We start from the raw sequence: 143,433 nt of genomic DNA, 5'->3' as shown, positions 1-143,433 counted from the left end.
TTTTTGTTTTTTGTTTTTTGAAGGGCAGTGGGGCGTGGCTTACATGTCATACAGCTGGGTGATTGTTGGGTGTACGGGGCTGCATGTGGGCTTGGGTGCTTGTGGCTCCAGGGCTGGTGCTCCATCCATTGTGCCACCTGGCCATACCTACAATTATTACTATTTATTTTTAATTAATTTTTTTCTCTCCCCTTTATCACTCAAGCAAGTCTACGTTTATGGGGGGAGGGGGTATTTCATTTACTCTTAAACAAGAATATTTTACTAATGTAAAAAAACATTATTTGTACAAAATGAGAATAAATATTAAATTTAAAAAATTAAATAAAAACTATCAAATGTCATCATGCCCATGGGACTTCAGAGAGTGGAAAGCATTGCTAAGAACCCAAGACCCAAACAAACCCAGATCCTTCCATACCCCACAGTTCATGCTCTGCACCAGTTGCCATCTATTCCTTGTCAACTGCATGGGTCATCTGCTCAACCTCACCCCCTCGATCTTACACCTAGAACAATTGTTCAAAATTCTGTGCCCACATTCTCTACAGATATGCGAAACTCTTTTCTCTCTTTATTCTACTTGAAGTGGGAATATGTGTGTTTTCTGCACCTGTTTCTGGAATTTAATGAACAGAAACAGTTTAGAATAGAGGAAAGGACACTGGTCTTGGATAATCTGGGTTTGAATCGGACCTCAGACATGCCAGATGGGAGAGTCACTAATTTCCTCTCTCTAGCTCAGTTTTCTCATCTGCAAAAATAAATAGAGAGAAAACCTGGCCCTATGATTTCATTAACATTTGGAACTCACAGGTAAGGAAGCTCCCTCTAGCAATGCTGGTAGCTCTCTTCAAGAATTGATCGCAGAGGGGCAGCTAGGGGGCACAATGGATAGAGCACCGGTCCTGGAGTCAGGAGGACCTAAGTTCAAATGCAGCCTCAGACACTTAATAATTACCTAGCTGTATGATCTTGGGCAAGTCGCTTAACCCCACTGCCTTGCAAAAAAAAGAAATGATCACAGAGACCTGGCCAGAACTAGAAGAATGTCAGAGAAGGACTTAACACTCAGGTCTTCTTGGTCCTCGGGTTGCCTCACTAGTCACCATGCCACACAGCACCTCCAGTCATTAGAAAACAAGCCCATACAGCCACCCATGGAAAGCCTTGGAGAGACGCCTCCATGAGATCTATAAGCACAAACCAGACACCCAGAACAACACTTGGAGGAAGTCCCACAAAGTCTTTGGAGAGTCAACCTCAAAGCCCAGAAGACCTGGGTTCGAGTGCTACCTCTGACCCAGATGGAGAAATGGGGAGGTCCCCTACCCTTTCAGTGCCTCAAGCTCTATTCAAGTCCACAGCTTTCAGAGAAGTTTGCCATATGCTTTGGTGTAGGGATTTTCCACATCTGGGAGTTCTCTAGACCTTTGAAATCACAGAAGCTCCTATGGAGCACCACATTGGGAAGAGCCACAGCCTGGGGTCAAGAAGAGTTGAGTTCAAATCCAGTCTCAGATATTTATAACCTGTGTGACCCCCTGGACATGTCATTTAACCTCTACTTGTCTCGATTTCCTCTTCTATAAAATGATAGGGTTGCTGTGAGGATAAAATGAAACTCTATTTGTAAGGTATTTTGCCAACCTGAAAGCCTCCAATAAATGCTATTTTTATTGTTCTTTCTATTCCCCATCCCTTACATTTGGTCACCACTCAGCACACAGTGAAGGAGAACAGGTTCGTCCCTGAAACAAAGGCTGGTCTTTCCCAACACTGGGGAGTGGCTGATGCGCATGGAATTAAAAGGGCAGAGAGAGGTGGCCAGTGGCAGCAAGGGGGGGGGCAGCCATCACAAACCACGGATGAGGACTTGTACAGAAGGGCATCTAAAGGACGCACCAGAGACATGCCTGACTAGGCAGGCGGTGAGAATGAGATGTAACGGATGTTCTTACATGCACCACTGCCACCATCACTGCAGCTATGATAGAACACAGCAAATTGAGCATTAAGCCAGGAAAACCTGAGGTCAAATCCGGCCCTATCCATTTCCTCCTACGTGATCCTAGGTAAGTCACTTCACCTCCACCTGCCTCAGTCTCTTCATCTGTGAATTGGGGCTAATTATTATTTTCCAGGGTTTTGGAGGAAATCTTGGCTTCCGTCATTCAGTAATGTGTCCGTTCTTATTCTTGTTATTCTTCCTTATCATACCAGTAGGGGCACAAGCCCCGCAAGCACAAGGAGCCCCCACTTGAGACGCCTGGCTGCTGCCCAGAAGAGACTGGTGAAATGGGCTACCCTTCTCTCTACCAGCTCCCAGGTAAACATCAGGTCTATCCATTTCTTAAATCAAAAGAATAAAAATCTACCTGGGTCAATGAGAGGTCGTTAGAGCTCCCAGAGAAACATTCAAATCCTTAGTTATCAAAATCAGAATGATTCCATCAGAGATCGACTCGGGACTCTACACCTCCTCTCTAGTAATCAATCACAGAATGATCACAGAGAAGACCCAGGTACACTAGAGCTCACAAAAGGTCAAGGAAAGGGAGAAGATGGACTCACAGTGTTGGGGGCAGCAGAAGCTGAGGCTGCAGCATTATGCAGATAAAACACCTTGGGACCACAAGAATGAGCAACAATCATTTCACAGTATCTCATTGGACTATTCTTGCTCTGGTGAAACTCCTGGTTAGGCAGGAAGAAGCTGAGAGAGACTGAGCCCCCAGCAACCAGCAAGTGGGAAAGAAGGGAGATTCTCCTGTGACAAAAGCTCATAGATTGATGAGCTCCTAAAGGCTCAACATACCGCCCCCCATAATCCAGAGAGCTGCTCTTGGAGACAATGGGGTCCAGAGACCATTCTGCTCTCCTCCAAACTAAAAGAAAAACTTTCCTCTACTATTTAAGAAATGGGGGAGGGGGTGACTAGGTGGGGGGTGGCTAGGTGGCGCAGTGGATAAGCACCGGCCTTGGAGTCAGGAGTACCTGGGTTCAAATCTGGTCTCAGACACTTAATGATTACCTACCTGTGTGGCCTTGGGCAAGCCACTTAACCCCATTTCCTTGCAAAAAACTTAAAAAAAAAGAAATGGGTATGTATATGTGTGTACACACACACACACACACACACACACACACACACATGCATACACACAGAGGTAACTGCTACAAGACTGGATTTTGAGTCAGGAAGAACCAATATTCATGACTGGGTTTAAGGTTAGGTAAGCAATAGGGTTAGGGTAGGGGGTTAGGGCCAGACTTGGAGCTGAGAGAGATATGGCTCTGAATCACACCTGCAACAATAAATAGAGGTAGTGTTCCTCAGTAGTCAGAGGGCCAGTTTTGGAACCATAAGGTTTGGGTTTCTATCTCAGCTTTTCCACATACCACCTAGGTGATTTGGAGAGAGTCACAAGCTCATCTATGAATGAAGGGGTTAGACTACTTGGCCTCTGGGGTCGTCTTTAGCTCTAAACTTGTAATCCTATAACTTGAGTCAGAGGGAGGAAGTCACTTAGACTTCCAAGTCTCAGTTTCCTCACCTATTAAACTTGAATCTGAGTATTGAGTTCACTAGCTTTTTTGCAAGCTTCAAATGAGATTACTTTGTAAAGCTTGTAACTCCACTTTTAACTTCAGTGATGTCTCATGTTGGTTTTGTGTTGGACTCCTGTGTTAAGTCATTTCCTGCTTTCTTTGTTCCATTACCAATCTCCATATGCTCATATAGTCCATCCAGTTAAAGATTTTATGGAGATAATTATTAAGGAGATGCTAAGGTAGGGCTTCAAAATTGGCACACATGTCAGACTGCCTGCCCCGCCCCCCCAGAAGTGCAAGGTTTCTTCCATGCTGATGATTAGACCATTCTCTAGGGCTGCTGGCCAAGGTCCAAGTTAGAACCCACAGAATCATAAGTTGAAGGTCAGACCACAGCAGAACACTGCCTTCTGAAGAGTGCCAAAATTCTGGGGCCTAAGCTCCTGAGCAGGAGTGGTCCAGGAACCTCTAGAGACAGAAGCTGAGTGTCCATTCGACTTAGTCTTTAGCAGTTTAGTGAGTCTTCCCCTTCCCCTTCCCCTAGCTTTTCCTCCAAGAGGTTCAAGGTTATCAGAAGCTGTCCAGCATCCAGAAGTCTTGGGGACCACAAAAACCAAAGCCCAGGCTCCCTACTTAAATATCCTCAACAGCATTTGGGGCCCAGACTTCTATCCTCTTCATTCCCTGCTTCTAGAAAAATTAACTTGAGGAATTCTTCAATTCTAAATCTGCCAGGTGAAGGCACTTGATAACCCAGTGACATCACTGGGATGGAGGTTTTCCCTCTCTAGCGACCATATACCCATCATTCCTTTTGTTAATGTATCTTTGGAGGCTAAGTACCATGACTGACCAGAGTTCATAATCTTAATTAGATCTGCTCCATGCCACCTTCCAGTTCACTGCCTTTCCTTTCTGGGTCCTCCGTCTTCAGAAATGAATGCAAGCCAAGTTGGCCTCTTTCCACTGTGATCATGTCCATCTCATTTTCTTTCTTGACTCTATTTTGAGCTTCCAAACATAATAAGGGCAGGACTGTGGTTAATTAAAAATCTTTATTTGAAATCTTTGAATAAGCATTCCATTAAATGGGCCTAGCATTCAGTCTGTAGTTAAAATCACTGTCCAGGTCCTAGGTGATAATGTAAACTGGGCTGTCCATAAACACAGACATGACTGACCCATAAACCTGCTGGGATCAGACACCTTTTCCCTTTCCCTCTTCCTGCAGTGGCCTGTGTTCTGCTGCCCAGGTCTGGCTGCTGGCCTCATCGTGCATACCTTACATCCCATGCCCATGCTTCGAGATCGTCCACACTCCTCACTCTCTTGACCTCATGCTCTGCTCAGGTGCTCTGGTCCCTAATGAAAAGGTTTCCTCAAGCATCTTGTTCCCAACTTCAGCCCCACTCTGCCTTCAATGAAAACATGGGAGACAGTAGGTCCTTCTCAAAGGAGGATGAAGAATTTCCAGGGTCTTTAGGACTGCTGAAAGTTGGGGACCAGAAAGAAACACAAAATAGAGTCAGGGCAGATTCTGTTCACTAAGGTTGCCCAGCATATCTTTTTTCCCTGGCTGTCACATCAAAAGACCAAAATTTTTCTTATCCCCAATAAAGTCTAAGATGTTCAGGTGCTCAAAGAGACCCAGATCTGCTTTCCTAGTGCAATTTAACCTTATGGAACTATCAGTTTTCATTTAGCAGCTTCTGAATTTCCTCATCATTTTTGTCAACTTTGTTGTTTGCAAATGTTCTGGCCCAGGTGAGCAGCACCATACACCAGATCTCTGAAAAGCTGGCCATTCCTTTTCTGTTCCACTGTCGTCTGTTGGATCAACTTTCCCTCCAAGTTAGCAATAAACTGTTCCTACTTAGAAACTTGAATGGCAGGTAGACACCAAAGGGAGAAAGCAGTCCTGAAAAGGGCTTGGCAACGCTCACACTAGAGTTATGCCAGCTGTAGAGTAAAACAATTAAAGACATGAGAAGTGGCAATACACTCGAGATTCTTATAGCCAATGGTACCAAAGCTAACAACAGACATTTGCACCTTGCTTCTAAGCCTGGCACAGACATTATCTCATGGGGTCCCCCAAAGAGCCCTGGGAACTTTGTATGACAAATGTCATTATTATTATCATTTCATAGATGAGAAAACTCAGGCTTCCTCATTGTCACACAGCAGGAGTCAAATCCAGGTTTTGCTGATTCGAGTCCAAGGCTCTAGCCACTATGCCTCATTGCCAGATACTTTGGGGCCTATGGGTTAGAGTTCTGTTTTTTTAAGGACAAGGCATTAAACACAAATTACTCTAGCTCTCATTGACTGGTCAACAATAGGTCTTAGTTCATTTCCCCAATTACTCGTTGTTAGGGCTCTGAGAAGGCTCAGTGAGTGTAAATAGCAATTCTTTCTGTTTTGGCCAGAAACCCTGAGAGTCTTCCCCTTCCATAATTTTTGGATGAGGTATAAGAGATCAATCTTTGCCTCAATTTTTTTTTTGGTTTTTACAATTCAATGGGGTTAAAGTGACTTGCCCAAGGTCACACAGCTAAGTAATTATTAAGTGTCTGAGGCTGGATTTAATCAGGTCCTCCTGATTCCGGTGCTCTATACACTGAGCCACCTAGCCACCCCCTTTGTCTCTTTTCTTACCTAGCCTTATTCACTGAATGAGTGAATCAAATGACTCAATCAAACTGAGACCTGGAAAGACCTGAGTTTAAAAAGGACTAGGTCTCCCACTGCACCCAGGGCCATCTCCAGTCTTCCTGCTTCATATCTGGTCAGTGGACCCAAAGAAGAAAGCATTGTTGATGACTTTGAACAATCCCCCTCCCTCAAATCCAATTCACTCACATGCCATGGCATCATCTCCTTGATGTCATGGTCCTTTTTGAGAACAAAGGCCAAACCTAGAACAAGTATAGCTATCCACCAGATGTCACTCTTTGTTTAAATCAATAGGCTCTATCCATCTTGGGATTCCAAACAAGAAGCTGGAAAGTTAGAGCTAGAAAATTTCTGAGTAGTTGTTTCATCCAACTACCTCACCTTGCAAAGAAGGAAATTAAAGCCCAGAGAGAAAAGAGAAAGACTCGACCAAGGTCACCCAAAGGGAACTAGAAACTCAGGTATCCTAATTTCCAGTCTATTCCATCTACTGCTTCATCTGAATTTAAAATGAAAGCAGGGAAGTGATGCTCTAGGGAGGAGGCAAGGATTCTGAGCTTAGAAGGAGGTTCCCTCCCTTACAGCCATTATCTGCCTAGGATAGGTACTAGTCACCAGGATGTCTCTTGTCTCCATTTATTAAGAAGCTATTGCCATGGAAACAGAGATCATTGAGATCATAACTTCACTAAGAGGGAAGCCAAAGGCTAAAGAAATTCCCCTTCAAATAGTTCAATTAAAAAGTCTGCTTTCCAGGCTGTTACACATCCTAGGAATCCCTGGGAGGCTGTTCATATAAGAAAAGAAAGATAAAATTGACCTTTCCATTATCTGGGTGTGCTGAGCTTCACTCTGGTTAAATATTTAGTGGGGTTTCCATTTTTTATTCAAAATACAAATTGAGATGGTCCTATGACGATGCTGTTTGTCTTTCATCTAAAAGAAGACATGATATCAGAGAGGTGATACCATGACAAGCAAATGAATTATATTTGCATAAGAGGGGGCTGTGCTAAGTCACCAGCCTCACTTTCTCTTCCAGAGCCATGTGGATCCAGTGGCCAGATAGGAACCAGGATGACTGGAGATGGCCCTGGATGTGAGGAAATCAGGGTGAAGTGACTTGCCCAAGATCACACATCTAGTAAGTATCAAGTATTTGAGAACAGATTTGAACTCCTGTCCTCCTGACTCCAAAGCCAGTGCTCTAGCCACTGCACCACCTAGCTGCCCTTTAGTATGTCCTACTATGATGCTGAATCAGGGTGTCAAGGGTCTCTGGGTTTCTAGGGCTCTGGAATAGGTCCTGAGTTCTGCCAGGGTCCACCAAGCTAGGAATGCAAGAGGTTAGGTCTATTTTCTAAGCATCCCTTTAGCTAAGGGCAGAGAAGCTCTGTGCCAGCCAGTTGGCAGGTCTGGGATGACTTTGGTTATGGCAACCCATAAGGGAAGCAAAATACACCTATGGTACCCATGTTCCAGTCATAAAGTCTTGTTATGAAACAAACATCTCATTTTTGTGTTACCCCTCATTGTCAAGGTGACAGCTCACTGTATAGTCATTGGTAAAAGTATTCAGATTTGTACATATTAAAGCCTGTCTCCTACAAGGGGTGGAGAACACATGTGTGTTTAATTTCCTTCTTCAAACAGAATAAAAGAAACTTTTCACTTAAGACCACCCTCCTCTTTAATATGATTTTGTTTTATCTCACTTTCTTTTTAGAGTTAACTGTGGTTTTGATAATTTGTATGAGCTCTCTGGTTTTTTGATAGCTAACAGCAGTTGCAGAATTGCTGTGGCTCTCTGATGATTTGTTCAGGGTTTTCAGAAGTAACAAAAATTTGCAGATTCCCATAACTAGATCTGAAAACAGCAGCACAAAACAGTCTGAAGTTTGGAACAGTGCTCTAGTCACCCAAAGGTGAACAGAGTTCAACTTAAACTAAAAATTCAAAGTCAAGAAATAGGTTGGAAAAAAACAAATAGCAAAAAAGAACAATCATAAAAAGTTACTATGAAGGTAGGGAAGACCAAATCATTAATTAAGAAGAAAAGAACAATGTGAAAATAGTTAATCAAAAAAGCCTCAAAGACAAAATACTAATTGGACCTAAACTCAACAAGCATTCCTAGAAGAGTTAAAGAAAGAGATAAGAGTGGTAGAGGAAAACTGGAAAAAGAAATGAGTGATGCAAGAAAAAAATAAAAATAAAATTAACAGTTTGGTAAAGGGGGCATAAAAAATATTGAAGAAAATGTCACCCTAAAAACAGAATTCACTTAAGGGTAAAGGAGGCACAAAAATTCACTGAAGAAAATAAGAGGTATAAAATCTCACTGAAGAAAATAATACCTTATAAATAAGAACTGGGAAAATGGAAGTTAATTGAATCCATGAGATGTCAAGAAACAGCAAAATAAAGTCAAAATAATGAAAAAGTTGAAGAAAATGTGATATAACTCAGAGGAAAAACAACTGATTTGCAAAAATAGATTGAGGAGAGATAATTTAAGAAGTTTTGTACTACTTGAAAGTCAAGATATATAAAAAAAGGGCATAGACATCATATTTCAAGAAATTCTCCAGGACAACCATTTTGATATCTTAGCTCTAGAGGATAAAATAGAAATTGAAATAATCTACCAATCATTTCCTCAAAGAGATCACAAGATGAAAACTCCCAGAATTATTAGAGTGAAATTCCAGAGCTTCCCGGTCAAAGAGAAAGTTCCCAATTAACCAGAAAGAAACAATTCAAATATTGTGGAGCCATATTCAGGATCACACAATATTTAGCAGCTTCCACATTAAATGAGTGAAAGGCCCAGAAAGCAAATGAGTTAGGATTAAAATTAAGAATAACCTATCCAGCAAATATGAAAATAATCCTTGAAGGAAAAAGAGATAATTAATGAACTAGAGGCTCGTCAAGTATTCCTGATGGAAAAAAACGAGAGCTGAATAGAAAATTCAACATTTAAACACAAGACTCAAGAGCAGCATTAAAAAGTAATCATAAGAATCTCAATAAAGCTAAGCTATTCACATTCCTATATAGAAAATGATATATCTAAAGATACATATCATTATTAAGACATTAAAAGGAATATACTTAGAGAAAGGATGTGAGTTTATTGAAATGATCTCAAAAAAATGAAGTGGTAAGAAAGAGGGATGTTCTGGGAGATGGTAGAAGGGAGAAATAGAATGGGGATATTTTCTCACATAAAGAGATTCACAAGGAAGAGTTTTTGCAGTGCAGTAGAAAATGGGGCAGGCAATTCTTGAATCTCAGAGTAGGTTCAAAGCAGGAAGAAAATATATATATATATATGTACATATACATATATATGTATATGTATATGTACATATATATATATATATATATAAACATTCAGTTGTACAGAGAAATATAACACCCAATAGATAAACAGAAAAGGAAAAGAATGAGAGAAGGGAGGATGATAAAAGAGAGGGCAGATTAAAGGGGCAGCAGAAGAAATAGAATAGGATTTGAGGAGGGACAAGATAAAAAGAGAAAAGAGAAAAAGAAATTGAAGAAAATGAGGTAGAGAAAAACACAGTTAGTCATCACAACTGCAATTGAGCTCACCCATAATGTGGAAGCAATTAGTAGAGTGGATTAGAAACTAGAATCCAATAATATACTATTTACAAAAGAAACTCTTGAAAAAGAAAACCACACATAGAGTTAAGTTAAAGGGCTGGATTAAAATCAAATATGCTTCAGCTGAATTTTAAAAAGGTAGAGGTAGAATTTTCATGTTTCAGATAAAGCAAAAGCAAAAATAGACTTAATTAAAAGATATAATCAGGGAAACTATATTTTGCTTCAAAGTACCATAGAAAGTAAATTAATATTTTTTTAAATTACTGCAAATTTCTCCGATAAAGACCTCATTTCTCAAATATGTAATGAGTATAGAACTGAGTCACCTTTATTAAAAATATTAACTATTTCCCACTTGACAAATTTTCAAAGGATATAAATAGGCAATTTTCAGAAGAAGAAATCAAAGTTTTCTCTAGTTATATAAAAAAATGCTCTAAATCACTATTGATTAGAGAAAGGCAACTCTGAGGTAACACCTCACACCTATCAGAAATGACAGATGCTGGAGGGAATAAAGGAAAAAATAGGATGCTGAATTGTTGATGGTATATGAATTAGTCCAAGCATTGTGGAGAACAATTTGGAACCTAACTCAAAGAGTATATACCCTTTGACCCAGGAATACAATTACTAGGTATGTATTCCAAAGAGATCAAAGGAAAAGGAAAAGGCCTGATTCGTACAAAAATATGTATAATAGATCTTTTTTTTGTGAAGGCAAACAATTGGAAAATGAAATGTTCATCAGCCGGGGAATGACTAAATGAGTTGCTGTATATGATTGTGATGGAATACTATTGCGCTATGAGAAATAACAAGGGAAATGATTTCAGAAAACCATGGCAAGAACCACATGAACTGCTACAAAGTGAAATGAGAACTGGGAAATCATTGTACATATTAATAGCAATGTTGTAATGATGATTCTTCCCAAACTACCCCTTTCAGAACCATCTCCATTGCTGTGGAAGCTCCTCTACCCTGATTTCCCAGGCTTATTCCCTTGGCACTTTCCTAGGTCCCTCACTTTCCAATGTCCTTCATATCTAGCTTACAAATCTGGACATTTTTACATTCACAATGTCTCTCCTATCTGACCCCTTCTCTTACCCCTACTCAAAGCCTTCAACACACCTTACCTAGAGGATCACACCAGCTTCCTAAGTGGTTTGCTTTCTTCAAGTCTCCCCACTCAGCTGGCAAAGGGATCATCCTTAAGTAAAAATGCGACCACGAGACTCCTTTATTCAATAAACCTTACTGTCTCTGGCTCCCACTCCAGGATAAAACATTATCATCTCCTGTTAGCTTTTCCAATATAGCTTTAGAGATTTGTTGGATAATGCTCCTCTCTTCTTCACTCTTTCACTTGACTAAAATGGTCTCTCTTTCTCTCTTCGATGACACAGTTCCATACTTTTAAGGTATAACACAAGAACCACATTCTCCATTCTTCTAATGCTACCTTGTATATACTACCTCGTACATAACTGTATTTATCCACTTTCTATATAAACGAGCTTCATTTACTGATAAACCTGTTGTCTCACCCATTCAAATATCTGGGACATGGTTGAACTGTTTTGCTTCAATAGATCAAGGAGAGAAGGAAGAAGGGAGAACAAGTGAAGGAGAGAAATACAAGAGAGAGAAAAATGTTATGCCAAATATTTCCCTCTATGCTGGCCTTGCATAGCCTGTGGGGCTTGAGTTCCATCCCATTGTTATCTAGAAAAATAGCTCCCTTGTGGGTCACCTGGAATCTGTATCCCAAGGGCTATTCCCCCAGAAGGGGTTCTGAGGTGTAAATATTTCAGCTCCCTTCCCAAACTCACTCCTAGGGCTCTTCCTCTGAATTGCCCCAACTCCTCTCTTACCCCATTCCCCAACATGAGCACCTGCCCTGCTCCCTATATAAGCCTGGCCTCATTCCCAGCTGATTGCTGCTACCACCAGCACAATACTGTTCCTGGAGGATGGGGGCCCCCATTTATGGTTGAGAGTTGGTGAACGTGAATGAATTCACACTGTACTCCCGCAATGTAAAACTGTTCCAGATTTATTCTTCAAGTCTGTCAAGCTTACAGATGAAAACTTTTCTCCTCCTGGAGAGACAGAAAGTTGTTTGAAGACACTTGAATTGCAAAGGTTAGGCAAGGTGTCTGAGGGGAGAGAAAGAGTAAAAAGGGAAACAGCCAGGAGTCCTAGCTGAGTGAAGGAGAACCTGCCGCAAAACTCCAGAGAGTCAGGCTGCATGGCCAAGAAGCCCCTGGATCTCTAGCAGGCCTAAGCCAGAAGCATATGGTACTTAGAAAGAGCTAGAGAGAAATCACCATAGCAGGGTGAAAATAGGGAGAAGAAAACTTCTCTTCTGGGTCTCTCTATTTAATTAAACTTCTGTAGTAGGTTGGACAAAGATGGTACTTAAGGAATGGTTCAACACCTGGTATTCTCCAATAAACAAGCTACATTCTGGACTTTCCTGTCCCAATGTGCATGACCTTTAAGGCCAACACATTATTTCCAATGGAAGATGACTTTATGCTTGCATAAGCCTGACCCATCAATGACAGCAGGACCGAGGTCAGGGAAAGACTGGAAGCTGGAAGCTTGGAGGGGGAATGAGCTGAGGCTGCTCCCATCTTGGGTGAATCTACATATAACACTGGTGTCACTTTGAACAAGAGGAATCAATTCCCAACTGACCAGAGTGTGCAACTGAGGGAGCCCTCAGACAGTCTCAGATACCATTGTAAACTAAACAGACATTTCTCCTTCTACATATTCCCCACTCAGAATTTAACAGTGTAAAGCATTACAAAATTGGGGAATGGCTTAACAAACTGTGGTATATGTATGTCATGGAACACTATTGTTCTATTAGAAACCAGGAGGGATGTAAATTCAGGGAAACCTGGAGGGATTTGCATGAACTGATGCTGAGCAAGATAAGCAGAGCCACAAAAACACTGTACACCCTAACAGCAACGTGGGGGTGATGATCAATCTTGATGGACTTGCTCATCCATTCAGTGCAACAACCAGGGATAATTTTGAGCTATCTGCAATGGAGAATACCATCTGTGTCCAGAGAAAGAAGTATGGACTTTGAACAACGACCAAAGACTATTACCATCAAATTAGAAAAAAAAAATTATAATGTAATTTTACTATCTCATAGTTTATATTTCTTCCTTAAGGATATGATTTCTCTGTCATCACATTCAACTGAGATCAATGTATAACACAGAACCAATGTAAACACTAACAGAATGCCTTCAGAGGGGAGGGAAGCAAGAATGGGGGAAAAAATTGTAAAACTTAAAATAAATAAAATCTTTCTTAAAAAAAAAAGAAAAGGCCTGACTAATCATTGAGCTGCATAAGGTCCCCTCACCTGACATTAAGCCTCCTTACCCAGAGGGAGATCAAAAAACTAGCTTCAGGTAGTTAAAAGTTGACCTAGGGTCCTTGTCCTTTACAAGTGTGTCTGCTCGAGCTGGTTCATGCCTATTACTGTTCACCCCCCTGTGCTCATTAATATAATGACCAGGGTGCAGAAAACACATTATTAGAGAATGGGATTGACTAGATTATAATCCCAACCAATGATTGGCATAAAGGGGAAGAAGTCTTTCAAACTTCATATAAGACTGGACATTATTGTAATTTGGGGCCTTTCTCATTAGGAGAGATGGTCTTCCTTTGCAGAGAAGTTAATTAAAGCTATTTTAATCACTCTGGACTAAGTATTTATAATTATGAGCCATTGATAACACAATGTTCCCTTGATTCTCTGCATCAATATGTCCAAATTTCTTTATGCCATTCTTTCACTATGATCCTTATGATGGTTGTTACTGTTATCAGTCCAGTTGCAAGCATCTTGAAACTGTCCCTAATTTCTCTTTATGCAGCTCTCCCTCTTTATGCCTCTCATCTGCAGAATCTTCTGCTGCTAATGCCCTCAGGCGTTTGGTCAATTCCAACTGGCTTTTCTGACTTTATTTTCTCTCAGTTTCTGCTAATCGCTGTAATATGAATAAACCTCTTTTATCCCTAATTATTTCTGGATCAAGAGCCAGTCTTTTGTGAATTTGTTCACATATCTTCAACCCCAAAATTAGACCACATCTCAATACATTTTTCTCTTTATCACAAGGAGATGGTATATGATAGTATGGAAAGAGATCTGGACTTGGGAGTCAGACAACCTGAATTAGAATCTCCATTCTGCCACTATTAAGTTTCATGACCCTGGGCAAGTCATTTAACTTTCTGGGACTACCAGTTCCAGATCCATAAAATTAGAAAGTTGGCTGTCTTGGCCTGACTACCAGGATCCCTTCCAGTCCTTAGTATTCTGTGAGATAGAAAGCTAAAGTGAACATGTTGCAAGTGGGAATTTCCTCAGAAAGATGTTTTTTCCCTCTAAATCACCAGCTCAATTCTTGCTGATGTGTTATTAGCCTGAGAGTTTGTTTTTGTTTTTGTTTTCACTTTGCATTGAATTACATTCATTGTTCAAAGCAAAACACCAAGGAATTATGCAGAACTGCAGGAACAAAAACCCCATTTAGTTAAGTTGGAGAAACAATAGGGAAAGAGTTTGACTAAAATTTGCTGCTGAAAAACAGGGCATTAAAGATCATTTAAACCTGCTCAGTTCCCACCTGCCTTGCAGTCATTCATCCCAGTTTAATGGGCCTTCAGCCCAGCTTCCCCTCCAAGGTGCCATCAGCAACCTCTCCAATGCACAAATAAAGGGCTGTCTCATCAGTGATCACACTGATGGTCAATGAGTTGAGAAATGGGGAACTTTGGAAATGTGTATTTCCCATTCTCTTCCAAATGAGCTGCACATCACAGACCATTGCCCAGAAGTCTATTGATCTAATTTCATTGTCCTCTATGGAGAGGAGTTGGGAGATTGTTTCCAGAAAAATAAATGCTACCTTGTAGGTAGCTTGAGATCTCAGGAACATGGGCTCTGGGCTCACTCTCCCAGCACCAAGTCTAGACTCTCAGTCTGAATCCCCAGACAGCTTTTCAAGTATAATTCTAGTATGGGGGTGATTTTCTCTGGTGTCACATATGAACCTATAATCCATGTTCACCCCCAAAGCAATCATCTAGTTAAAGTATCTTCCAAATATCCATTAACCAATTATTATAAATTACTTTTTATAAAGGAATATTTCTTGGCATAGCATTATTCTAGACTCACTCTCCCAGGGCAAGATTCAGTACCCCTGAGGGACCAGGAGTGTCTCTTCTAATGCTATTGACTCAAAGTGAGGAAAGTAGGGTGTTTGGTCTTCACAGGGTGTGGAGGGGAGCCCTTAGGGAATCCATTACAAAGGGGGAACGGCCCAGCCAATCACAAAATGGGTAGTTTTCCTAATCCCATTCCAGAGATGACAAACCCAAGATTAGAGTGACCTAGAGATCTTAACCTAATGCAACTGAGTTTGAGCAATTAGGTAACTGAATATTGACCCACACACACTCCCTGTGACTATTGGGATTCTTTAGCATACCATGTGTTGGATGATTTGGGGGGGGGTCAAATTAGGGGAATGTCATGGAATGGGTGGACCTGGGAGGGGAAGGAGTTTCTGAAGACCATAAATTACCTGACTTTCAAGACTAATTTGTGCTTCACCCCTAGGTGAGGTACCCATATCTTGTAAGATGTATCTTGCAAGGTTCTTAAATAAAATACACAATTTTCTCTCACTCTAGCAGGTTTTTCTTTTCATTCATTTATAACACTCAATCTCCCACTCTGGAGGGTGCTGCAGTCAATAAGTATCTGGCTATTGTTAATCATTTCCATTGTGTCCTATTAATGATGGGGAAATGAATAGTGCCACCATAAAGATCAGGAACTTGGAAATGAAAATTCACAACTCACCCCGGAGCTGGGAAAGCTCAAGATTTTTATTTCATAAACCTGTAAAGGTCACAGCTTAAACTTTTTCCTGCAGATACACTAAGTTGCTTGGGGCACAGGCTGAAAAACTAAAATCAAGGTAAGAATGCTTGAAGAAAAGAGTGAAAGGGAAACAGCAATGGAAAGTGGTTGGGCTTGGACTCAAGTAAATCTACTTCAAGGGGAATGTAGGTCAAATTTTTATAGCCTTTGCCCACTTCCTGTGCAGGGAAGAGTCAAGGAAAAGTGGGTAAAATGGGGACCCCATCCTCTTTACATGACTGGGGTCAGGTAGGTACTTTGGAAGACTGAAAGGCAGGAAGCTGGAGGAGAGGTTACAGGGATGAGCAGAGGTTGTTCTTATCTTGGTGAATTTACATTTAACAATGAAGTTACATTGAACAACAGGAGGGAATTTACATCTGATTAAGGCCTATGTTGCCAAGGAAGCCCTCAGAAAACATCAGACAGGCACAAGTAACATTTTTTTAAATATTAAAAACTAGATTCAACACTATTCATGACTCCATTCGGGATTTTCTTGGTAAAGTTACTGAAGTGGTTTGTCATTCCCTTCTCTAGCTCATTTTACAGATGATAAAACTGAGACAAGAGGGTAAAGTGACTTGCCCAGTGGCACACAGCTAATAAGTGCCTGCAGTCAGATTTGAACTCAGGTTCTTGTGATTCCAGGACCAGTATTATACCTACTTCATTACCAATCTATCCCAATAAAAATTTATTAAATGCTTGATATGTGCTAGATACTGGGGATACAAAGAAAGGTTCCAGGAGGAACCAAGGTGAAAACAAGCTTTAGTCAACAGTGAGCTTTGGTTTATCAGAACTTGAGTGAGGCCACATTTAATGAAGTTATTTTAGCAATTAGTTATTTAACTTAGAAAGAACTCCCACAATTGTGAGCAACACAAAAGCTCCCCTTCTCAATCCCATTGAGAGACCCTCCAGTTCTTACCTAGGCCTCCTCCTCCTACTGGGTTTCCTCCAAATCCTCTGCCTTCTGCCCATCCCATCCTACATGGTGGGGGGAGGGGAAAGAGGGCACACTCCTCTTTGATTGGACAAGTTGAAGGTGATGCTTCAGATTAAGATGGTCAAAGTTATTTACAAGACCACTGGAGGTCTCCTTGGGGATTCTGACTCTCCAACTAGACTCCCCCACACACACACATAGTAGTTCTTGACTTAAAAGAATATCAAATATTACTCTAATTCTGCTTGACTCTTTCTGAAGGTCAAAACCTCTGGTAACATTTGTCCTTGGTTAGGACAAACTCTGGGAACATTAACATTTATTTCCAATAGACTAAAAGTCAATGAGGACCCCTTCTCATTTGGGGGAGTCTCACACTATATACAGGATAAATTAGAGATAATAAACAAAAGGAAAATACTAGTATATCAAGTAAGGAAGACTTCCTTGTAAAAGTATGGGAGTTTAGTTAAGACTTCAAGGTCACTGGGTGGCAGCAATGAGTAGAGATAACAGTCCTGGCATGGTAGACAGACAGTGAAAAATCCTGAAGTCTGGAGCCAGAATATCTTGTGGGAGGAACAACAAGCAAGCCAGTGTCAATGGATCTCAGAATATATGGGATGGGGTCAGGGAGTGCAATAAGGTACAAGAAGTCTGCAAAGCTAGGAAAGAGCCAGTTTATAAAGGGATGAAAGCACCAAAATAGAGGATTTTTAGATTTGATCCTGGAGGTGATAGGGAACTATCAGAACTGACTGAATAATAGACACAGCATGCTCAAACCTGTGATCCAGGAAGCTCAATCTGACTAGTAGAAGATGGACTAGAGTAGGGAGAGACTTGAAGCAGGACCACCAACGAACAGGCTATTGCAATTGTCCAGGGGTGAGGTGATGTGCCAAAGAAAATATAGAATATCAGTAAAAAACACCCCCTGCACTTCTAATGTATAAATATCTCCAGAGGGAGAGGGAGAGTGAGTGGTGTTCAGCCCTGGGAATACAAAGAAGAAATACAAGAGCTGTTGGCCTTAATGAGATCATATTCTACTGGGTAGGTGAGGAGAGCAACCTCAATGACTTGCTGGTGGCAAGTATCCTCAGAGATCCACAAAGTCCTCTTGTGTCCCTCCCCCTAGTAACAGCCTCACATCTTTTGGCTTAGACTTGGCAGCTAGCCAAGTTTGCCCCACATCATCCTAAAGAATGAAAAAACTGAGTGGCCCACACTGCCACTCACCACCTTCCATCCATATTTCATTCATTTTATATCTCCTTTTGTTTGATTATAATCAGCACTTAATAAATACTGGTTAATTTAGATTTGTTTTTGCTTATATGTTGACCCACAGTCAGCTCAGTGGTGCAGTTTTAAACCCCAGAATCTCAGAGTTGAAAGGGACTTCAGGGACACATTCAACCTGGATCTAGAAAGAACACTTTAGTTGGCATACCAGGTTTTGATGGAAGCTTAACAAGAAAGAGAAAAATTTTAAATATAAGAGTTCAATTTAAATTTAATTACAGAATCTTGGTATGGGAGGACACTTGAGAAGTCATCTGTTCCAAACCATGGATAAACAAGAATAGGGGAGAATTTCTTTTTCCTTTTCCATCAGCACCACCCCAGTCACAATTGTTATAAATGGCTCATGAATGCTTAGTCCAGTGTAATTAAAATGTTTTTTATTACGATATCTTAATAAAAAAAGGTACACCTCTCTCAAGGTGGGAGAGGGGCTAGGAATTCAGGAAATGTGAGGTCTTTTACACACTTTGAAAGGCTTTGTTCCTGCCCCTTCATGCCAATCATTGGCTGGGGTCACAATCTACATGATACATTGGTCCCCATACGGTTTCCCCATCCTGCTCATTTCCCCTTTTCTTGCTCATGAGCAAGAGCAGCTTCCTCCTTGAGCATGAACAAAGGAGAAGGGTGAAGACCCTAGGTTAACTTAGAATTAGGTGGGGTAGACCTAGCCTGGTCTGTTTTTTGATCCGGTGAGGCTGTCTTTTGTCTTGACTCATATACCTGCTCCTAGGCAACAATACATGCAGACCCCAGTCTTTCTAATGTAAACTAACAACTCTCCCTTCACATTCTTGTGGAACCCAAACACCCCTATATTCCTCACAACAAGGTCCCAGTTTGCTTAAGCCTGAGGTCCATCCTAATGTCTTTGAACAGGATTTGGGTTTTAAAAGATGTTGTCAACCCAGAGAGGACGAGTCTTTGAGAAACACAGACCCAAGTTAATTGTTGCAAACAGAGGCAAGGAAGAGATGACTTCAAAAATCACACTAGCTCAGGCAGAGCCAGGAGGTTCTCTATTTGAAATAAACAGCAGGCACATGGGAAGAGCTAAAAAGTCAGAACAATAGACTCTCAGCAGCTATAGAACTTTTAAGGAATTGGATTAGGAACAAAAATGACTTAGTTTCAGCAGTGAAGGACTTCACAGCTGCTGTCAATTGGAAAAGGAAAATTGATTAAGTGAAAAAGATCTAACTCTAAATCTTGTACAAACTTTTGACCATAAAAGCAGTGAATAAGCCCCCAAAATAAATCTGTGGCTGAAGGCTCACCTTTATTAAAGAATAGTAAGGGCTGGAAACTTTTCAGTGAAGAATGGGCCCACTTAGGAACGCCTGCGGTCAGGAGCAGAGTTCAGATGATGCTGAAGTAAACAAGGGGAGCAGATCAGCAGCTGAATTCAAATTTGATGGAAAACCTTCAGGGGGGGCCACACCTAGCTGCACCTGCTTCTGAGGAGGTGGGGGCTTCTGGACAGGTCACATCCATCTGGAGAATGTTGGGACTACAAGAGCTTCTGGTTAGAGCCAGGCCCAGGTGCCCCTGCTTAGTGGGGGAAGGAATGCTTGAGAGGTGGGGGTTCCTGGGACATGCACACGCAGCGGAAGAATGCTGGGATTGTACGGGCTTCTGGTTGGAGTCAGACCCAACTACACCTACTTCTGGGAGGATATTGGGGAAGTGGAGGCTCCTGGAGGGGGTCATGCCCAGTTGCACCTGTTTCTGGGGAGGTGGGGGTTCCTAGACGCACCCTTCTGGGGGATACTGGGATAGGCAAGGGCTTCTGGACCTGCTGCACCTGCTTCTGGTGCAGTACAGGAAGGACTCCTAATCCTTGCACCAGCTGTGAAGGGGAGGCACAGCCAGGGCTGCCTCTGCCCTCTGTCTGGGGCTGCTCAGGCAGAAATGGGGCAATAGATAGTAAGTCCTAGTGACTGAGGGCTTGGGAGGATTAGCAAATGCTATTGGTGAGCCCTCAGTGGTATTCTCGCCATGACAGTCAATCAACACTCATTAGACTTAATTAGCCTTTAGAAATGGATAGTTGCTACAATGGCCATCCCCCAAATCAGTAACTGACTTTTCCACCAGTACTGCAGATTTCATAGGAAAGTGGAATCAAGCTTTGACCATATGGGACAAAAAAAGATGACTCTCCACATTTGGAAGTTATTTTGCTGGTGTTTTCATGCTGTTCCCCTCTAGGGCAGAGCTTTTCTGCTGGTGTGGTCTCCTTTCCTCATGGCTCCTGATGCAGATACTGCTAGTGACTGTTTTAGAGACTCTGCTAGGATGCCAATGAGAATGACCCAGGCTGCCAGTCTTCCAACATTCACAAAGTGGTGGGGAAGAGATTGAGACTCTCTTGTCCCTGCCAAGCAATGTCCTTGAAATGTTACACTGAGGAGATATAATCAATGTTCTGAATAGCCTTGTTCCTGGATCCTGTGGATTATGCAGGTTACACCTGGTCAGACCCTCTACAAAGTTATCCTGCTGAGGACCCTCAATATTTATTGAATGCGTATGGTATACCAGGCAAGAAAAGAAGAAGGCATCCCTGTCCTCAAGGTGTCTCACTGGTTAGTCACTGGGCCTGGAGTCAGGAAGGTTCATTTTCATGCATTCAAATCATAGTTGTATGACCCTGGGCAAATCACTTCATGCTGTCTGCTTCAGTGTCCTCTACTATAAAATGAACTGGAGAAGGAAATGGCCAACTACTCTAGGATCTCTGTCAAGACAACCCCAAATGGGGTCAGGAAGGTCCAAATGGAACAAGAATCACTGAAGGGCTTACAGAACAATGGGAGACAATATCCAAACAACTCTGAACCTACAAGATAGGATGAAGTGGAGATGGATGGAAGGCACCAAGATGAAGGGAGCCTGGGAAAGACTAGAGCTGAGGTAGGGAGGTAGAGACAAGGAGGGAGGATCTGTATTACTAGTCTGGTGTTCTTTGAAGGGTTATACCCCAGGACCTCTAACAGTGCCATACCTCATCTTGTGAGGGGGGATGTCTGGTCACTTTCCACGTGGCATCTGGAAAACAGTCTGAGATTTGGAGAGTCCTGGATGGAGCTCCAGGAGACTGGGATTTGAGTTCTTCCCAGGCCAAGTCCTTCATCTCTCTGAACCTCAGTTTTCTCATCTGTAATGATACTTTCTTGTTCTGCCTTCTTTCTAGAGCCTTTCCTATTCTTCCAGGTGTAAGTTCCACCTCCTTCCCTATCACTGATCACTCTTTTTTGGGGGGGCATATATATCTTACATTTGTGTGTCTGTGAACATAACCTCTATCTCCTGTCCAGTGGAAGCTCTTGGAGGCCCTGGGACTGGCCCTCTCACTTCTGTGTTTCCAGAGCTTTGGTGCTTAGGCGGAAAGTTCCGGGTTGGCCTCAGGACCCTGAGGGGAGTCATAGCAGCCAGACTCTAGGGCCCCAACCTAGCAATGCCAATCAGGGTTGCTGAGAGGAGCTCCAGAGGAGCATTGCCAGGCTGCTGGAACTGGCTCTGGAAGGAAGTCAGAGATGTTAGGAGGCAGCAGAGAGGAAGGACAGCATTCCAGGCATGGGGTGTGGGGGTGGGGTGGAAGAGAGAAAGGACCAGTTTGGCCACAAGTTAGTGAGAGAAGGGGAAAGAGAGGTTAGGTCAAAGCCATGAAGTATTTCAACATCAATCATGGAAGTTTCGATTTGATCCTGAGGCGAGAGTTTAGTCAACTCATAGTTATTCCAGGTTTTTGATACTCCAGGCAATATGCTAAGTGCAGGAGATGAGCCCTGTCCTCCTGCAGCTCCCAGTTTAATGGGAAAGGCAACATGCAACCACATACAAAGAGGAAACATGTAGGATGAATCAGGGCTCTTCAATGAGAAGAAGCCATTATCACTGAGAAAACTGGGACCAGAGTTTAATTTTCACTGAAAAGAAACCAGGAAGCCAAGAGAAGAGAAAAAGAATCTCTGGCATGGGAGCCAATCAGGACAAACGTACTGAGGTGGGAGATGGAGTGCCTTGGTGGACGAAGGGCAAGGAGATTGGTGCCTCTCTAGCACAGAGTCCATGAGGGAGCAGGAGAGGAGGAGGAAGGACGGCTATAAAGGGGAATCAAACAGGAATTTGATCCCCGAAGTAAATGGGTTAATTTATGGTAGAGGACAGCAGCATGGTCAGATTGGCCTCTAGGAAGATCACTTTGAGAATGGAGGCAGCTGACCCACCAAAGGGATACTACAATTGTCCAGGTGTACAGAACAACTTGACAATGTCAGAGGACAGAAAGTATTCAAGAGGCAATATGAAGATGAAATCGATAGGGTTTGATTGATGATATGCGATAGAGGGATTCAGAGCAAATGAGGGATGGAATATGGTACCTAGGTTGCGAGCCTGTGTACATGAGATGGTGGTACCCTAGTAACTAGAGGAAAAAGTGGGTATTGGAGGCCTTTTGAGCCACTGAAGTTTAATGAGTAGGAGAGTGACAACATAAAACCATCTTTAAGGAGCATCATTTTGTCAGCTGTGAGCAGTTCCTCTCTCTATAAAATGGCTCAAGACTTGAGGCAGGGAGACCAGCTAAGAGGTCATGGAAATGGTTCAGGTGAGAAACAATGGAGGTGTGAATGGAGAGAAAGGGTCAAATCAGGAGATGTTGTGCAAGATTGCACAGTTAAGTGGATATGGAGGGTGAGGAGAGGATGGAACCAAAAAGAGTTCCCAAGAAGACTCCCAAGATCTTCAAACTATATCTCTTCAGGCTGTCTCACCCCCAGTGTGGTCCTCGGCTACATTTAGGAATCCTCTTAGTATTGATATTAGAATATAATAGTCTTAATGTGTGACAATGTGCATAAATAATATAAACCTGGGACAGACATATGTGGTTTCCTTTTTGGAAGCCTGGGCTCCGACCTGTGGCTGAAAGGTGAAAAAGCCCATCTAATTAACTCCATGTAATGTCTGAGTTAGCCACTAGGTGGTAAGCTTCTCAAACTTCTTATGGGACTGAAATGGGTCCCCCCGGGGGGCAGGGGCAAGCTGCAGTATCCCCCATGGTCACTAGAGGGGGATAGAACCTGCAAAGACCTGCACCGCTCCCTTCAGACATGGAAGCACTTAACTCATTGCTAACACAAGCAAACGGTAGGAAATCAAACTTGGATAAAATATTGAAACAGGAAATGTGATTATCTAGACTGCTCCCACCTTTTCATGGCAATTCCCTGTCCACTTCTCTTTCCTTTCAAGCTATATGGATTTGGTTCATAGGATGCTTGGATTTGATGCTGGAAGGGTTCTTAGAGGCCATCCCGCTCAGCTCCTATATTTTGTATAAGGGGAACCCAAGATCCAGGAGATTAAGTGAACCGGGACCCAGTTAAGAAGTGTCAGCAAACTCATCCTGTTCCACTGATAGTGGGCACAGGGCTGTTCCCACTTCACTTCATGAATGTACCTTCCTAGCACCTTCCAGATTAATGAATTATGAAAATGTCAACAGGTTTTCCATTTGATCAAAAATGCTATGTGTCGCTGAGAAAATGGGGAGAATGGAGGGAGGGCATGGATACTATTCAATTCAAATAGTAAAAAGAAATGTACCCGATAGAATGTAACAGCAAAGATATCTTAAGGAACAAGGATCACAATCATGTTTAAAGGGCATCTGGGACCCTGAGAAATGTATCTTGATTCAAAATTGTAGGCATTGGCCAGGGAAGATATATCGGGATATAAGTGATCCTACTACTAAGAACTTAACTTCTGTTTCCTTAGGCTCCTGGAAGACTTTAAGACAGTAATTTCCCTACAGAACCTGAATAAAAATATTATCTCATCTGTGAAGATACAGAAAAATCTTGCAATTCATTTCCATGGAGAAAAGTGAGTGAAAACAGAAGCTTCAGAGAAAACGAAGGATGTCAGTAGAATGATCTAGTCAAGTGCTGCACTTTTTGCTGTTGTAAGACTTTTCAGAGACAAACAAATGGCAGGCATCATGGAGAAGGAGCAGAACAGAATCCACTCGTCAGTACCTTTTTTTCTGATTAAAGGGAAATGAAGGAACCTTGGAGATACTTCCTACTTCTGGTACTTTAACTCTGAGGAATGTTGGGAAGTCGTTTGGGACCTTCAGTCAATTTAACATTTATTTTGCAATTTCTGATCTTGGGGTGCTGTCCTTAGTGCTGAGAAAGCCAAGACAAAAAAAAAACAGACCCTATACTCAAGAGACTTTACATTCCCCTTGGAAGTTACAACATGGACACAGAAATGGAAGGAAGGAGGAGGTAGAGCTCAGTAAGCACTGGGAGAGGGGAGCAAGATAAGCTTCAAGGAGGAGGAAAAAGTCTCAAATTCATATTTATAAAGCTTCCAAATATTTTTTCTTTAGACATTTAGTGTTCAGTATTTGGTATTTGAAGAACTAATTTGCCATTCCAGTAAAAGTAGGTATAATAACCCTTGCATTAGTGAATCTCATAGGATCTAAAGGGGCCCTGCTCTGGATCTTGGACCCTCCCTCCAAAGATCTGGGAGCTTCCCTACATGACACCACCAGGATCCTTTTCCCAATTCTCATAAGCACATGGCTTATAATGCTCAAAGTAGGCAGAGGTTATTAAAAGGAACCAAAAAAAAAAAAAAAAAGAAACTTAGAACTGAGGGCAGGGTAAATGCAGACACCTAAAGGGCTGAGTAGGCCTCCTACTCTAGGTAGAGCACACAGCAAGTGTCAAATTACCCAGCCCCTCAGTGGAGGGTTCCTCCAGTCACACTAAAGAGGGAACTCTTCAAATGGCAGGAATTCTTCTTCCATTCATTGTAGCTGCTCTGTTGGCACTGACAGAGTCCTTCAGGGACTCTGAAGGGAGTCAGTCTTCTCCCAATGCAGAGGTTCCTCTTCTCCTGGGGAGTCCCATCATCCGAAAGTTTGCTTTTCTCCATGCATTTCTTTTGTAAATCTCTCATTTGGTCTTAAAGATCAGGTACTTATGTCACAATGGATGACTAGCTCCCAAACTGTGCAGTCTTGGTGATATTCTCTTGAATAGGACAAGTTCTGAGTTCTTCAACACCCCCCCCCAACCCATAACTTCTACCTCTACACTACGTTATTTTCTAGGTTTTTAAATTTTTTTAAGGCAGTGGGGTTAAGTGACTTGCCCAAGGTCACACAGTTAGGTAATTATTAAGGGTCTGAGGTTGGATTGAATTCCTGACTCCAGGGCCAGTGCTCAGTCCACTGTGCCACCTAGCTGCCCACCTCTATACTATGTGGATCACAAACATGCTTTTTTATTCCACCTTCATGCCCAAGTTGTTCCACTTCGATATGAATTCTGATTTTTCTCTCTCTGTTTTACCCTTTCTAGCCCTCATCTTCACTCCATCTTTTTTGGTTCCTGAAACAATATCTCCCTTACGCTACCACCAGGTGGACCATCTTCAATGCTAGCTAACCCTTGATTACCATTGTCTTAGATCCTAGTCATGTACATTTGACAGAAGTCATGAAATAGTGACTACTGATTCTTCTCTATAAAATCCTAATTTCATTCTATCTGGTCTCAAGTGGGTCCTCCCACAGTACAGCATCTCTCTCCATTCTTTCTCCTGGTGATCTCATTAACATCATATCATCAACTAATCATGGGTGCAGCTTTCAGTTATCACTCAATAGACAATTCTCAGGTCTGTCTTTCGATCTCTAGTCTCACTCATGAGCTCTAGTCCCACATTGCCAACCACCCAGTAGAGATCTTCAAATGGTTATCCTATTATTTTCTCAGACTACACATATTCAAAATAGAACCAAATATCTTTTGCCCTGCATATTTTTTTTTTCCAAACTTCCTTGTTTCTGTTGAGGGAGCCATCATCCCAACCATCCAATTTTGCAATCTTGGAATTATCCTTAATCTTCTCTGTTTTTAATTCCTAATATCTGATTGATTACCAAGTCCTATGACTTTGACCCCCACAATACTGCCCATCTCCATTTCCTCCACTGCCACAATCATATTGCCAGTTCTGGCCCTTTTCACTTTGGTGAACTCTTCCAGTATCTCCCTACCTTGTGCCGCTATTTCCAGTCTCTCCCCTTTAGTGCCTATTTTCCATATACTTGCCCAGATAGCCATATTTTGACCATGGCATTTTTCTGCTCAAGAAATGAAGGACTCTTTATTATATCCACATAAAATGCATTCTCCTTAGCCTGATGTCCTAGAATATCAACCTTTCAGAAACCCTAACTTCCTTCAGAGTTCAGTTTGGGAGGGCAGCTAGGTGGCGCAGTGGATAGAGCACCGGTCCTGGAGTCAGGAGTAGCTGAGTTCAAATCTGACCTCAGACACTTAATAATGACCCAGCTGTGTGGCCTTGGGCAAGTCACTTAACCCCATTGCCTTGCAAAAACTAAAAAAAAAGTTGAGCTTGGACACCAACTCCTTCAGAAACCTTTCCCAGTTCTTCCAGTTGATACTGTTCTCTCTCTTTACATTACTTTGTTTTCCTTATTTCTGTACATTGTATTGACCCCCCCCCCCATCAGTAGAATTTAAGCAGGGCAGGGACTGATTCGTTCCATTTTGTTGGGGGAGGAAGGAGTGAGGTTGGTCTGATTTGTTGTTAATCTGACTAGTATAATATATATCCAAAGTGGGAGCTTCAGAACTGTTTCATTGAGTTGGATTAAGGGGAAAGGAAGGAAGATTGCAAACCCAAAGATGACTGAAGAAGCCAGTGTTTTTCCTCATTTCTTCAAGCCTGACTAGGTGTAGTATATCCTCTGCCAAGGGTTTGATCTCTTATGCCTCACATTTTCAGTGGTTTGATGCTTTTTCCTAAAAGTAATAAATATCCAGATCCCAGGGGCTTGTTAATGGCCATTGTCTCCTATTAGTTGTGATGCCTTGGTTGTTCCTATGTGCTTTGCAACTCTCAGGGGCCTTCTCACTGAGGCTCATTTCACTCTTTCTTCACTTGAGGACTTTCCCAAGAAAATGGCAGCAGGAAATGGGGCAGCTAAGGGTCAGATGGACGACAGATGACATTTCAGATTGCTTCATCTCCTGGGTCTGCTTTAATAATATATGACAAAAGTTCCTCTCAACAGTTCAGTGATCAAGGACAATCCTGAGAGATGTGTTCAGGAAAATGCCATCCACATCCAGGGGATTCAGAGTGCAGAACCAAGCAGACTAGGTTCACTTCTTAAAACTTCTTTTATGGTTTTCTCTCTTATGATTTTCTTCTCCTTAGTTCTAATTCCTCTTTCACAACATGACTAATATGAAAATATGTAAAACATGGTTGTTTACATACAACATATATCAGACTGCTTGCTTCCTTTCAATGAAGAGGGAGAAGGGAAGAGAGGATGGTAGAAAATGTGAAACTCGGATGAATGGTGAATACTGTCTTTGCATGTCACTGGAAAAATGTAAAAACATGTCAATGTCATAAATTCTCCTTATTACCTTCCCAGCAGCCCAGGGGAGTGACTGTTGCCTAAAGCTGGGGATCCCAAGCAGGTCTCATTTTTAAACAAGGATCCCTTGGGTACTGCGCCATTAACACCTGTTTAGGGTCTGAGACTCAGCTGACTTGAGAAAGGCAGGCTTTGACAGCAAAGATAAATATTTGTGAAGCAGGTCCAGGTTTTCTTGACTCCCCTGTCTCCTCCCCTTAGTCCTCTCTAGTCCCTGGGCAGAGTGATAGAGATTATGCCCACAGGGCTGTTCCTCAGACTGTCACCCCCACCTGGCTCCCCCCTCAGCCAGCTCGGGCTTCTGAATAACTGATCAATAATTGACATCTTGCTTAGTATTTAGCCGGGCCCCGTGGAAGTGAAATGATTCCTCGGTGACTAGTGGAGGCCCGACACCTCCCCCACCTCTCTGGTGTCCTCGGGTGCTGGTCCGGGCAGGAAGTGCGCAGCAGGCAGGGCCCAGGAGCAAACAATGGAACAGGTTGTGTAAGTGTTATTAGAGGAAAGGAAAACAGCCAGAAGCAGCAGATGGAGTTACGGCAGTTGGGTCCCACCCTCAGCAATGATTAACCCAAGTGAGCTCCCTGGTGCAGGACGCTGGATTCAGGCTTCCTGACACGGCATCCCATTCATTTCCATTTGGTGTCTCAGATTAGGGAATAGTTCTTCTCCCCTGGTAGTTCTTGAAGTGGATATAAAGACCAGCAACATGAGGAGCAGCAGGGAAATGTCCATTAGTTAAGGAAGTCTCCTAAGCAGCCTAAGGAGAAAGGAAAATCGGGAGAAAGGATGCTGGAAACTCACCACGCCGCAGCCCACTGAAAGGGAAGGGAAGGGAAATGGAGTCCGACGGCCATGGGGTCCTGGTTCTCCGTCAAGGAGGAGGTCATACTTGAAGGGGCCCAGACCTCGGGATTTCAGACTTGGACGGGTCCTCGGCAGTTGTGTGGACAATCCCCACCCAAAAAGAATCATCCCCTACTAGGTCACACCTGTCTTGTTCTCCTCCAACCTCTACTTCAAGTTGCTAGCACAGAGGTGGGAGTCCTTCAGGGCATTCAGAGGTCTTGGGTTCCATTCTCACCTCTGTTGCTTCTCCACCTGTGTGACTTTTGACAAGTGATTCCACTTCATTGGGTCTCATTTTCTTCACTGGACAATCAAAGTATTGGACTAGGTGGACTCTGAGATCTTCTATCATCTATCTATCTTGCTCTCTTTCTTGCTCTCTCACTCTTGCCCTGTTAGGAAAGTTTCCCTCGCATCTGCTTTCTAAGGTTGCAGAAGTCAGCCTCACAAGGGACACTCTTACCAGGGCAGATGGTCTCTAGGAAATGTTAGGACATCTAGCTCAGGGTTATCCGATCTTTGGAGAGACAAATATTCTAAATGTTTGCAAAATTTGGCCTAGATTGGATCAGATTGAAACAAGAAAGCACTGATTCAAAAAAAATGTCAAAATGGGGGATGACTCGGAACCCAAAAGAACATGCCAGTCAGTGGCATTGCTGCTGCCCTCCTCCTCCTCCTTGGGGAAAATGTTGCCATGATAGAGGCCATTCTAAGGCAACATTGGAGCAAGTGACCCATCAGTATGGCCTTAATGAAAGAACTCTTTATATTTGAAGTAGTTCCAGATCCTGTCTCAGTTTCATGGCCAGGGGCCCCTTATCATCTTCACATTGTTTTTCAGAGTGATTCCCAGGCCCAGAATGAGAAATATCCTCTTGGGACCCTACCAGAAAGTTGGGTCCTTGTGCAGGAACAGGCCTCAGGGAATTGGTAATGGTTTCCAGAAGATATCAGAAATGCTTGGCTGGGTTCTTGGGGAAAATCTGAGTGCCCCTGGTCTGTCCTGGGCTCTTTGGGTTTGCATGATTCCCTAGTCACTAGATATCCAGAAGAAACAAATCAAAAATTTAATCTAACAAAACCATGGGTGATAAGCATTATGTCAACCAATTCACAGGCATTGATTGAGCATCTATACAGGTACTGGAGTGCCAGGGATCCAATCGCAGGAACTTAGATTTAGAACTGGATGGTGCCTCCAACAAAATCAGTCCCGTTCTCTCATTTTACACAGAAAGAGGTTGAGGGTTCTGATGGGTATAGCATAGAAACAATATAAAGATTATCAGATTGCCTTCTGTGGGAGGGGAGGAGGGAGGAAAGGGAGGGGGGAGTGTAAAATTCAAAGCCTTACCAAAAAAATGATAGATGGAGACAGGATTCTGTGAGCTCCAAACTCAGTTCTCCTCCCACTGCCACACAAGAAAGTGAATGCTAAAAGCTACCTTTTGGGTCATCTGGCTAGGCCATCTCATTCTAGGGATGAGCAAACTGAGGCCAGGATGCTGTGACTTAGTAAGTTCAGAGAGAGGTAGCAGCAATTGAACAGAAGCAACCTGGCCTTATGGGAGAACCCTGAACCCAATGACAGGCAATCTGGCTTCTGGGCTCAATCTGCTCTGGGCTTCAGATTCAGCAGCAGCACAATGAAGGAGTCATAAGAAATGGCCTCTTGATACTCCTTCCAACTCCAAAGCCCTTGGAGACCAGTTGGTTCACCTAAACTTCCTTGATGACCCCCCTGACCATGGCAATGGTTCACAACACAGTTCTGAAGCACAAGTTGAGAAACAATCCAACCCAATGCTGGTTTCTGGTTTTGACATTCCAGGCAGCTGACTCTTGCCTTGGAGAACCCTGGGTCTACTGGTTCTGGGTCAGGCCCTTGCCCTGGTTTCTGAGCTCAGTCTGGTCCTACTTGGGCTTGGGGATGGGCTCAGAAGAGCAATGGGATTTCCAGGAGGAGGAGCTTCCTGAGCTCACCACCCTTTCCCTTACATGAAAACACAGCTTGAGGACTCCAATGACAGAGGATCTAAGAATCCTCTCTGCAGAAGGTAGAATTTGAGCTGTCTCAAAGGCAGCCAGGGTTTCCTAGACATGGAGGTAAGCAGAAAAATCAGGACAAAAGGCATGTGCCAGGAAGAGCATCTTGCATTCACTTTGTTTCTGACTCTCAAAGAATTGCAAACTCACCCCTGGGTCCGGCAATGACAAGGGATTCTACTTCATTGGGTCTCACTTTCTTTACATGGACAATGAGAGTGTTAGACTAGTGGACCCTGAGTTCCTTTTTCTTTGTGTCTCATGTCTCTATCTCTCTCTGTCTCTCTGTGTCTGTCTGTCTCTGCATCTGTCTTGGTCTCTGTCTAAGGGTTCCATCTATGGGAACAAGGGGCTGTTTCCTTCTTTTAAAGACATTTCCCCTTTCTGGCACTCGTAATATGATGGGTTGTCCAAGCTGTGGATTCGCACAGAGACATCACTGTTATATCACTCAGGTGGAATTCTATGGTAAATAGAGTCCTCAGTCATCAGAGATAAACAGGTGGGCACCAGGATCCCAGGTAATCATGAGGAAGATAGAGGCCAGAGAAGACCAGGGGTCTTTGCCCAAGTTCACGTACCTGCCAGCCCAGGTTCAGCTCTTCCTCTTTCAACAGCTCTCAGAAGTGAGAGATCCAGCAGGACTCACTCCTGGATTGTATCGATGGCAGCCCCAGCTTTGGCAGGTTTCACTTCCTGGCCTAAGACTTAAACAAAAACATTTCAGAGCTAGAAGGGACCTCTGCTCACACCCTTGATTTCTTGGATGCCAAGTGACTTGTCTGAGACCACTCTCCTATTGTCCAAGACCACACTCCTAGCTTGCAAGGAAGCCAAGGAGCCAGCGATAAAACGTGTCCACGGTCAGTCACCAAAGTGCCAAGCGCTGCTGTGGCTCCAAAGAAAGGCCCTAAGTCAGCCCTGCCCTACTGGAGCTCCTTGGCTAATGGGAGAGACAACAGGCAAACAACATGGCAAATGCAAGATCCAGATGGAAAATGGAGGCAAGCAATAGAGGGCCAGCCCTGGCTGTGAAACCCAGAGGCAAAACTTGGAGAAGGGGGGACTTTTGGAAGAAATCCAAGGCAGCTGGGAAGTAAATGATGAGGTCAGTCTGCATCTGTGTGTCCTAGACATGTTTCATGGATCCATAGACAAACCCACAAAGTGAGAATAATAAATCAACCCCAAAAGGTCAGGGTCAGACCCAACAGGTCCAAGCCCTCTTCCCTCCACGTGACCTTCCTACTAGAGAGAACAGCTGGTATCTGTCCTCTGGATGCCCATTTCTCCAGGCTAAACATTTGTTCCTTCACCTGATTAGCATTCGTCTGATGGCACGGGTCAGAGATCTCATACCCTCTGGTCTTCCCTTCTCCAAAGGCTCTCCAGATTCCTGATATCCTTCCATTTGGAAAAACAAACTTTAGGAAAGACAGCAATAAATGGGGGTGCCCAGAGAAGGACAAACAGGAGGGAGATGGGCCTGAAATGCATTTCCTAAGAGGCTCACTTGGAAAAAATGGGAATATCAAGCCTGGAGAGGAGAAGGCTGGGGGGGGGGGGGAATAATTGCTGCCCTGTTCTGCTTGGCCCCAGAGGCTTAACTAAGAGTAACAGACTATGGAGAGACAGGGAGACATCAGGAAAACCTTCCAAATAATCAGAAAAAGCCCAAAGCAGGATGGGCTGATTTCAGGAAATGTACTGTCTTTGGACACTCCCTGTAGGTGTCTTAGCATCTATATTGGAAAGGGACTCTTCTGAAGGGGTAGTTTGGACCTGAGCAGGGAACCACTATATCAATTCCATTTTAGAGATTCTGTGACTGTGCAAGAGGATGCTAAGATCTGAATTTAATCTGACAGATAACACTGAGACTTGATGAGATGGGATTTAGGTGTTGATGATGTTTGTCCTTCATTCTGGAAGAAGACTGTGACATCAGGCGATGCCATGACAAGTACATGAATTGGATCTGAGTGAGGGGGCTGTGCTAAGCCTCACTTTCTGGGTCCGTATGGGTCCAGTGGCCAGATATGAATCAGGATGACTGGAGATGGTCCGGGACATGAGGCAGCCAGGGTCAAGTGACTTGCCCAAGGCCACACAGCTAGTAAATATCAAGTATCTGAGGTCAAATTCAGATTCATGTCCTCCTGACCCCAAGGCCAGTGTCTATCCACTGTGCTGTCTAGATGCCCCAGGGGCTTTCAAATGGGATTTTGTAGGGTCTGGAAGAGTTTTCCTCATTCAAAAGACATAGACTATATAAAGGCGGATGCAGTTCCAATTTTTGTAAGAGGGTACACTCATGTGAGGGAGAATGCAGAAAAAAACAGGGCAGAGAGCATCTGGATGAGAGTCAATGGATGTAGAAACAGATGCTATATTGATGCAGGAGAATGCTAGAGACACCTGGACAAGAGACATCCAAGGAAGAGTGGGGAGAACAGATCGCAAGCCTAGTGCCTGGCATGCAGTAGGTGCTTAATAAATGATGGCTGCATGATTGATACAGCACGTGCATCGACAGGAGCTGCCAAGTCTCCAGAAACCACTCATGGAGAAGCCCTTCCTAGCTATTACAGGTGATTTTTCAGAGAGCACCTGGTAGAGAAGCTGCAGAGAGGTGCCATCAGACTTGATGTCTGGACAAAGCAATTAGAGCAGATGCGGAATGGGCTGCCAGGGGTCAGTCAGCAAGTCCTCAAGCAGTGGCTAGAAAGTCCTCGTCGGAAATGTCATCCGAAGGATTCCTTTGGAGCAGAGCTTAGACTGCATGGCCCACCCCCTGGTCCTGTGGCTCTGGAGAGAGGAGAGGCATGGTCGAGGTCCCCATCAACATCCTTCTATTAAATAGGCATGCCCAGGTGAGAAGCAGCAGGAATCAGCAGGGTGGGAACACCACCAACTGGAAATGAGGGGCAGACGAGCCAGAAGACGGCTGTTCAGATCCCCATCCCACGCTTCCCGCTGTGTAACCCTGGGCAAGTCTCTGGGGCCTGCAAAGTGAGGAGACTGTGGCCACAGGGGCCCTGCAGTTCAAGACCGAAACCACTGTGTGCATCCTGCACCCAACTCCTCATCCAAAGGCACATTCGCACCAGCACCCTAAGCATGCCCTCTGGGTGGCCTTGTGGAGGGCAAGTGAGCTGGGTTTGAATTCTCTCTGACTTTTCCTAGCTCTGTGATCCTCGGGAAGTCTCTGACCTCTCAGCTTCAGTTTCCCAGTATGAACTGAGCATTATCATCCTCTTTCATGGCTGGTTGTGAGGCTGTCGGGGGAATTTGCTTGGCTTGAATGTCTGTGTTCAAGAATTTTTCTTTTTTCTTTCCCCCAAGGAGAGGTCGGAGAAGGAGCAAATTGCTTTTTGTGAATCTAAAACATTTAACGAAAGTACAAAAAGCCAGCAAGGGGCCCCCAGATCCCTTCTCCGGTTTTGTGTCTTGCCGGCCTCTGTAGCCTTGCCTGCTTTCCTTCTTGCATCACTGTTTTCTATTGTAATTAGATCACTAGATACCACACAGGCAGTTTCCCCCCCAGTCAGGGTTTGGTTGGATTTTGGTTTAAAACGATTCTTTCTAAGCCTGTTTCCTTGGGACCTCAGCCAGATGGCTGGCTTTCTTCAAACCTAGTATGAAGCCCCGGTGTCTACCAGAAGCCTTTCCTGCTCCCCTTCTACGCCAGTGCCCGTGGGTCTGTATACACAGAGTCGCTTGCCTGTTGTCTCTCTCCTTGCCTGGGAGCGCCTGGAGAAAGGCTTTTACCTTGCTCTTAGGCCAGGGGCTGGTACCTGGTGAGCCAGCACAGAGTCAATCCTGGTTGAGCAACTGATGCATAGGGCAGCCAGGAGCTGCGCTCTCACGCCATTCTGTGCATAAGTGCCCGCATTGAAGGCTTTCCAAGGGTCACCTCATTTAGTCCTTGTGGTTCAGTCATTGTACCCGCGTCTGACGGTTCCTGGTCCCTTTGGCAGTTTGGGGGCAAAGACGCTGGAGTGGTTTGCCATTTCCTGCTCCACAACTGATCTGTGAACAACTCTATAGGGAAGGGGGGACTATTATCTTCATTGTACAGAAGGAGCAACCAGGTGGTGCAGTGGATAGAGCACCGGCCCTGGAGTCAGGAGGGCCTGAGTTCAAGTCCAGCCTCAGACACTTAGTAATGACCTAGCTGCGTGGCCTTGGACAAGCCACTTCACCCCGTCTGCCTTGCAAAAACCTAAAAAGAAAAAATGAAGAAGAAACGGAGGCTGAGAGGTTCCATGACCTGCTCAGGGTCATGCGGCCACTCAGGATTCTCACTTAGGTCGTCCTGACCCCCTGCCAGGCCACCTCACTGTCCTCCAGCCCTGGCAGGGCATCTGGCCACCCTCCCTTTGAAGCCCCCTTCCTAGGCAGCTTTGCTCCTCTGTCTTATCTGGGCGCCGCAGCCCGGGATCCCCTTGGGCAATCGTTTCCAGCCACCCACCGTCCAGGAAGAGCCTGTTGTATGCCAGGCCCTGGATGTGGATGAAGATAAGAAGCCCAAGGCCCCCCCAGAGCGCTTCCATGCGGACCCGGGCTTGTGGCGCAAGGAGGAGGGGGCTCCGCCAGGCAGCGACGGGGCGGGGGGCTCCGGGCACAGGCCAGAAGTGGAGGCGCACCGCCGCCCGGCCGGGGCTCTGCAGGCTGGGCAGAGGGGCCGCTGCCCGCGGCGGGGCACCCCTCGCCGGGCCAAACACTGCCGACCACCTCCGAGGTTCCGGGGGGCCTCAGACCACCCCGCGGACGCACGGGCGCAGCCCTGGGCCCTTTGTGCCACCTGATGAGAGGAGCCCCGTGAGCCCCTGGAGCCGATGGAGGGGGGAAGGCAGGAGGGGAGCAGAGAGGGGAGCCTGAGGGGCCCCCTCCGCCACAGGCCCGTGGGAGAGCAGCAGCCCCGGCGCCCCGCATGCCCCCTCAGGGCACCCCCACACTCGCGCACCCCCATCCTGACTTGCGCAAGCCCCACCTGGGGGAGGGGGAGGGGCGGGGCGCGGCCCGGGGCGGGGTCTCCGGCCCGGCTCCTCCCAGAGCGCTCGGCCCGGCTGGGGGGTCCCCGAAGCCAGCAGGCTGCCCGGGGCGCTCCTCCTCCTCCCCTCCCCCTGCGCTGACGCCAGCCGGACGGCGGGGGGCCGCGGGGCCGGAGCCGCGGAGGCTCGGGGCTGCAGGTACGGCCGGGCCGGTCTGGGGGCGCCGGGGAGGGGGCGGCTCTTGCTGCTCTGTTGGGCCCCCGGGATGGGGGCGGCGGGGGCATCTTCTCCTGGGGGAGGGGCGGGGGCAGACGCGGCCTTCCCGCTGCCAGCCTTGCCAGCCTTGCCAGCCTGCCGGCCGGGCCCGGGCCCCCCATCCCCCGCAGCAGCACCCCCCATCTGTCCAAGGCCAAGGCCGCGATCGGCCGCCCCCCCCGGCTGCCAGGGCGGGCGGGGGGCGCATGCCAGGGCCACGGGGTCCCGCCGGGGGCGAGCCTGGGCACAGAGGATGCGGGTTCCTCCAGGCCCCAGTGACTCAGGGAGAGCCCTGGGAAGGAAGGAAGGAAGGGCGGGCCAGAGGGAGGGCAGCGGCGCGGGCAGGCCAGCCCCAGTTCAGGGGCCCCAAAGCTGCTGGCCTCAAGGCCCAGGGGGTGCAGACTGTGGAACGCTGGGGGGAGCAGCGAGGAGGCCGGGGCCCCTTTCTGTGGAACCCCCCCCTCCAATTTCATAGCCCTTAAGACCCAGAAAAGAATGTGTGTGTGTGTGAGGAAAAATCAACTTTTCCAAGACTCCCAATGGAGGCGCAGTCGAAGGCCCCCTGCGCCCGGCTGTGTGTGGCTCCTCTGGTATAAACTGAGGCAGGGGCCTTCTCAAGCACCGGGGGTCTATATGTGAGTATTCTGCCAGTTAGAGCGAGAACTGGGCCACCCCTCCCCCCAAAGTCCTCACTGGCCTGGCCAAGCCCACCCATCTACCCAGGCTCTGACCCCCAAAGGCCTCCCTAGACTCCCAGCTCATCCTCCCCAAGCCCCCAAAGTGACTTTCCCAAAAGGGTGAAATCTAACCCCCCCAAAACCCCGGAGTTCCTGTGCTGGAGATAAAGCCCTTGAGCCTCTTTCTAGCCTTATTTGCCATGGGGGGGGGGGGCTCCCTGCAAACACGCATCTCTCACACAAACATCCCAGATCCCACCACCACACCCCCTTTACTCACCCCAGGCCTTTCCTGAGTGCCCCCAGACTCCCTTTATCGGCCACTGATTCTTGCAGCCTGTGAGGCAGGCCCACAAACATGATCAAGGTCCCACTGTGGTAGGGCATCCCTAACCTCCGGGAGCTTGCATTCTGCCTGCGGGGAGGGGTGTTGGGAGTGCAGACTCCTCAGAGGTGGGGAAGCAGGGTCCATCCATCCACAAGTGTTTGGGCCCCCAGGAGAGGGGGCCAAGCATTCCACAGAGCCCTGGAGAAGCTTAGATCCTCCCTAGGGGCCCACACACATACATTATTATGTGTGCGGGGGGGGGGGGGGACACCCTACACCCTAAACACCTAGATGCCAGGAATTTGCTGTTGGGGCAACTGGAGGCCTGGGAGGAAGGAGGAACAGTGGGGGAAGACCTAGGCAAAGGTGCAGAGGGAGGAAGAAGGACTGAGGGGACCTAAGCAGGACCATAGAGATCCACTGGGGTTCTGGTGGTAGGGACTGGGAGTGGGGGAGGGAGGATCTGTCATCTTTGTGGAGAAAGAACTGAAAAAGGGGGAGAACCTAGGGGCCAGAAGAGCGGGGGGTCGCTGTGGGAACCCTTCGGACAGCCCTTCCCATTGCCTAGGCTTTGTGATGAATATTTCACTGATCTCTTTGGATCCTTACTACACCCTTCAAGGAAAGTAAGGCCGGCTGAGGGGAAGTGACTTGCCAGGGCCACCCAGCTCCTCTTGGAGGGGAGGTCATTAGGGTAAGGCCCCCTCTTCTTCCCTCTCTCCCACCCGACCAGAAACAAAGCTAGTACCCTGAGCCTTAAGAGATGTGCTGAGAGGGTCAGAGGCTTGGGCACAGTGTGTGAGCACCCATATGTGTCAACACACACTATGCACCCATAAACCACACCATTTCAGGCTTCTGGAGTTGACCCCAGCAGGAGAAAATGAGCTGAGACTGTGTGCGTCCTTGGCTGGAAGGACTGGTTGCCATGGGGGTGAGAGAGACAGAGACAGAGACAGAGACGGGAGGGAGAAGGAAGCCGGTGGGCGCCCACGTCTCTTCCTCCTGTCTCAGACTCATTTTTCTAGACTGATTTCCCATGACTCCCTGGGCTTGGAGGTTAAACAAATCTCCCACCTCCACATGTTTGCCCAGAATAGTCTTCCTCCCTCCATTCCCCTCAGCTCCTGTGCTCCCCCCCCCCCAGATTTGGGACATCCTGTCATAATGGCATCAAGGTCCACGGTACCATGTGGATGTGCATCAAGATCTTTACACACATGTGTTGTCGGTGTGCAGGGTTCCATACACACAAACACAAGCTCCTTCCGGGCAGAGAAGGGGTCTGACACAAAATAGTCTCAAAATCTTAGGTATTGAATTGGGTGGGTGGCCTTGCCGTCAGCTGACCCGCCCCATTGAAGCAGACCTTTCTGGCTAGCTGAGTGGCCCTTCGAGAATTCAGCCCCCCCTCCCTGGATTTTCTGCCCCCTAAGAGGGGAGAGCTTTCATCTGTCCTCACCTCCTTGGGTGGGCTCTGCAACCAGGCCTGAAATAGTGGAAAGTGGGCTTTCCCCACCCTTGGCAGGACCCTGGGGCTCGGGCAAAGATCCAGGTGTGCAAGGTCAGAGTTTCAGCGGTCTCCACTTGTCTGCAGGGGCATTGTCACCTCATCCCGGGACATTAGCCCCACAAGGGCTGTCCCAGAGAGGGGCACTGACCTGCCGAGGTCCCACCACTCGGAACCCTGTTCAGCTCTCGACTCCTGGTGGTTCCGATCCTTGGTCTTTGGGGATATCAGCTGATCCCTGAGTTTTGTCTTCAGTAGAAGATGAGTTTACTCTTTGAGTAAAAAGGGGTCCAAGGATTGGATTGGACTAGGTCTTTCCTCCCTAGATACCTCCAAGGTTTCTTCAGGAGGAGCCAGAAACATCCCCGTATCCATGGAAACCTAGTTCTACCTGGCCATCCCTCCCACTTGGACCTGGGAGGTCTTGCCCTCCATCCCTTACCCTGGGCTGTTGCTGACCCAGTGTCAGCTTCAGACAGCACCATTGTTCCCAGAAACAGGCCTCCACTTGCACGGAAAACAATGGGCTCCAGAGCCGGGCCAGGGAGGGAGCCTCCATGGGAGGAGAAGGCCCAAGCTCCAAGCCATCCATCAGTGAGGGAGGATCCGCTTCTGGGGACCCCCAGGCTTGGGGTTCACACAAGTGCTGATGGCCAAGTGGGGCCAACCTCTCCGTCCAGGTTCATCCACCATAGTCTGTGATGACAAGGACAGAGGGAGGAAGGCCTTCCCTGTGTCACACCCCACGGGGCCTAACAGCTGCCTCACCACGTCCCACCTAAGCAAAGGTGACAGCCCATTCTTAGAAAATGGAGAATTTAAGCATTTATGTCCAAAGGGGCATTTTTTAAAACATTAAAAATAATTTGTCCTTTATTTCTGCTTTCCCATGAATGAGGAGACTTTTCTTTCCTCTTGGCAAGATGAGGCCAGCTGAGGAGATAAGGGGCTTTCTCACCTTAGACACCTGAGGGTGTCTCCAGACCCATTCAGTCAGGATGCGGCCTCACTTTGACTGACATGTCTTAATGGCCGGGGGGCTCTGGAGATGGGGCAACCTGGAGACATTTGACAAACCAGAGAAAATGACCTGGAACCTGAGGGTGGTAATATTTAGGCCAGGTGGTAAATCTATTCCATCCCGCCCCAAGAGAGGGAACAGCTGCCCTTTGGAGGGAAGTCATTTTTTGCTCTGGTCCACTGAACCTGGGATGGCACTTAGAAATGATTCCATATATCTTCACATCTCTTTAAGAAAATCACTTTGAGGAAAAACGTGGCAAAAATAAAATTCAATTAAGTAAGATAATTAAGGGGTGTGGATAGGGACTTCCAGGGATGGAACTTCCTTGACTTCAACATCTCTTCTTATCCCTCAGTCTGGAGCCCAGAGAGTTAAGGGGACTTGCTCAGGCTCACTCAGTCCATCTCTGTTGGAGATAGGGCTTGATCTCTGGCCTTCTGACTCTACCACACCAGAAGGGATGGACTTGGGTCCAGCGCTTTGAGCCAGATTAAAATCTCATCAGTAAATGCTTTTTAAAAAGAAACAAAAGCACTAAGCTACATGTTGATTTTCCCGATCAATCTGGGCTCCCAGGGATCTGTTTCTCTGTCTACCAGGCGGCCTCTCAAATCTGTTAACAAAGTTGCATTTTGCAAAAGCTGGTTAATTTTTGTAGTTTGGGCTTATTTTATTTCCTGTTTAATTTTTCATTAAATTTAGCCCTAAAACTCAGCGTGCTGTATCAGTGCGGTTTTAACAAAAGTGAGAGAGCAAACATTTGTGGTTGACCCCAGGGAGGGCAAAGACAAAAGTGAGACAGCCCCTGACCTCTGGGAGCTTCCATTGTCCTGGAGGTCTATGGTCTGCCAGTACTGCAAAGTCAAAACAAATTTCCTGAGAGTCCTGGGTTGAGGAGTAGCTAGGTGGCACATTGTAGAGAGACCAGGAGTCAGGAGGACCTGAATTCAAATGTGGCCTCAGACACTTAATAACTGCCTAGCTGTGTGATCTTGGGCAAGTCACTTAACCCCAATGCCTTAAATAAATAAAAAAAACATTAAAAAATAGAGTCCTGGGTTGGACACAACAAGCTATGACTGAGCCTAGGACCCAGTTTGGATAGATGATGATGATATTGTTGATGATGATGAATCATGTATCATGACATCAGGGAGGTGATACTATGACAAGCATATGAATTGGATTTGAGTGAGGGGGTGCTGTGCTAAGTCACCAGGCCCACTTTCTCCTCCAGAGCCCAGATATAAATCAGGACGACTGGAGATGGCTCTGGATGTGAGGCAATCAGGGTTAAGTGATTTGCCCAGGATCATAGCTATTTAGTGCCTGAGACTGGATTTGAACTCAGGTCCTCCTGTCTTCAGCATTGGTGCTTTACCCTCTGCACCAGCTGCCTTATTTTGGGTAAAGGGAGAGCAGCACAGAAGGCCTAGATGAGGAACTGAGTGAACGTGGAGAGGAGCTGGGCAGCATGGGACCTTTGGGCAAACCTGTAGGGGCTAGAGAGATGGGAGACATCACTGCTGGGCTTACTGTAGGGGCTGGTGGTGCTGGTCATCGCATTGTCCTCATCCTGATCATTGTCCTCCCCATCAACCACCTAGGCTCTGGCCATGGTCAATAGTGGTTGAGCCATCTGGGACTTTATTTTGGATGAGCTACCTGAGGATCCCACCTGTTCTACTGTCTGCACACTGTGTACTCCTTACCCACAATGGTTAGGCACGAGAAGAACAAGAAGCCTTATGGAGGGCAGGGGAAGGTACAGGATAGCAAAGCTCGGGCTTTGGAGTCTACCCTGTCTCCAGAAGAGTTGCTCTCCACTAGACCCTGAATTGACCCTCAAAATTGACCCACCTGCAAAAAGATCTTCCTTTACACAAGGATCTGTCTCACTGTCGTCTCTGGGGAGAGAACCTTCCCCTTCTTCAAATGCTCCTGGAGTGACTCGGGGTCCCCTAGCCAGGGTCTTGCTTCTCTGTGGGTGATCCTCCCTCCCCCAGATCCACTAGAGGAGAATGGAAATGCCCTGTGAACAGGGACTGTTTATTACTTTTGAAGTATCAGGGCCCAGCATGAGGCTTGGCCTGGTAGGTGCCATTGAGCAAGGGTAGCTCTCCAAAACTGAGGTTTTTTTATACCTTAGTGTGAATGAGACTTCGAGGGAGTCAGTAGATGAAAGAGAAGCAGGATGTGAGGAGGCACTGATCTGCCTAGCTGGGAAGGGGAGGGGAGTGGAGGACTCATTGTGTCCTGGATGCCCTCCTTCATGCAGTTGAGAAGCCACTCTCTTCTTCTGTTTACCTGTAGAGGGACTGGGGACAGGTGAGAGACTCTTGGGAGGTGGTGAGCATGGGGCTGACTGACCTCCTTGCTGGGTTGCAAGCCAAGTGGGGACATGTCACTATGGAAATCAAAGAGAAAGACTCACTCAGAGATGGGAAAGACTGTGGGGCTCAGGAAGGGCAGGGGCCCAGGCCATTCTAGCGAGGAGGCTGCTTTCTTCTGACCCGGTGGCTGCTCAGGTCCCAGCTCAAGGCAGGCTGAGCCAGGATCCTGAGGCATCAGACAGCTAAAAAGTTTTCTGTTTCTGTGGCCTCATCATTGCCCAATTCTCCCTTGTTTGCTGCCAAGGCAGAGAAAATCCTGGTCACCATCCTCACGGTCCTCTCCTGAAACTGTCCCTCCCCCTTTTGATGCTTCCTCTTTTTTTTTTTGCAAAATCCCTTCTACCTTTTATTCCAGGATCCTTCCAATAGAAAAGCTTTAGCCCAATGGATATAAGTGGATATAAAAACCAGTGCTCACAGCCTTGCTTAGGTGTTCACCTTTCTTTGCAGGTGAGGTTCTGATTTCATTTCTCCTGCTATTTCCCTGCCCCTTCCCCTGAATTGCCAGCAACTGGGGGACAAAAACAAACATGGAAGGACACAAATGGTGAGTAGCCTTTCTCTTTCTGGGCCCAAGTGGTGTGTGGGTGACCAACCCTGCGCAGTCAGATGCAAAACCTTGATGAGGCACCTATTGTGAGCCAGGCCAGGTGGTGACCTCTGAGGATCCAAAGAAAGAGTCAAACCAGTCCCTGCCCTGCTTATAGTTGGGTGGGCCATCAGTGAGCATCCAGATCCCAAGGGGCAGCTTTGCCTTCTTGGGAAGATTTGGCACTTGTGGTTTGTCTTCTGAGGAAGTTCAGTGGCACAGATATCAATGATTTTGTCAGTCCCCTTTCTGAATCTCTCTCCATAACTTGTGAAGTAATCAATGATCCCATTCTCCGAAGAAATTTGATCTCTTGATTTTATGGTCATTCATGAACACTTATCCTGAATTAATCAATCGACATGTCCCCTGGGAAGCCCTAGGTAGAGTAATAATGTTTGTCCTTCACTTTTGAAGAAGACCCCGACATCCGGGAGGTGATGCCATGACAAGCACATGAATTGGATTGGAGTGAGGAGGGACTGTGGTAGGTCTCCTCTGGAGCCATCTGGGTCTAGCGGTCAGATAGGAATCAGGACAACTGGAGGAGGCCCTGAATTCAAAGCAGTCAGGGTGAAGTGACTTGCCCCTGGTCCCAGAGCTAGTTAGAGTCAAGTGTCTGAGGCCACGTAGACCAGTTTGCTAGACCAGTGCTCTATCCAGTGCACCACCTAGCTGGCCCTGTCAGAGCGGTTGGGATGGAAATGCTTAAAAAGTTCAGGTCTCACTGAGGACAGCCCAAGGCCCTTGTTGTTTGAGATGTGAAAGAGCAAAGGGATGTTGATGGCATCTTCCAAGAAATGACAAAGTAGAAGGGTCTCTGAGGATTCCCATTCCCTGCTCTCCTTGCCTGCCCTGAATTCAATGACCAAACAGTTGCTGTTGTTCCAACTGCTTTGCTAAGCCAATGAAATCTCATGTTCTTGTAACCTAGGCTACTAGAGCCTGGCTTGTCCAGAGTCAGCCTCAGGAATTTGGGGTTCATTCAGGGACACGGGTGAGAGCCCAGACAACCTGAAGGAAGAAGGAGTGCATGAAACACCTGGCAGATGAAAGACTCGAGAAAGGACTAGAGAAGGAAGGCTGGAGGGACTTCTATTCAGAGACCCTCCCATAGTCAGCCATGTACAGGCTACAGCTGCTGCCATTTTCTCAGGGTCTAACTACAGAATTTCTTTTCTACATCTATAGTTATGTTTTGATAGAATGGTTTTTTTTATCCTCCCTTGGGAAACAATATATTGTCCATTATTTTTGTTTCATTTAAAGGTTATTATAGATTTCATGATTAAAATATAAAATCTTTCAACATCTTACCTTTCCCCCATGTGTTAATCTTCTGTTATCCAGTCATCGTCCCTTGAGTGTCAGAGACAATATGGCAGGAAGAAGAAAATCCTGGGCTTGGAGTTCAGACACCTGGGTATTAGCCCTGGCTTTGCCATTGAGTAATCGATCTGGGAGGGTTCCCTTTCTGGGGCCTCGACATCCTCCACCTTCCCCTGCCTGTCGTAAAAGAGCTCCTTTTGTCCTCTGAGGTCCAGTTCTCCTCTCCAGCTGGAGCCTAGGCCTCTTGTTTAGTTTTTAGGTTTTTGCAAGGCAAACAGGGTTAAGTGACTTGCCCAAGGCCACACAGCTAGGTCATTTATTAAGTGTCTGAGACCAGATTTGAACCCAGGTACTCCTGACTCCAGGGCCGGTGCTTTATCCACTGTGCCGCCTAGGCCTCTTATTGAAATATCATTTTAAAAAGGGCTTTGACCAATATTGAAATATGTCATTTCCTCTTAATTATTCAAATAACATGCTAACACAAACCTTCCTGCCTGGCCCAGATGATGTTGGCAAAGGAAGGCATCCAACTCGTCCCAGAACTTCCCCTCCACTCCTCCCTCTTGTAATTGTTTGCGTGTCCTTGGCAGCTACTCCAGGGAATTTTATGACCAATATGCCCAAAGTCAAGACAAGTCAGTTGTGAATAAGATGCAACAGAAGTACTGGAAAACAAAGCAAGCTCTCATCAAAGCCACGGGGAAGAAGGAAGATGAGCATGTGGTGGCCTCAGACGCTGACCTGGATGCCAAACTGGAGGTGGGTGGGCACCCTCGGGGATGGGTGCAGCTCATGCGCACTCCCAGCTGGAGCGGCCAAAACAGATGAACGTATTTACCCCATCAGATGGAACATCTAGTGAGGCCACTGGGAGGAAAAATGAGGCCCTTCCTCATTAACCTTCCAGGGCTGGGCCCCCTTCTCCCCTCTCTTCCCCCCAACGGGGCTGTGACCTTTAAGAAACCTCAGGCAGTGGGAGCCAACAAAGGGCGATGGCTTTCAGAAAGTAGGGGTGCTGACCCTGATTCCTAGCACAGCTTTAGGATGGATATTAGGAACAGGAGTGCTCCTGATCATAATTATAAAATGCTTTAAGATGTGCAATTTACTTTAGATATTCTCATTTGGCCTTCCCAGTAATTGTGGGAGAGAGTCACTTTTTCCATTTGAGGAAACTGAGACAGATGAAAGAGAAGTGACTTGTCCAGGGTTCACAGCTAGTAAGTGTGTGAGACAGGACTCAAACTCGGGTCTCCCCAACTCCAGGCCTGTTTCTCTGCACCATGGTGCCCCCTAGCTGACATAGGGCAAATAGTTGATGAAAGGGGATAGAAAGAAAGGGGATACCCTATTTTTAGCACAGGTTCCCCATCAAGAGGTCACAATTTGATTCAATTGAGCAAATTTGATAGAGCCACCCATGAACATGCATTTGGGTAAAAAGGAAGAATCCGTCCCCGGGCCCTTCTGTTAGAAAGAGAGTACATAAGACATGCCCACTGACTTGGGGTGAGACAAGGCAGGAGGATGGGACAGCAGGCTGCAGGAGGAGGGAAGATGGCTTCCAGGGGGAGGGGGTACCTGGGTCAGAGGGTCTCAACAGACAGAGATGAGATATGCAGGGGGAGGGGGTGACAGCAGGACAAGATTAGGGAATTGGGGAGGGAGGGAAGGGCAGAATGTGGAGTAGAGCAAAGGGATGATAGGTCAGGGGGACAAGAAGGGGCTTGTTGAGTCGTATTTAGGAGGGCCTGGACCCCTGCAGGGACTTTGGCCACAATGAGCGCTCTCTCTCTCTCTCTCTCTCTCTCTCTCAGAGGTCTTTGAACAAGACAGTGACCTGGTCAGACCTGTGCTTTTGCATGATTATCCTGACAAGTGGCAAGTGTTTGAAGGGCACATTGGGAAAGAAACAGGAGTCCAGGAGCCCAGGGAAGAGGTTATGCTACCTAGGTTATCTCAGACCATCCAAGAGGGTCTGAGTGAAGTAGCAGCCATGTGAGTGGAAAGAAGGGGAAGTTTGAGAGAGGTTGTAGAAATAGAAAAGAGAAGAAAAAGATATGGAAGAGAGAGAGAGAAAGAGAGATGGAAGAAAAAGATAAAGAGGTGGAGAGAGACAAAGAGAAGAGGGAACAAGAGAACATTAAGCATTTCCTATAGGCCAAGCACTGTGCTAAAGATACAGCAAGAAAATAAGTGAATCCCAGCTCTCCTGGAGCTGACATTCTGAATAGGGGATCTGAAAAGTGGGGCAGAAGGATGGATTGACTAGTAGAGGAGTGTAGGGGGCTCAGTGACCACTGTGGAGTCTGATACTATGGAGGTTCCAATCAGGGGCCCCCAAATCACAGAACTCGTCTTAGGGTGAAGTCACACCTAGGGTCCCATCTTACCAAACTGAGAGGGGTTTTCTGTCTTCTGTTGTGCAGTGAGGGGAGATGGAAAGGGGCATGGCAGGATGGAGGTGGGGAGCCCTGGGAGTGTACTAGGGTAGGTCACTCCCTCCTCCCACCTTCTTGGGGACACAGAGCGGAAATAGAACAGAATGAGCTGGACTAGCAGAATGTAATTGGATTAGAGATAAGAGATAGAATCCAGACTACAATAGTAAATTTGAGAAGAGCTGACCCTTCCTCATGCCTCTGAGCATTTAATGACCTCTTTCCTGACTTCGTTGTCTGTGTAGAGGTGGGGGGAGGGAGGGAAAACAAATGGTCAGGGTGGTGCCTTGGTTTGGGCGATTCACAGATGCTAAGCCCTTCGCTGGACAGTTGGGATGAGTATGTGGGTGTTGATTCGAATGGGGGTCAGTAGTGGTGGTACACCTGGGGTGCTGCCCTTGGTCCTGCCCTGGCAAACCTTTCTATCCTTCCTTTGAATAAAGGTGGCTCACATACAAGTTGAGAAGACAGCCAGCACTTTAGAGGACAGAATCAAGATTCAGAGACATCTCAAGAAGCTAGCATACTGTTCTAGAACCCACAATATGGTATCCAATAGGGATAAATGTAAAGCCTTCCCAGTTGTACAGGAAGTGGAGATGTCAGTTCCTAGGGGGAAAAGACCTGAAGCTTCCAATAGGTGGCCCCTCAACAGAAGCCAAATTTAGTGGCCAAAAAAATCTAACAGATAGCCTTGTCTCCCTGAAAAGGCCATAGCAAATAATGGAGTCACTCAGCCAAGGCAGAGCTGCAATCTGCACTAGTGAAAAGAACATCCACATTGTGAAATCACAGACTCTTGAGGGAGTGAAGTATTGCAGTCATTTGCCTTGTAATCAGTTCTTAAACCAGTTCTTCAAAATACCTTTTAAAAATGCTTGGCCACATAGATAATCATATTATTATCATAGACTGGGGAGAAGCTTTTGGTCTACTGCCCCCAAGTGTTCATTAAAAAATCACTGACTCTGTTTTGGGGTTTTTTAAGGGGAAGGGGCATAACCCCCATCTTCCAGAGTCTTTCCTCCTTCATTGCTAGCACATGAGATCAGGGATTCGAACTTCAGTTCTTTTTCTTAAGGTCTTCATTTTCTTTAAGGATACAAATCCCCTGAGAAGGAGGTAAAGCTTGAGCTATGGTCAGTCATTTCCACTTTAGGGTGAATAGGTTTCAAGGAGCACTCTCTCATAGGGAGAGAGAGAGTGCAGGTACTGGGTCCCTTGGGAGAGGAAGGAGGGAACAGTGGCAGGAAGAGAATAGTAAGGGAGGAGGCTGAACCCATCACCACAACCCTGAATTGGCATTGGCTCTTGAATTGTTATTTCAGTTGTATCCAACTCTTCCAGACCCCATCTGGGCTTTGCTTGGCAGACATCCCAGGAGCCTTTAGCATTGCTTTCTCCAACTCATTTCACAGATAAGGAATGGAAGCAGAGTTAAGTGACTACCCCAGGGTCAAATATCTAGTAGATACACGATGCCAAAAAACACATTCACAAGAGATTTACACACCGGGGTAGCTTGGGGGAGGTGAGAAGTCCATTAGAAGTCCTTGTCCACCAGGTGGTGCAGTGGATAGAGCACTGGCCTTGGAGTCAGGAGGATCTGGGTTCAAATCTGATCCCCTTGCAAAAAAAAAAAAAAGAAAGAAAAGAAAAGAAAAGGGAAAAGATAAACATCAATGACCCTAAGGGCTGTCCAGAGAACCAAGATTAACACACAGGAACTGAACAGTCAGTGAGATCACCGAGTTTATGACTTTTCTTCGACATTTTAGTACATAGAGGTCACAGCTCCTATGGGACCATTGCTGGTCTTCTTAGTTTTGTATTTAATTGAAAGTTCATTTTGTTTTGGGAAGTTCATTTTGGGGGGAAAGTTCATTTTTTTTAAAAAAAATTTGTAAATGATGTACTTGAGCTACAAATGGAGATCTGAGGTCCATCTTACCAAACTGAGAGGGTCTCCTCTCCTGTGCTTCAGTTGTGCAGGGAGGGCAGATGCAAAAGGGCATGGTAAGGATGGAGGTGGGGAGACTTGGGGGTGCACTGGAATAGGAAACTCCCTCCTCCATCTTCCTGGGGACACGGAGAGTTCAGTGACTTGCCCAGGGTCCTTGAACTACTCAGGGCTTTGTAATCCAGAGGCTGCCTCTGTAGAAAGAAAATTACCATCATCATTTAGAGATATTTGAGAATCTATACTCTGTGTCCCAGAGAGGCACTTTCTAGCACCCCTTCCCCATCTTTTGAGTTTTGGGGAAATTCTGAGGATAGTGGTTGGATGGATCACAGGGCAGAGCAAGGTCCCCTCCCCCTTATCCCAAGCTCTGCAGCTGAGACTGCTATGGTCATTGCCCTGAACCCTTAGGCTCCTTTGTCCTCTTGGTTTCTGACACATCCTTCCCATATAGCATCACCTCCTTCCTCCCCTTGACCATGGCCATAGCCATGCAAGATCTCTCCTGCTGCCACCAGCTGGCCCTCACTCTACATGTGTTCTTTGTTTCCATCCTTCTCCCCTCCTAAAGGGCCTAGAGAAAGGGAGGGTTTGTTGCCAGATCCTCGAGGGTTCTGCTTTGAGACCTTTGTGAAGAATCACTCTCCTGGGTGAGATCCTTCCTGGGGGGGGGGAGGGAGCCCCCCTCCTTGTGTCCCTGCTTCCCAGCATGTGAACGCCTCTCCCTGTGTTTGCTGCAGCTGTTCCACTCCATCCAGAGGACCTGTATGGAGCTCCTCAAAGCCATAGAACTCTATCAGAAGAGGATCTGTTGTAAGTATGCTTGTGAACTCCAGAGCCCTGGGCACCCATTGTGAAATACAGGGAGACCCTTGGGTGTTGCTAAGATCTGCATTAGGGACTGAGAGGTGCTCTTTGTCCTTGGAACTTTTCAGGAATTTCTTGGGAAGTATGCATCTTGGGACAACTGAGTGTCTCAGGGGATAGTGCACCAGTCCTGGAGTTAGGAGGACTAAATTCAAAACCAGTCTTAGACATTCACTAACTGTGGGATATTGGGAAGTCACTTAATGCAATGACTCCCCCCCACAAATAAACCCAACCCAGAAATATGCAGCTTATAAGATTTGCCCTTTAGTAAAGAATCAGGAACTGGAGTTTGTCTACAATGCACATGCAGAGAACAGGACACCCCACTTTTTCTCCCCAGGCTAAAAGTCCATTGCTGATTTATCTACTGGGATTTCCATAGATTTGATTTCCCTTTAGTTCTCTGAGAAATCTGGGCTTGGAAACACTAGCGATTGCCAAAAGATTCTCTTTTATTTTGAGCAGACATGACATCCCATGACGCCCCCCCCCATATTACCTCCACCTTAGCTCCTGCTCCCTTCTTCTTTGGGGGAGGGGACAAATTATTTAATTATTCTATTGATTTAGGAGAAGATAAATTGGAATTGGAAGCCTCTGATCCACTAAGGAGATTAGTGGAAGCAGCAGTAGGGGAATACATGGCATAAAGAGAGTATAGGAGCATGAGAGGTTATTTGAGAGAATCATACTCCCTTCAAAGCAAACTGGCCTCTGAAAGGAAAAGAGCCATCAGGGGACAAACAGTAAGGAAGGGTCTAGGGGCAAGAGAATTTATTTGGAAGATGATGCTCCCCAAGAGTGGACTAGCTTCCCAAGGGAAGACAAGTCCTGCTCATTCCTTGATGGACTCAGTGTTTCAGAAAATGCTTTGATTGAAATCCATTTTTAAAGCGATTGCCCTAAGGGGTCTGTGCAGCTTCCTCTAGCTAGATCTATGTTGGGTGGTCATATTTACACACTGGATTGTCCAAAAGCTAATTTGAAAAGACATCATTCACACATTTGTGAGAGGAGGAGATGAACAGATCCATTGTCTGCTGGTTTCCAAGGCCTTTGCCAGCCTTTGAGCATCAGAGGGTACAAACAGGTGCTGGAGGAAAAGGAAAGTCATGGGACCTGGAGGCAGACTGAAAAACCCCTCTGTGTGCTGTGCTTCCCTGGCAGTGGTGGATGGACACACACACACACACCACACACACACACACACGATCCCAGAGTCCACAGGGGATTCATTTACCTTCACCCACAATGGAGGAGATGCCCTGGTCCCCCCTTCAAGGCCGCTGTCTCTCCTCACTGTCACCTGCTTAGGGGAGCTGAAGCAGACAGGTGAGCAGGAGACCCTCTTGCCAAGCATCTGCAGGTCTATGCAGGCAGTCACCAAGAAGCCCATGAGGAACTGGGCAGAGCCAGGGCAGGGCCCAGAGAACTTCCTGGGAGAGGCCTGGAGACTTCTAAAAGGGGTGGCAGTGACTGCCAACAGAGCAGAGTCAGGCTGGAAGTGGGCTCACCTGAGCCAAGGATTAAGTGATGACCCCAAGCATTGTCAGGGAGGAGGAGAGGTTTGCTCACTAGGAAAAGACCCAGCAGGGAAACCCTGGGTGGCCAGTCACTGAGTCCACCAGAAGTCACCAGGGACTCTTTGGTACCAGTTGAGGACAGCAACCACCGCCTTTTTGATCATACACCCTAGGAACAAAAGAATGTAAGTTGTGCACCCCAACAGAAGTCCAGCCCCACTCCTCAGTGGACAGTTTTTGTGACTGGCTATGACTGAAAGAATTCATTGGGGGTGGCTAGGTGGCGCAGGGGACAGAGCACTGGCCCTGTAGTCAGGAGGACCTGAGTTCAAATCCAGATGCAAACACTTAATGATTGCCTAGCTGTGTGACCTTGGGCAAATCACTTAACTCCATTGCCTTAAATAAAAATAAAATTTTTTAAAATGTTTTAAAAAAAAAGAATTTATGACTGTGTTGGTAGTCAATCCTCGGGGGACAGGCTTCTTGAAATTAATAATAATATAATAATAATAATAATGATGATGATAATGATAATACAATCCCTGGCCCCCATACCAAAGTTTGGCATTTTTTGATCATATGTAAATAAGAAGTTTTTGGGCATCTTTACAACACCAATCCCTGCAGTATTGCCGGGGGCATTCCCAGTTACAGTTTGGAAGGTAAACAAAAGTCTTTTTCAAACATAGATTAGGCCTCTTGGGGTACCAGTCTTGTCTTGTCTTCCCTGGATTCATGGGAGGGAGGGGCACTATCATATCCATATAATGGACTCTCAATGGTCAGAAAATGGCAGCCTCTCAAACTACAGATGATCCTTCTTGAGACCAAGAGGACCAGCCCCTCCCCTTTTTTAATCTATTTTACGGAGAATCTGTGGTAGGCAGGATTTCTGCCTGGGACAGGCTCCCCTTCTGCCATGAGACCATGGGTGGTACATTCTTATCAGAAGGTCACCTAGAGCCTTGAATCAATTGCTTACAAAAATTAAAAGTTTCTATTAGCATGTATTTGTTGAATCTTCCTCCCCACTCCCCACCTCTTCTAAGTGAGAAAATAGCAACGGGTAATAATAGCCCACATTAAACACCATCAGTTTATTACGCAGTCAGTTCTATTATAATACTTCTTTTGAAAATCCAAATTTCTTCCAACACAATTGACATATTTGGAAACAATTAGAACCTAACACTTTCAAGGGTTTGCTTGGGTTTAATTTCAGCTGCAAGAAAGATTATAGAAAATGGCGTCACTTCGTAGACACTGGCTCAGCCCTGGTGCCTTCCATGAGCAGGCTCGGGGTGGCATTTCCAAGGCCAGCTTCCTGATTCCTTCTGTGCTGAGGCCACCACTAGCCCAGCCAGGCCAGGGTCCTTGGGCATCACCCCCCCAAGCAGCAGAAGCTGCCACTATTTATCAGGTCATTTCCCATGTACGTGGCGTGGTGCTGCTTGTATTGATGTCTAATATGTGGCACAAAGTTTTGGAGAGTTATGCCCAACTCCATTTTCCCCATCAACTCCACAGTTTTTACTGCACACTTTTGCAAAGCAGGATGACTTTTAGGCATTTTGTTTTAGAATTGACTATTTTATTTTTACAGTAACCCTGAGAGGCAGGTGCCATTATTTTCCTCATTGTATAAGCAAAAAGAAGTTAAGTGGCTTGCTCAGGGTCACACAACTAGTAAGCATCTGAGGTCAGATTTGAACTCAGGACTTTCTAATTTTGGGTCTAGCACTCACTCCATCCAGTGAGCTACCTAGAAAAAAAGACAAAGCCCTTGAAATAAATGCATACAGTCAAGCAAAATAAATTCTGGCATTGGCCATGGTACAAATGTAAGTGTGTACATGGATGCTTATGTGCACGTGTGTTTGTGTGTATGGGGGGGCTTCTGTCTGACCACTGTCTCAATAGATGGGTCACAGGCCCCACGGCTGCTCTTGGAATCATGGTTCATCATTGAGCTCATTGAGGTGGATCATCGTGGTTCTCAAGCCTTTCCATATCGTCCTATTGTTGTGAGACTTGTTCTGGTTCTGCTCACCTCAGACTTTGTACAAGTCTTCCCAGGCTTCCTCGGAAACCATCCCTTGTTTCTTATAGCAAAACTGTGTTCTATGGTATTCCTCTGCCAGAGGTTGTTGAGCCATTCCCTATGTGGTGGGCAGCCCCTTAGTTTACAGTTCTTTGTCATCACCAAGAAGTTGTTGCCAATATTTGTGGACACTTGGGGTCTTTCCTCTTTCCTCAGTCTCTTTGAGGCTCAAATCTAGCAGGGTATCGCCAGGACAAAGGGTCTAACCAGCCTAGCACTTCCAGGGTCACAGTTCCCAGGAACTTTCTCCAATGGATGCACTAATTCATAGCTTCAGTGACAGGGCCCTAGTGTGCCCACAGCCCCTCCACAATTTGCCATTGCGCTTTTTTTATCGATTGCACCAATTGGATGGGTTCAAAATGGAACCTTGGGGTTGCTTTAATTTGCACTGCTCTGATCATTAGTCATCATTAGTCCACATGCCTGTTCATAGCTTCGATTCCTTGCTTTGAGAATTGCCAGTTCCTATTCTTTGCATCTTTATCATCTGGGGAATGCGTTTGGACATTTGAATCTAGTCATCTTCCAGCTTTTGGAAACAAAGGGAGTCTCGTCTTCCAGTGAGGTAGGACTGACTGCTTGAGACTTGGATCTCTTCCTGAAAGGGAAAGAGTCACTTTTTAAGGGATTCTGATATTGAACGATGCTTGGCCTTTGAGAGAAGATAGGGATGTGTGTTTGTGTGTGTGTGTGTGTGTGGCTAGAGATGGATAGATGGATACATACATACATACACATATATATCTATAAATGGAGGCAGAAATAGAGAAAGAGACTAGGAGAGTTGGAATTGGTATAGAATGTCATTTTTTTCTTATTAAACAAAGATCAAAGTCACTTCATCATTAAAGGCTGTGTGTGTGTGAAAGAGAGAGAGAGAGAGAGAGAGAAATGAGTGTGTGTGTGTGTGTGTGTGTGTGTGGTGTGTAAGCTCAAGAAATCTTGCCCCAAATGTGACATTATAAATAGAATACAATAGAAAACCAGAATGTCATTGGGGGCAGTAAGCGGAGAACTGGTGCCACACCTGAGAGACCCAGGGCTCTGCCAGGGGAGCTGGGCCCAAGCTGGGCAAGGCCATCATTCAGGTGAAGAGGGAGCATCCATGGGTTACCTGTCAGCAAAGGGCCTGGTTTACAGTTTCAGGCTGTGTCCCCAGATGCCTGTTTAAATAGGGCTTTGTCCCCCATGATATTTGAACTCTCATCTAGTGAATGGAATAATTGTCTGAAATTCTCTGGGGCTGGGGGTGTGGGGTGCAGAGGAGTGGGGGAGGCTGGGGATGTGGGAGGTGTGGAGAGGATGGGGTAGGATGGGGGGTGTGGAGGGAGGAAGGTGGGGGGTGGGGATGGGATGAGGTGGGGGTTTGGAGGGGGGAGAGGGGTATGAGGGTACAGAGCAGTAGGGGAGGGGAGGGATGTGGGGGATGCAGAGAGATGGGGTGGGGGAGGGTGAATGGGGATGTGAGGATGCAGATGGGGATTGGGGAGAGAGGGTGAGGGAGGACTTGCTCTGCATCTTCATGCTCTCTCCAAAGAGGGCCTTGCTTGCACTGCCCACACCACCTGCTTGGGAACCCTCACTCTGTTCCTTGTCCCTTTTCCTCTTTTCTCTTCAGTCCTGTCACAAGAAGAGAGTGAGTTGGGAAGGTTTCTTCGATCTCAGGGCTCCCAGGACAAGTCTCGGGCAGGGAAGATGATGCAGGCCACAGGGAAGGCACTGTGCTTCTCCTCTCAGCAAAGGTGAGCTGCTGCCCTTATCCACTCCCTCTCTGGGTAGGGGTGTGTGTGGCCCAAGGCCCAGCTTCAGAAGCTCTGGGTTTAGGCCCATAAGGTGTGACCTTGGGGTCTGCTCCAAAAAGGAGCAACTCTTGGCCTTGGATGTCCTTACCCAGAGTTTACTCTGGAAGCTTGTCCAACTATAGGCCAGGTTTCCCAGGAATTCTGTACAAATACTCAAGGTAACAGTGTACATATAGGATACAGGACAGCTTTTATTCCACTCTTCAGAAAATTCTAAGGTCTCACAGAAGGTAATAATAATGAAGAAGACACTTGAATGATTTAGAGCAGGCCAAAAATGGTTTTCCTCATTTTATTATTTTCAAACAAAAATTCACTTCATTCCCTCTCACCTCCCCCTCCCCCACAACACACACACTGAGAAAGCCAGAAAAACAAAATTACTGTTACACCCATATCTGGCCATGTCCAGAATTGACCTCCGCCTTCCCCTCAGAGTCCATCATGGCTCTATCATAAGCAAGTCCTTGGAATTTCAGCCCATGAACAATGGATGTCATCATCCCCTCTCCTGTGCTTCTCGATTTCTTCAGGGTCCTCCAGCCCTTTGGACTCATGGTGCCCCTAGTTGTTTGAACTTCAACTGGAACAGAATGTATTGGAGGCTTCTGGAGAAGCTTTCCCTTCCCTGATTCAGCCCCCTCTCAGTTCTGCTGTGTTCCTTCTCAGGATCACTGTGGAGGGAGGAAAAAGGGAGCTGAGTTCTCCATGAAAACTGGTCAGCCTAGAAAGCGTCCTCTCACCGTAAGACATCCATCACAGTGGGGGGCCAAGCAGTTCATTTCAGAGTGAACCCCCGTTGGTGAAGCCCAAGTGGCCAGGACATGCCAGGGCTGACCCAACACCCCAAAGGAAGATAGAATCTGACCCAAACTGAGACTCACTATTCTGTACTTCTCCTTTAGTTGATCCAGGAATTCCCTCAATAACAATAGTTCTGTTAAGAAATCTCCCCTATATCCTTGTTCCATGGGTCAGAAAACTTCCCTCATTCACTAGTTGGAGCTGCTTGGCTTCCAGATTTCTGAGTACAAACCTTTTCTGGTTTTTCTTATTGTATTTCTTTATTGCATGACTTTATTTAACCCAAAGGGAACCTGTGAGAATAAAACATTTCTGAGCCTAGAATGAGACTCAGATTTAACTCATTAGTGTGACTTGGGCCATGTACTCATTGCCCTGAAGATATGTGTAGTTCTGACCCACAACTTCTAAGGTCATTTCATCCTGTAATCAGGCCATGATTCTGGTGCTATTGAATTATGGATGTCTCTAAGAAGATGGTAGCATCTGACCTCCAAGAACATCATGTAGGACCATGCATTTTTCATGCCAAGGAGTCAGACCCAAAATCAATGTGCATCCCTGAAGGCAGAGACTTGTCCAAACCTGAGCAGTAGAATCATCCAGAATTAATTGATCTACATCCACCTCCCGTCTGGAGGCTCCCTAGCAAAGTCCACTTCTCTTTTTCCCAATAATCTCCCCTTTTTAAAAGGTTGAGTCAGCAAGGAGTCAGGGCTTCCCAAAGCATTTCATGGCTTTGAGGTTCCAGAAAGAAGATTAAGGGTCACATTTCTGATGGCTGCACTGTTGGGTTTTAAGAATCACTCTTTGAAGCCGTTATGGCTTTGGAGTCCAGGCTGTACCCATTCTTCTGGATGTGGGGTGAAGGTGAAGAAGAGGTTACCTCTATACTGGAACTTGGCTGAGTTTTACTTTCTTCTATTTTAGCAATAAAAGCAAAAAGTCCGTCACCAGACATTTATTAAATACTTCCTGTGTGCTAAGCAACTGTGGTGCTCCAACAAGCACCATAGACAGACCTTGCCCACAAGGAGTTTATGGTCTGATGGGGAGGTAACAAGCAAACGTAGCTTTACCACCCATAGAGAGTTTAAATGGGAAGGGAGAAGTCACGAGAATGTAGAGATGTTGAGATAGGCTTCCTGCAGAAGGTAGGGGTCTAACTAGGACATGAAGAAAGTTGAAGAAAATCTGGTTTCCAAAAGTTGAGTTTAAAAAGAAATCAAACTCTACTAGATTCCCCTAGGAAGACCTTAGAATCTCACCTGTTTTACAAACTTCACAGAAACTTTAGCAGAAACAACCCCCAGGGGAAGACCCTCAGAATCCTCAAGGTCTGAAATGTGAACCCCAGGAAGAAGAGCAAGAAACAGCAACAGATTAACATGAATTTCCAGAACTCTGGCTTCAGCAATCCAGGAAAAGTATCCATGATCAGGAGAAAGGATTCCTTTGAGAGAGGGTTTGACAAATATGCCTAGGGCATCCCTTCTAGGGCCATGCCAACCACCTCTCTGGTGTTTGGTCAGAACTAGTTATTTATGAAACTGCCTCTCCAGCATGGGAAGGAGTTGATGACCACTAGCCTCACCCTCTCATTATACACAAGAGGGAGGGCAGGCTGTGGTCCCAGAATACCCAGAAGAAGAATGATAGGTGAAAGGCGCTTTCCAGTCATCAGCCTCTACTGTGATCCTGGTTCTTCTTCCATCTGGATCTCAGATGTTCTAAGCATATCAACACTTCTCATCCTATAGTGATGAGAAAAGTTCTTGAAGAAAAACCTCCATAACTGTTTGCTTGCCTTCCAGACTGTGGACATGCTCTGTTCCTCTCCCCCCCCCCCCCATGCCCATTCTTCAGGAGCAGCAATGACAGGATACCAGGCTGTCAAGAATGACACTGAACCTGAGGGTTCACATGGGTATATGTTTCATATGGTTCATAACCCTCAGGGTCCCTGATGGGTTCCAGTTCACCTCCTGGGAGGTTCTGCCATTATAGTATGAAAAATGGTTTGGGGGAATGTCCTGGTTTCCTTCCTGCAATGTCAGCCTCAGCATAGGCTTCATCTCTATCTCAGGCTGGCCTTGCGGAGCCCCTTGTGTCGCCTCTACCAGGAGGTGGAGACATTTCGGTACCGAGCCATCTCTGATACCTGGCTGACCGTGAACCGTATGGAGCAGTATCGGACGGAGTACCGTGGGGCGTTGCTGTGGATGAAGGATGTATCTCAGGAGCTTGACCCAGACCTTTACAAGCAAATGGAGAAGTTTCGGAAGGTAGGGGGTCTTGGGTAGGGGTCAAGGAGCTCCCATGACACCAGATATCTGCTCCCCAGGGCTAAGGGGAAGTCTAGATCACTGGTGGAAAAGCTAGAATGCAGAGACAGGGAGGAGGTAGCCAACTGAACTGGTGCCTCCAATGTGACACAAGACCAATTAACCTGATGAGGAATTCTCTAAGGAGAAGAGAGAACTGATGGCAGCAAACTTCTGGGGCTTCCTAACTGGTCCTAATTAGGTACCGATGTTCAGGTGTTAAAGGGAAGGGGTACTTTTCAGGCTAGCACTTTTACAGCTCTTTGTAGGTATAATTCAAAGGATTTGGGACTTAGGATTCAGCAAAATGTGGCCTTTAGACTAAGGAGGAGACACTGGGGACCTTTCTGGAAGAAATCACTATCATAGAAATACCTTTCCTAGCGCTTGAGTGAAACATCTTGGGACAGTTTGAAGTTTTGGCTCCTGTCAGTGCTGAGGAGACAGGATGTGGGCCTGCCCTGGCAGGAGATGTCAATGTCATTGCCCTTCAAATGTTTGGGGGGAATAGGTGCTTTGGATGAGTATGGATGGGATCAAGGGGCTTTTATTTTTTTAAGAATCAAATATATTTGACAATTTACATTCTAGTTTAATTGTTTGGTATTGAGCGAGGGCTATAACTAAGTCCTAAGGTCACCATATTTTTTAAACTGACCTTTTAATGTATTTTTAAAGTTTATCAATCCGCTAACTTTTCAAATAGATGCCTCCCTTCTCACTTAGAGAGCCAACTCCTACAACAAGGGAAAGAAAAAAGCAGACCAACAATATACACTGTGTTCTGCCCCCACAATCCCCCGCCTCTACAAAGAGAGTGGGAGGTTCTTGTCCATAGCCCTTCATGGGGCTGGGCTCAATCATGACAAATAGACAACATTTGGGTGGTTCTCTGCATTTATATTTTGCTCCTGGTGTTTAGAGTTCTCCTATTTCTGCATCAGTTGATATCAGTCTTCTCTGCTTCTCTGGACTCTGCATGGTCAGCATTTCCATTGGTACCATAACATTTCATTATAGTGGTTTCCTCAAGGGGTTTAGCCCTCCTCTCTCCATTGAGCATTTGCTTTGTTTCATTTTCCTTGTCACTGCAAAAATGGCTTCTATGAATACCTTGACCTCCTCAGGGCATGCCTGTATCTGGTCCCATGGGCCTGAATAATTCAGTGCTGTTCTTGGCTTATGATTCCCAGAGTGGCTGCAATGGGGCAGCAACCATTGGGAGTTTCCTAGTTGCAAGGATAGATGGCACCACAAGGAGGCAGCTCTGGCCTGGTGATTCCTACCTCTAGATCTTGAGTCAGTGCTAGGAGAGGAAAGCCTCCAAAGGAAGATTGGCCTCTGCTGGCTTGTTTTGGAAAGACATGGCCTTTATGGAAATGCTCAGTAATAGTTTGGGTGGCATGCCTATACATGGTTCAATTGACCGTCTATGGGAGGTGGGCAATTCTACAAAGAACTTTATTATCTCTCTCTGCAGTGTCATGTAAAGCCCCAGATATCTTGGTAGCAAATGATCTTAGCAGATTCCTAAGGATCATGGACAGGTAGGAAGTGTTAGGCATCTTATTTCTGGAGCATGAACCCACCAGATTCATAGATGGTAGAAACCTCAAAGATTATTTAGTCAAACCTTTCATGGCTTCCAAAGGGAGAAGCTGAGGAAAAGGAGTCTGAAGTAGAACTAAGACTGTGATGGGACTTCTGGAATTCCAATTAGTTAAATTTTCTTCTTTTTCCTCTTTCTGTATAAACTTGACTCCAAGGGCCAATTGCAGGGACTCTCTCTTATGTTTACTCAATGCACCATGCCTTTGAAGGGCAGGCAGATTTAGTGAGAGCAGAGAGAATTTCAGGGAAGTTAACCTACCCCTGGATATCATTCAAGGGACCTTCACATGGCAAGTGGATGGCCCCTCATCAGGTAAGCTGTCCAGGAAACACTTGAGTAAGGTCAGAACTGGACTTGAGTGATGATGGAGCATCCTTCCAGCTCAAAGACTCCATGACTTAAGGAAGCGTGGCTCCAAGGGACTCTGCCATTACTTGAATACTTCATGGTCACTCTCCAATCCTGAGGCTGAGCATGGCAGCTTGTTGACTTGGGTGAAAGGGAAATTCTGGGTTAGTGGATGGTACATCTTCTTTGAGGGCAGGCTGTCTTTTCCCACTTTTGTATCTCCAACATTTGGCATAGTGCCTGGAACAGTGCCTGGCATACAGCTGGTGCTGAATAAAGATTGATGATGGATTTCCTAGGAGGTGCTATTTGTTAGGTTTAACAGAGCAGGGATTCCCTTTGGGTCGGCTAGAGGACAATGAGGTTTCTCCCAATGCTCCCATCTCTGACTCACCTGGTTTTCTGAGAGGCTCAAAGAGGCAGCCCACTGTGTTTCATGCATTGGACCCCCTGTGGGTGAGGCCACCTTCCTTTGGGCAAGCTTCTCCTTGACTGTGACCCAGCAGATGCCACAGTCAACAGAAGCAAGGGTCCATGGATATTATCATGACTGTGCTCTTTTAAAACCAAGATCCAGAGAGTTGGAGGAAGGAAGCCTCTTGAAATGAGAACAACTTTAACAACACAGGTGTCTTGTAACACAGATATCTCAGGCTACTACATACATGGACATTGAGAGTAAACTAGAGGGAGGAAGGCCAGGGCTGTTTCTGGGGCCACCATCCTGCCAGGGCTGTGGTCAAGGCCAACAGCAACCCCAAGACCACTAGGTGCCAGCTGGGACTATGAGAAACTACCACAGACCATGTGAGGCACTGAGCTCAGACCAGAATGAATTCCAGCGCATGGTTCCTAACCCTGCACCCAGGGAGTCCCAAGACACATAGTCCCAAGACACAAGACCCATCTGGGCCTACCCACAGTCATTCTGAATCATCCAAAGGGCTGAGCAAGCTGTGAATTTCATGGCTTGAGATCATCTGACCCTCCAGCCTCATGCCCAGAAGATACGAAGGTGGGAGGCAGAAGACCAGAGCAGTTGCATCATGGGTGGAAATGCCCTTTGGAGGCAAAAGAAGTGGGAGTGGTTTAAAAAAGCATCAGCTCAAGTGTGCAGTGTGTGGGAAGGGGGCAGCCTTCAGCAGATGGCCTTGATGGCATTCTTTGTTGACCTGTTTGTTTTGTTTTTAAGTCCAAAATGGGGTCTAGAAAATTGACTCTAAGATGGAATAGGAGCCGTGTTATGAATAAATTAATTATTTCTGCAACATTTCTAATGATAAGTGGAAAGGTATAATGGCTCCCATTATATCTATGGGAAATTTTTAGGTATCTGAGTTCTCTCTCCAAGGCTAAGACTTGTGCTCAATGTTCTAAGGAGCCCTCTCTTTGAGTAGCTGAATTAAATCCCCTAACACCCCAAACCACGTAGCCAATGTTCACTCATCAGAATGTGGACAAATTTCCAAGAGCTCCTTCAGGAAATTTGCATACCAGGTGTTTCGGTGGCATGCTTTGTTTTCTTCCCATGATGCCATTTTAGTAGATTGAATTGTGTTAGGATATTATTTTAATAGTGTTTTAAAGGTGGCATAGTATTTTACATATACTTTCTTATTTGATCCTCCCAACAACCCTGAAAGGAATTAAGATTCCCATCTTACAAATGAGGCAACTGAGGCAGACGGTGCTCTGCTAATTGACTTACCCAGAATCACACAAGAACAAGTCAGAGACAGAGCTTACTCGCATCTTCCAGACCCCTAGTCTTGTCTGCTCTATCTAGTAGCTGCCTCCCTAGAGTATTACTCTTAAGAAATAGTACGCTCATCTCTCTGCGTGGAGGGCTGGCTTTAGAATAAGAAAGCTCTGAATTCAATTTCTACTCCAAACACATACTTATGTGGCCCCAGGAAGTCATCCAACGTGTTCAATAGACTGATTCAATATTCAATATGGCATTTGTCCCTAAAAGGGTAGGTGAGATATAGCCAGAGTCTGTTGGACTGCAGTATTTCAAATAAGATGTTCACTTCCATGAAAGGTCATGGACTTAGGAAGTTTTGTCTGATAAGATGGATGTCTTCCCCCACACAGCTAAGTGCCTCACGAGGCTGAGGCAGATGGCTGACCATCCCTGCCTTAATCCATGGTGCATTTATTCAGTTCTTTCTGCAAAGAGCCTTGAGAAACTCCTACCGAACTTTATACAGAGACAGTGCTCTGTTGACAGTGCCCATTTGTGCCAAATGGAAATTAAAACATGAGTGGATATACCAAGGGAAGCTCTGGACTTTTTAAGAGAATCTATCCAGTTGAACATTTGCAAAGAATGGCTATTCTTAAGGGAGACAACCTTAATAGAATCCTAGAGTTGGGAATGGAGGGCAACTGGGAGACTATCTCATCCCCTCAAGGGAGAAGTTGTTGAAAATACAAACGGTTCATTGGAGCCCACTCTGATTTCTCTGTTAGAAAAGAGCAATGCTGAGGATAGTTCAAAGAAAGTTGGGGTTGGGGAGCCCACTTCTCTGACCATCAGGCCATAGGTGCCTTTAGTCTTCTGGAAACCTTGTTGTACTAGACAGACTTCCTGACTCTCCCCTTTTTCCTTCTCAGTCCTACCTAGCAAATCTACCTTGTGCAAAGAGGAAAACTCCAGAGCATATTCCCTTTCTCCTCAAAATCCTTCAAAAGCTCCTCACTGTCTACTTGAGGGAAAAAAAAGTCCTGACAGTTGACCCCCATCTGGGGCTCCCTTACCTTTCCAACTTCAGCAAGGCAGCATAATACAATGGAAAAATTTTGGGGTGTGGAGGTAGAGGATCTGAGTTCCTCAGGGTAATCTTGGAGAACCCACTTATAGAGTTTCCTCATCCATAAAAGGGGGGAGTTGGATGTGATGGCTTCTAAGATCCCTTCAAATGCTAATTTTATGATCCTATGACATTTTGAAGAAGCATTTGTCCCATGGAGCAGGAATGAATGTGGTTCCGACTTCTATCAGAGAGCAGAACCAGGAGGGAGCTCTCCCTCCAGGGGCACTAGAATGTCCTCATCAAGTCCAAGTTTCTGCCCCCAGCCCCAGAGACTGTGAGCTACATGAGTTAGGATTCCACTTAGCACCAGTTGCCCTCCTAGCCCCCTCTCAAATAAACAGATGTGGGCTTGCAGTCAGAAAAAAGCTTGTTAGATTTTTCCAGAGGTGAATGTCCAGGTGTGTTGCCTCAGAAAGTAAGGGCTTAAGGCTTTTCTGGGTGACCAGGATGCCTCCTTTGGGGGTTGATAAATTGCTATCTCAGTACCCTTGGCAGAGAGTGGCTACCATTTCTCTTCTTCTGATCTCATCTTTGAGAAGTGAAGAGACATTCTGTTCTTCTGGGATGGGTAGTTGACGTGTTCTAGGACTCCACATCAGATGGGAGGGTTGCCATTTTGATGTCCAGTAGGAGCCATAACAAGGGCTGACTTTACAAACTAAACCTTCAGGTCATGGAGGAGCCCCAGATCTTGGCAATCCAAGACTTCACTTGGGATAGAGTTTGTTGGTGGACCATCACCATATTTGCCAGCCACTCGAACACATGCTCCTTCAAGTCTTAGTCTATCTTAAACTCATCCTTCAGCCTTAGCCTTGCTGAGTCAACAGCATTTCTGTTGTCTAAGAATGGACTCTGACATACCAAGAAATCCTTCAATTATGCTGCATATATAAGATAACCTCTCCCATGACTCTTAGGCTAGCAAAACACAGACAGGAGCAGGTCTGATGCCCAAGAATCAGCCTGGACAACCACAGAGAGGCTTGTCACCATGTATGCCAGAGCAACTGGGCAATATAGCTGTCTCCAATCTAAGGGGGAGGCAGGAAAGCAGAGGATGGACATCGACAGGTATCCAGCTCAGGGTCATCTTATTCTATGGAACTACCATTAGACCAGGCAGCAGGTGCCAAGTGGAGTGAGCCCCAAAGTCTAGGGAGGCATTGGGAGGGGGCCTCTGTGGGCCTCTGCCCTCCAACCAGAATGGAGAGAAGGCTGAGGAGCTGGGATCAGTGAAACCTTGAGTTGGCATCCTGGTGGTGAGATGCGAGGTGTTGAGAGGGGCCTAGGAGGGCAGCTGGTGCTAAATGGAATCCTAGTTCATGTAGCTCACAGTCTCTGGGGCTGGGGGCATAAACTTGGACTTGATGAGGACATTCTAGTGCCCCTGAAGGAAGAATTAAGCCTCCAGCTGCCAGGGTTTGGGGAGAGCTTCCCTCCTTTACAGGCAAATCCAAACAGATGTGAGTAATTAAATGCATGAAGGAGAGAACCTCAAGTATACAATGGATAGAAAAGAGGGTACAGATATATCAGCAAATCATATTAATGTCATTTTAAAGCAGCATCATTTTGGAGTAATGTTATTAACCTTCCTCCTTTAGCACAATGTGGTCTATGTCTTCCAGGCCAGGTCTATGACCTTAGATGCTCAGAGGCCATTAACTCTCATAAATCAAATATAACAGAAAGCTGGGGAAGCAGCCCACAAGCCCTTGCTCCACCAGGAGCCAGGGGCTGACATCTGCTGCCTGTCCTGGGTTTCTGGAGTCAACAGGGTAGAGATCCATTTAGACATGCCACAGTGGATCCTGTCTGAGGAACCTCAGTCTGCTGGACTTTGGTTTGGTGGGCATTTTCCAGAATCAGAAGAGTTCAGATCCTTGAGCATTCTTTATAGAGCATGAGCTCAAGGCCCTTCAGCTCTGGACAGTCTCCAGGCTATTAATACCATCTCTAAGCTGCCATGGCCAGATAGGAAAATAATTCTCCAGATAAAGAGCTGGTGGGACTCAGGACAGAGAGACTTCCACCTTCTCTGTCGCTCTCAGACCAGGCCAAGCTTTTCATCTCTTCTTCAGCACAAACCCTCAGAGGAACTCATCACATCCTTCCACAATTTCCAACATTGCATCCCAGCAATCATTTTCTCTTTGTTGATGAGATACAGAACCATAAATAAAAATTCTGCTCAATGGTCTTATCACCTTTTGAAAATCAAAATTATTAGACAAAGCAAGAAGCTATTAACTGTTCTGTCCTTGACAGAATGGAGGCTGTAGTGGATGTCCAGATATTCAAAGTCCTCCCTCACTAATATATTTTATCTTTGACCCAGGCTTGCGATTTGTTCTGCAAGCTCTGTTCACATTTCTTCTTTCTGTCCAGATGGTCTGTTGTGTTCTCCAGTGACAATCTTGCTTTCTTTCTGCTTCTGCTGATCTTCACCCAAGTGCTCTCCACTCTGCTGGCTTCCTTACCTTGTCTGCTTCCAAGCTTTGCTCCTACAGAAACAGAGCTTCTGAACATACCTGGCTATACCGTATCTGCCTTTCTGCCTCTTCTATTTCTTTTGAATGAGGGTGACCCATTCTGAGATGTTTTCCAGACATGAATTTCATCACAGCCCTTGCCTCATGGATCCCCAAGTAGTCAAAATATGCCCTTCATGTGTTAGGGTTTCTAGACAATGTGTTTGTTACTTGTACTTTGTGTGTTTATGAATGGACATTCCACTTGTGGTCTTCCTACATCATAAAAATTTTCCAGCATGTCAAGTTTTAGTGGGGGTGAGTCGTGGTGCTTTTGGCCCTGTTGAAGCCATTTGCTAGGCCTGTCTTCCCAGGAGCCAAAACAGTGCCTTGTATACAGTAGGTCCTTAATCATTGTTAATTGACTTCCCTGGATAAACAATTTGTATATTAAAATAGGATAGGTCTGTGTGTCTTGCCTCCTAGCCAAGTCAAATGAAGATCCCATTAACTTGGGAATTAATAGAAGGAAGTTGCTAATATTCCCTTCTCTGTGAAGTCCTGGCACAAGAGGTAAACTCGATGTTGACAGTGGCTGACATGGCATCATCTCCTTCATGGTGTGCCTGCCATCTGCATTGGTGACATATGAGTCATGGGGCCCTCTGTCCTCAGCTTTGAGTTTGGATCTAGTGATTTCATTAAGCAACTTCAAGAAGAAATGTAGACATGGCAAATTCTTTTCAAAAGTTAAAGCCTAAAAACAAAGCTATTGGCTGAACAGATCGCCCTGCCTTGGGGCAAGTAAGACAACTGATTCACTGTAAATGGCTAGGTCTTGTGGATATGATGGCTACTGACCTTCTGTCCTCATATGGAAGTAGAATCTTCCTCGCCTTGCTCCAGACTTGAAGGTAGAAAGAGTCGGGGATTCATTGGGAGTTCAGTAAGTCAGGACCTGAGAATAAGCAGCAACAGCTGGAAGAAAACTTCCCAATGATGCTAACTGGCCCTACCAGGCCCCAGAGCTTTTGCTCGTTAGTAGCGGATGTGGCTTGTCCACTCTACATTCCTCCCATGATTCCCAAGCCTCTGCTCCCTTCCTGTTTCCTGGAATGACACCTGTTTGTCTGTGAGGCCTGTGACAGAAGCCAGATCTTGGGGTCCTGCATTCATTTCTGAGGAGGATTGTTCCTCAGACTGAACTCAAAGTCTCCCAGCTGCAGTGGGCAAACATCCTTTGAATGGAGCTAGGGGAAGAAGCGTGCATTTCTGAATAGCCAGTCTCTTAATGAGACCTTGGGAGACAGCAAAGATGCTTGTAAATCCCCCCACAGCTTCAGCAGAGCTCCTGTAGAAAATCTAAAGTCATTGCCATGGCACTGAGGACTAAAGCTGCAGCCACCTGTCTTCCTAACTGGCAAAGAGGATGAACTGAGGATGTACTGCTGGCAGCCCACCCAATGAGGGCTGTCATTGGCATGGGATGCCTTTGTTGTGATTGTTTAAAATGGCCTGTAAGAATGATGGTGGGTGAAACTGCCTCACATGGTTGTTTAAGGAAATGATGTCAACGTGCCCCATGGGGACTGTTGTTTGGTCAATCAGTAGGTATTTATTTAGTACCCACTGTATATTGGGCCCTGTGTTGAAAATACAAGACAAAAATGAGTCAGCCTCCACCTTCTATCAGGGAAATTAGATGTTTTCCTACATAAATAACACAAAGAAATAAAGCAAGCGGGACTTGATGGAGGAGGATTCTAGCATGCATGGGAATGCTGGGAGAGGCACCAGAATGGATAGATGCTCCCAGAGTATTGGGAGCCACCCCCAAGGTAAGGAGAGCCTCCTTAGCCCTGAAGTTACAATCACTTTGTGTACATATGGCATTTGTGTGTGGGCTGTGTGTGTGTGGCCAGGCATTGTCTCTTTGACTTTGTACAAGAGCTTGTGAGTCTTCCAATCATAAGCTCCCTTTGACCCCTCTGGACAAGGAGGCTCTACTCACATGGGAGCTAAGATGGTATGCCTGTTGGGCAGCCTCAGACATACCACTCTGGAGACCCAGGAGAGAACAGCAGTGTTCTGACTGTCCTGGATGGGTCTGAGCAACCTAGAATGGGGTGAGGAGGGCAGAGAGAGGTACTGCATCCTTGGGCAGCAATTCTACTCAAGCTCAGGCTTGGGAGGGAGGCCTAAAATGAGACCTGCTTCTGGGCTCAGGACTTGTCTTTGGACTGTCCAGCCAGCACAGCAGCTGAGCAAACAGAATGAATCTCTGAGTCCTGGGGATTATATGCTCTAGGTTGGGTCCAACCCCTTCTGTGGGAGGAAGCTAAGGAAGAGGGGAACATAGAGACTAAACCTGTTGGCTGTTGTGGAGGAGATAGATTATCTCCAGCTATCTGAGCACAAGGAGGAAAGCCTGGATAGAGGAAACCAAAGCATAGAAATTTTCCTCTTTCCTTATGTGTCCAGCACCTACCAAGGGTTTTGTATGCAACAGGTGCTTAATAAGTGCTCCTTGGGTTGGATGGGATCTGAAATGGGTTTCTCTAGAACTTTGACAGGTGGATTCAGAGTGAGGTCTAGTGAGAGGGGCACAAGTGAAGGAGGACTGCTTGCCCAGGTAGAAGCTGAGGCTCTGTTTGAAGCCAAGGTCACTCCCATGACATGATCCAAAACCTTGACAGGAATCTTCTGTAAAGAATGGGAAGAAGAATGGTGGAAAGCAATTTTGAATTTGGATTTCCCAAAGATCACTGACCTCTTTCCTCAAGGGACATTCTGTGGACAGAAGAAGCCTCAGGGAAAAAACCTGCTATTTTTGGAGACAAATGTTAGTCATAGATCTTCTCTAGGAGTTTGAAGATGAAAAGAGGAAGAAAGGTGAAGTAGGTCAATAGAGGATGCTCCTGGATATTCTATTGAATCTAAATTGAAATTCTATTCTAGATGGGCAGACATCCTTTGGCAATCACTCCTTGGAAGAGAATCTGCTGCCTCTTTTTTAGAGGTCCCAGTCCCCTTGGAGGAGCCTCATTTTAGGAGTTTAGCTCCAAGCTATCTCAGTCCTTCTTCCTTCCCTTGTTCTGTTACTCTCAAGTCTCCTAAAAAAGATCAGGATTCTTATCTGAGTCTTCAGTTCCTCTTTCTTCTTTGATTCACATTAAATTTCTTTCTCTTTTTCCTCTACTATTCTTCCTAATTGCTGGAGGGCAAAGAGGTGTCCCTTGAACCCTGAACCTTTCCTCCCTCTCATGGCCCCAGGAGGTAAATCAAGGAACCAGAGAGTGGGGATGGCAATTAAGATGTTTAAAGGCTCATTGGGAGAACTTCCTAACCATTAGAGTTGACCCAGATTGGCATGGATCACCCTGGGGTGGGGAGGGCAGACAAGTCTTAAGTTAAAGTAGTATGACCTCAGAGAGGCTGCACGGGGATCCTTCTCAGGTAGGACCATCGAAATTCCTTTCATCTCTGAGATCCTGTGAAGATTTTTTTTTAATGTATGGAGAAGAAATTCCTTTGGACATCCGAGGAGCATTGGAAGAAAGAGAAGGGCCTCGAGGTGGTCACATCACTCAATTTACTTGGGTTGAAAAGGAAAGAAATCAAAGTCCATTTTCCCACACCTGCACCAAGTGACCCTGGGCTCTTGCTGCTGTCCTTGGTCCTGGAGGCAGCTCCTGGTGCTTGCTGCAATGAGCCACACAATGATGCATAAAACTCCTAGTCTTGGTGATGTTGCCATCATCCTTCCAGCTCAGCAGGGAAAGCAGCCAGCATCAGGGAATGCATCAGTGCATTAATATTTTAATCATCATTGTGAACAAGGCTCATGTGGTGCTGACTGGCTCCCTATTTCCTAAATTACTTACAAAGCACTGGGACAAAGCAACTCTAAAATAGCAAGTCCCTAATGGCAGATTGGAAAGAGAAGGATCTGGTAGAGAATATTCCAACAATATTGCTCTTATGAGGAAGGAGGGGCCAGGGGAGGGATGGATGATTACCTTTTCACCTGGGTCTCCTCCCCACCCTCTTGGGAACCTCAAAGTGTCTGAAAGGATTTGGACTTGGCATCATCCCCCCAGCATCCTAGCCATCCTTGGAATAGTTGACAGCAATGTCTACAGCAGGAGATGAGGACAAATTGGAAGCATATTCATAGCGCTAAAAAAGAACCCAGCAGAAAATTTCACCATGTCTCAAAGGACTCTAGCAAAAGGACTTGCTCAGCTTGAGCTCACTTTTCCTTTAACCCTGAATGTACTAACAGGAGAGTGTTTCAAGGTAAGGTAAGGCAGCAAGCATTTAGCCAATACTTGTGCTAGATACTGTGCTAAGTAACGGGGATTCAAATACAAGAAAGAAGACAGTCCCTTCCTTCAGTGTGTTAAAGATGAGCTAGAAAGGGGAGAGGCAAGAGACAAAAGGTTCAGGAACAAGGTGTGGATGTCCAGAAAGAAGGATATAAAGTTAGAAGGATAATGAAGGACATCCAGCCTGGGTGCTACCTCAAAATGGAGCCCCAAGAGATGGACTTGCCAATAGGAGAATGAGAGGAATAGCTTAGAAAAGAGATATTTCAGACTGAGAAAGCAGCACAGGCCAATGGAGATTCCATGTGATTAGACAGATGAGGCATGGAATTAAAGTCCAGAAAATGAGATGCAGTCACAGGGGATGCCAAAGCCTTGGGGAGAAATGATTTTATACATTTTATCACCTTACTAAATATCCCTTTCTAAAATCTAAGTCTGGCTTGATAATCAATTCTAAAATTGAAAAGTTTGTCAACAGGTGCTCAAATTATATAAAAATGATCATCTCTTTACCCCTAGAAGCTTGAAGATCCATTGTAGTCATGCTCCATGGGAAAAGGAATTAAGTATGCTTTATTTAGTCTGAAGTAGCTGAATATTTTATTTTTTCTCAATTACATATAAAGACAATTTTAACATTCTTTTTTTAAATTTTGTTACAAATTTTCCCGCTCTCTCCTCCATCTTCCTCCTCCTTGAGATGGTAAGCAATTTGATATTGATATGCAATTATGGAAAAACTTATTTCTGTACTAGTCATGTTATGAAAGAAGATACAGATGAAAAGAAAAAAACAAAAAAACTAAGTGAAAAATAGTATGTCTAATCTGCATTCAGACTTCATCATTCACAGTTGAGTATCATATAATATTGTTGTCACTGTGTACTATATTCTCCTGCTTCTGCTTTCTTCACTTTGCATCAGTTGACAGAAGTCTTTCCAGGTTTTTCTGAAGCCATACTGCTCTTCCTTTTTTACAGCACAATAGTATTTCATCACAATCATATACTCCAACTTGTTTATCCATTCCCCAATTGATGGGCATCCCCTTAATTCCCAATTCTTTATCACCAAAAAAAGCTTCTATAAATATTTTTAAATTTTTAAAAATCTATTTGGGATAGAAACCTAGTAATATAATTGATGGATCAAAGGGTATGCACAGTTTGATAGCCTTTTGGTCATGGTTCTAAGTTATTCTAGCTTGGATTAATTAAAGAGATGCCTTGAAGAAGAGGGACTTGCCAGATACTTCTTAACTTCAGAGAGCAGAACCAGGAGCAAGGGGAGGGGGAAGGGGGAGTTACAAAGAGGTCAATGTTTTCGGAATTCAGGAAGAATTTTCTCCCAATGAAGATTGTCCCAGAGTTGCCTGGTGACCTCCTTTATAATGGAGGTCTCTATGGCCCAAGCTGCATGATCACTCGTCCAATATCTTAGAGAGGGAAGAAATCATATTCAGCCTTGAACTGGAGAAGGGAACCCTGTGATCCCTTCCCCTCAGTGAGATTCTATGAGTAAAGATGAGTTGAGACCCCAAAGCATGAACTCCACTGTTCTTCCAGGCCAGAAGAGAAAGAAAGGTTTGCAAACCTTTCTTTCTCTTCTGGACTGGAGAAGCAGTGGAGTTCATGCATTGGGGAGCAGCTGAATGAGATACTCAAAACTCCAAGCTCAGCAAATGTTCAAATGTCACTACCCTCCCTTGCTTATTATGGCAGTCATTTTGTGAGGGCATAGCAGGCTTCCAGCCCTCCAACTCTTGGAAGGGCTTGTGACTCTGGGGATACAAGATTCAGGTCTTATTCTTCAAGTGGTGGCTTGGCCAAATATGTGGACAAAGCCCTTCTTTCTTGTATCAGGCTCCCTATTTCTCCCCATTTTTGGTAGTTTCTGTAAATTGGAAATATTTGTCATATTTTTCACTAGCAAACAGTGGTCATACCTCTTCTAAATGTCATCAGCATTATTATTATCATGGAATTCAACAAGGCACTTGAACAATTCCAAACTACTTTTAAACTTATGCCCAAGGCTTATTTTTTTTTTCAAGACAATGGGGTTAAGTGGCTTACCTAAGGCCACACAGCTAGGTAATTATTAAGTGTCTGAGGTTGGATTTGAGCTCAGGTCCTCCTGACTCCAGGGCCCATGCTCTATCCACTGCTCCACCTAGCCACCCCCTCAAGGCTTATTTTTTTGGTTCAAGTCTATGACTTTTTGCTTTTCACTAGGCATGGAAACGAACTTCCACTGGTAGAGTTCAGTCTCCCCTTTTGAATCCTAACTGTGGGAGGTGAAGGGGCATGTTCTGTATAACATAGTAGCTAGATTCAAACTCAGGGATCCATGATTCTATCCAATATGCCAGGCTGCTACATCTTTAGGACTTTCCATGTGAAAAGCTCTGGGGTGTGTGTGTGTGTGTGTGTGTGTGTGTGTGTGTGTGTGTGTGTGTGTGTGTTTGTGTGTGTGTGTGTGCGCTTCTATGGCAAGTTTCTCTACTCAAGAAGCTTCTTCCTCCCTCTTAGATCCAAAATGTTACAACTCCAGTATGAGTCAGGGGATGTTTAGGGTCAGCAAAACAATTTTAATATTAGTCTGGGGAAGGCAGAGTTGGAAAGGCCAATCAAGTGTGCCAACAAAACCAAAGAGCCAGACTGTATTTTCACCCCTTGATGATGCTTGCTGGCATTAGAGGATATTGTTGGAGAGCCTGGTCAGTTTCTTTTCAGAGTGACAGAGGGGAAAAATAATGAGTCCAGCCTTCAGAGTCTGGACTCTTAAACTGAAGCTTTGAAAGGGGTCAGAACAGGTGAAGAATGTCTCCTATTAACCTTCCAGGTCCAAGCCCAAGTACGCCATGCAAAGCTCAACTTTGACCAGCTCAAAAGTGATGTGTGTCAAAAAGTGGATCTCCTTGGAGCAAGCAGATGTAACCTCCTGTCTCATGTGCTCACAACATATCAGGTACCTTATGAAGACATTTGGCTGGAATACTGCTGCTATGGAGTACTGGCTGGGAGTCAGGGAGACTGAAGGAAACTTGGAGGACATGGGGATAGGTTAGGCAGGAAAAGAGATAGAGAAGGCACAGTGGCTGAAGGCCCATCCTATGGAAGAAGGCTCAGCCTTGCTCCTTGGGCACCAGATTGAGACCTGATTCTTGGGACATCCCAAGTAGACGGGACTGCTTCCAGAGGCAGGAATGGACTTCCTGTTTCTAAAAGTCTTCAAGTAGATGAAGTAGCTGAGGTTGAGTTAGAAAGGTATCCCCTCTTCACTACGATATGAGCCCCACAACAAGCATGAAAATTGGGACTGGGGTGGAGGTCAGAGTTGGATTATGACCACTTCAATATTCAGCAGATTCCTCTCTTTCCAGACCACCTTGCTTCATTTCTGGGAGAAAACCTCACACACTATGGCAGCTATCCATGAGAGTTTCAAAGGATACCAGCCCTATGAGTTCACTATGTTGAAGGTAAGGATGCCAGAGTGGCCCCTAGAGCAACTTCCTCTCTTATTTTAGCTAGAAGCCACAAATCCTTAGCTTTGCATTGCTGCTAACGTCTACCTGCACCCTAATTCCAGAATCCATTGGCATTGTGATCTTTTACCATGCCACTAGAGTTCTGACCCATGCTAACCTCAGCTCAGCAGTATTTCTGAATGGTCTGCTGTAGTTCAGGGTCTGGAGCATCCAGGGTGTGTGCCCTCTATATCTGGTCTTCTGGAATTTTATCCATTTTGGACACACCCACTGTTCCCACCATAGCATTATCAACACCGCATTGAGAGAATTGGAAGGGATCCTAGGAGTCACTAATTTTTATGAGGATCCCAAGTCTCAGATTTAATGTTTTGTCCAGAGTTTCATAATGATTAAGAGATCTGCAGGGCAGCTAGGTGGTGCAGTGGATAGAGCACTGGCCCTGGAGTCAGGAGTACCTGAGTTCAAATCCAACCTCAGACACTTAATAATGACCTAGCTGTGTGGCCTTGGGCAAGCCACTTAACCCCACTGCCTTGCAAAAAAAAAAACTAAACTAAAAAAATGATTAAGGGATCTGAACCCAGACAGTCTTGATTCCCAAGCCTAATGCTGAATTCCCTGTCACATGCTGACTCCAGTATGTGGATTTCTAAATGGAAGAGAACCTAAATAATCCTAACTAGACCTATTAACTGAGAAGAAATACAAACATTTTGTCTGTTCTGTTTCTGCTCACTTAAATCAGTAATTTCTTGGTTGGAGCTGACCAGTGTGTGTGTGTGTATGTGTGTGTGTGGGGGGGGAATGTGCAATTGTGTGTGGACTGAGCCCTTGCTTGTGTTAAAGGTCAAGGTTCAGAAGCTCAAAGGATTTCAGTATCACAAGTTAAAGGAGGTGGCCCTGATGACATGAAAGGGAATTAGAGGAAGCTTCATCTGGACAGGGTGTGCAGACCAGAGTAGAAGCCAGAGGAGGCCTGAGAGGTAGAACCACCTAAAAAGCTGTGGTCACTTTCCAGAACAGGTGACATGGCTTGCTTTGTCCACATGGGTCAGAAGGAAGCCTTTAGATTTTCTTTTGGAGGCTCAGCCTTCCATAGCTGCAGGATGCTAAAGTTGATCATTTAGAAAGCACTCTTCTACAATTAGGTGCTACAGCCACAGACCTTTCTCACCCATTTCTCCTCCCAAGGAGGGCCTGTGTTTCCTCATCTCCTGGTTCCATCCCTATTACCCACAGAGACATCCAAGTCCATCTGAATTCTTCTATCTCCACTAGCAATGACTCTATATCATCCCAGTGTCAGAAGGTCCAGGCTTCCATTTCCCCTCCCTGCCCCCTGTTTCTATCTCTCTGTTTGCCTCTCTCCTCTTCTCTCCTAACTTCTCTGTAGGTTCTGAGTCAACTGACCATCCTTGCTCAATCTGCTTTGCTGTCCCCATGTTCCACTCCTTTTTCTCGAGTGTCTGTCAAGTCTTTATCTATCTTAGGGTCTCTTCTCCATTCACTCACTCTCATGATCTCATCTGGGATCAATTATCCCCATACATATAATTTCCCAATAGTTATCTAGTCCTGGGCTCTCCTGGACTTTAATCTCACATCACCAATGGTCAATTAGAATGTCCCACCTGCATGTCCTCTATTTATTACAAACTTATTCTTTCAAAAAGGTATTCATTTTATCTCCCTCTTTTCCCTCTCTCCCTCATTGAGTTTGGTTACCACCACGTTTCCAGCCTCCTGGTTTGTATCTTTAGCCTCCCTCACCCCTATGTCCAGTCCATTGCTTTGTCTTGTCTGTGCTGCTCAGGCCCCATCTCATTCCTCCATCTTCTTCTCAGGGTTTCCCCAAGAGCAAGGACTGTTTCTTTTTACCTTGCCAGGTCGGCCTCTGGCTCAGGTGTCTGGGACAGAATCAAAGTTTATCAAGCACTTTAGGCTGAAGGTGTGATTTGGTTATGTGACGTTTAGATCCTTTAAGTGAGAGGAAAAACCAAAAACAATTAGCAATAAAATCTGGGTTTTCTTTAAGGAAAATAACCCTCCTTCAGTCTGTAGACTGCTGCTGTTTATCCTAGTGACGCTTGGAAAATGGAAACTGAGGCTGGCAATAACCTGGGGGTATGGTGGTCCAAATCTATAGCAATGACAGAGACAACCCAGAGACTATGGGATCACAGGTTTGACACCTAAGTAAAGTGAGGCTCCAGCTACAGGTGTCTCTGGACTCCAGGCAAGGGGTCTCTTGGTGGGGTAGCAGAACCCCTCTTCTCTGAGTAGCTTTGACCTTAGGAGAGTTGGGCTCTAGAGAGCAGTGGGCCTCCCTCTGGCAGAGCTCGGTTTCTGCCAAATTCTCCCACCAGCCTTGCACCTGATCCCTATGTTTCTGGTCACTTTGGTGTAATGAAGGAACCTGCTTGGACTAGGGCATCCAGTCTGACCATCTGCCCTTTGTTTCTCCTTTTCCCTATGTCTGGATCATGATCCAGAGCTTACAGGACCCTGTAAACAAATTAATAGAAAATGCGGAGAAGGAACAAGCCCAGAAAGAAAGCACAGAGAGCGAACCTCAGAAGCCAGACCCGTAAGTGGGGTCCAGCCTCCATCTGATAAACATCCTTAACAGAGCAGAGCAGTCCCTGGTCTCTTCCTCAGTTTAGGGGGCTTCTGTGCTGAAGGGGTGGAGGGGGGATAATGTGGCACTGAAAAAGATGAGGGATTAAGGGGTTAAAGAGGGGGTTTCTCCTTTTTTCTTTGTTGTCACAATGAGGGTGATGCCATTGGCCAAGGAGGCAAAGGAGTGGTTTCTCCAACTTGCCTACAAATGGTCAGCCCAGAATTGAGATGGGCCCTATGCATGCAGCAGGTCCTTAAGCAATGCCCCCAGATGTCCACAGATGACTGAGCAATCTAATTTTCTGTTCAATCGAAGGTTGATATCATTAGATGTGGAAAACTCTGACAAGAAATCCACTTCTGGAGGTAGGTTCTGCATTTCTTTGGCCTTTGCTCATGGGCACATGCTGGGGCAAGGCAGGCTCTGAAGAATTATAGGTTATCGGGTGGCTAGGTGGCGCAGTGGATAAAGCACCGGCCTTGGAGTCAGGAGTACCTGGGTTCAAATCCGGTCTCGGACACTTAATTACCAAGCTGTGTGGCCTTCGGCAAGCCACTTAACCCCGTTTGCCTTGCAAAAACCTTAAAAAAGACAGAAAGACAGAAAGACAGAAAGAAAGAAAGAAAGAAAGAATTATAGGTTATCCTAGATGGTGCTTGCCTGTAGAGAGACCCAAACAAAAATGCCGACCCAACCATTTTCTATAAGATGCTTTTTTCTGATCTCTCCAACTCTTAAGTAAACGCACATAAATCCCAACAGCTGGCAGGGCCTTCCTTTCAGAACAGCCCTTCCTGGGATATAAAATGAGGAGCCTGCACTTAATGGTCTTAGAACTTCCTTCCACCTCCAGAAGGTGGATCCTGGAATTGGGTGGGTCACTGCTTCAGGCTGCCAAGGTCCCCCCATGCCCAGAGGACACAGGACCTATGGGCTGGGTCCCCAGGAGAGGGACTGCTTCACTGTCCATTACTTTCTCTGCCTGGCTGGGGCTGGTCATCTTCTCTCAGAGGGGAGCCAGAGGACAGCCTGAACAGGAAGAGTTCACACATGTGCTCATGTACACATTTTCAGACAGCACATATATGCACACACATAAGCATGTGCACACACATATTCAGACATACCATTCATTCTCCTTGCTGCCCTCACCTCCTCCTCCAAAGGAGGAAGGGGGAACAGGACAGATCCCTCCAGGTTTCTTGAGCTTGAAGGGAAGAGAGGTGAGTGTCCAAGGGCAGAGTCTTGCCTGGCCTCCTCCCCCTTTGGAATGAGGAGAAACTCAGACCTGTCAAATGCTCTATGACTCAGTTTCCCTATCCAAAAAATACTGCAGCCACTTTAGCTTGTACTACACATACTTCTGATGGTCTGACCATTAAAAGTCAAACTTAGGGGCAACTAGGTGGTGCAGTGGATAGAGTACCAACCCTGGAGTCAGGAGTACCTGGGTTCAAATCCGGCCCCAGTCACTTAATAATGACCTAGCTGTTTGCCTTGCCAAAAAACAAAAACAAAAACAAATCAAACTTAGAAGGGGAGGGTCAACTTTAGCACCTCAGAGTCCAGGCCCCACAAGGGCATTGGTTCTGTATCCTTCATGCAAGCCTGGAATATGAGTATGGCTTCCTCATAATTACCTGGATTGATGGTGAGAGAAGGAACATTTTTGCCAATTTTGGGATAGGTCCATCTTTCCTTTGGCTTTCTTGAAATGGACATTTTCTACCCTGGCCAGTATTTTGGGGCTTCTTCCCCGCAGGTTCCCTTCCTAAGAATGTCTGTTTGAATCCCCATGTGTCTGACCTCCTTGGAGCTAGCTCTAGTCAGATAGCTGGCCTGGTGATGCTGCCCTCTCCTGTGATGGGAGCTGGCCCAAGGCTATGGGCGGTGCTGAAGTGGTACCAAGCAACCTTTTGTGTTCTGATTACAGCCGAAGATGGCAAGAACATCTTCTCCACTTTGGGAGGGAAGTGTAACCACATCCAGTGCTCAGGTAAGTGAGAGTAAAAGGCCTGGCTCCAGCTTGTCATGCCGACTTGAATATGCTGACTTGGTTTTTCTACTTTCTCTCCCTCTAAAGGAACCATTGATGAACTGTTGGACCTGAAGCCACTAGAGACAGGTAAGAACGATCAACTTCTCAGGGGCATTAATAATTCTGAGGTTTAAGAAATCCAAGTTTATGGAAAATTTCACTGCTGTCACACTTTAAAGTGAATGACTTTCTCAGTGCCTATGAGCTGTCTCGTGCAGGTTAAAGCATGGCCAGCCTCAATAGGAGAGCCTCTGAGGCCTTCCCGCCAGAGGTCCAGAGGCATGGCCCTGTTGCTTTCAGCCTGACTTTGAAGGCCATGGTTATTCAGACCAGCCCATTTAAGAGGAAGCTGCTAGATGCCAGGGAAGAGAAGTCCAAGGAGTCACTCCTGAACATCTCAAGCAGGTCACCCCTATCTACCTTGGCCAGGGAAGGTCTGCAGGGTTTTCCTGCTTTTGGCCATCCCTAGTGTGGCTCATGGTCCCTGAAGTTTTCACCTAAATAATAAAGCAATCCTATTGTTTGGCATGGGGCACCAAACTGAGCTGGTCTCTTTAGTTAGATACCTCAGCAGATGGAGTTAACTGGATCTTCAGGTTGCCCCAGCGGGCTACAAGTGGTATGGAGGCACATCTGGAATGTGTCAGATTTATAAGCTTACTTGTGAAAGGCTTTCTTTGCCACCTCCTCCTATCATCGAGATTCAGCCAGCATCAACCGTGACAAAGATGTTTGTCCCTAGCCACCCACCCACCCAGCCACATTCAGAAAGAGGAAGTCAGAGATCTGAGCCCGAAGAATCCCATAGAGGACCTTATTGACATGTCTCCTTAGAACTGGCCCAGACTGGCTGCATCTAGGTAAAGCAGCTCCCACCACTGGGCAAGGCCCTCAAGGCACTGACCTTCTGGCCCTCTCCCTGGCAGGCTCCAATAGTTGCTCATTAGCCAGAATCTGTGAAATGCAGCCTTACCAAATCTGAGCCAAAGGGAATTCCAGAGACTCTCTCTGAGCAAAGAATCCTTCACCCCAGTCCCACTCCCAATCCTGGAGGCTTTTTTGGAAGCTCTCCCATGAGGGGGAAATTTCCTCCTTTCTCTGTTATCCTGCTGCTTTGGGGTCAAGCAGAATATTTCCACAGGCCAATCCTTCTTGAGGCAAATCCTTATCAGGCCTTTCAGTGATGCTCTAAGACATGTCATGAAGGTCCTTGCCCACCCCGAACTGTGGGGCCCAAGGCTGCGCATGATCCAGGGGCTCAGGTCTAGTCAGATAGAGACAATACCTAAGAGGGGAGGGACAAGAGAGAGAAACCCCCATATCAGTCCCGTGGAGTCCAGAGGGGATGAGAATAAGGCTGGCCCAGGCACACCCTGAAAATGGACCAGGACAGTCAGAGGAGGAGAACCTCTGTGTGGCAAAGGAGTTGCAGGGGCTGGGCCAGGATGAGGGGGCAAGTGCCTGCTGGGGAGAGTCAGACTGAGGTCAGTGATGCCTGAGGGCCCCAGACCCTCGGGTTTTCTCCCCAAGAATCTCTGTGCCTCCAGGCCTCCCCACTCCTGGAACTGTGACACGGACTGAAATTCTATTTTCTTAATCCCATCAAAAAATAGCCAGTTTTCTGATCCCTTCTTAACTAGCCATATAAATGGCCTCCAATCTAGAGTCAGGAGGCCCCCAAATTCAAACCTAACCCTAATCCTAACCACACCCTCTGATACTTCCTAGCTGTGTGACCCTGGACAAGTCATATCTGTGACCTCAGTCAACCTCATTAGCTCGCACCCCTTGGGACTATTATAAGAGTTAAATGAGATCTTTGAAGCACATGGCACATGCAGTGGAAGTCAACATTTCTTCTCTTTCCTTCCCTGCCTGCCCACATATGGCAGGAACACTCAAAGTCTGTGCATGATGCACCTGGAGATGCAGCTGCTAGCATTCTGGGGAGGGTCATGTCAGGGTGGCAGGCATTGCCATTCCTAGGGCCCACCTCATCTTTCTGTGGCCAGAGCTGGATGGAATGAGAAAGAGAATGCAGGTCAAAGGAACGGGAATACTGCCTTAAACAAAGGTCTTGTCAGCATTGGTGAGTCATGTTATCTCTGAGACTCAGTTTCCTCATCTGTAAAAGGGGGAATAATAATAGTGCCTACCTCAGTCTCATAAGGATCAATGTGTAAAGTGCAAGTATATCAAGGGTTAGACAAATGCTATTTTGCTGTGAGTTTTAATACGTTTTTGTTATTGGCTGTCCCCGGAAGCTTCTGGCAATGCCCAATTCTCAGGTTCCAACCCTTTAGGCAGGACTCTGAACCCCATCTGAAGCTGCCCACACTCAGCATCCCCTTCCTGCATGGCCTCCTTTCCCTGTCCTGTTCAGGGCTTTCCTTAGCCTCCTTGTATCTTCTTCTTACTCTTAAGCATTCATTTTCTCCTTTCAAGAGATACCCCAATAACATAGACTTAGTGTTGGCCAAATCCTAGTTTAAAAAAAAAACTAACAGGGAAAAGAAAACCTGGTGATGGAAACTGAGTGCAGAATTCATTGAGTTTCCAATCACCCACAACGACTGGTTTCTTCCAAGACTTCATCTTGAAAAGAAAGGGATGGGTTCCTTCCAGTCTCTACTTCCCCTCAGGTGCTCCTCAGCCCCATGGGCATCCTCAAGGAAATGGACCCCATGCTTTCACCTCCTCCCACGTGGACAAGTCACCGCTTGTTCTGTCTCCACTGGACAGATCATTCATCTTGTCTCTCCAGATGACTTTACTGTTCTATTCATTAGGTATCACAAGCTTCCTTTAACCAGAATACCACAAATAGGAAGTTACCAGTCTAGTCTATAGGAAACAGAAGTTTCTCTGTAAATCTCCACCTTACCCTTCCTTGATCCCCTTTTCTTCCTTAGTCTCAAAGACAATACTGCCAGCTGACTTTGTCCGCAAAGTGGTACTCAAGTAACATGCTGACACTCCTGCCATTACCCTTGGCAGACCAATGCCAAAGTTCAGGGGTCCCCTGTTCAGGAAGTTTCTATTTTCCTTGGTCTGACCTTGTCCTCAAGAGGCCATTAAAATCTATTGAAGATCAAAAAGATCCTGGGAGGAGAGGTGGGATGAATAGCTATTAGTGTGCTCGGCCTCAGCTCCCGGACAAAGCCCTTTTCAGTGCCCATAGGAGCTGGGCTTCAGTATGGTTCTGTTTCCTGCTGGGCAGATCACTCGACTCTGCCAGTGGCTGGGGAAGAAGCTGGCTCCCTTGGGGCGCTGTCTCTTAACCTCCTACCCTGGATATGCTGGTCCTACGGGGGGGGGGGGGGGGTGTGGCAAGCTCAGACTCTATGATGGGGAAAAGGGCAGCAATTTTCTTTCAAGGGTGTGCTTAGAACTGCTTTTTTTTAAAAGGTGGTTTTGGGGGCAGCTAGGTGGCACAGTGGATAAAGCACTGGCTCTGAAGTCAGGAGTACCTGGGTTCAAATCTGGACTCAAACAATAATTACCTAGCTGTGTGGCCTTGGGCAAGCCACTTAACCCCATTTGCCTTGCAAAAACCTAAAAAAAAGGTGTTTTTAAACAGGTTCACTCTTTCCAAAGGCTGCAGTGATGCCAAGCAATTGACCCAGACTTCCCCCCTTCTGGCATGCTTTGCTAGCCTCCCTGTCCCTGTGTGTGATGCCATCTTGGCCACATCAAGTACAATAGACAAGGGTGCTGCTATTGGACTTCTGAGGAGAGCAGCCAAAGGGTCTTGAGACTGTCATATGAAAACTGGTTGAAGAAAGAGGGATGGTTAGCTTGGAGAAGAGGAGGTTCAGGGAGGCCATGACTGAAAGGTCACGTGGACAAGTGATTTCCCTATTTCAGTCCAGCCCTGGTGGTCAAATCAGGAGCCGTGGGTAGGAGTAGCAGAGAGACTTCTTAGCCATTACAACCACCACAGCATGGGGTAGGCTGCCTGGGTCATAGCGAGAAGCAGCTTGGCCTCAGACATGAGTCCCAAGACCTGGGATGACTGCATGAGAGGAGGCGAGACTTCCTGCCAATCCAGACCTGGGGGGTCCTCCTGGGGAATGCAGTCCACTCCCAGTTAGAAGGCTGCATGTCCTAACCACTGGGGGGCTTTCTCCAGTCCCTTGTGGGTCTCTGTATGGGCCCATTTCCTCTTCTTCCCGAGGAGGTAAGAGTGTGCTGGCCAGACTTCTTGAAGCTGAGGAGAGCCAGTCCAGCCCAGTCTTGGGCCTTGGGGGAGTCCTGCTCCACTTCTTTCTAGGGATCAGCAGGCAGCATTTCCTGGCACCCTCCAGGCTTGGGGCAATGAATTGTCTCAGGTTGTTGTCACCCCAGCTGGACAGGCCAGCATCACCCTCTGGGGATTGCCCACTGGTGGCTCCATCACTTTCATTTCGTTGGCAGTTTGAGTGAGGGAGAAACTGAAGACAACAAAGAAGGGTCACAGTTATTGTCTGAGACAGGGTCCTCAGAATGATCTGGAAAATACAGGAGGGAGACCCTTTTATACCCTTTTATGATATTAAGATCTTTTCATTTCCCATACAGTAAATATTGATGGATGTGACCCAGATAAAAAAGGGAGTTTGGGGATGGAATCATTGATAATCAATAGTGTAATAGGATCTGAGAAGTGTTGGTCCAAAGGAACAGGTCAGATTGTGCTTTGTCAAGGCCATGGATCGGGCCTGGGCACCACAGAGACAAAGGTGAAGTCATTCTTGCCCATGAATGTTGAGGAGGGTCAGGAAAGGTCTCCCCTAGGAGGTGGTCTCAGGCCTAAACCTCAAGAAAAGCTAGGGACTCTGGAGCAGAAGAAAGGTGCAAAGTGCTTTCCAGGCAGGGGCTCTAGCCTGTGCAAAGGTTGGGAGGTTGGAGGTGGAAGGAACAGCTAGGCTCTGGCCCATGTGAAGGGGAGGTTTGTGTCATTGTGCCAGGAAAGCTGGGAATCAATCGGCCAGGTTGTGAGGGACTGAAAAAGTGCCTCAACAGTGACAAACAGGAAAGCAAACTTTGTTCTTAAGGAGGGGGAAGAAGTGAAGCCCTCCCCCCACCCGCCTTTGCTTCCTTAACTGGAGGAAGCTCTCTCATTCTTTGCCCACTCCTGAGCTCTGGAAATGCAGGACAGGGCCTTGGTGAAGGTGCCAACCCCTTTGGGCAGACTTCCTGGGAGGAAACTAATGCCAGCTCTTTGAAAGCCCTTTGGGCTTTTTAGTGGAAAGATTTCAGTTTTGTCCCAATTCATTCCTAGAAGATGGATATGATTGTGGGGGGGGGGGGGCTTTAACCCTGGGGTCTCTCAGTGGTGCCCAGAGGAGATGCCTCAGTGCATCCGAGCTCCTTGAAAATCCTCTCATCTCTCTCCTCTTCCTTGAAGAGCAGGCCCCCCTTCCTGGGCCTCTGAGGTCACTTGGATCAGCGCCCATGGGTTCCTTTCCAGGGGCCTCCGAATCTGACCTGGGTGACAAGGACGACATGCAGCTGCTCAATGAGATTCTCAATGCATCTTCCCTGGATGAGGGGGACTTCAGCAAAGAGTGGACGGCTGTCTTTGGGGATAAGCAGACACCAGAGCCCGTGGCCTCGGCCGTGCCAGGAGAGCCAGAACCCGGAGCGCCCCTGCTGCCCTCGAGTTTCCTCCCTTCTCAGCTCCTGGACAACAATCTGCACGACTTCCAATCGTCCCTCCAAGGTCAGTGTCCCAGCAGCATCCAGAGGAAAGGCATGCAATCCCAGTGCACTCTGCTTTTCTCTCTCCTCTTTCCACGGTCATGGCCTCAAGAATCAGAGCCATATTTTGGGTTAGAATACCCTGTTAGATTGAAAACACATTCCTCAAGTTCTGCCCTTGTCAAGTCATCCACCAGCATCTCAAACCAGGGCTGTGCTGGGCCTGGTAAGCTAGGGGTTAGACCCTTGCCTTGGAGCAAGCTCCCGTCCTAACAGGGTTGGAGAGGAGTGGTCGGGTTCCCAAGAAGAGCTGCAGACAAGGCAGGACCACATCTGATGAGGGAGACCTTACAGACAACTGTGCAAGCCAGATGGGAATGGGCTGAACCAGAGAATCTCACAGGGAAGGCCCTGAGCATGGAAGGCTTCCTTCAGGCTGAGGCTGGACAGAAGCCATTTAGAGAGAGGGCCCAAGAGGGAGGGCTTTTCCAAGTAGGGCAGGTGGCTGGTGAACTGGAGAAGACCAGGGGGTTGGAGGTAAGAAAATGCCCAGAGGTCTGCTCCCAAAAAGATGGTGACTGTGGTCGAGGAAGCTGTTGGCCACAACTCTCCCCCCGCATGAGGGCCAAACTAAGGAAGGTAGGTAAGGGGCAGTCTTAGGAGTCAGCGGTCCAAGGTGGGGTCAGAGCGAGTCTGAGATAGAAGGCAGGGATCACCCCGCTTCAATGCAGTGTGGCTGTTGGATTTCAGGTTGGAGAGAGAGTCCGGGCAGTCCCCCATCCACCTGTAAGCCCGAGGTTGTCCCAAAGCCCACTAGTCAGAGCAGCAACATGCCCCCTGTGAAAGGTGAGTCTCTTCTGGTAGTGTTCGTGGGTCACTGCTTTGTGATGGGCTTGTTGGGGGTGGGGAGAATGACCCTAAGATGTGCCCTTTGACCTTACTGCTCCTTGGACTACCAAACCGACTCTGGCAGGGCTGGGTCCAATGCTTCATTTTCAAATGAAAAGAATACAACTTCAGTCCCGTTTTGAGACTGACTGGCACTTACCAGCTGAGTGACTTGCCAGGGCTCAGTTTCTTCATCTGAAAAAATGGGGGGTAACAGTAGTTACTTAACACACACCAGTAGTGAAGGAGTTCCGGCTGCCTCCCAGGTCACTGTGAGAAAAGCCCTTTGTGATCTTCATGCGACCCAAGACTATGAATTTATTGCCCTAAAAATGAGTCTTGTCAGGAGTCTCTAGAGCAGCTGCAAGAGTGCAGAAGTTGGGAGGGAAGGCAGAGGGGGCAGGTGAGTCCTGAGGGGATCCACATAAGGACCTGAGGGTTCAAGGCCCTCCCAGCTAGGGTGAAGGCAGCAGGGCAAGGGGTGTGAGACCTGACTATAGGGGGAAGGCGATGCAGGGCAATAGTGAAGGGATGTCAAGCGTGGGGAGGTCTTGGCCAGCCTGGCATCAGCTGCAAAGCACTGGTGGCCAATGTGTGTCCTCCTCCCCCAGAATCTGAGAAGAATGCCCGAGACCTGAGGGCCTGGTTCAGCCTTTTTGCCGATCTGGACCCGCTGTCCAACCCAGATGCTGTCGGGAAAACAGACAAGGAGCATGAGCTGCTCAATGCCTGAGAGTATGGCCAGCAGGCCCCTGTGGGCACCCCTGCTGCCGCTGTGTGGTCACACCATCTCCTGAGTGAATGTTTCTGTGCCATGACAATAAAAGGGGAAGGCTAGAAGCCCCATTTATATTGCTACTGCCGCCTGCTGGTGTTTGGTATTCCTTCTTGCTTGGATGGATTGGTTTGTGGGGTCCAAGGCAACTGTGGGCTTGGAATCAGGAAGACCTGAGTTCAAATTTAGCCTCAGGGGCTGATTTGTGTGTGACCCTGGACAAGTCACTTCCCTTCTAATCTGCCCCAGTTTCCTCATCTGTGAAATGAAAACATGAATAGTAACTATCTCCCAAGATGCTTGTAATGATCAAATAAGTGAATATTTGTAAAGCACTTGGCAAACCACTTACTACAGAAAAGCTTATTCTTAGGATTGATTCATCATATGTGACAGTCAATTCTTCAGATCATTTCTAGCCTCCACTTTTGCCATGCCTACAGTAGTGCTACCCGAATGACAAGTGGAAACACAAATGATGACCCCCCCCCAGTTTGATGGACAAGAGCCTGGGGGTTCTGGGGCAGCCCAGAGATCAGCAGCAGCAAGACAGGCAGAGAGCTCTGTGGGTCAAAAGCAGCCAAATCATCTGCTTTAGGGCTTCCTTTGGTGGGCTGTCTCCCACCCTTTAGATGCTAAGCTCACTGAAATCAGGGGCTCATCCCCAGCAACTGGCATAGTGCCTGATCCAGAGGTTTTTGTTCATTGATTGACAGCTGCCAAACGGATGTCCATCTAGGCCCATTGTTCATGTACCTGGTTACTCCTCCAGCTTGGGAATTCTCCAGGCTTAGAGCAACTAGCAAAGTGCCACCTCCAATCAGAAGAGCTGTGGAGATCTCTCATTTGGCTTTTGCCCAGGTAAACTCAATGGCCTCTTCTCCATCCTCACGCTCCACCTCTCTTCTCGAGGATTTTGTCCTCCCAGCTCTCTGGCCACTGCTTCTCAGGTTCCTTTGCTGGATCCTCTTCCAGATCATAGGTCCCTCAGGTTCTTCTCTTCTTCATGACCTTGTCAGCTCCCATGGGTTTAGTTACAATCTTGCTACTGATCCTCAAATCTACCTTTCCGGCCTTGATCTCTGTTGACCTGCAGATGCCTTTTGGCCAACTCAAACTGAACGTCCATCAGATATTTTAAATTTGCGATGTCCAAATCAGCTTCTTTATTTTTCCCCTGACTCTCCCCCAATCATCCTCCCCTATTCCTCTAGAGGGCATCCTCTCCAATCTTCCAGCCTTGCCACCTCTGAACTCTTCTCTATGCATTGCCATTTCCTTCTCCAGCTCATTTTACAGATGAGAAAACCAAGGCAAATGTGAAGTGACTTGCCCAAGGTCACATAGCTAGGAGGGATCGGAGGCCAGATGCGAACTCTAGAGATGAGTCTTCTGACTCTAGCTCATTATAGAGACTCTAATAGGAAGTCTTCCCAACCCTTTGATGCAGGAGCCTTTCCTCAGTTCCTGACTGTACATAGATTTCTTTTGTAAATCTGGTTGCATGCTGTCTCCCTGACTGTAAGCTCAAGGGCAGGAGCTGCATTTTGGTCTAGCACAAAGTGAGCGCTTGATCAGTATACTGATTCTGGCCAGAGCATCAATGGATGCACATTTTTCTCACCTATTCCCAGGGCTTTTTTCTACATGTTAAATGACACAGCTGAGTCTTGGCTTCTCCACCTCTCCATCATTTGGTTACTGAGGAGATGAATGACCCACAGTGGGCTCTTGAGATGGCCAATGTGGGGAGAGTGCCTGACATTGACGCACCTTTAAAATTGCACCAGTTTTGGCCCAGATTTCTTCTATTCTTTGGTCAGGTCTAATCATGAACTGGCCTTCTTCAGTGCCCTCCTCATGAGGGCTGAGGGAGGGATAAAGAAAGGAGGGAGGGAGGGAAAGCATAGAGAAGAAAGGAATCATTCATCCATGCTTACTCTCTGCCAGACACTGCACTTTGCTTCAGAAGAGAATAGGAAATAAGCTTGGGGTCCTCCAAGGAAGGCAGTGCCCACAGTGCCTCTCAGGGCACTGAGCTCTGACCCGGCTACTTAACTCAACCTGGGAGGCCTCAGCTGCTGCGGAGGTCACAGGCAAGGGCAGGGAGCCTGGACACAAACCCTGGGTATAGACAACTTGGGATCCAAAAGAAGGCACAGCTCACACACAAAAGCTCATGGCCCCACTCTGCCTAAATACAGGGTTCAAAAGGTCCAATCAACTGAAGTGATTCTTCTGACAATTCCAAATGGTTCTTCAGAATTGCTGGATCAATTTGCAGCTCCCCCAACAACGTATCAGTGTGCCCATCCTCTACTGATCAGGCTGCCATTACTACCCATCCCTTCTCATCATGCACTCGCTGTCTCCCATCGTCCACTTCTGTGCAGCCCGCACTCATCTGGAATGTACTCCCTCCTGATCCGGGCAAGCCTGCAGGTCCTCCATTCTGGCCATCAGGCCTCACAGTGCAGCCTAGGCTCACACCAGTCACTCACAGTAAGCTTGCAGACCACTGAAGCCCCCAGACCCTCTTCAAAGGAACTTTTGTCTAGCCTTTAGACACACTGGAGTGGCTGGTTCTGTGAAGGCAACCAGACTCGGCAAACCCTGGCCAGTCTCAGCCTCCCTTTGCTGATGGGCTGGGAAATCTTCCCCAACCAAAATGTCCAGGAGCTTTGACCCTTGATGCACAGAGGGATGGCCAGATAGCTCCATGGAGAGGCCCAGCCTTTAGTCCTTCCACTCACTCAGAGTCCATAAGCTTTCCTAAGCCTAGTAATAAGACAAAACCAAAGAAATACCCCAGGAAACAGCCAGGGCAATGCCCATCATCAGAAGCTGTTTTACCTTGTTAAAAACATTATATTTCTACAAATCTTTTGGGCATAACATCACAGACAATGGAAGTTCTGGAAGTTCTGTCCCTGTATTTGATATCCTGAAGTTTCTAGTAAGCTCCCAGTGGGAAACATAACATCAGTCATCCAGGGCTTTTTCTTGGGAAAGTAGGTTTGTGACCTAAAGAGGACCCTGAACACCCCTCTACAGGAGTGTAAGCCAAAGTCACCCAGACTGTGGAGGTTGCTGAGATCCTTAGCATAGTATCTGGTAGATGGGCACCCTCACCCACCCCGTGTGGCCTCCAAACAGCACCACTCCCACATGGCACCATACTTTGTGCTCCCCCAAACACAGAACCCTGTGTGTCCACCAAGGCATCACCCCCAAATGCCCCCTAAATAGCACCCCATGTCCCCCATGGCACCACCCTATGTGTTACCCCAAACATAGCACAGGGACAACTTTTTACTAATAGCTTTATTTAAATAAGACACGGGAATTTCTCTACTGGAAAAGTACAAAACAAAAGCCAGCCCTGCCCTTGGGTAAAGGAAGCCACAGCATCATTTGGTACCCGGCCTCACAGGACAGCATCAGACCAAACTGAAACAAGGCTGGCAATGTCTCCGAGTCCCACGAATGGGACATCTGAGCTCAGCAGCTTCCTGGGAATTTACATGGAAAAGCAGAAGCTCCAACACAGCCGGTCCAAAACCTAGGAAACACGCATCAGGAACAAGGGGCAGCACAATGAATAAGGGGGAAAAGGAATTCATGGAATGTCACCATCAATCTCCCGCATCAGGGAAATCCAATTCTCCCCACCTCCCTCCCTTCCTTTGGTCCTTCTTTTCCCTTCCCCTCCTCACATTCAGGACGGTCACTGCTGCCAGATGCCCAGCTAAATAGGACACTAGAAGTTACTGGAGCTTCCATTACCACCAGGGAACTGGCCTTTCCTACCTTCTTCCCTCTCCTCTCCATCAAGACCTGAGAGCATGAAGGTAAAAGAGTTGAAAAATTGATTTTCCACATTAAAATGAAAAAAGATGACCAAGTCCTTTGCTCCATGAAAGTATCTTCTGGTTGGACACTGACCAACCATTGTGAAAGAACAAAATAGGCTGGGGGTGGGGGTGGGGACATGGAAGCCAATGATTGTGGGAGGAAGGTTACGGAGCATTCTTTATGGCTAAGGCCTCCAGAGGCCCTTTCCCTTACACTTCCCACAGGCAGGAGACCAGCAGAAATGACTGACAAAAGACACAAAGAGACAAAGCTACAGGAAAGGGCTTCTAGCTGCTTCTCCAAGTCACCAAGGAATCATCAGTTGACTTCTTTCTCAGCTCATCCAACAACAGAACCGTTTCTGGCCCCAAATGTCACTTGATACATCTCAAGCTTTATATGGTGGAGGTGAGAAGCCAGAAGACTGTCCCTTTTCAGCCAGAAAACGAAGGGCTAATTTCCAAAGGAGAAACTCATGGAGACAAGAGCAGGGTGTTCCCGCGAGTGGGGCATCCCCACTGGTCCTTCCCACTTGGGCATACATTGCCTGCAACCTTCTAAGAGTTGTGAAGCACTCCCCATTTCACCCCCATGCTCCTGCCCTTCCCCCAGGAGGGGACACCGGGATCTTGCTCCTGCTGCTGGCCACCCCTGCCCAGGATCCCCCTCCTCGGTCTTCTTCCAAGAAAGTGGAATGGAATGAGGAAAGATTAATGCAGAGAGATGTCGCTGTGACACCTTGTCTTTGCCGATATGATTTACATTCCAAGTTACCTGAGTTAGACTTCAGCTGAAGTACCTGAAACGAGGCCACAGGGCAGGCACTGCGCGATGGCGGGGCCAAGGTCTTGGGCGTCTGGTGGTTTTTGCATCATGTGCGTCACAAACACCTGGATCGATTGTGGACACCAGCCACAGCACAACCAGCCAACTTCCCTCCGGACAGGCAACTTTCTGATGCAGAAGGACTTGGAGCAGACCACAGGACACGGCACTCATCTGGTCAGACGGACACTAGAAAATGCATAGTCTCCACTGAAAATGCTGAATGAGCTACACGTTGTGCAAGCATCACTGCTTTCCACAAAACAAGAAAAATAAAAACTGCTCAATTCGAGGCCTGTCCCCGCCAAGAGCAGCGAGGAAAGCTCCTCTGGGATGCTGAGGCTTCTCCACCACTCCATGCAGACGTCCGAGCGGCTATGCTGACCGGGTTCTGAGGGCGAGGGCCTGCTCCCCTTCTTAGATGGCCACGTAGTTCTGAGACGAGGCCCGCTCCTCGGCCTGACGCTCGCTCAGCAGCGGGGGTGGTGGGGGTGGGCACGGTGGTGGGATGGTGACCTCTGCCACCGAGTCCACAGCGCTGGTATCATCTGACAGAGACGAGAAGGCCACCCGTGCTGACAGTTGCTCAACAGTCAGGGCACTCAGAATCGGGCTCTGACCGGAGCCTGGAGAACTCTTGAGCATCAGGTCCGAGGCTGGCAGGAGAGGACCCAGGAGCCGTACCGGGCAGAAGGCAGACCCAGTTGGAATGAAGTTCACCTTGTTTTTGTCAGGACATGAAAAGAGAGGGGCCGAGATGGGCTGGCGAGCCCTAGACAGGACAAAAGGACACCATGAGCAACAGGGGAGTCTGAAATCCAGAATATCCCGAAAGTCACAGGACCAGAGGAACAAAAACTCCCAAAGGAAGACCCCCAGTGCCCATCTCCCTCTGGACAGCTGTGGGGAGGTTATTTCACTTTTCAGAAAAGTGTAAGGTGATTGGGAACCCCACTCCCATTTGGTGGCATGGGATAGAACTGTTTTTCTAAAGATTGGACCTTTCCCAGGCTTCAAATAGTCTGAGAGGAGCAGTCCTTTTCCTGGAGCCCCACACAGGAAGCTCCCCCTCTCCTTAGCCCCTGCAGTTGTTTGGGTTCACAAGAGAGCAGAGGTTACTCACGCCATCTCCTCGAAGACCTTTACTCGCTCACACCCCTCCGGCGGCTCCCGTTTAAACATGTAGCTGTTGTTGGGTTTGGGAGAGGAGGCGTACTTGGGAAGCGGTGAGCTGCTCCCACTGTCTGAAAATTTAAATCAGTTTGTTCCATTACTAATGGTGAGAAGCACCATTACTGGGGATGAACCTGGACTTCCCAATGAGGCCTTTAAATCTGGTTACACACCACTGAGCCTCCCGAGCAACAAGCCTTCTCATTTCCTTATAGAACACATTTCTTCTGAATAAGGGGTTTGAAGTCAAGACCAAATCTGCCCTGCCACAGAAATAGGACGATTTTGTCTCAGTATCTGCCAAAGCTAAATGAACAGAGGCATACATGAGAGTCTCCCAAGCAGTGTTTTCTCGGTTGCTGACCAGTTCTTTTATTCACACCACCACTTTAGTACCTGGAACAGAGCTGTGGCTTTCATTAAAACCCAGGCACCACAACTCGAATGCCCATCTGGGCCTACTAGAACAGAGATCTGTGAGTAGATCCTGCACAGACCCCTTTGCCGGACCCATAGCTCCACATTCTGAATAAACCTGCTATGAAAGGGTCTACTTTTAAATGCTAAAAAGCCTCATCAACTGCCTTTTTTGCTATCAGGGAATGCATCCATCTTAGATGCAGAGATCTATCAATGTCCTTAAAAATGTGGGTGTCCTCAGTGACACATTTAGACAAAAGCCCCAATGGCAACCTCTGTCTCCTCACAAACTGTCTCTGACATCTACTGTGGTCTTCAGAGTCCTGGGCGTCAAGGGAAAGGGTCTATCCACAACCTCAGAAGGCCAAGGAGAATGGGAATAGACTTCTGTCATATAATTAAGCGAAGGCCCAACTCTGCATAGCAAGAAAATCTATTGACTCTGGCTTTCTACCCCTTTCTTGGTCCTCCCTTCATTAACCCCACTCTTCATCTGCACCATGACTTTCTTTTTTTCTTTTTTTTAAGGTTTTTGCAAGGCAAATGGGGTTAAGTGGCTTGCCCAAGGCCACACAGCTAGGTAATTATTAAGTGTCTGAGACCGGATTTGAACCCAGGTACTCCTGACTCCAAGGCTGGTGCTTTATCCACTACCCCACCTAGCCACCCCCTGCACCATGACTTTCATCAATCCCCTGATTCTCTTCCAGGCCATCTCCCCTACACTAGCCACCCTCTCTCTTCTGCCTATTTGGATTCTTTGGTGAGCCCAATGAACCCTACACTGTCCTCCTCATATCAACAATTATGCCCAGCCAAACCCAAGCCCTGGATCATTCTCACAATCCCTCACCTTCACTCGTAAATGTGCACACACTGCTGAAGAAAATCTCACACTTGTTCTGGTAAGGTCCACTCTACAATCTTAAGTGGGTTCTCCCCTCCCCACCCCCTGCCACTAGTCTTAAACTCCCTCTTTCATACTCTACCTCTTCTACTCTCGCCAACAGCTCTTTCCAACCTTCTCATCTCTCCTCAAACCTAATATGGCTAGCCTCCCTCTACTCTCTAAGCTGAAAAACGGTCTCATACTTATAGAAAAACACTGAACCATTCCCCATGAGCTCCCTTTTCTACCCCTTTCCTCATCTCCCATCACTCAGATGCCTTCTGTCTCTCCCTTCACCCCTGTGTCTCATGATGAGATGGCCTGACTCCTGAGCAGTCAACCCCTCTACCTATGCAAGTGATCCTCTTCCACCCTACTTCTTCCAACAGATTGCCATTCTGTTATCCCCATTCTATCATTTTTTTTCTTTTTTTTCAAATGAAAAAGGAAGAGGAGGCGTACTTATTCTTTTTTTTTATAGTTCAGAATTACAAAGGACTCAAAATGTCAAAGCCAAAAAAAAAAAAAAGGCAATATGGCTTGGGGATTTGGGAGTGGAGATCCCTCTCCTCCCCTTGCTTCCCTGCTTCTAATCTAGCTACATTTGCTCTGAGTTGGTTGTGGGTGATGAGTAGAAAGTCACTGAAGACAGAGGGAGTTGGATGGAGGCAGAAGGAATCCTGAGGCCTTTACCTGCCCATCTGGGACACAGGGCTTAGAATCCCCATCTCTTTCTCACCTCTCCTGTGAGAAATATATGTTCTCTGTGTGTGTGTATGGGAGTATTGGGGGATGGTGACCCCAGGGTCAAACTGAGCTTAGTCGTCATCCCCAAATTCAGGGAGGAAATAGCCTATATATCCCAATAAGATGAATCATGGTTGATCACTTATTTTCAATGTGTCCCTCTCTACTGCTTACATCCTACTATCTAGAAACATACCCACGTTTGTCCTCCCCCCATCTTGAAAAAAACTCACTTGATTCTTCCAGTCCCTCACTATATTCCTATTTCTCTTCTGCCTTTTGTGGCTGAACTCCTTGAATAGGATGTCAGCAATCAATGCCTCTAATTTCTCTACTCTCAATCTCTCTTAATCCCTTAAACCATCTTCTGATCTCATCATTCCACCAAAACTGCTCTCTCCAAAATTACCAGTAATCTCTTAATCATCAAATCCAATGACCTGTTCAGTGCTCATTCCCCTTGACCCCTTTGATACCCTCTTCTCTCTAGGGTGATGGAATCCTTAATTCTCCTTTCCACCTCTCTGACTGCTCTTTCTCAGTTTCCTTTGAGGGATCCTTTTCCAGATCATACCCTCTCTAACTATGGGAGTCTCTCAGGGCTATACTACCTTTACTAAGTAAACTCACCAGTCCCCATAGAGTCAATGACCATCTCACTGATGATCTCACATCTCCTTGTCCTGATCCAGTCTCCCTGCTGACCCCCAATCTCACATCTACAATTGTATCTCAGATTTTTCAAACTGGATGTCTAGCAGACATCTTAAATTCTATATGCAACTCAGAAACCCCCCCTCCTACTTTCCTTATTACTGCTTTCTCAGGCTCTCAAATCAGGCACCATTCTAGACTTCAGTCTCTCTCTCATTGCCCATATCCAAGCCTTGGCAAGGTCTATCGATGTCACTCTACAGCATCTCTCCTGAACTTCATGTCTGCAGCATCTCCAGTCTCTCCCCGCTCCAATCCATCCTCCTTTCAAAAAGCCACTAAAGTAATTTTCCTAAGACACAGGTCTGATCGTGTCACATACTTTCCATCTCCCCCCCAGTCTCAATACACTCCTATGGCTCCCTATGGCCTCCAGGAGAAAATACAAAATGCTGTCTGGTATCCAAAGCCCTTCAATAACCCAGCTCCTTTTCAGTCTTCTCACACCTTACTTCCCAGCATGTCCCCTTCCATCCAGTGCCCTTGTTTTCCTTGGCTGTCCACCATTGCTGTGCCTCTTTTCCCTTCTCCTATCCAACTATTGACCTCCCTCGTTTCTTTTTGAGTCCTACAGGAAACTTTCCCCAACTCCTTGAGTCTAGGACCTTCCCACTGTTCATTATTTCCTATTTCTTCTGCATGTAATGTTTTTTGTATACAGTTCTTTGCACACTGGCTCCTTAATTAAGACTGTAACCTCATTGAGGGGAGAAACTTTGAAGGTTTTTTGTATTACCAGTGCTTAATACACCTGGCACATAGTGGATACTTAATAATAAATGTTTATTGGGGCGACAAGAGAGGATGTCTCTTAGGTGCTCTCTCTTAAAACTTATAAGCTAAGGACTCTATATTTTCGAGAGACAGAACCCACAGAGGGACCCAGTGAAGCAGTTCTCCAACTCAAGATAACCTGGAAAAGAGCAGAAAGGCTCTGCTCCCCAGGGTTGGAGGAACGGCATGCGAGAGGGGTGGCCTGCCAGAGCAAAGGAACTTCAGCCTCCCAGAGGCAGCCCCAGGGAGCAGGGAGCCACGGCACAGCGGGGGAGTTTCCTGACCTATACTCCAGGGAGCAATGGGCACAACTTGGGGGATCAGTGCGGGGTGGGATGTCTGCCAGAACGAGCACGTGAAGGCCAGCCCTCAGGGCACACAGTGAGCAGCATGGCTACAGCAGCCCAGATCCAGGAAACAGAAGCAGAAGCCAGTGAGCAGGAGCCCCCAGGGCATGAGCCCATTGAGCTGAGGGAGGGGAGTGAAGAGAGACTGCCAAGGTCTGCCCTCTGTCCCTGGAATAGCACTCTGGGGTTCTGACCAGATTCATATCCTGATTGCAGTCTAGCCCCCCCCCCACCTCAGCCCCGTGGCAGAGGAATACACTTATGGTCATTCACAGACCAGGAGAGAGGACAGAGCCTGACACACTGAGATCCTTGTGGGGGTGTCCCAAAAGCTCAGGAAGCATCCCAAAACCAGACTCAGGATGGAAAATGAGTAAGCAGAGAAAAAAGAGGAACACCATTGAGATATAATTTGCCTGTGATCCCAAGAAGGATCAAAATACTCAATCTGAAGATGAGGAAGTCCAAGCTCCTATATCTAAAGACTCCAAGAAAAACAGAAATTGGGTTCAGGCTATAACAGAGCTCAAAAAAGACTCTGAAAATCAAATGAGGGAGATAGAAGAAAAATTGGGAAAATAAGCGAGAGAGATGTAGGAAAAACATGAAAATGAAGTCAGTAGCTTAGTCAAGTAGATACAAAAAAAATGCTGAAGAAAGTAGCATGCTAAAAACCAGCTTAAGTCAAATGGATAAACCAGTTCAAAAAGTTATTGAGGAGAAGAATGCTTTAAAAAGCAGAATTGGCCAGATGGAAAAAGAAATAAGAAAGTTCTCTGAGGAAAACAAATCCTTCAGACAAACAATAGAATTCAGGGAGATTGCTGATTTTACGAGAAATCAGAACTCAATACTTCAAAACCAAAAGAATGAAAAAATTAGAAGAAAATGTGAAATATCTCATTGAAAAAACAACTGATATGGAAAACAGATTTAGGAAAGATAATTTAAAAATTATTGGAATATCTGAAAGTCATGATCAGGAAAAGAGCCTTGACATCATTTTCAAAGAATTAAAACAGGAAAATTGCCCTGATATCCTAGAAGCAGAGGGCAAAATAGAAATGGAGAGAATCCACCAATCTCCCCAAGAAAGAGATCCAAAAAAAAAAAAAAAACAAACAAACCCAGGAATACTATAACCAAGTTCCAGAACTCCCAAGTCAAAGAGAAAATATTACAAGCAGCCAGAAGGACAAAATTCAAATATCATGGAGCTGCAGTCAAGAGCACACAGAACTACGGCAACTACATTAAAAACTCATAGGGCTTGGAATATAATATTCTAGAAGGCAAAAGAGCTTAGAATGCAACTGAGAATCAACTACCCAGCAAAACTTGAACGTCCTCTTCCAGGGAAAAAGATGGACTTTTAATGAACCAGGGGAATTTCAAATGTTCCTGTTGGAATAGCCAGAGCTGAACAGAAGGTTTGATCTTCAAATACAGGACTCAAGTGAAACAGAGATTGGAAGAGAAGGGGAAAATAGGAGGGACTTAATGATGATGAAATGCATGTATTCCTGCACAGAAAAATGACACCAATAATACTCATATGAACCTTCTCAGTTAATAGAGCAGGTAGAAGGAGCTTTTATAGATGAAGCACAGGAGAAAGCTGAATTTGAAGAAATAATGTATAAAAATGAAGTCAATAGATAAAAGGGAAATGTAATGGGAGAAAGAAAAAGGAGAGGAGGAATAGGCCAAGATATTTCATATAGTAAGATTTTTCTTTATTACAATGAGCTATTGCAAGGATATGAAAGGGGGGAAGGCAAGGGGGGAATGAGGGAATCTATGTTCACATCAGAGGTGGCTAGGAGAGGAAACAGCATATATATTCAATGGGGTATAGGCATCTGGAGTAAGAAGGAGAGAAGGGGGACAGGGGGAAGGGGTGAGGATGTGAGTGATGGAGGAAAGGATGGACCATGGGGGGAGAGTGGTCAGATATAACATTTTCTTTTTTACTTCTTGAAAGGGGCTAGTATTGGATGGCCTATCTGGGACCACAGGGTCAGGTGGATGCTGGGCCTAAGGGGTGGTATGGGGGCTTGGGGCAGGGGCCAGGGATCTGTCTGTTGTGCCACTCAGCTACCCTACAGGAGAATCAGAGTGAAAGGAGAGAGAAAATATTGTACATGGTAGTGGAGAAATACGAAAGGAGGGCGTTGCGATCAGCAATGGCAACGGTGGAAAAAATATGGAAGTAACTTTTGTGATGGACTTATCACAAAGAATGCGATCGACCCGCGACAGAGTTGGTGGTGTTGGAACACAGACTGAAGCTCATTTATTATTATTTTTTGGGGGGTGCAGGGTAAATGGGGCTGGGTGGCCTGCCTGGGGCCACATAGCTGGGTGATCATTGGGTGTCTGAGGCCGGATTTGGACCCGGGCGCTCCTGGCTCAAGGGCCAGTGCTCTCCACCACCCAGCTGCCCCTACTATTATTACTATTTTATTTTATTTTGTGTCTTTTTTCCCCCATTTTTTGTGTTTTGCAGGGCAATGGGGTTGGGGTGGCTTGCATGGGGTCACACAGCTGGGTGATGGTTGGGTGTATGGGGCTGGATTTGGGCTCGGGTGCTCCTGGCTCCAGGGCTGGTGCTCCGTCCACTGAAGCACCTGGCTATACATACAATTATTACTATTATTTTTTTTAATTTTAATTTTTCTCTCCCCCCTTTGCTTTATCTCTTAAGCAGGTCTATATTTTTTGGGGGAGGGGGTATTTTGTTTACTCTTAAACCAGAATATTTTATTAATGTATAAAAAAAATTAGGGGCAACTAGGTGGCATAATGGATAAAGCACCAGCCCTGGAGTCAGGAGTACCTGGGTTCAAATCTGGTCTCAGACACTTAATAATTATCTAGCTGTGTGGCCTTGGGCAAGCCACTTAACCACATTTGCCTTGAAAAAACCTAAAAAGAAATTATTTGTACAAAATGAGAATAAATTAAAAAAAAAAGAAAATAAATGTTTATTGATTGAAAAGAACATATTGGATCAAAAGGACTGTGATGGAAATTATCATCCAGAGAAAGAACTATGGACTTTGAATGCCCAAAATGACTAATATGGAAATATGTTTAACATAGTTATACATAGATTATTCACTGTCAAGGGAATGAGGAAAGGAAGGAACAAGAAAAATATGGAACTCAAAACCCTTCAAAAATGAATGCTGAAAACTTTCTTTGCATATAGCTTGAAAAAAATTAATTTTAAAAAAGAAAATATATTGGAAAATGTCTTTACAAAAAAAGTCAAAAGCTTGTAAGACTTATCATAATCTCTCTCTCCTCTCTCTCTCTCTCTCTCTCTCTCTCTCTGTCTCCCTCTCCTTCTAGGTTCTTTGTTCTTCCCTTTGGCTCTGTCTTTCCCCCCTCCTTCCTCTCTCCTCTGTTCCTCCCAACTCTGTGTCTTCTCTCCATAGAACTGACAAATAATCTTCCTAAAGTACAAGCAGGTCTGAGCATATTGTCCTTGCTCAGGAATCTTCAATACCTCCCAGATAAAATTCAGACCTATTGTATTGGTAGAGAAAATCCTTCACCAGAAGAGATGAACAGTATTAAGTGTGTGGGGGAGTGTCATTGAAGAGGAGATGATTCCAGGAAAGGCAGTAGAGATCCAAGGAATCCAGATTACCTTGGGCAGGTCACTCAACTAGTTTAGGTCTCAGTTTCTCCCTTATACTTCATTTTCTTTCAATTTAAGTGTTTACTATCAGAAACCCTGTGAAGGAGATTCAAAGAAAAGAAAGACTAGGCCCTGCCCCCAAGGAGCTTATATTTTAACCAGAACATACAAGAGGGAAGGTAATTTCTAAAGGAACAGGAAACATCCCTGCAGAAGTTAGGATTTGAGCTTAGCCTTGAAGGAAGTCGAGAGGTTGAAGTGAGGAGGAAGAAGGTGGCAGGCATGAGGGTACTGCCAGAGCAAAGGCAGAGGATCAGGAGATGTGGGAGTGCTAAGTGACACACATGGAGAAGGCAGCATCACTAAGTCAGAATAGTGAGTGCAAAGGGGCCAGGTTGTCAGGGGATTTTTGTATTGATGCTGGAAATAGGAGAATGTCACTGGAATTCATCAATGTGGTCAGATCAATGGTTTAGAAACGCCACTTCTACAGCTGAATTGAGCAGAGCATGACTAGAGGAGGGAAGGTGTCAGGCCAGAAACCCACCAATGGGTTTCTGTAAGGAAAATCCTGCACACAAGGATGGGAAGGGCATGAGGGGAAGACATGTACAAAAGATGAGGATGAATAAACATCACAGGAGAGCAGATGGTTGGACAGAGGGTCAGCAGGAACAGGGCACCCACTGTCCTGATGACAGGGAAAAAGATGGGTTCAAGGGCTCAGGAGAGAAGGCAGTGAGGTCTGGAGGTCAAATCTGGGGGACTCAATACAATTGAAGCCTTTGTAGACAAAGGCTCCTCAGACATGTGTACACACACATATGAATGCAAGCACATGCAGAGATCTATTGTCTGCAAAAAGGGAGCTGATGGCATTCCTCAATATGGGGGACTTTCACAGGAGAAGGAGGACAGAGGATCCAGGAGGAAGGTGTGATGTAGAAAAGGCACCTGGAGTTGGCAAACAGGAGATCATTGGAGACTCTGGAGAGGGCAATCATCTTAAGTGAGACTGCTGGGGGTCCAGATAAGAAGAGCCATTGGAGGCAATGACTGTTGATGGCTTTCTCTAAGAGTTTAGCTTGGGGGGGAAGTAAGGAGTGATGGCTAGTGGGAACTGCTAGATCTAAGGAGGGCTTTTTAGAAGGCTGGGGAGACATGAGCAAGTCTGAAGGCAGCAGGGAAAGAAGGAGCCAGGGGCAGAAAGATTGAAAATGAGAGTACAATGGAAAACAAGGCTGCAATGAGAGTGGTCTTAATAGAGAAAAGGGTCACCTCCTCCAAAGAGGAAAGAATGAAGAGGGAGGTGGCTGGGGGAAATGCCTCAGAGAGATTAGGAAGAGAGAGATCCTGACAATGGCTTCTACTTGTGCTTGTATGGGGTTTTCTTGTGAAATTGAAGTGAAGTCAAAAAGCATTCTGGGAATACCAGAAAAAGGCAGGAAATTACCTGGCTCTCCCAAATTTCTCCCAAATAATTTAAAAAGTGAACTTTAAAGCAAGAGAAATAATTAAAAGCTGGGTAAAGCAAATGTCCAGTTGAAGACTACTTGAGAGGACACTGAGGCTGTAGTCTGGCCTACTGAAGTACAAAAACTTCTGGGAGATACACTAGAGTCAACAAAAAGTAGCTATGTTGTGGCAGCCCCAGCATCAGAATTTTCACCCCAGGGAAGTGCAGGGGTCAGAGGGCTGAACAGGGTAAGATTCAAGGACCCTCCAATGGTGCTGGACACAGGTCCCAGGTGTGCTGATCAGACATAGTCCTGGGTTATAGCTGTGGGTGAGAAGGATCTAGTACACACTGGTGAATGTGATCATGGAGAGGTGGGGCCATGGTTTAGTTCCAGGGTTGAGGTGCTCTACAAAGGTGCCATAGGGAGCAAAAGCATCTGGGGTGACAGCGCTGCTGGTGGTCTTCGCCTTGGCTCAGGGACAAGGAAGAGGACTTGAAGTCAGGGTCCTATTTGGAACTCAGAAAACAACAGGACAATTAACCTAAAGTGAGGGATATTATTTTCCATGCCTTTGGACTAGTGTCTGACTCAACACAGTTAACAGGAAAGAAATAAATCACCAAAAACCGAGTAAGCAAAAAAAGAGAAAACCTGATCATAGACAGCTTACAAGGGGGATATAGAGAAAATCAAAGTTTAAATTCAGGAAAAGACAGTGAAGTTAAAACAGTTCTCTCTCAAAATGGTCACAAACCCCAGAAGAGTTCTTGGAAGAGCTTTAAAAATCAAATAAGGGGGCAGTTAGGTGGCATAGTGGATAAAGCACCGGCCTTGGAGTCAGGAGTACCTGGGTACAAATCCGGTCTCAGACACTTAATAATTCCCTAGGTGTGTGGCCTTGGGCAAGCCACTTAACCCCATTTGCCTTGCAAAAAAAAAAAAAACCCTAAAAAAATCAAATAAGAAAGGTTGAGGTAAAAGAAAGGGCAAAAAATAAGAATAATGCAAGAGATTCAAGAAAATTATGAAAGAAAATCAACCTATTAAAAAAACAAATTCAAAAACTTATGGAAGAAAATGACTCCTTAAAATTAGAATTTAACAAGAAGTGAATGACTTCATAAGATGCCAAGAAATGACAAAACAAAATCAAAATGATAACAACTAGAAGAGAATATTAAACATCTCCTTAGAAAAACAACTGACCTGGAGAACAGATCAAGGAGAGGCAATCTAAGAAATGTTGGATGACCTGAAAGTTATGATTAAAAAAAATAAAGTCTAGACACTCTTCAAGAAATGATTAAGAAAAATTGCCCTGAAGTTTTAGAACAAGGAGAGTAAAATAGAAATAGAAAAAAATTCACTGATCACCACCTGAAAGAGATCTAAAACAAAACTCACAGCAATTCATCATAGCTATGTTCCAAAACTCCCAGATCAAGGAGAACATTTTTGATCAAGTGGGATTGTAAGGATGGCTTAAAATAAGGAAAACTATTATCATAATTGATTATATCAAAAGCAAAAGTTACAAAAATCTATGGTTATATTAATAGATGAGAAAAAGTTTTTGACAGAATCTTCCTATTAAAAACTTTGAAAGTACAAGTGTGAATAGATTTTTTCTTAAAACAATAATAAGGATCTACCTAAAATCATTAATAAGCATAATTTGTTTTGGGGATAAGTTAGAAATTTTCCCAATTAAGATCAGAAGTTGAAACAAGGATGCTATATGCCAATATATTTAACATTGTGTTAAAAATGCTAGCAATAACACATTTTTTAACCTAAATCAAGTAACTTTCTTTCTCAATGGGGGAAGTAGGATGGGGGTAGGGAGAAAATTTGGAGCTCTGTTTTGGAAATAAATGTTGAAAATTAAGCTTTTGCATGTATCTGGGGAAACAAATTTTTTAAAAATACACAAAAATTAAAAATAAAAATGCTAGCAATAACAATAAGAAAAGAGGAGATTGAAGAAATCAGAATAGGCAATGGGAAAATAAAACTATCTCTTTTTTGCAGGAAAGATGATATACTTAGAAAATCCTAGCAATTCAACCAAAAAGTTAATAGAAACAATAATCTTACCAAAGTAGTATGGCATAAATAATACACTGCCATAAATCATTAGCATTTATATATCACCAACAAAACCCTGAAAAAAAGAGACTAAAGGATACTCCATTTAAAATAACTAGTCATTTAGATAAAATACTGAGGATCATACCTACCAAGGCAAATCCAGTAACTATATGAACATGATTATATAAAACACTTTATACCAATAAATTTAAATTTAAATAATTGGAAAAATATTAATCGTTCATGGGTGGGCAGTCAACAAAAGAAATAACAATTCTATCTAAATTTACTTATTCAATGCCATCCCAATTAAATTACAAAACAATTATTTTTTTGAGCTAGAAAAAATAATAAAATTAATTTGAAAAACAAAAGATCAAAAATATTAATGGCATTAATGAAAAAAATGTAAAGGAAGGAGGTTTAACAGTACCAAATCTTAAACTATTTTATAAAGTAACAATTATCAAAACTATCTGATAGCAGGAAATTATTATAGTAATTTGCTGTTTGATAAACCCAGAGTCCAGCTTCTGGGATAAAAATTAGAAGTTAGTATGGCAAAAACTTGGATTAGACCAACACCTCACATCCTATACCAAGATAAGATCAAAATGGGTACAGGACTTAAGACATAAAAACCAATATTATAAGCAAACTAGGAGATCAAGAAATAGTTTACCTGTCAGATCTATGGAAAGGGAAGCAGTTTATGACCAAGGAAGAGATGGAGAACATCATTAAAAACAAACTTGATAATTTTGATTACATTAAATTAAAAAGCTTTTGCAAACAAAACCACTGTAACTAAGACCAAAAGAAATGCAGTAGGTGGCTTCCCCATGAAGTTCCCCAGGTGTGTCACCATCCTTGGGATCCTGCTGATCCCCTGGAAGGGGCAGGGCCCTGATTCCCCCTCTCCTCCCAGGTCTCCTGCTCTTCTCTACATGACATCATAAACTACTTTGCCACCAAGACCAAGGGGGCCCTGGTGCCTTTCTACCCAGACAAGGACTTTGAAAAGGTCTTAGGAGAAGCTAAACAGACCCAGAAGCTACCTGGCCCAGTCAAACCCCTGATTGCCTGCACCCCCACCACCTGCACCTACTCAATATGAGAACTACATTATCCCCATCAGTGATGAACCCACAAGTCAATATGTGAATGAAGATGGTGAGAGGTCCCTGGATAAAGGTGGGGGCGAAGGAAAGGGTGACAACTGGGGAAGCCTCAGCTAATTACAGACCTCTCCTTCCATACAATGATTCTGGCCATCCACCTTGCCCTCCCATAGAAATGGCCCAGTTCTGCCGCCTGAAGGCTCTTGCACTACTCACACATCTACTGCCTGGCCCTAAACCCAGGAAACAAGAGAAGTCATTGCCCAAAGTGCCACCTGTGCCCAACAAGACCAAGACAGAATTCAAATCAAAGGCCTCATTGGCCCCAAGAAAGTTGCCCCAGGATCTTTTGGGATGTCAATTTCCACAGTTAATACTGAGGAACTGGAAAGGAAGCTGCAGCTGAGGAGAGCCAACCTAGAGAAGTGACACTGACCAGATATGTGGACAAGGTCTTATTATCAGTGGGACTCCCCTTTTGGACCCTGACCCCAAGGGATGCTCTGTGTGAAGTCTCTTCCTCTTTTTATTCCCTTAAATTTTAGCCCTTTAATAGGTGGGGCATCTTGAGCCTCACATCCTTTAGGGACACTTTAGCACTGCAACTTGGATATTAAACTAAAGGAACATGATGGTCAAAAATAAAAAAAAGAAATGGAGTAAATTGGGAAACAATTTTTACAACTTGTATTCCTGCAAAGGACTCACTTCTAAAACATAGAAAATTGTGTCAAATTTATTAAAAAAAAAAAGCCATTCCCCAATTGACAAATGATCAAAGGATATGCAGAGGCAATTTACAGATGAGGAAATCAAAGTGATCCATAGTCATATGAAAAATTGCTCTAAACCACTAATTATTAGAGAAATGGAAATTAAAACACCTCACACCTCTCGGACTGGCCAATATGACCAAAAAGGACAATCAATGATCAATGTTGGAAGGGATGTGGAAAATCTGGGACACTAATGCATTGTTGGTAGAGCTGTGATGTGAACTCATTCAACTTTTCTGGACAGCAATCTGGAATTACACCAAAGGACAATAAAATGTGCAGACCCTTTGATCCAGCAATACCACTACTGGGCCTATACCCTGAAGAGATCATGAAAAAGAATAAAAAACATCACTTGTACAAAAATATTCATAGCAGCTCTGTTGGTGGTGAAGGGATGGGAATTCAGGGAAGCCTGGGAGGATATGCATGAACTGATGCTGAGTGAGAGGAACAGAACCAGAAGTACATTGTACACCCCAACAGCAACATGGGGGCAATGATCAAACTCAATGGACTTGCTCATTCCATCAGTGCAACAATCAGGGACAACTTTAGGGGATCTGCAGTGGAGAATACCATCTGTATCCAAAGAAAGAATTGTAGAGTTTAAACAAAGACCAAGGACTATTAGCAAAATTACATAATTTTAAAAAAATTAAAGTTATCTCTTATATTTTATTTTTCCTTAATGATATGATTTCACTCTCAAGCATTCAATTTTGATCAATGTATAGCATGGACAATGCAAAGATAATCAGATTGCCTTCTGTGGGGGGAGGGAAGTGAGACTGGGGGAAGTATTGCAAAATTCAAAAAACAATAAAAAAATGAACACCAAAAAAAATCTGGTATTGGTTAAGAAACAGAAAGTTGAATCAGTGGAATGGAGTAGAAATACAATTCATAGTAATAAATGATTATAGTAAACATGTGCCTGACAAATGTAAAGATTTAAGCTTGTGGCATAAGAATTCACTATTTGGTAAAAATTGTTGCGGAAACTAGAAAGAAGTTTGACAGAAACTGAGTATAGACTAGTATCTTACACTATTTATCAAGATAAAGTCAACATGGATGCATGACCTAGATATCCTATATATAAATATATAGATATACTAAGAAAACTATAAGAACATGGAACAGATTACCTATCACACTTATGGATAGAGGAAGAATTTATGAATAAACGAGAGATAGAATGGTGAGATGGAAAATGGAAAATTTTGACTACCTTAAATTAAAAAAGGTTTTATACCTTTAAAATAATAAATAAAAACCCAATGTTAATAAATAAAGCCAATGTAGCTAAGATTAGAAGGAAAGAAGAAACCTGGAGGGGAAATTTTTATAGACAGTTTTTCAGATAAAGGTCTCATCTCAAATCTATGGAGAACTTTGTCAAATTTCTAAGGAGTCATTCTCCAACAATAAATGGTCAAAGAATATGAACAGAAAACTTTTTCAATGAAGGCATTAAAACTATATATTGTTATATGAAAAAATGCTCCAAGTCATTAGTGATTAGAGAAATACAAACTAAAACAATTTTGTGATATTATCTTATACCTATCAGATTGTCAAAAAAAAGGAGAAAAATGTCAAATGTTGGCAGGAACGTGGTAATTTTCAAAATTGATACACTAATACACCATTGGTGAAACTGTAAAATGATCTAGCCAGTCTCGAAAGCAATTCAAAAAAAATGTCCAAAGTGGTATAAAACTGGGTACACCCTTTGACTCAGCAATGCCACTGTTAAGTCTGTTTCCCAAGGTGATCAGGAAAAATGGAAAGAACCTTTATGTTCCAAAATATTTATAGCAACTTTCTTTGTGGTGGTCGTGAATTGGAAATTGAAGACATGTCCGTTAATTGAGAAATGGTTGAACAAGTTGTAGAATATGACTGTGCTTTATCAAATGAGGAGCAGGTTGATTTGAGAAAATCATGTAAAGACAAGAACTAAGAGAATGTTGTATGCAGTAGCAGCAATATTGCTTGAAGAATAACTGAAGAACTAAGTTATTCTATGTATTATAAATATTCCAATCAGCTACAAAAGACCTATGAAGAAAGATACTATCCACCTCTAGAGAAAAGAAAGATAAATAGAAGGATGCATGATACGGTTCTACATATAGATATGTCTAGCTATATGTCTATGTCCATATCTACGTCAAATGGTAGCTTTCTCTAGTGCAAGGTCAGAGAGAGGAAGGGAGACAATTCAGAAAAATCAATTAAATTTTAATAAAAAAGAAACTGAAATCATCACCTGAGAATGTAGGAAAAGGGAATGAGTGATGCGGGAGGCTTGAGAGAGTGACAAACTTGTGGAAGTACTACCATGGAGAGTGGGAGATATGAAAGGATCATCTCACAGCAATTATGAGCTGACTGAGATAAGAGAATACAACTGGAGTAGGCCTAATCTGCAATTTTCTAAGTTCTTCCAGTGGCATACAACATAACAAGAACAGGAGCAAAGAAAGTTGAGGTGGGAAGGAAGCCAGAGGTTTGGCCAGCTTTATTTAGCAAGAGGACAAGGCGGTAAGGAATTCCAGCAGATGAACTGGTTTACCAAAGGGAAGGAGAAGGACAGCCCCCCCCCCCCCACCAGTGAACTGGAAGAGGAAGTGGGAAAGCCCTAAAGAAAACAAGGATGGGAAAAGAAGCTGCCTCAACCCCAGGTCTACTTAGGGCATACTTAGACAACACAATTTGGGGGTCAATCATGAAAGAGGCAACAGAGTGAGGGACTAGTAGGACTCCTGTCCAAAAAGAATCAAGAGCCACTCATCATGGGCACTTTCTTATCCCTGCCGACTGTTTACAAGAAGGAACTACAATGATGAGAAAGGCCTCCTGGACAAAAATACAAGTTGGAAGGGGGGGGCTTCACCAGCCTTGCGTGGGAGACACCCCAACCTTGACACAGCTGACTCTAAGGACACACACCGCAGGCCATACTTGGCACATTGTCTGGCTCTTTAAAAGCACTTAGGAGGGTGATGCCTGGTCTTTCTAATCCTGACTGTGAAGCTGGGGAGTGGAGTGAAGGCTTCTCAGAACCACAAATTTAAATCCTCAAAATAAAATAGAGGCCTACAAAAGAAACCAACCAGATTGAACTCCAGCATTTCAATTATTCAGCAAAAGCCTTCACTGATCCCTCCTGCCAGGTTAACATCATCCAAGATTTCATGCAGACCCAAGAGACACAATTGTAGTTGGTAAGTCACTTCCATCACAGGGTTCCAAAGGAAGGAGGGATTTCCTGTTGCTGCATCAGTCTGCAGATGACACTGCCGAGGATGGCCACCATCCTTAGGACACCCTGGAGCTGTGGAAGCCTGGCCTGAGAAGAAGCCGATGGTCTGGAGGGATGACCCCAAGAGCAAGGACCAAAATGGGAGGCACAGGACTGGTTTGTTTTAAACCCTTGGTAGCTGTCAGAATGATGTCTAATGTCTTTCATTTTATTTCACAAATCTAAAAGCATGATTCTGACAAAGTGATCTATGATACTGAAGATTAAGAACCCCAGGGTCTTAGGGAATTTCTGGATTTGGGGGTTCCTGAACCTAGTAAGCAACTTGTTTATTTGGAGAACCACCAGCAAATTCCTTCTGAAGTTCCTTCCCAGTGCCTCAGGTCAAAGAGGATTGTCTCTCCCTTGAGCACTAAAGGTCTGCTGCATCCTTCAAAAGGCCTCACTAAACTGCCAACCATCTACACTTTCTGCTTCCACTTTCAAAGTTACTGTGAGCTCTCAACCACCAAGCCCTGGGGTCTTTCTGTCACCTTCAGTCCACTGTGGGTGTTTGCTGGCCACCTCTCATGGTTATTCCATAGTCCTGGTTTCTGTGGGTTCTCCTACTTCTCTGGTTGGCTCCTAGCATTGGATGCCCCAAAGCTCTGCCTGGGGTCCTCTTTCTCCCCTCTCTAGACATTCATTCACTAAGTCTCCAGCTCTAAAGAAGTCAACCCTTGGAATCTCTTTGAAGCTCCCAACCCACCCCAGTTACAATGCCCAAGCAGCCCCTCCAAAACCTAACTCATCATTTTTCTCTCCTTGTTCCTCTCCCTGTCACACTCAGAATTCTTTCAACCCCCCCCCACTTTGGTGTTCTCCCCAGTCACCTCCCATTGGATGGGGGACCAGTCTTATAGACTCTCCACTTACATAGCTGCCCTCCCTTAGTATTGGTCTTGGGAGTACTCCCCCCACCCCAACTGGGCTCTCCTCTCTCCAACCCATCAGCTCCCTAAAGGGCTTTACACACGTATTATTTCATACAATAATCCAGTGGGGAATATGAAGAAATGAGGTAGCTCCCCTGTGCAAGGCAGGATTGGAACTCAGGGCTCCCTGTCTCTGGTCTCTCTATTGCCTTTGGCACCTATCATCGACTCTGGCTTTTAAATTCTTGACAGTTGGGCCTCCATCTCTCCTTCCAAACTTGTTCCACTCTTTCTCCTTCCCCGTAGCCCCAAGTCTCGCCAGGCTGACCTCATTGTCCCTTAGACGAAAGAGGAGCTAGTGAGCACAATAATCATCATAAGAGCATGCGCTATGGAGCACCAACTATGAGATAAACCCAGATTAAGCAAGAGCCCAAGATGATCCCCTCCAGCATAGGTCTGAGGGCAGGGCAGCCCTGCCTCTAGTCTCTTCTCCTAGCAATCACCAAAGAGGAAGCACAGGAGGGGTCAGGTGAGATGGTGGAATGCTCCAGAGTGAGAGGGACTTGGGAGGAATCTTGCCTCTCTCATTCCTTTGGTCCAAGTCACTCCTGGTCTCACCTGTAAGACGAGGGGTTGGACAAGGTGGCTCCTCAACCCACAACTCTCAGAGCAGCTCAGTGACCATCAGCAAGTCCACCACTCCTGATCTCAGCTTTCCCAGCAGGCATCCATTCAGAGGAAAGGACCTTCCCTCTTTGAACTTCCTATCTCTTGTTTACTATCCAGAAGACCATGTTAGCTGCCTCTTCACCCTTCTGAAGGGCAGTCATGGTAAAGGACATCCCAGGGAGGCCACCCACCACTGGAGGTCAAGAAAAACTCCCTAGCAAAGAGAGGTGAGGGCTCTCAGGAGGCCAGGGCTCCTGCCTTGGAGGAGGGCTTCCAGCGTAGGCCACCGTGTCACAAAAAGCATTCCTCCTCAGGGAAGGGTTAGACAAAGTGGGCCGCCAAAGTTCCTTCCAAATCTGAGGGAAACAAGCCAAAAGAGAGGACCCCATGGGTGTCCAACCCACCAGGATTTAGCAGAGTTCCCCAATTTCCACTGTCAACAACAAGTGCCCTCTTGGTGGCTGGGAGGAATGGTGTGCCATGATAAAGGCCCCCTATCTCTCTCCCCATCAATGCTGGGGTGTGTGTGTATATGGGTATGCAGTGGGAGGTTTGACCATGAGCCAAATACCAGAGTGCCAGACTAGGAAAATGCCAGGGTTGTTCTGTTAGCCAATCACCCACAGGGTGTCTCTATCATCAACCCAGCTCTGGGGAAGAGGAGAGGAGAGTTCTCTTTCCACCTTTGGGGGTCAGCACAGTCGGCTTCTGCCCTTGAAGCTGGAAAGTTTTTTTTTTAAGTTTTTTTGCAAGGCAACAGGGTTAAGTGACTTGCCCAAGGTCACACAGCTAGGTAGTGTTTGGGGCTGCATTTGAACTCAGGTGCTCCCAAGTCCAGGGCCAGTGCTCTATCCACTGTGCCACCTAGCTGCCCCAAAGCTGGAAAGTTTGCAGACCAATAACACCAAGTATTCATGGATCCCAGGGAAAGCCCCAAGAAAGCGAAAGCTGCCACAACCCGATGGCTGACAAGTGGACGCCCTCCTCCCCAACAGGGGTCATTTCCTCTGATTTCATTTTCCTTCCCCAGGCTGTGTAATGATAAAAACAGCACAACAGCACGAAGGGCTGTGGCCTTTTGACGCGATTTGAAGCAGAAGTTTAAAAAAATGGAAACTTCACAATAAAAAGATAAGCTTAAAATACTGAATCTTCATCATTATAAACTCAGTTGCTTTGAAAACAAAACAAAAATGACCTCCCCATCATCTAAGCTTCCCCCATGGCCCTGAAGAACATCAGAAAATGTCCAAGCAGAAACGTGGCAGACCTTTGGTCAGGATTCTATCAGAACAGCTCATAAGGAGCCCATGGAATACATCTTGGTTGGTCAAGAGCAGCCTCTGGAAGAGTGGCTGGGAAATAGCAACTTGGCAAGTAGAGGACGACAAGAGGAAGAAGGGAGAGAGGTCAGATAGTGGCACCTGAGAGCCTGGAGGATGTAGTTTCAGGGAGCCACAACACCACAGCCTGCTGCCCACCACAGAGCCTCCAAGGGCCACAATCCAGGAAGGCAGCTCCCAAGTGGGATAGAGAGAAGACTGGCTCAGACCCTGCCTCAGTTCCTCCTGAACTCCCTCAGTCAATCTGGAGCCTCCAAGGAGATAACTGATGCTGCTACACAATACTCACCCCTTGGTGCCATTATGGTGAATCTCCCATTCATCTTTGACTAATAATAGTCAGTGCCAGTGCCAGGCTGCCAGGACTGACACCTGGTGCTTGAAGGGTTAGGGGAGTTAGGTGGTGTGGAGGAGGGCTGGGGGGGAAGTGTGATTACAATTATTATGCCAGTGAAAGAGCTTTGAAAACCTTACCTGGAATGACTGAGGACCGATTCCCCTGCTGTTTTCAGTTTTCGTATTTCTAGTTATTGGACATTTAGAAAAGTTGGCCTGGAAAGACTCAAGTGGATTTCCTGTCTGTTTTCTGACTTAGTAATGTACTGTGAAACAGGACAAAATGTAAAATCCCCTAGGCCGGCGATGGTTGTGTGACCTTTGGCCAACATGGCCTTCCTTCCAGGCAGTTGAGGCTCCTCACCACAGGCATTCACCACCAGAAAGGCTAACAAAGCTCACAGGAGCCCCCAGCACCCCCTCTCCTCTCCCCAGAGAGCAGGCTGAAGTGAGGCAACAGCCCAGACCCCTCACCTTTATCACGGTCATAGAGCAAGTCTTCAGTGGAGCACGGGCTGCCGTCCTGAGACACGCAGGGCGAGTGGCTGCTACTGCAGCTGCTGCTACGCTCTGGCACCGAGGGCGTCTGTGTGTCTATACTGCGAGTGCCGCTGCTGCTACTGCGGTGCTGGGCAGGCAGTGGGGCGCGGCGGCCATCAGGAACATCCAGGGGCTGGAACACAAACAGCATCCCGAGAGGTCATGCCCATGGCCCATCTGGTGACCTTGTGTGGATTCTAGGGATTCCAGGCCCACAGCATCAGCTCCTCTCATATCTGGCACATTCAAGGAGCTGGTCACTCTGTCCACTGACCCCCAGAAGCACCACCAAATACTTAAGGCCTCCAGTTGACCAACAGAACATATCCTCTCCATCACCAGCATACATGTTGGGCTCTTGTCCTCTCTTCTCCATTCCCATGGCATTCCTCAAGGCAAGGCCTGGTGCCATGGCCTTATCCACTCTTCCCTTGCCACTCCACACCCAATCTCACCTTGAGTTTTACATTGCCACGGGTGTTCTCCTGACATCAATGAACAAAAAAAGACAGCCAACAAATCTCAGAGACATTCTCTAAGTCAGGTATCTTAGCTGGAATCCTCATCTGATTTTTGGTGTGGTTTACAGAGTAATTATTTAAAATACTCTTAAACAAGGGGGTGCATATCAACAGAGGCACCACCAATCCTGGGCTGGTACCTGGCCACTCCCTAACTCATCTGTCATCATGTCACCCTGAGAGAGGGCTCCCCATGAGCAGGGCCTTCCTTCTGCCCTTCCTTCAGCCCCAAGGCTTAGTTAGCATGGTGCCTGGCCCATGGTTGGTTCTGATCTAACCTGGTGATAACATTTCCACCACCCCCATTTGCTAGATCTCAACAAGCCTTGGTGCCATACAGATGTACAGATTCCACTTTGCATATGTTCACCTGTCTATGCACTCCTAGGAGAGTGCCACCCTTGAGGACATGGGTATTTCCCATGCCTGGCTCCTGGCAGAAAGGAAGCATGTCCTAATGCTGGATGAATCCACCTGGACATCCCACTTCTAAGCCCTAGTCACTGGTCCTCTCACCTCTCTTCTGCCCCTCCTTTCAGTGGAGCCAGTTCCAAACTCTCCAAAATCTCCAAAGGGCAGAGGATAGAAAGGCAGAAAAGGCAGAACTCAAGTTTTTTAATTCTATGTCTGGACATCAACAAAAACAAACAGGAAGGTCAGGGAAAGTCAAGGACACTCAAGCTGGGGAGTATCAGCCTCAGCCCCCAAGAAGGACCAGACCACCAGGTCAAAAAGAAACCAGAGACACCCTTCTCCCACCGGCCTTTGAGAAGGACAGAACAAAATGGTGCATGGCAAGCTGATGCCCAGGATGTGCAAGGAGACAGCTAAGGCAGCACGGAGCTGCAACAGGGGAAGTAAGGACCCAAGTTCTGCAGAGGAACTAGCGGGCAGCCCAACTGGAAAAAGGTAAACCATTCCAGTTTTAAAAAGGGGGTGGAAAAAATTTTTTTAAAAAAAGGGGATGGGTGGGGCCAGGAGGGAGCTTAACTCAGCATCCTGTCAAATTTCTAGAACATAGTCCAATTAACCAATAAACATTTATTAAGAGTCTATGAGGTGCCCAACACTATATAAAATGTTGGGGTTACAAAAAAAAAGGGAAAAGACAGACCCTGGCCTCAAGAAGCTTACTATCTAATGGGGGAGGTCACATGTAAACAAATATATCCAAAGAAAACTATAAAGATGATAAAGTAGGAAATAATTAAAAAAGAGAAGACACCAGAATGAAGAGGGACTGGGGAAGACTCCTTGTAGGAGTTGGGATTTTAGGTGAGACCTAAAGGAAGTCAGGGAGGTCAGTAGTTGGAGCTGGAGAGAGAGAGAGAATCCCAAGCCTGGAGGATGACCAGAGAGAAAGCCCAGAGCCCAGCGATGAAGGGCTGAGGCCAGGTCCCTGCATGAAAGGGGATGTGGTGGGGAGTGAGTGGGGAAGACTAGTGAGGCTTCTGTGTTGGACCTTGGAGGCCACCGGGAGCACAGGATAAAGGAGTGACACATTCAAACCTGGACTTTAGGAAGATCCTTTGGTGGATGAATAGGAGGATGGACTGGAGTGAGGAGAGGCCTGAAGCAGGCAGACCCCTTGCAGCTCCTGTAGTGGTCCACGGTGAGAGATGAGGGCCAGTGCCAGGATAGGGACATAATCAGAGGAGAGAAGAGGGCTTATTCAAGGGACACTGAAGTGAAGTCAACAGGCCTTGATAACAGACTGGATGACGGGGGCAGGGAGGTTGGCGGAAGGGAGAGAGAGCTTCAGGAGGATTCTAAGGTGGGGAAGATGGGGATGCCTTCAATAGTATTAGAAAAGGGAAAGGATAAGAGGTTTTAGGGCAGGGGTGGGGGGCCTTTTTCTGCCAAGGCCATTTGGATATTTATAATATCATTCATAGGTCTTAATTCACGCCCTAAAAATCTTCTAGATTTTCAAAGTCCTGCCTGCGGTTGCCAAAGCAGCACCAGACCAAATGATCCATCCTGTGGGCCAGAGACTAAGCTGTTTTTGACTCAATGTCCAGAGATACATCTCAGAGGCAGTTGGAGACTTGAGACTAGAGGCTGGCAGGGAGCCTGGGGCAGAAAAGGGAGATGTGAAAATCATCAGGTGACCAGATGAAGATAGTACAGAAAAAGAGAAGAGGGCCTAGGACATGATGTGATGGGGAGGAGCAGCCAAGGAGACAGAGGAGTGGCAGAGAAGTGAGAAAAGAACCAGAAGGAGGTGGGACGTCCATAAACCCAGAGGCTTCAGAGAAGTCAAGGAGAGTGAGAATTGAGAAAAGGTCAATGGATTTGGCCTCCAAGTGTTAATCCTGGGTCCCTATGTGATAAATGAGTTACAGCGTGCCCCTCTGTAGCTGATCAGACCAATACAAGCTCAGAACATTCTAATACAGGTTGGGCACAAATAGGTCATGGGAATACCTGGCATGGGGTCTCTACACTTGACATCTCACCCTGATTGTAGACACCCTTCTTGAGGAATTAACTATAAAGAGCAGATGAGAAATAAGAATCAAGTGAGGCTTTTTCAGGATAGGGAGATATGACAGATTGAAAATAAGCACAGGAATGACAGAAGGGCAAACTTTTGGAGAAGATGGGACAGAAGGGGATCCCTTGGGAAGGTATAGGGGTTGGCCTTGGTAAGGAAGAAGACAAAGTGACTCAGGAGAGGAGGATAGTGCAGAATTAAACTGGTTTACCAAGGAGTCCGATGGGCAGAAGAGGAATGTGGCTAGTACAGGGGAGATGGCCTGGGAGAGAAGTGGGGGTTCAAAGGATTGGAGGTCACAGCAGATGAAGAGCAGGGTTTTGTAAGGGAAGGCAGAGGGAGGGGTGGAAAGCCAGAGATTATGGTCAGATAAGGGGATTTCAGAATTCTTGAAAGGTTATCATGGGTGGATGATGGCAAGATCAGAGGTATGACCATCTTCATGGAGTTTATATTTCCTTGCCTCCACTGCCTCACCATTCAATCTTTCCCCATCTCTGATTCTTCCCACTTACCAATGAAAGACTTCTTTCTCAAGCCTTCATCAAAATCAGCTCTGGATACCGACCACCTAGCTCCATCCCCTTGGCTTCCACGACCCTGCTTGACTATGCTCTTCCTCATGCACACTAAGCCAAGGCATCTTTCAAGCCTCTGTCCTGGTCCCTCTTCCTCTCTATCCTCTCCATCCTCCCCCAATTCTCCTGGGATCACTCACCACCTTTTCAGAGGCAAGTTCCAACCTCATCTCTCTTCTGAACTATTTTTCCATCTGTCCTAGAGGCCTCTTAACCCCACCATGGCCCAGAGCTCACCTTCTTCCTGCAACCTTCCCCATTTCAGTGGAGGGGAAGGCCACCCTTCCAGTGACACTGGTCTACCTCTGCCTTCTCCTTCATGCCACAATCCCACCAGGTGTTCACTGCTACAGACTTTGCCATTCCAGCTTTTCCCTTGCTCTCAGTCCTCATCCTTCTCTTTTTATTTTTTTTTAGGTTTTTTTGCAAGGCAAATGGGGTTCAGTGGCTTGCCCAAGGCCACACAGCTAGGTAATTATTAAGTGTCTGAGACCGGATTTGAACCCAGGTACTCCTGACTCCAAGGCCAGTGCTTTATCCACTGCGCCACCTAGCCACCCCTATCCTTTTCTCTTCCTTCCTCGATGGTCTCCCTACAACTGACCATCCCCCTTACACCACCTCCCTACAGCTGGACCAGACCTTGGCAGCTAGCTTGGCCAGCCCCCCCCCCCTTCAGAGTTGAGACTCTGGGACCTAAGAGTAGCCAAGAAACATCCCCAGACATCAGAGCCCACTGTAGTGCCAGGGCCTCTTCCCCTGTGCTGTGCCTGAAACCAAGGCTGATCAGGTCCTCACCCCCTCCTCAGACATCACTTGGGGCTCCCTACCCACTAATCCATCTGACTCATCAAGCCTCATACAGCCTAGCTCCCTCTCCAGGAGACTGGCTGGTATCAGACCCTATGAGTGGCACTAGGACATCACCCCTGCCCTCAGAGAGCCCACACTCGAGCCCCAGGAGACAAGAAGGGCTAGCATCAGCATGCTGATTTGGAGGGGGAAGAGGAATCAGGAAAGCCCTCCCAGAAGCAGCCGGTGCCTGAGCTGAGCTTTCATTCCAAGTCCTTTCTGGGTGGAGGGCATAAAGCCAAGCGTGCAACAAGCAGGATCTCCTGGGTTCCTCCCAATCCCCTCAAGGGCAGATGGAGGGGAATTGACTTGCTCAGGGTCCTATGCCAGGAGGGTCTGATGTGAGATTTGAACCTGGGTTTCCCAGACTTCTGATCATGTATAAAGACAGCAAGAAGACAAATCTACCTGGAGTCAGGGAAGCAGGGGAGGGGACTGAGCCGAGAGCATGGGGCCTGAATTTGCCACAGGCTGTATTCAAACAAGCAGAGAGCTCAAGCGACAGTGTCCAGCACCCTAGGACATGGAACTGTTGGACCCTCAAAAATCCCTTAACATAGCTCTCTTAAAACTATTGACAATAGCGGGTTTGCTTTCAATCTCCCTCCCCCTACAGCCCTAACAATAGAGGAGCCCCGATCCAGACCACGAAGCACCCTCAGGGGCCCAAGGGGTCTCAAGATTCTCAAACTGTGAGCCAGGCCAGTGGCCTGGCCTCCTGGCACCCTACATCTCCGCTGAGTACAAAGCATCTGGACTGGCCAAATAACAAATTGAGAAGTTCTCCAGAGGCAGCTGGAGGATGCCTGAGGATGCCAAAGGCCTATGGTGTCTCCAGAGCCAGAGGGAAACAGGGACCATGCAAGATGATAGCAATCAGAACCAGACAAGTCAGGTTTTCATAAGCTCGAGTTGAAGTCCCCCAGTTCTGCTCTGGGTGAAAAATCCAACAGATTCTGGATTAAAGGGCAAATGAACGAGGCCAACCAGCCCACAACTAAGTGCTGGCACATTCAGACCTTCCAATGAGGACTGAGGTTACTGGGCAAACATTCCAATGGCATTTTGAACCATTTCAGATTTTTTTCCTTCTATCCCCAGGCCCCACCTACAAAAAAAACCCGAAGAACCCTCAAGCCCACTTACCTTTCCTCCCTCCTCCTTTCCACTGTTTTCTTTAATGAACACCTTTTCCAGTTCTGGGCTGATTCCTTCCACATTGCAGGGTACCCGTGAAACAGCCGACTTTGGTGCTGAGATATTGGACAGAGGCATAGAGATGGATCTTGAACCAACAGCCTAAAAAGACAACCAAGATTGGCTTTCAAATTATTAACAAAAACTGAAACTAGAAGGCCCCCTTAACAAGCAGGGCTGAAGCTCAATGGTGGAGGTCATTCTACCACCGGGATTTGCCCCCCCTCCAAAGCTCTGTCCTCTCTTGCTGTCCATCTCCAGAGGGAAGGGTCTAGAGCTCGGTCAGTCAGAAGAGAAGACACTGATCAGGCTCCTTCACAGTGCTATCACATGTAGTTTCTCTGGGGTCCCTGCCCTAGACTGACAATTCATGAAGCTACCAGTCAACCAGGCTGGAGGATAAGGAAGAGGAAGAGGAGAAGAGGCTTCTGTGCCTTTAGAAAAGGGAAGAGCAGCATGGAATGAACAGGACTTCGTTAGGCCAAAGAGTGGAACCTCTTCTTGAGATACAGATCAGGCTCAGGGTCAAGGTGTTCACCTGTCTCTTCTGGTCAGCATCCCCTCTACTAGGTCTGTATCCTTCAGCACCTCATTGACATAGTCTAGGAGAAGGTCACTGCACACACGGGGATCAAAACAAGAGATGAGGAAAACAAACGTCAGAGGCCAGAGTTTATGGAAGGGAGGTAACAGCTAGCTGCTAAATTCCAGGCCTGAAGGCAAGGTGAATGCTTTGGGTGTGTTCCACTGGGAAGCACACCTTCCATTTCTGGTTTCAAAGGGGAATGGGAAAGTTCCTCCAGTATGCAGATTGTCATCTTTTCATCCCTACAAAACATGTGGGATTCTCCTCTGGGTCAAAATCCCCTGAAGAGTTCTTCCCTATTAATTGGATGGGTGAAGAGAAGACAGGCCTGAGGAATGGTGATCTTGGAAATTCCTCACATTCATGGAAAGGAAGCTTCCCTGACCATGCCAACTTGTCACATCCTGTCCCAAGTCTTAAGACTGGGACTTGGAACAGGTTCATCCCCACTGGCAGAGGAGGAACAGAGGCTCAGAACAGCCACATGCTGTGGATCACATGGCAAGTAAGTGCCACAGCCAGAACTGGAACCCCACCCCAGCTCCATGGATCTTTCTACTAAATGAAGACATCTTTTTAAAAGAAAAATACTTTTCCCCAATTACATGTTAAAGTTTTAAATTCCAAATTCCAGCCCTCCCCAAGTCACTAAGCAATCTGATAGAGGTTGTACACATGCAATCCCCTACAACCTCTTTCCGGAGAGGTGACTTGCATTCAGACTCCCTGAGCTCTTTCTCTGGAGAGAGTACATTTTTCATCATCCTTCGATACTGTTTTGGATCACCGTTTCACTGAGAAGAGCGAAGTCATTCACAGTTCATCATCATATAGTATTAAAGTTCCTGTTTATTACATTCTCCTGGTTCTTCTCATTCCACTTCAAATCAGTTTGTGTCCTTCCCAATTTTTCTGAAATCATCCTGATTGCCACTTCTCATAGCACCATAATGCTACTGGTTGGTTCTTGTTCTTCATTATCAAAGAAGACCAAAACAATATCACTATATCAAAGATGAGTTACTGTGTGTCCAGCTGAAGCTGATCAGACTGATGTGAGCTCTGAATCCACAGGTAGACAAAGAGTCCAGGGGAGCACGTGGAGTGGTTTCTCTAAACTTGCACATCTCACACATCCTTTGAACTTCTTCCATTCTACCTTGCTCATACAGTGCAGTCCCCTCTCTGATTAGAATATGCCGTGCTTGGTGGTCCTGGGCCACGGTTTCCCATGTCCTACTATCAATTCCATAGTTCTAAAGAAGACCTTCAAGAGGTCTTCCTCTATTGCTAATATTTCATTACAATCATAGATAGCAACTTGTTCAGTCATTCCACAAATAGATCCTTTCTCCTTTTTTATGATCTCTTTAGTAAACAGTCCCAGCAGTGGTATTGCTGGGCCAAAGGATCTGCTAGGGCTATGTGCAGTTTGGTTAATCTTTCAGGATAGTTCTAAAATGCTCTCCAGAATGACTGGATCAGATCATAACTCCACTAACAATGCATTTATGTTCCAATTTTCCCATATCTCCACCAACATTTGTAATTTTCCTTTTCTAACAAATTAGCCATTGTAATACGTGAGTTGTTTTAATTTGTATTTTTCTTATCAATAGTGATTAAGCATTTCCTATATATATGACTATAGATAGCTCTGATTTCTTAGCCTGAAAACTCCCTGTTAATATTTTTTGACTATCAATTGAAAAATAACTTATATTATTATAAATATGAATCAGTTCTCAACATAATTGAGAAGCAAGGCCTTTATTAGATATATTTACTATAAAAAAATTTCCCCAATATTCTGTTGTCCTTCTACCCTTGGATGAATTGTTTTGTTGCGTTTTTTTAAACACATTTTTATTTGTTTTTTTCAACATTTAACAATGGTTTTCACCGTTTTTTTGCAAGAGTTTGAGTTTTACATTTTTCTCCTTTACTCCCCTCTACTTCCCCTGTCAGAAAGGAATCTAATATAGCTTCTACAAATGTAATTAAGCCAAATATAGATTCATATTAATCTTGATTAATCAAATCCAAATGAAAGGAAAGAAAACATTAGAGAGGGGGAAAAAAGACAATACATAAGGCAACTTCCAAAAATTGAAGATAGCTTTGGTCTTCATTTAAACTCCACAATTCCCTTTTAGGATACAAACAGCATTCTCCATCACAAGTCTTTTAGAATCATCTTTGATTATTGTGCTGCTGAAAAGAATAAGTACATCAAGGTTGATCATGATCTACATCGTTATTAGTGTGTACAATGTTCTGATTTTGTTCTCTTCACTCAGCATCAGTTCATTTATGTTTTTCCAAGCTTTTCTGAAGTCTAATCCCTCAGGATTTCTTATAGAACAATAGTGTTCCATCACATTCACATACCACAATTTGTTCAACCATTGCCCAATTGATGAGCATCCTCTCAATTAACAATTCTTTGCCAACATAAAAAGAGATGCTATGAATATTTTTGTATGTATGGGGTTTTTACCCTTTTTCATTTTTCTTTGAGACACAGACCTAGCAGTGATATTGCTGGATCAAAGAGGATGCACACTTTTATTAATCTTTGGCCATAATTCCAAATTGCTCTCCAGAAAGATTTTATTGATTTGCAAGTCCACCAGCAATGCATTGGTGTCCCAGTTTTCTCACATCCCCTCCAAGATTGATCATTTCCCTTTTTGGTCATATTGGTCAATCTGAGAGGTGTGAGGTGGTATCTCAGCATTGTTTTAATTTGCATTTCCATAATCAATAATGATTTAGAATAATTTTTCATGACTATTAATTTCTTCATCTGAGAATTGCTTTTCATTTTCTTTGACCATTTATCAAATGGAGAATGATTTGTTTTCTTATAAATTTGACTCAGTCCTCTATATATTTTAGAAATAAGTCCTTATCAGAAACACTAGCTATAAAAATCGTTTCCCAATTTAATGCATTCTTTTTAATCATGGTTGCATTGGCTTTATTTGTGCAAAAACTTTTCAATTTAATGTAAGCAAAATTAACCATTTTGTCTTTTATAATGTTCTCTCTCTCTAAAGCACCAGCCTTGGAGTCAGGAGTACCTGAGTCCAAATCCGGTCTCAGACACTTAATAATTACCTAGCTGTGTGGCCTTGGGCAAGCCACTTAACCCCATTTGCCTTGCAAAAACCTAAATAAATCAATAAATAAACAAATAAATAAATAAAGTTCTCTCTCTCTCTCTCTGCTTTGGTCATAAAATACTCCCCTTTCCATAGATCTGACAGTAGTTTTTATGCAAAAGTGATTTCTTGTCCTAGAAGCTGAAATCTTTGGGTTTATCAAAAAAAGAGGATTACTATAATCATTAACTTTTGCTAATGCTTTTATGATGCCCTGAAGGCTAATTTTGCAAAGATATATGGTGCATCTCAACAACTCAGTACTGATGGATCCACAACGATTAACAATAGGGACCTGATCCTAGACATGGGCTGAACACTTCCTCGATCAGTGCAGAAGCCAATTACAGTTTACCTCAAGTTGAAATCAATCAGTCCCTAGCAGAAGTTCCAACTAAAGAAGAGCTTTTGAATGCCATTAGGCTCCTTTCAAGTGGCAAAGCACCTAGTACTGATTCTATTTCAACTGAGGTCTACAAGGTGGGGGGTCCACTACTCATCCAAAAACTGACTTGAAATTTTCGAGGTTAACCCCCAAGAATTTAAAGATACCTCCATGATCCATGTCTATAAAGGTAAAGGGACAGACTGTCCTATGACAATCACAGGGATATTTTTCTTTTAGTCATTGCTGGTAAGATTCTTTTTTTTTTTTAAGGTTTTTGCAAGGCATATGGAATTAAGTGGCTTGCCCAAGGCCACACAGCTAGGTAATTATTAAGTGTCTGAGACCGGACTTGGACCCAGGTACTCCTGACTCCAGGGCCGGTGCTCTATCCACTGCGCCACCTAGCCGTCCCTTGCTAGTAAGATTCTTATCAGAGTCATCCTCAATAGGCTGTGAGATGTGAGTTTCCACCATACTTAAATGGATATTTTTAAAAGAAAATCTTAAAATTTTTTCATGAAGAATCAAGGATAATTCAAAAGAAGTAACAATTCTCAATTTATTTTGAAAATAAGGAGCAGTTAGGTGGCGCAGTGGATAGAGCACCGGCCCTGGAGTCAGGAATACCAGAGTTCAAATCTGGCCTCAGACACTTAATAATTACCTAGCTGTGTGGCCTTGGGCAAGCCACTTAACCCCACTGCCTTGAAAAATCTAAAAAGAAAAAATAAAATAAAATTATTAATATCTAACATTTATTATTTTTGTACTTTAATGTTTGCAAAAAAAAAAAACCCTCATGTTCCAGGGGAAGAAACTGAGCCAGGCAGAAGTTAGGTGCCTTATCCAGGGTCACATGGCTAATCAGAGCCTGAGGCCAGATTTGAACTCCAGGACTGCGGACTCCAAACACCCCCCAACCCCCCAAGGCTCTGGGCACTGTGGCAACCCCTTGCAGTTCTTTTCATTTTTCCCTTAGTCCATTAGTTCTCTATCTGTGGGCAGTCTATCCTCAGCTCTAGATCACAGCCCACTGGAGCAATTCCCTCCCCACAACACTCCTGACACCAAGCTGTCTCACCTGAGTCTGGCTGCTGGCTGCAGGGTTGCTGTGCAGAGGTGAGTGGCGGTCTTTTTCTCGGTGGCTGTGCCGGCTACTACTCTGCTTGCCACGCTGAAGCTGTTGTCTCAGCTTGGCGATCTGCTGGAGAAGAGAAACAAGGAAGGATCACAGGGGAGCACAGGTCTCCATGGAAGTGGACCATGTGCACGTTCACCATCCACGGGGCAAAAAGATGAAAAGATTAGCAGCTACATTACCACCATACCACCACATTACCACCACTACAATGACCCCATCCTTCACAATCCTGCCCGCATCAATGGCTCTGGAGCCTCCTCAGTCCCACCTTTCAAGGGCTCCCCCCGGTTGCTCCTAGGAGTTGTTCTGCCAATACTGGTCCAAAAATGACTTCCCGATCCAACAATCTGACCTGACCAGAAAGTAAAGAGACGAAGGTGGGTGAGAGGAGGGAGAAGCCCCAACCTCATCTAGGGAACTAGGGGAGAGAAGCCTCGCCCTGTGGCTCAGAAGCCCAAGCTTCCATCTCCCACCACCCCAACGTGTCCCATTCACTCCACAGCTGCGACAGTCAACTATAGGAAGGCAGAAAGAGTCGGCAGCAGGCCAATACCTTGGTGCCAAAACACACTGGAGAGAATGTGTTCAGGGGGAGAAGCTTCAAAGGCAAAACAAATGACCTTCTGAGCTGTGTGGCAGAACCATGCTCAATTATCAAGTGTGTCTTTCCTTTTATGGAGAGTTGACTAATCAATAGACATTTCTGGAAAAATCAGCTCACAATCTTTTTCTCGGGAAGCAAAGCTGAGTTTTAACAATAAATGAGAAAAGAATGGCACAAGAAGCTTGTACCAAGGGGAGAGTCATCTGGAAACCTTCCCTCATGTGGTAGTTTGACCGAGAGATGCTTCAGGATCTTCTGGAGAACCTCTGACCCAAAGTCCTTCAAACAATGTTGCTAAAGAGTGAAAACACTAATCCACCAAAACACATTTCTTTTAGTCCTCTATGGACAGATGGCTCTTTTATGTCACAGAAACTGCTCCAGTAAATGTACCTAGTCCTTTCATCACAACAATCAAGGGAGGGGGGGCTGCTGGGATTCTCTCCCCCATTTTACAGATGAAAACCCTGAAGCCCAGAGAGTTTATATCACGTGACTCTTTCCTGTGTCTAGAGTCAATATTCTTCCTACAATGCAGCCTACAACCTGGGAGATCACACTGAACCTCAGGACTGGTCCCTATGCCTATCATAATAATTTTTTAAAAATCTCACTTGTCAAAGAGGATTAGTGGTAACTAGGAATAATCCTATAATTTTATATATAGTCGCTAGATGAAATCCAGGTTTGGGCATCCTAGATGCAGTTACATGAACAGTTACATAATGCAGAGCAGTTACATGAGCCCCTTCATTAGCTGTGACCCTGACCCCACCACACACCCTCCTGTTCTCCATGTCAGGGTCTGTGATGAGAAGGTAGATAGCCAGTGAGGAAAACTGAACCCCAAAGATCACAGTTAATTTATCTAGCTTGTCCCATGACCCCAGGCCCCCTACTAAGTCCCAGTCCTTTTCCCCATCACACAGATCTTAATAAAGGCGGCAGTATCAGGAATGTCTTTATTTCACCACTTCCCAACCACGGGGATCCCTCCAATAATATTAAAGTTTAGTTTGGTCTTTTACATAGACACAGAAACATCCTTATGACCTAGACAGATATTGCAGGGACTGGCTAGATGCAGACTCCTTTCTTCCTTCCACTAGAAACCACAGGAGCCTTGGGCCCCAGAAGTGGCAATCAGTGGCAGAAGTTTTAGGAAGGGTTCTTCCATCTTCATTCAACATGGAGTCCAAGGCATCTCTGAAGGAGTGGTGATTGTATTTTCTGGTTACTGGTTTTTATATTCCCTTGTTTCCCAATATGTTCCTGGTCCTCTCTCTAAGAGGCATTCTTGAAGACAAAGACCTTGAAAAGGGTGTGAATTTGGAGTTAGGGAAGCAGGTCAGCAGAACTGTGAAGTCTGGTGTGAGATAGGTCCCAACCCCACCACCCCAGAGCTCTTCCTCAGGGGGATGCCACAGCAGCCTGTCTGACTCCTGTGGGTCTCCTGGCACTTCCCGCTGCTATGGCTGCTGGGGTTACTCTTCTCTTGGCCCTACTTATCTTAGCATTAACCAAAGGAGGGCTGCATTACAATCAAGTACTACCTTTTGTTTTGCTGTTTCTAATAGATGGACATTCATGCCTCCAGTTCTCTGCTATTCCCCAAAGCACTAACAGAATTGTTTTGGGATATACTGGACCTTTCTTCTTCTGCTAGACTTCCTTAAGTTATTTGTCCAGCAGCAGGTTCCCTGAGTAAAAGGGTATTGTCAATGTGGGCCCTTTTCAGACACAGTTTCAGATTGTTTTCCAAAATGGCTGCACCAACCTACAACTCCACCAACAATGTTACCCTCTTCTATAGGCTCTCCAACACTAGCCATTTCCTTCTTTTGTTAGATTTGCCAATTTATTGGCTATGAGGTGAAACCACAGAGATGATTTGATTGTTATTTCTCTTATTTGGGGCAACATTTGCATAAGGTTAACAGTTTCCAATTCTTCTTTTGAAAACTGTATTTCATATCCTTTGGCATATAACCATGGCAGAATAGTCAGGGATAGTATCTATTTGATAGCTGCCCACATATAAATATTGGACCCAATATCAGAGATATTTGGTGGTGAAATTTTTTCCCTAGTCAACCACTTCTCTTATCCTAGACTTTTCCCTCACTTTTATCTAGTTGTTAGTAAAGGAAGAAAAAATTATTTTTTTAAAATATGAAAAAAGTTTATGAGTTTCCATTAGTGACAAGAGATTAGAGAGAAATCTTACTCAGAAGCAACAGGTCAATCCACCTGTAGGGTTATTCAAGAGAGAAGAGAAAGGTGCCGTTCCCTACACCTCAAAACATGGAAACCACCCTTGAAGGAAAGGAGAAGGACTTAAGTTGGGAAATGGGAACCAGAAGTTCATTGTTCAGATGAGCAGTCTTTCACATCAATCACTGTTACAAAACTGTGATCAGTTCAGGTCATTCTTTCAGGTTTTTTGGAAATCCACCTGCTCAACTCTTCTTCTAAAACAATAATATTCCATCACATTCATATGTCACAACTTGTTCGGCCATTCTCCAATGGATGGGCATCCCCTCAAATCCAATTCTTGGCCACCACAAAAAAGAACTGCTACAAATAATTTTATACAAATTCAACTCCAACTCTAAATGTGTGCCCCTGATTTCACATCTAACCCTAAATACAGGAAACTGGAAACATGGACAGGCAGATTAATTTGTTCCTTTCAACTTTCCATCCAAATCCTGAGAATATAAAGGCTGAAGAATGGCATTCTACTTAGGCTGGTCCAAATACCCACAATATGATAAACCATATAATATATGATAAATAACACAAAAATTAATTCCTCCTGGATCACAAAATACACTGGAGCCTCTTAGGCATGGTCTTGGCAAGAGCCAGCGGCGCAGCTGTCCACCATGAAGACATGACAAGGGGGCCAAAATCCCAAGACTAACAAGGGATTTGTGCCAGGGTCTCTACTTTCAGTTGAGGACTCTGCTGGGGGCCAGACAGAAAAGCATGCTCCCCGAGTCCATCCAAGCCCTGAGAATGAGGAAGGAGAGGCCAATGCACTCACAAGTTGGTGGGTGGTGACCAGGCAAGAGTTCAAGGGGCAGAGAGATGAGTTTGTAAAAGAGAGAGAACTGTGGGTAAAGCTATAGGACAAAGGGAGAGAGTAGACAGTGGGGTGATCAGACAGACACCCCAGGAAAAGTTGGGAATGGAAAAGTCAAGGAGACATCTCAGAGCCTGGGGCCAGAGGTGTCTGGGGTAGTTCAAAGGCAAAATGGAAGAGCCTCCCTTTAGGGATGACATTCTCTATGACAAGAAGAGAAAGTTTGACACAACCACCATGTAAAAAGCCCCAGAAGAGTCAAATGGCTGTCTGGCAGCAAGAGGGAAAGAATAGAACCTCCCTGCTGGAACCCAAGCCTGGGTGTCTTGGGCCCAAGTCTCATCTTCTGCAGACAAGTTCATTACCTGCCTGTCCTAAGGGCAAGAAAGAACCCCTTTCACAGACAGGGAAACTAAAAGGCAGGAAGTTGAGATGAAGGGCTCTTTTATCCATGGACACACAGTATCAGAGGCGAGCTTTGAAAAATAATTAAAGGCAGCATTGTCTATAGCACTTTCCTTTGATCTTCAGAATAGCCATGAAAAATAGGGGCTATTATTTAGATTGTCTCAACTTTACAGATGAGATACTGAGGTAGAAAGATACGAAGTGATTTGTCTAGGGTCACACAACTATGTAGTGTCTGAGGCAACCACCTCTTTTAAATGTAAATTTTCCTAGATTCACCCCTATATCTATCTACATTAGTACACTGCCTTTAACAGGGATAACATGACCATGAGGAGTGAGAAGACAAGCCCAAGAGTGATGCAGCCAAGTTCTCCAGTATCCTCTAGGAGCAACAGACGCCACACTGATCAGCTCTTGGACCTCTCTCTTCCCTCTCTACTGGATCCTCCCTCATGCCCTGGTGCCTGCACCCTTGAGTCTGCCAACCCTTCATGCAAGCACCCAAACCAAGAAAAAGCAAGACTGCCAGCTGCTCACTCCTCTGCAGCAGGACCCCACAAGGCCATCCAACCAGTGCTGGGAGAACCAAGGGAGGATCCCAGAGTCTAAACGACCTGTCACACAGCCAGGAACAAAGCCTCTGATGGGAGCTCTGCCAAATAGGAAATATGGAGATAAATTTGAGGGAGGAAATGGAAAAATGCTGAGATAAAATTAAAAGTGCTGACATTATTTGGCCAAAATGAGGGACAGGCCAGAACCTCTGAAGGTAAATCACTCTAGAAAAGTGAAACTGGATGCTTCTCAACATCCAGTCCAGGAAGGGCTGCTAGGTGGTGCAGTGGACAGAGCACCAGTCCTGGAGTCAGGAAGACCTGAGTCAAATGTGGCCTCAGACGCTTAATTACCTAGCTGTGTGACCTTGCGCAAGTCACTTAACCCCAGTGTCTTGCAAAAAACAAAAACAAAAACAAAAAACAAACATCCAGTCCAGCTGGGGTCACACTGGCTTCTCACCACTTGGACTGCCACCACACCAAGCCTACCTCTTTCAGCTGATCCGAGCTGCCCCATGATGCTGATCGCTGATGAGATCTCTTCTCTGCCCCCTCTTCAGCCCAACAGCTTGGTGTCTAAAGAAAGAAAAACACATGACTCATTTGAGCAGAGCATCACCAATCCCCACAGATGACCCCTGACAGGAGGTGGAACCATCTTTGTACAATCTGAATTAGAGTTTCAAAGCCCACGAGTGAAATGGGAGGGAATCACAAACAGAAAGGATGTGCCAGCATTTCTATCACCAACTTGTTACTCCATTAGTGACAACAAAGTCAGTATCCCTATCATCAAAAAACGAGAGACGCAGTAGACACCAAAGAAGACTAAAGATGAAGAGAAGGAAATGCAATGAGTTTGACTCTTAGCAAAACAAAGCATTCAAAAAACACCAATGACACTGACCCAACTTAACCTCTACTTCCATCTCTACAAAAATTTGTGCGAATCACTTCTATGTGAATTAGCAGCATTCTAGATGAAGAATAGCGGCAGATCCCTTCAAAATTTGCTTTACTATGGACCACACAGCTTTACCATCATCCAACTGACTAAAAAAATAAAAAATATCTGATCTAATTGTGCATGTCTTTTTTAAACAGCATTTGATATGCAGAAAAAAAATCCTAAAGGCTCTGGTCCAACAATGGGTTTTCCATATAGATATCAAAATCATACAAAATTCCTCAAAAAGCTATAATTATATTTTTATGACCTTCCAACTATGGCTATCGACCTGGGTGGGGGTGGAATGGGGGAAGTGGTGACCATCCTCAGAGAATGTCTCGGCAAGTCCTAATAAGAAGAGACATACCCTACGGATGGTGAGGAACCCCAGGTGGTCCGGTCTGCAAATGTCATTTTGTAGACTGAATTAAGGTTTTGGAATCCAGAAAAGCCTCCTGAGCTGGCTGGCACAGGAGACGTGGTTGTTGGTTGGTCTGTCCTTCTCCAGTTCATTCTATAGATGAAGAGCTGAGGCAAATTGAGTTCAATGACTTGCCCAGGGCCACATGGCTAAGGGGAGTCTGAGCTCAAGGCTCAGGTGCATAGGACACATCACCTGAGGGGCTGGCTTCCTCTGGTCTTCAGGACCCATCCCATTTTCTCCTGCACTTTGTTGTGGCTGCACAACAATCTTAGGTCATCATTTACTAAGTTAGGAAATGAGGTGAGTTTGACAAGATCTAAATAAGGTCATGAGTCAGCTCTGTGTAATCATTGCTTTTTTTTTCTTTTTCTTTAATATTGATTCTCATTTTGTACAAATAATGTTTTTGCATTAATAAAATATTCTTGTTTAAGAGTAAACAAAATACTCCCTCCCCCCCATAAATATAGACTTGCTTTAGCGATAAAGTAAAGGGGAGAGAAAAAAATTAAAGTTAAAATTTAAAAAATAATAGTAATAATTGTAGGTATGGCCAGGTAGCGCAATGGACAGAGCACCAGCCCTGGAGTCATGAGCACCTGGAACCCACATCTGGCCCTATACACCCAACAATCACCCAGCCGTGTGACATGCAAGCCACCCAAACCCCACTGCTCTGCAAAAACCAAAAAGAAAAAAGAAAAAAAAAAGACCCAAAACGAAATAAAATAGTAATAATAGTAGGGGTGGCTGGGTGGCGGACAGAGCATTGACCCTTGAGCCAGGAGTACCCGGGTCCAAATCCTGCCTCAGACACCCAACGATCACCCTGTTATGCGGCCCCAGGCAGGCTACCAAGCCCCATCTGAAGTCCATGGCAAAAGTTACTTCCATATTTTTCCACCGTTGCCATTGCTGATAGCAACTCCCTCCCTTTCATATTTCTCCACTACCATGTACTATATTTTCTCTCTCCTTTCACTCTGACTCTGTTGTAGGGTCGCTGAGTGGTGCAGCAGACAGATCCCCAGCTCTGGGGCCAAGAGGCCCTGAACCACCCCTTAGGCCCAGCATCCACCTGGCCCTATGGTCCTGGGCAGGCCATCCAATCCCAGCCCCTTGCAAGAAGTAAAAAAGAAAATGTGTTATATTATGACCACTCTCCCCCTATGGTCCATCCTCTCCTCCTTCATTCACATCCCCACCCCTTCCCCCTGTCCCCACATCCTTCTTACTCCAGATGTCTATACCCCATTGAGTATATATGCTGTATTTTATCTTCAAATTCAGCTTTCTCCGGTGCTTCAACTATAAATGTTCCTTCTACCTGCTCTATTAACTGAGAAGGTTCATATGAGTATTATCTGTGTCATTTTTCTAAGCAGGAATACGTGCAGTTCATCATCAAGTCCCTCATATTTTCCCCTTCTCCTCCAATCTCTATGCTTCACCTGAGTCCTGTATCTGAAGATCAAACCTTCTGTTCAGCTCTGGCCATTCCAACAGGAACATTTGAAATTCCCCCGGTTCATTGAAAGTCCATCTTTTTCCCTGGAAGAGGACATTCAGTTTTGCTGGATAGTTGATTCTTGGTTGCATTCTAAGCTCTTTTGCCTTCCAGTATATTATATTCCAAGCCCTATGAGCTTTTAAGGTAGTTGCTGCTAAGTCCTGTGAGATCCTGACTGCAGCTCCATGGTATTTGAATTGTGTCCTTCTGGCTGCTTGTAGTATTTTCTCTTTGACTTGGGAGTTCTGGAACTTGGCTATAATATTCCTGGGGGTTGTTTTCTTGGGGATCTCTTTCTCGGGAGGATCAGTGGATTCTCTCCATTTCTATTTTGTCCTCTGCTTCTAGGATATCAGGGCAATTTTCCTGTAGTAATTCTTTGAAAATGATGTCAAGGCTCTTTTCCTGATCATGACTTTCAGGTATTCCAATAATTTTTAAATTATTTTTCCTAAGTCTGTTTTCCCTATCAGTTTTTTTTTCAATGAGATATTTCATATTTTCTTCTAATTTTTTGTTTTTCTGGTTTTGAAGTATTGATTCCTGATTTCTGGTAAATTCATCAATCTCCCTGAATTCCATTCTTTGTCCAAAGGATTTGTTCTCCTCAGAGAGTTTTCTTATCTTTTTTTCCATCTGGCCAATTTTGCTTTTTAAAGCATTCTTCTCCTCAATAACTTTTTGAACTGTTTTATCCATTTGACCTAAGCTGGTTTTTAGCATGCTGTTTTCTTTAGCATTTTTTTGGATTTCCTTGACTAAGCTGCTGACTTCATTTTCATGTTTTTCCTGCATCTCTCTCATTTTTCCCCCATTTTTTCTTCTAACTCCCTCATTTGATTTTCAAAGTTTTTTTGAGCTCTGTCATAGCCTGAGTCCAATTTCTGTTTTTCTTGGAGTCTTTAGATGTAGGAGCTTGGACTTCCTCATCTTTAGACTGAGTATTTTGATCCTTCTTGGGCTCATCATATGCAAAATATTTCTCAATGGTGTTCCTCTTGTTTCTCTCCTTGCTCATTTTCCCAGCCTAAGCCTGTTTTGGGGGTGCTTTTGGGACACTCCCACAAGAGTCTCAGTGTGTGAGGCTCTGTTCTCCCTCCTGGTCTGTGAATGACCATAAGCACCCCCCTCTGCCACAGGGCTGAGGTGGGGGGGGGGGCCTGCTGTTCTATGGGGGCGCTAGACTGCGATCAAGATCTGAATGTGGTCAGAGCCCCAGAGTCCTGTTCCGGGGCAGAGGACAGAGCTCTGCAGTCTCTCTTCACTCCCCTCCCTCAGCTCAATGGGCTCATGCCCTGGGGGCTCCTGCTTACAGGCTCCATCTGCTTCTGTTCCTGGAACTTGGCTGTGCTGCTCTCTGTGTGCCCTGAGGGCTGGGCTTCACGTGCTTGCTCTGGCAGAGGTCCCCCGCTGTTCCCCCAATTTGTGCCAGGTGCTCCCCAGGGCGTAGCTCAGGAGACTCCCCTGATGCTGTGAGCTGTGGCTCCCAGCACCCTGGGGCTGCCTCCAGGAGGCTGAAGTTGTTTTGCTCTGGCGGGCTACCCCTCTGGCGGGCCGCCCCTCCAACCCCGGGGAGCAGAGCCTTTCTGCTCTTTTCCAGGTTACCCCGAGTAGGAGAACTGCCTCACTGGGTCCCTCTGTGGGTTCTGTCTCTCAAAAATTTAGTTAAAGTCCTTAGCTTATGAGTTTTATGAGAGAGCGCCTAAGACACGATCCATTCTTGTCACCATCTTGACTCCACCTTGTGTGTAATCATTGCTGCTTCCCTGTCTAGATATCTGGCAACTACCTCTTTAATGATCCATTCTGGAGTTTTCCAAGGAACTGAAGTCAAATGAACAAGCTCAGTTTTCAGAATGCATTTTTTTCCCCTTTGAGGGAAAATGTGTTTGCCCTTCTCCAATCCCATTATTTCTTGACTATTACAGATGGTGGCTCAGCTGTAACATTCACCCATTATTACTGTATCCCATCTGGACCAGGAGATTTAAATTCATCCAGGGAATCTAGCTACTCTCTTATTATCTCCTTGCCTAACTTCAATATTGACTTATTGCTAATAATTTTTATAAAGGTCACACTCATTTCATCTTTTACTTTGAGTGGTTGACCCTCTGTTCCTCAAAAAGTGAATTTTTATTATCTTATTACATGGGTATAGTCAACCAAGAGCACTGACTATCCCTTCAATTCTTTACATCTTATTTGCAATTTTCTGCAGGTTCCCTATGGTCTCCAGTTCTTTTAATAGGATATAGAATTATCTAGTCCAATCCTTTCATATATAAATGATAAATTCACATTAAATATCACAGACTCAATTTTAGATACGGTAACTGATGTCCAAGGGTTAAGTGATATCCAAGGTTAAACAGGTAGGAAGCAGAGGCAGGATGTGAAGTCAACTTTAGACTTTAGAGTGACTTCTAAGCCCAATTTAAGATGTTGGTTTTAGAATATAAAATATTAGGCCTTGGAACCAATGAAAAGTGGATGCCCCTTTTAATGGAAAGCAAAATATTTTGTGTTCTCATTCTCCAAAACAGACGTTCTCCAAAGCAGATTGTTAAGTTCCTGTTTGACTACCTGCTCAGGAAGTGTTGGGTTCCTGCGGGCTAACCTATCCTCACCCTGTGCAGAAGGGGTGGGAGACAAAGATGGAAAGTTCTCCAAGATCTATGTTTATTAGACCAAATACAATGCTTAAATATCCTCCCCAGTCCCTGGTCTACTCCCACTCCCATAGCACTCTCCAATCAACCAGTAAAACAGTGCTCGAGGATGATGAAAGTTTACAGTGCTCCCACACACACAACAGTCCCTTACACTGGGCAGTTTTACTCCCACCCTATTTTACACAATTACTGTTTCACATGGCTTCCCTGGTGTGGGCATATTCCCATTCTGGGGACTAGCTCCAGGGGGTACCTAAGGCCTCGGGCTGCTCTTCACCGTAAACAGCCTGCCTCATCTACTGAGGAGAGCCAAGAGTCCCTGCAGCCTCCATATGATTGCCATGTGTCAGTAGTCATGGCTTCAGGTCTTCAGAGACCAGGGCACTGATACAGTTCCTCCATGGGGAAGAGACAAGACCACAGGCCACTCTGAGGATGAGAAAGACCACGGGCAATGGGAAAAAAGGCATGGGAGAGGTCCTGGACCAGACAGACAGACACAGAGACAGAGTGGATGAGGGATGGAGGAACTTCTGCACAGGCAGAGCCTGGGCTCACTAGGCTTTGGATTTCCTAGGACATTTTCACCATCATGCACACAAACAGGGCAGCACCTTTCAGAAACTGTCTGATGCCCCCCCCCCCAGACCCCGGCTAACCCTGGGCAACCTGTGGTAGTGGTTCTGGCTCTGGGACCCCAAAGAAACTAGGGGAAAAATCTGATGGAACCAGTTAAAGCTGGGCTAAAAATAACCTGCTCTTTGGAAAAGTTGCAGTCCCTTTAAAACAGAAAGGAATAGCTGAATTGGAAGCTGCCAGAAATAGGGACCATGGCCGGTCTGCAACAGAAAGGAGGAAGGCAGGGTGGAGGTCATTTTGCTCAGGCAAGGGTCAAGAGGCACAAAGAATCCTTGAGAGGAATAACTGGGCCGGAGCCATTTGCCAGGGTCTCCACCAAGCTCCCTCACACTCATGGCAGCAAGGGCCTCTGCGATAGCACAGCTTTGTGTCTAAACCTGGGCTTGGGAAGGAACAAGAGCCCAGACAGAGAGGAAGAGGGAGCTGGGAGAGGAAGAAGAGATGGGGACAGAAAGCTAGAGAGACAAAGAGAGAGGGGAAGATAGAGAAACAGAGAAAGACAGAGACACACATACACACAGAGAGAGAAAGAGAGAGAGAGAGAGAGAAGAGGGAGAGATTGCTTCCCAGATTTTCCTCTTCCCTTCTCTGAGGTGAATCAGTGGTATTTCCCATTTTGCTCAATTCCTATAGTTTCTCAGGAAATGACTGAGGGGTTTACAAACTCTCCTGGGTTGTAGCTTTCTGTCCAGGGCTAGATACTGAATGGATCTCCTCCACCACCTGTCCAGCTTCTCTAAGGAGAGATTAGGGCTATGAGTCCCCAAGGCTGTTGCAAGTACCCTTCATCTGTGGAGGCCCAGGGAGACTCTCAAAGAGTCTTCCTCAGTTGGCTTAGAGTCAAGAACAAAAAAGAGAGAAGCAATCAAAACTGGCTGAGCATTCAGGATCCTACACAATCAGTGCAGACAGGATGCACCAGGGTCTGTCCCCTTCTCTCCCTCTCTTGTCTCTATCTGCCTTCCCCCCCCCTTCTCCTCTCATCCTTCCCTTCCTCTCTCCCCTTCCAGTCCCCCTTTACTAGCCTATTGCCAGAAGAATGGGGTGGGAAAGGGTTTAGAACTTTTTCTTGGGGAGGGGGGAGTGCAGACAGGAGCATTAGGCCAGATTCCAGGGGCAAGGAGGGCACCCTATGGAGGACAGGTCCCCAGAAACAACTATCCTACCACCTGGAAGAAAGAAGTCTTCACCATCCCGATAACATGCAGATGGCTATGTTTGTCTCTATTCACAGATGTGTATTTTTGATCAAACATGTCTATTCATTTCTATTGGCCAGAGAGATACCATCTGCAGTTCCTGAACCCCTAAGCAGTCCCAGGACCCTAGGTCTCAGGGTCTGCCCCAACTCTGGACACTAAGGGGGCTCCTTAGTTCTTGGCATCTGACCTAGGCACAGAAACATACAGAAAAGCTTCAAGTGCCTATAGAGGAGAAGGGACAGAGGATAGGGGGTGGGGACTTGGAGAATTCCAGAACATCTACAAGAGAGAAGGGAGGCAGAGTCCAAGGTCCCCTGGGCTGACCTGCTGCTCAGCTGCAATGGCCCTAACCAGGAAAGAAGGAGGGGGTCAGAAAGAAAACCCTGTGGGAAAGGCACCTTGGAAGCAAGTATCATCATCTAACCTGGACAAAGGATGGATGGATGACATGAGGGCACTGGGATTCCAAGAAAGTATGGAAATTTGGGTTGGGCCCAGGGGAGGGGGGAGGCAGAGCCAAGATGGCAGAGTAAAGGCCAGGATACACACATGCCTGCCTAAAATACCCTCCAAATTACCTGGAACAACGTCTCAAAATGAATTCTAGCACAGTAGAAGCCACAAAGCACAGGCCAAAACAAGTTCCAGCCCAAGACAATGTAGCAGGTCAGCAGGAAAGAGGGGTCTCACTGGGGTGAGAGTGGAACACAGGCCAGCACAGGCCTGTGATAGGCCAGCTGTAGACCTTGGGGTAACTGCTTCATCACTCAAACATGGTCCCAGGTCAAAGTCACAAAGTGACCCACCGATGCACCCTGGACCCCCCCGGACACATCCTCTCTTTTTACTCCTATGCCTTCAGGACCATCAAGCTTTCCATCTACTTTGCCATTAAAGCCTCCTCTACCCCAACTGGAACAGGAGTTCTGGGAAAGAGTATAGAGACTCCAGCCCATCATCTCCGCCGCTGGAGGACTGGGGGACCACCCAAATTCTGGGCTCCTTAGAGTGGGCACCTGGAAGTGGGGGTGAGGGAAGAGAAGTGCATCAGGATGCCAAAGGAACCCAGGTAAACAAGCCCAGGCCAAACTTTTGTGCTGATCAGGGAGGAACGAGTATCAATTAGGATTTCACAATGTACTGGACACCGTGAGGGGGGAGAGGTAACAGAGGGAGGAAGAAAAAGAGCAAAGAAGAGAGGGAGAGAGGAGGGGGGTGAGGGAGGTAAAGGGGAAGGGAGATAAAGGGGGAAGAGAGGTAAAGGGGGGAGAGGAGGACGACAGGGAGGGAGGGAAGGGAGAGAGGAGGAGGTGAAGGTGGGAGGGAGGGAGGGAGGTAAAGGGGAGGGAAAGAGGTGTCCCCTTTCCCCCGACTCAGTCCAGGACTCCCCACAGGAGTACCAGGTAAGTGAATGCTTCTTCATCCCTTCACCTCAGGCCCTGGTTGAGGCAGAATCTCCAGTCATGTTACCTGAGTAGCTTTGTCTTTCATGCACGACGGGTAGTGGAGGTGGGGGTCCCGGGGCCACTGTCCGGTGAGGTAAGGTCCTGTTATGGTATCCAAAGAAGAGGTTCGTCTTATTGAATTGGAAGTTTTCGCCTGCTGCGTCTTCGGCCTGTCCCCTGCAAAAACAGAGAGAAGAGATGCACAGGGTTGGTGATGCCTTTTGTGAAGGGAGTGGGAACCTCTAAGGGATGCTGCCCCGGGGCAGTCCCACCCTGTGAAATCACAGGTCCAGCCAAAAAATATAAAGATGAAAACTAAATTCTAAGCACTTTGGAGGAAGCAAGGCAGACCCAGCTCAAGCCCCAGAGCCTTTGGAGGCCTCTGGCCTGAGGCTGGACTTCCCAAAAGAGCAGGGAGCAGGAGGAAACCAAAACTGGGACCTCCTGACTCCCATCCAGGGTGCCTTTTACTCCATCATACTGCCAAAGACCAGACAAGTCAAGAGACAGTGAAGAAGTGTTGTGTGCCAGGCTGTGCCAGCTCCAGGGGCACAAAGGAGCTTATACTCTAAAGGGGGAAGATGGGGAGCCCAAAGGGTCCCATGTTCCCTGGGGCCCAAACCATGCCGAGTTGCGGATGGAAAGTCATCCCCCAAAGGATGGCCAACAGACGAAGAATGCCGTCTGCTTTGGTCAAGCCGAGTGCTATGAGGAACCCACATCCCCAGTCACCAACCTTTAGAACCTTGGACCATGGGGACCCAGGTTAGGACTGAGAGGAGCTGAAGCTGAACCTACAGACATGCCCATGGGTCAGAAAATGCCAATCCAAGCCAATACCAGAAAAGCCCTACCTTGTCTCAGATCCAAACCAAGATGATTCTCGGTCCAGACAGATCCCTGCGCCTCACTCTCTTAGATGGAATGTATCAATTCAGCTAAGCTGGAAGGAAGCTCACCACCCCCCCAGAAGGCTGACCTCAGCCACTCCCGGGGTCCTCTCCTAAGGTACCACAAGGGGACCCCAATGATTTCAAATACACAAGAACAGCCAAGATGGGCAGACCTTCCAGTCCAGGTGGACAGGTGAGGGAGGGCTTCTGAATTCACTCTAAATGGCCACTGCTGCTGCCTAGGGGCTTCCTGACTTTGCTGCTACTACTCAGATATTTTGGATCTATATGTCCACTTGGTTGGCACCTAAAAAGGGACTGTTTAGCCAAATTCCAGCAGTCCTGACAATAACAGACAGAGGAAACATAACAGAAGGGATGCTGACAAAGCTGGATGTCCACAGCCTTTCACTGGTATGGTAGAATACATCTGGGAGTGATAAACTGGACAAAATCTTGGATCAGCTTGGTCTCCTCATCCTCTCTGACAATCCAGAATTCAATGAAAGCCAGCAGAAGGAAACCAAATCGTCTAGAAGTCTGTTCCAATTTAAGAAGAGCAAAGAGGGAACCAGGACAGAAAATCCAAAATAAAAAGAGAAGGAAAATATCTCTCCAGGTGAGAGTGGGGTGACCGACAACATAGTTATGTGGGCTCCATCCCACAATAGTTCTGTAGAGGTCTGAAGAAAAAGGCCTGCTCCTTCCCAGCCAAGTGGCAAGGGGAAGCTGAGCCTGGAAACAAGAATTCCAGGGACCCCCCCCCCCCCGATCAGAGGCTGATGGAGGAGGCACGAGGCAAAATGGACTGGGTCAATTCAACATTCATCTAGAAGGTCTCTCCAAGCCTTCAGTCCATTCCAAAGAGAGCCAAGGGAGCTGTGGATCTCAGCATCGTGAAGAACACGTCCCCCAGAGGGGCCCAGGGCCTGGAACACCTCAGAGCAGAATCAGATCCAAGGGCCACTGTTTCTGGGGGCAGTGGCTGGATCCCGCTGCCTCCTTCACGAAACAAGGGGCTCAGAAAAAATGGGATCAGCTGCTGGGATGCCTTTCAAACATCCAAAGCCCCTATGAGCTTATGGACAAGCCTGAAGAAACTATCTGGATAGGGATGAGAAGAAATCCAGAAGGAAGATCCAGATGGGGATGGTCACACTAGTGGGCCCCATGCTGGTCTGACTAAGAGCACTGTGGATTCAGAGGGGTCAGACTCATCACTGGACTCCCAAGACAGGGAGGTCACCACCGCAACACCTCACCAAGTGGCAACCTATATTTTACAAGGTGTGGGGGCATTCTTGCCCTCCTCAAAAAAGGGTCGATCAGGACCCCCTCTGAAAAGCTGGACGTTGTCAGAAAAAGTACAAGGGGATGTGCAGTGGGCAAGAAGGGATCCTATGGGGAACATGCTATGCAGCCTGGCTGAGGTTCCCTGACCTGGCATGTTCCAGACACCATCCAGAAGGGGCTCCGCAGGCACTGCTCCAACTCTCTCTGGGAGACACTGAGGCAGCAACGGCACTGCCGAGCCACCCAAGGGCTTGGACAAGCTGAGCTTCAAGTTGGAATCAGTGAGATCAGATTCATGTTTTAAAATTTAAGGGAAACAGGCTGCAGGGAGACCCAGCAGTGACTGAAGCACCTCACAATTCTCCAAGAGCCGCCTCCTGGGAAGGAGGGCACCACCAGAAGCACCCCTGGGAGGGGGCACCACTGGTCACTCCGGGGTCTAAAACGTTCAACTCCATGACCATGGACATCCAGCACTAAAATCACTTTCCCACGGATGAAGGCACCAACACCAGCCCAGACTCTACCTCAGCAAAAGCCCATGGTGGGCATTATCATCTCAGCCTCAGCTGACTACAAGGATGGAAGAAGAAAAACACAAGAACCCAACCTCTGAGGATGCCCCACTCCTGTCTGGTGAATCTCTTCAGGTAAGCAGGCAGAAATCCAGATGGCCACCAGCCTCCATCATTCCCATAACTGACCCAAAATCACCCCCCTGCAAAGACAGCTTCTAAGCAAAGAAGGAAAGTGGTCCATGTTGGAGAGGTTGAGGGGAGAGGGGGACACTGCTGTGAATGGTCCAACCTTTCTAGAGAACAATCTGGAGCTCTGCCCCAAGGACGATAAAACTGTGCCTCCCCTTCAGCCCAGCAAGGCCGTGACTAGGGTTGTATCCCGAAGAGGCATTAAAAGGGCAAAGGCCCCCACAGACAAAACCGTTTAGAGCAGCTTTTTGTGCTGGCGAAGAATGGAAGCCAAGGAAATTCCCCTCCACCGGAGATGGCTGAACAAGGCAGGGACAAGCAGTCGGGAGTACGGAGAAGACTGGAAAGACCCTGGGAGCCGAGCTGCAAGAACCTTGAGACACCAAGAACATGGTGAGATGATCAAGAGGATAGACACAGCTCCTCGCAGCAGTTCAGTGACAACCCTCACAGACCTGCTATGTGACTACGCCATCCACACCCAAAGAAGCTATGGAGGTTGAATGCTTCTTATGTTCCTTTCCTTTCTTACTCATGGTTTTTCCCCCTTCGTTCTAATTTCTCTTTCACAATATGACTAATATGGAAATACGCTAAATAGGGTTGTATGTACAACTTTTACCAGATTGTTCATCATCATGGGAAGGGAGTGATAAAAAAAAAATGTTGAAAGTGTTGAAAACTATCTTGGCATGTAATTGGAAAATGAAATTAAATTTTAAAAAAAGGGAAAAAGAGCAGCTTCCTCCTGTTGTCAGGAACCAAGACTGAGGGCCATCAGCCCTAGGGAAGAGCAGGAGATAAACCCATTCCAGAGGCAGCTTTTAGAGAAGCTGAACATCAGGCTGGCAGGCAGACCTGCATGGATCACGGGCACTCCAGGGAGGGGATATTCTCTCCAGATTAGCATTGTCAAAAAAAAAAAATAGAGCAAGGGAAGACTGGTGCAGAGGTCAACCCCTCTAATAGGTCAGTCATGCAGGTACAAAGACAAAAACAAAACAAGCTCTGCCCTCAAGGACCTTCACTTGATTTGAGTTTGGCCAAGTCAAGACAAAACAAGAGGCTGGAGAGCACTGCGAGTGGTAGATGGGTGGTAGATGGCCGTTATCAGGCACAAATATTAATACTTCCTTTTATCACTTTTTTCCTCTGGATGTAGGTAGCATCTTTTTTCATAGATCCTCTGGAACTAATTTGGGTATTTATAAGAGAAAAAGTGATTAATTTGCTCAAAGTTATCCTGAAAACAATATTGCTGTTAATGTATACAATGTTCTCATTTCTCTCATTTCACTCTTCATTATTTCATGCAAATCTTTCCACATTCTTCTGAGATCATCAAACATCTAATGGGGAAAACTATCTATTCATATCCTTTGATCATTTATCAACTGGGGAATAACTCCTAAATTTTATAAAGTTCTTTATACAGTTGAGCTATGAGCCCTTTATCTTAAAAATTGTCTATATTATTTTCCAATTTTCTTCATTCCTTCTCATCTTGGGTACGTTGGTTTCATTTGTACAAAACCTTTTTAAATTTGATGTAATCAAAATTACCCATTTTATAACCTTACAATGCTATTTTGTTTCTTCATCAATTGTTCACCTGTCCATAAATCTTATACATAATATTTTCCATGTTTTTCTAATTTTCTTGTAGTATTTACCTTTCTAAGTCATGTAACCATTATTTTGAGAAATGGTGTAAGATATTGGCCAATGTCCAGTTTCTACCAAACTCCTTTCCAGCATTCCTAAGTTTGTTTTTTTTTGGTTTTTGCAAGGCAATGGGGTTCAGTGACTTGCCCAATGTCACACAGCAAGGTAATTCTTAAGTGTCTGAGGTCATAGTAGAACTCAGGTCCTCTGACTCCAGGTCCAGTGCTCTATCCATTGTGACACCTAATTTTCTAACAAATTTTAACAAATTTTTATCTCAACAACTGTCTTAATATCTGTCAACCAAAAGGTCATGAGAGTCACTTCCAGTTTGTATAGGTACTGTTCCCCGAGCTACCTTTCTATTTATTTTAGTATCAGATAGTTTTGATGACTTCCTTACAATAGAGTTTAAGGTCTGATAATGTTAAGCCTCCTTTCTTTATATTTTTGATCAGTTCCTGTGATACTCTTGACTGTTTATTCTCCCAAATGAATTTTATTATTTTTTTCTAACTCAGTAAAATAATTTTTGGTAATTTAATTGAAATAGCATTGAAAAAATAGATTGAGGTCAAATTGTCATTTGTATTATTATATTGGTCCTACTTACCTATAAATGATGACTGTTTCTCCAATTATTTAAATCTGATTTTGTATTTTATAACATTTTGTGCCTATAGTTCTTGAGTTTATTTTGGTAAGTGTGCTCTCGGGTCTTTTATACTATCTATAAGTACTTTAAATGGGGCATCACTTACTCCCTCTTCTCTTTTTTAAAAAATTCAATTGAGGGCCAGCTAGGTGGCACAGTGGATAGAGCACTGGCCCTGGAGTCAGGAGGACCTGAGTTCAAATCTGACCTCAGACACTTAATAATTACCTAGGTGTGTGGCCTCAAGCAAGCCACTTAACCCCATTTGCCTTGAAAAATGCTAAAAAAAAAAATCAATTGATATTTTATTTTTCGAATTACATGTTAGAAAAGTTTTTCAACATTCATTCACAAGCATATGCAAATTTCTAAGTTATATGATTTCCCTCCCCTCAGTGGAGAACAATCTGATGAATATTGTCCATACACATTTGTGTTTAACATGTTTACAGCTCGATCATTTTCTGGATGAAGAATTAGGATTAAGGGAAAAGAAAACCATGAGATAGGAAAGAAAAACAGAAGAGAAATTTTTTAAATTGCTCTCGCTTCTCACAGGGTTTTGTTGGTGAAGCATAGAAATGCTGGTGATTTATCTATGTGAATTTATTTACTTTATATTCTGCCACTTGGTTCAAATTGTTTCAAGTAACTTTTTAATTGAGACTTTGGGATTTCCCAAGTACACTGTATCTGTAAAAAGAGATTCTTTTATTACCTCATCAACCCTTCTGGCTCCTTCTATTTCTTCTCTTATTGTTATTACAAGGATTTCCAATATAATAATAAATAATATTGGTGACAGTGGGCGTCCATGTTTCACTCCTGATCATACTGGGAAGGCTTCTAGCTTATTCCCATTGTAAATAAAACTTGCTAATAAGTTTTAAGAAGATGCTTAATCATTTTAAAGAAAAAACCCATTTATATCTGGGCTTTCAAGTGTTTTTTATAGGAATGAGTGTTGTTCTTTATCAAAAACTTTTCCTATATCTATAGATATAATTATGACTTCTGATACTTTTATTAATGATATCATCAATTATATTAATAGTTTTACTTATGTTGAAGCATTCCTGCATTCCTCGCATATATCCCACTTGGGCACTATTTTCAATTTTTATATGTTGTAATCTTCTAGCTAGTATTTTATGTAGGATTTTTTACCCAATAATGAAGAATTGGTCTTTAATTTTCTTCCTCCATTTTAACTCTTCCTGCTTTAGATATCAATATCATAGTTGTTTCAAAAAAAGACTTTGGGGGCAGCTAGGTGGCGCAGTGGATAGAGCACAGGCCCTGGAGTCAGGAGTACCTGAGTTCAAATCCCACCTCAGACACTTCATAATTACCTGGCTGTGTGGCCTTGGGCAAGCCACTTAACCCCAATGCTTTGAAAAAACCTAAAAAAAAAACTTTGGAAGGGATCCCTTCTTTTGCCTATTATTCCATATAATTTATTGGAATTTAGCTGATCTTTATGATCTACCCATCCCAGAAAGCATCTGCTTCAGTAGGTTTTACCTTTTGAAAATAGGGGTGGCAGGGCAGCTAGGTGGCACAGTGGTACCTGGGTTCAAATCCGGTCTCAGACACTTAATAAATACCTAGCTGTGTGGGCTTGGGCAAGCCACTTAACCCCATTTGCTTTGCAAAAACCTAAAAAAAAAAAATAGGGGTGGGATTGAACCTAAGGAGGGGAGTGAAGAGAGACTGCAGAGCTCTGCCCCTGGAACAGGACTCTGGGGCTCTGACCACATTCAGATACTGATCGCAGTCTAGGGCCCCCATAGAACAGCAGGGCCCCCCCACCTCAGCCCCATAGCAGAGAGGGGTGCTTATGGTCATTCACAGATCAGGACGGAGGACAGAGCCTCACACACTGAGATCTTTGGAGTGTCCCAAAAGCTCAGGAAGCATCCCAAAACAGACTTAGGCTGGGAAAATGAGCAAGCAGAGAAATAAGAGGAACACCATTGAGAAATATTTTGTTTGTGAGCCCAAGAAAACACTCAGTCTGAAGATGAGGAAGTCCAAGCTCCTGCATCTAAAGACTCCAAAAAAAAACAGAAATTGGACTCAGGCTATGATAGAGCTCAAAAAAAACTTTGAAAATCAAATGAGGGAGTTAGAAGAAAAAATGGGAAAAGAAAGGAGAGAGATGCAGGAAAAACATGAAAATGAAGTCAGCAGCCTAGTCAAGGAAATCCAAAAAAATGCTGAAGAAAACAGCATGCTAAAAACCAGCTTAGGTCAAATGGATAAAACAGTTCAAAAAGTTATTGAGGAGAAGAAAGCTTTAAAAAGCAAAATTGGCCAGATGGAAAAAAGAGATAAGAAAACTCTCTGAGGAAAAATCCTTCGGACAAAGAATAGAATTCAGGGAGAATTTACCAGAAATCAGGAATCAATCCAATACTTCAAAACAAAAAAAATGAAAAATTAGAAGAAAACATGAACTATCTCATTGAAAAAACAACTGATATGGAAAACAGATTTAGGAAAGATAATTTAAAAATTATTGGAATACCTGAAAGTCATGATTAGAAAAACAGCCTTGACATCATTTTCAAAGAATTACTACAGGAAAATTGCCCTGATATTCTAGAAGCAGAGGGCAAAATAGAAATGGAGAGAATCCACTGATCCTCCCAAGAAAGAGATCCCAAAAAAATCAACCCCTAGGAATATCATAGCCAAGTTCCAGAACTCCCAAGTCAAAGAGAAAATATTACAAGCAGCCAGAAGGACACAGTTCAAATATCGTGGAGCTGCAGTCAGGATCACACAGGACTTAGAAGCAACTACATTGGAAGCCCGTAGGGCTTGGAATACAATATACCGGAAGGCAAAAGAGCTTAGAATGCAGCCAGGAATGAACTACCCAGCAAGGCTGAATGTCCTCTTCCAGGGAAAAAGATGGACTTTCAATGAACCAGGGGAATTTCAAATGTTCCTTTTGGAATGGCCAGAGCTGAACAGAAGGTTTGATCTTCAGATACAGAACTCAGGTCAAGCATGGAGATTGGAAGAGAAGGGGAAAATATGAGGGACTTAATGAGGATGAACTGCATGTATTCCTGCATAGAAAAATGACACTGATAATACTCATATGAACCTTCTCAGTATACTCATATGAACCTTCTCAGTTAATAGAGAAAGTAGAGAGAGCTTTTATAGATGAAGCACAGGAGAAAACTGAATTTGAAAATAAAATATGGTGTAAAAATGGAGTCAATAGAAAAAAGGGAAATGTAATGGGAGAAAGAAAAAGGAGAGGGGGAATAGGCCAAGATATTTCATATTAAGATTTTCCTTTATTACAAT

At 45.6% G+C, this 143,433-nt stretch overlaps 2 protein-coding genes and 1 long non-coding RNA gene across 10 annotated transcripts; 1 reads left to right on the top strand and 2 right to left on the bottom strand.

The window, feature by feature from the left end:
* The first annotated feature begins 35,613 nt into the window (after nt 1-35,613).
* On the top strand, nt 35,614-84,620 carry ICA1 (islet cell autoantigen 1). 7 transcript variants are annotated; one of them, XM_074195376.1, is made up of 15 exons: nt 35,614-35,714; nt 42,154-42,250; nt 44,215-44,383; nt 48,766-48,838; nt 54,144-54,267; nt 57,218-57,416; nt 71,885-72,010; nt 72,426-72,524; nt 75,029-75,123; nt 75,472-75,521; nt 77,090-77,152; nt 77,240-77,281; nt 82,584-82,898; nt 83,627-83,722; nt 84,376-84,620. In XM_074195376.1, the coding sequence occupies exons 2-15, from the start codon at nt 42,234-42,236 to the stop codon at nt 84,495-84,497; spliced, it is 1,590 nt and encodes a 529-aa protein (XP_074051477.1). In that variant the 5' UTR covers nt 35,614-35,714; nt 42,154-42,233; the 3' UTR covers nt 84,498-84,620. The 7 variants fall into 7 exon arrangements, with proteins under 7 accessions (XP_074051477.1, XP_074051484.1, XP_074051478.1 ...); XM_074195377.1 differs by having other exon boundaries at nt 35,615-35,714; nt 82,647-82,898; XM_074195383.1 differs by lacking the exon at nt 44,215-44,383.
* LOC141494314 (uncharacterized) lies at nt 39,520-44,021 on the bottom strand. The gene is made up of 3 exons (XR_012470399.1): nt 43,610-44,021; nt 42,047-43,306; nt 39,520-41,939 (listed from the first exon to the last, which is right to left on the bottom strand). It is a non-coding gene; the product is annotated as an uncharacterized LOC141494314 (long non-coding RNA).
* Nucleotides 84,621-87,837: 3,217 nt separating the features above from the next.
* GLCCI1 (glucocorticoid induced 1) lies at nt 87,838-135,070 on the bottom strand. 2 transcript variants are annotated; one of them, XM_074195384.1, is made up of 7 exons: nt 134,919-135,025; nt 126,539-126,625; nt 121,327-121,446; nt 116,054-116,206; nt 110,394-110,592; nt 90,343-90,463; nt 87,838-89,991 (listed from the first exon to the last, which is right to left on the bottom strand). In XM_074195384.1, exons 1-7 carry the CDS (start codon nt 134,937-134,939, stop codon nt 89,637-89,639), a joined length of 1,056 nt encoding a protein of 351 aa, XP_074051485.1. In that variant the 5' UTR covers nt 134,940-135,025; the 3' UTR covers nt 87,838-89,636. The 2 variants fall into 2 exon arrangements, with proteins under 2 accessions (XP_074051485.1, XP_074051486.1); XM_074195385.1 differs by having other exon boundaries at nt 87,839-89,991; nt 121,327-121,449; nt 134,919-135,070.
* Between the last annotated feature and the right edge of the window lie 8,363 nt (nt 135,071-143,433).

This window comes from Macrotis lagotis, chromosome 7, assembly GCF_037893015.1.
Source record: "Macrotis lagotis isolate mMagLag1 chromosome 7, bilby.v1.9.chrom.fasta, whole genome shotgun sequence".
Lineage (NCBI taxonomy): Eukaryota > Metazoa > Chordata > Mammalia > Peramelemorphia > Peramelidae > Macrotis > Macrotis lagotis.
Note: the sequence above shows the minus strand (reverse complement) of the source record. Positions and strands in the feature narration are given on the sequence as shown.

Bases quoted from the DNA above. Each gene is read 5' to 3' on its own strand.
- ICA1 (XM_074195376.1), top strand. The intron at 72,011-72,425 runs GTACCTTATGAA...CTCTCTTTCCAG, and splicing joins ATGTGCTCACAACATATCAG to ACCACCTTGCTTCATTTCTG. The intron at 75,522-77,089 runs GTAGGTTCTGCA...TTCTGATTACAG, and splicing joins CAAGAAATCCACTTCTGGAG to CCGAAGATGGCAAGAACATC.
- GLCCI1 (XM_074195385.1), bottom strand. From the start codon at position 134,939: ATGAAAGACAAAGCTACTCAG. The intron at 110,593-116,053 runs GTAAGTGGGCTT...TTTGTGTTCCAG, and splicing joins GAAAGGAGGAGGGAGGAAAG to CCCCTGGATGTTCCTGATGG. The intron at 89,992-90,342 runs GTGAGTAACCTC...TGTCCTGTCTAG, and splicing joins AAGGTCTTCGAGGAGATGGC to GGCTCGCCAGCCCATCTCGG.